Source organism: Symphalangus syndactylus, chromosome 16 (genome assembly GCF_028878055.3).
Source record: "Symphalangus syndactylus isolate Jambi chromosome 16, NHGRI_mSymSyn1-v2.1_pri, whole genome shotgun sequence".
In the NCBI taxonomy this organism is placed as follows: Eukaryota; Metazoa; Chordata; class Mammalia; order Primates; family Hylobatidae; genus Symphalangus; species Symphalangus syndactylus.
In genome coordinates, this window is record NC_072438.2 from 9614438 (window position 1) to 9758616 (window position 144179).

Genomic DNA, 144179 nt, shown 5'->3' on the forward strand with positions numbered 1-144179 from the left:
CTCCTACATTTAAACATCAAAGCCATAATCTGAGTAGTGATCTCTCTAATAGTCATTGCATTAACAGTTGCTCTTAACAAGCATCTCAATTTGGCCCTATTCTGAACCATGCAGCCTAATGTTCTCTGGTCATTACTCATACGTTTTTTTTCTTGTTGTTGTTGCACTCTGCAGGCAACTCCACAACTACTAAACTGTACCAATTCTTCCTATGCCTCAACCTGTTAGCTAGTCATGAATTCCTCTTCATTTAGGGCAGGAATGGCCTACTTGGCCACAATACAAGAATGGGCAACTTCTCAAGCCCAACTTAGCTTCACCTATCATCAGGACCTCTCTATACAAAAACCTTCCCTCTGCTAACATAATATTTTTAAAACAACCTAAAGCAGCTTTTAAAGATTTTCTTAAACCCACCCCCATTGATTGAAGCCCCTTGTTCTCCCCTGCTACCCTCATTGGCCAGACACTCCTATGCATCTGTGCTACTGTAAATTCCAGAACCATTGTGGGTGCTTTAGACCCAGCACAATGCAACACAATGATCACCATTATTGATATTTCTCAAAATTTTGTTTCACTAAATATTCTCAACATCAAATGAGATTTTCTATTCACCCTCCACATGTTTTAACACCTGGGCCATTCATCTAAAATGATGCCTCTGAGTTCTGCGTCAGTCACCCTTCTTGGAGTCAACCCAACCCATGGTGTTGACCAAGCTAGTATAAATTATGCAAAAGGTTTCAAGTCTTTCTTTCAGAAAATCCTTTTCTTTGACACTACTAGAAACATGCCCATGTTAAAAAATAAATAAATAAATAATAGGACCCATGTCTGGCTCCCCTGGCAGCAGCAACTTTAGTGGCAGGATCTCACATATTGGGTAGCCAACAAGGACCCTGGTCAGTGTTTGGAACTGACCTCACCTTCTGCATCCATTTTTATTGACTACAGAACTTTACTTCCTGTGTGAAATGCAGGCTTATCTCTGCCTCTCTGGAAACGATGAGCACATGCACTCTGGCTTCCTTCGCCCCTAAAATTTCCATTGTCCCGGTTGATGCGTCCTTGCTGTTACCCTTTACTACCTCACACCAGATCAACTGAGCAGTTTATCTTTTTTTTTTTTTCCTGAGTTTGGCATCTCAGGTGCCACTACAGGAATAGCTGGCATAATTATTGCCTCCTCAACTTACCACAACCTGTCTCTGGAACTGACTCACAAAATAAAAACCACTGCTCAGACTCTGTTACAGAGTGACACCAACAAGTTGATTATCTCGTGGCTGTAGTTCGAAATTGCAGAGGTCTTGCTACAGCTCAGCAAAGAATCTGCCTTATGCTAGGAGAAAAATGCTGTTTCTGGGTTAACAGACTAGGGAAAGTCCAGGACCATGTTAGAGGTTTTACAAACCAGGCCTGTCACCATCAGAAACATGCCACTGAAAGCTAGTTCTCCTGGGGTACCACTTGGTTCCAGTTCTCATGACATTCCATTTTTTGGGGATCCCTAGCCTTTGTCTTCCTTTCTCTCTTTTGTGAGCCTTGCTCACTAAATCTAGTAACCAGGCTCGTTTCCTCTCACCTAGAAACTCTCAGACTTCAAATGGTCCTGCAACAGGAATATCGACCTATTTTCCCCCCATCTGGACGGCCATGTCCCTACACATTTCCTCTGGACACTGCAAGTTCAACCTTCTAGGAGAACATGGACAGAATCTTTCTCTGACAAAGAGCAAGAGAATGAGACACTGAATTCTTTATCTCATATTACCAGGAAGTAGTTACAGAAGATCCACAGTGCCCTTAGACTCAAAGATTTTTAGAATCTCAATCTATTGAGGAGGGAATGTTAGAGTAGGCAGTTGGACATGAGCAGGAAAAAAGAGCCCTGGGGGAGAAAAATCTCATGCTCCAAAGACAACCCAAGATATGTATGCTAAATTTGAGCAGAGTGGACAGGAAATACCTACGAAGAAAGAATACCCAGAAACACCCCTTAAGACACCCAGTAATTGCTCATACTGTGATTAAACTGTCAGAATGTAGCTAGCTATATGCTGACAAAAAGGGGGAAAGGGCAAAAGGAAACTTCCTAAGAGATATGCAGGCATAGTAAGTACAGATTTGACTGCTATATGATTTTCCTAGGGTAATGGTAATAAGCAATTCTGCCATCAAAACTCATTGATCACTGGAACTCACACATGTACATCAGCTGACAGTAAGGAAGCATCTCATAGACCTGGGCAGAAACTCGGTGAGGATAAAAGAGATTTACCAGGAAGCAGGAAACTCCACAAAGACAAAGGCAGACACTTAAGACACAGGTGGGAATTTTTTTAAAGTCTATGATAATAAAAACTGCAACATGAGTTCAACCATTGTGGAAGTCAGTGTGGCGATTCCTCAGGGATCTAGAACTAGAAATACCATTTCACCCAGCCATCCCATTACTGGGTATATACCCAAAGGACTATAAATCATGCTGCTATAAAGACACATGCACATGTATGTTTATTGCAGCACTATTCACAATAGCAAAGACTTGGAACCAACCCAAATGTCCAACAATGACAGACTGGATTAAGAAAATGTGGCACACATACACCATGGAATACTATGTAGCCATAAAAAATGATGAGTTCATGTCCTTTGTAGGGACATGGATGAAGCTGGAAACCATCATTCTCAGCAAACTATCGCAAGGACAAAAAACCAAACACCGCATGTTCTCACTCATAGGTGGGAACTGAACAATGAGAACACATGGACACAGGAAGGGGAACATCACACTCCGGGGACTGTTGTGGGGTGGGGGAAGGGGGAGGGACAGCATTAGGAGATCTACCTAATGTAAATGACGAGTTAATGGGTACAGCACACAAACATGGCACATGTATACATATGTAACAAACCTGCACGTTGTACACATGTACCCTAAAACTTAAAGTATAATAATAAAATAAAATTAAAAAAAAAATTTAAAAAACTGCAACATGTAAATCTCAAGGCTGTTTCCAGCTGGGCCAATCCACTCCTCCTTCAGTGTGTTCTTTATTTTCCTTTAATAAACTCTGCTTGCTTCACTAATTGTCTCTGGGCTGAATTGTTTCTCTCAAGAAAACAATAGCTGAGGACCTTATATATGCTGAATTACATTAATGGAATTAATGAATGTTTGAATTCAATAGCTGCCATAATCTCCGAATTTTTTCCAGAGAAGATGACCAAGAACTTGGATAAAGTTAGATGACTAAAAATAAAAACTGTACCCCATGAACTGCATCCACCAAAACAAATCTCAAACTCAAGATTGCAATATGAATCTCAACAAAAAAAGATCATTGCAGATTTTGAATCTACACAGATCATTCTATTATTTTTCCAACACTTAACATTTACAGTCAAAAATAAAAGATTCAGCATAAAAAATAAGTTTTGCTATGTCATAGAAAATTATATGTAAAATTCTTCATCTACCATTAAGTCTTAAAAATTTTATTTTGAAGATATATTTCAAGAGATTTCAAACTTCTGATGTGTTTCTTCATATGGTGCTTACAATATGCAACCCACTTACATTTATGCTTTAATTTAACCCACTTAAATTTATGCATTTTATTAAGGTATGTTACATTTAACACACTTTGTGTTCGAATCTCATACAATTTTTCTTTTACAAACAGAAAAACAATGCTCACTTAATCCTCTTACCTGTGGACAGTGAATTACTCTTACCTCAATTAAGTGATCTGAATGTTGCATTGATAAGCTATAATCTCAAACACGCCAGTTAAAAACAATTTACTACATTAAAAATTCCAAACTTCTCATCAGAGCCTAGACAGTCCAAGTGAAATTACATGGCATGAAGAGAACAGTGAGGAAACTGTAGCCATAACACAAAGAAGAGCAGTGAAGCATACATAGCTGGGGATAAACACATGAAGACATCAGAAAACTAAAGAATTAGAAAATAAAAACAGAGGGGGGTGGAGCCAAGATGGCCGAATAGGAACAGCTCCGGTCTCCAGCTCCCAGCCCAGCGGCACAGAAGACGGGTGATTTCTGCATTTCTGCTTGAGGTACCGGTTTCATCTCACTAGGGAGTGCCTAACAGTGGGTTCAGGACAGTCGGTGAAGCGCACTGTGCGCGAGCCGAAGCAGGGCGAGGCATTCCCTCACTCGGGAAGCGCAAGGGGTCAGGGAGTTCCCTTTCCTAGTCAAAGAAAGGGGAAACAGACGGCACCTGGAATATCGGGTCAGTCCCGTCCTAATACTGCGCTTTTCCAACGGGCCTGGAAAACGGCACACTGGGAGATTGTGTCCCGCACCTGGCTCGGAGGGTCCTATGCCCACAGAGTCTTGCTGATTGCTAGCACAGCAGTCTGAGATCACGCTGCAAGGCGGCAACGAGGCTGGGGGAGGGGTGCCCGCCATTGCCCAGGCTTGCTTAGGTAAACAAAGCAGCCAGGAAGCTCGAACTGGGTGGAGCCCACCACAGCTCAAGGAGGCCTGCCTGCCTCTGTAGGCTCCACCTCTGGGGGCAGGGCATAGACAACCAAAAACTCAGCGAGAACCTCCACAGCCTTAAATGTCCCTGTCTGACTGACAGCTTTGAAGAGTGTAGTGGTTCTCCCAGCACGCAGCTGGAGATCTGAGAACGGACAGACTGCCTCCTAAAGTGGGTCCCTCACCCCTGAGCAGCCTAACTGGGAGGCACCCCCCCAGTAGGGACAGACTGACACCTCATTCAACCGGGTACTCCTCTGAGACAAAACTTTCAGAGGAACTATCAGACAGCTGAATTTGTGGTCTCACGAAAATCCGCTGTTCTGCAGCCACCGGTGCTGACACCCAGCCAAACAGGGTCTGGAGTGGACCTCTAGTAAACTCCAACAGACCTGCAGCTGAGGGTCTTGTCTGGTAGAAGGAAAATTAACAAACAGAAAGGACATCCACACCAAAAACCCATCTGTACATCATCATCATCGAAGACAAAAAGTAGACAAAACCACAAAGATGGGGAAAAAACAGACCAAAAAAACTGGAAACTCTAAAAAACAGAGCACCACTCCTCCTCCAAAGGAACGCAGTTCCTCACCAGCAACGGAACAAAGCTGGATGGAGGATGACTTTGATGAGTTGAGAGAAGAAGGCTTCAGACGATCAAACTACTCTGAGCTACGAGAGGAAATTCAAAACAATAGCAAAGAAGTTAAAAACTTTGAAAAAAAATTAGAAGAATGGATAACTAGAATAACCAATGGAGAGAAGGGCTTAAAGGAGATGATGGAGCTGAAAGCCAAGTTTCGAGAACTACGCGAAGAATGCAGAAGCCTCAGTAGCAGATGCGATCAACTGGAAGAAAGGGTATCGCTGATAGAAGATGAAATGAATGAAATGAAGAGAGAAGGGAAGTTTAGAGAAAAAAGAATAAAAAGAAATGAACAAAGCCTCCAAGAAATTTGGGACTATGTGAAAAGACCAAACCTACGTCTGATTGGTGTACCTGAAAATGATGGGGAGAATGGAACCAAGTTGGAAAACACTCTGCAAGATATTATCCAGGAGAACTTCCCCAATCTAGCAAGGCAGGCCAGCATTCAGATTCAGGAAATACAGAGAACGCCACAAAGATACTCCTCGAGAAGGGCAACTCCAAGACACATAATTGTCAGATTCACCAAAGTTGAAATGAAGGAAAAAATGTTAAGGACAGCCAGAGAGAAAGGTCGGGTTACCCACAAAGGGAAGCCCATCAGACTAACAGCTGATCTCTCAGCAGAAACTCTACAAGCCAGAAGAGACTGGAGGCCGATATTCAACATTCTTAAAGAAAAGAATTTTCAACCCAGAATTTCCTATCCCGCCAAACTAAGCTTCATAAGTGAAGGAGAAATAAAATACTTTACAGACAAGCAAATGCTGAGTGATTTTGTCACCACCAGGCCTGCCCTAAAAGAGCTCCTGAAGGAAGCACTAAACATGTAAAGGAACAACCGGTACCAGCCCCTGCAAAAACATGCCAAATTGTAAAGACCATCGAGGCTAGGAAGAAACTATAGCAACTAACGAGCAAAATAACCAACTAACATCATAATGACAGGATCAGATTCACACATAACAATATTCACGTTAAATGTAAATGGGCTAAATGTTCCAATCAAAAGACACAGACTGGCAAACTGGATAAGGAGTCAGGACCCATCAGTGTGCTGTATTCAGGAAACCCATCTCACGTGCAGAGACACACATAGACTCAAAATAAAGGGATGGAGGAAGATCTATCAAGCAACTGCAAAACAAAAAAGGCAGGGGTTGCAATCCTAGTCTCTGATAAAATAGACTTTAAACCAACAAAGATCAAAAGAGAAAAAGAAGGCCATTACATAATGGTAAAGGGATCAATTCAACAAGAAGAGCTAACTATCCTAAATATATATGCACCCAACACAGGAGCACCCAGATTCATAAAGCAAGTCCTCAGTGACCTACAAAGGGACTTAAACTCCCACACAATAATAATGGGAGATTTTAACACCCCACTGTCAGCATTAGACAGATCAACGAGACAGAAAGTTAACAAGGATATCCAGGAATTGAACTCAGCTCTACATAAAGTGGACCTAATAGACATCTACAGAACTCTCCACCCCAAATCAACAGAATATACATTTTTTTCAGCACCACACCACACCTATTCCAAAATTGACCACATAGTTGGAAGTAAAGCTCTTCTCAGCAAATGTAAAAGAACAGAGATTATAACAAACTGTCTCTCAGACCACAGTGCAATCAAACTAGAACTCAGGATTAAGAAACTCAGCCAAAACCGCTCAACTACATGGAAACTGAACAACCTGCTCCTGAATGACTATTGGGTACATAATGAAATGAAGGCAGAAATAAAGATGTTCTTTGAAACCAACGAGAACAAAGACACAACATACCAGAATCTCTGGGACACGTTCAAAGCAGTGTGTAGAGGGAAATTTATAGCACTAAATGCCCACAAGAGAAAGCAGGAAAGATCCAAAATTGACACCCTAACATCACAATTAAAAGAACAAGAAAAGCAAGAGCAAACACATTCAAAAGCTAGCAGAAGGCTAGAAATAACTAAAATTAGAGCAGAACTGAAGGAAATAGAGACACAAAAAACCCTTCAAAAAATTAATGAATCCAGGAGCTGGTTTTTTGAAAAGATCAACAAAATTGATGGACCGCTAGCAAGACTAATAAAGAAGAAAAGAGAGAAGAATCAAATAGATGCAATAAAAAACGAAAAAGGGGATATCACCACCGATCCCACAGAAATACAATCTACCATCAGAGAATACTACAAACACCTCTATGCAAATAAACTAGAAAATCTAGAAGAAATGGATAAATTCCTCGACAAATACACCCTCCCAAGAATAAGCCAGGAAGAAGTTGAATCTCTAAATAGACCAATAACAGGTTCTGAAATTGTGGCAATAATCAATAGCTTACCAACCAAAAAGAGTCCAGGACCTGATGGATTCACAGCTGAATTCTACCAGAGGTACAAGGAGGAACTGGTACCATTCCTTCTGAAACTATTCCAATCGATAGAAAAAGAGGGAATCCTCCCTAACACATTTTACGAAGCCAGCATCGTCCTGATACCAAAACCTGGCAGAGACATAACCAAAAAAGAGAATTTCAGACCAATATCCTTGATGAACATTGATGCAAAAATCCTCAATAAAATACTGGCAAACCAAATCCAGCAGCACATCAAAAAGCTTATCCACCATGATCAAGTGGGCTTCATCCCTGGGATGCAAGGCTGGTTCAACATACGCAAATCAATAAATGTAATCCAGCATATAAACAGAACCAAAGACAAAAACCACATGATTATCTCAATAGATGCAGAAAAGGCCTTTGACAAAATTCAACAACTCTTCATGCTAAAAACTCTCAATAAATTAGGTATTGATGGGACGTATCTCAAAATAATAAGAGCTATCTACGACAAACCCACAGCCAATATCATACTGAATGGGCAAAAACTGGAAGCATTCCCTCTGAAAACTGGCACAAGGCAGGGATGCCCTCTCTCACCGCTCCTATTCAACATAGTGCTGGAAGTTCTGGCCAGAGCAATCAGGCAGAAGAAGGAAATAAAGGGTATTCAATTGGGAAAAGAGGAAGTCAAATTGTCCCTGTTTGCAGATGACATGATTGTATATCTAGAAAACCCCATTGTCTCAGGCCAAAATCTCCTTAAGCTGATTAGCAACTTCAGCAAAGTCTCAGGATACAAAATTAATGTACAAAAATCACAAGCATTCTTGTACACCAATAACAGACAAACAGAGAGCCAAATCATGACTGAACTCCCATTCACAATTGCTTCAAAGAGAATAAAATACCTAGGAATCCAACTTACAAGGGATGTGAAGGACCTCTTCAATGAGAACTACAAACCACTGCTCAATGAAATAAAAGAGGATACAAACAAATGGAAGAACATTCCATGCTCATGGGTTGGAAGAATCAATATCGTGAAAATGGCCATACTGCCCAAGGTAATTTATAGATTCAATGCCATCCCCATCAAGCTACCAATGACTTTCTTCACAGAATTGGAAAAAACTACTTTAAAGTTCATATGGAACCAAAAAAGAGCCCGCATCGCCAAGTCAATCCTAAGCCAAAAGAACAAAGCTGGAGGCATCACGCTACCTGACTTTAAACTATACTACAAGGCTACAGTAACCAAAACAGCATGGTACTGGTACCACAACAGAGACATAGATCAATGGAACAGAACAGAGCCCTCAGAAATGATGCCGCATAGCTACAACTATCTGATCTTTGACAAACCTGACAAAAACAAGAAATGGGGAAAGGATTCCCTATTTAATAAATGGTGCTGGGAAAACTGGCTAGCCATATGTAGAAAGCTGCAACTGGATCCCTTCCTTACACCTTATACAAAAATTAATTCAAGATGGATTAAAGACTTATATGTTAGACCTAAAACCATTAAAATCCTACAAGAAAACCTAGGCAATACCATTCAGGACATAGGCGTGGGCAAGGACTTCATGTCTAAAACACCAAAAGCAATGGCAACAAACGCCAAAATCGACAAATGGGATCTCATTAAACTAAAGAGCTTCTGCACAGCAAAAGAAACTATCATCAGAGTGAACAGGCAACCTACACAATGGGAGAAAATTTTTGCAACCTACTCATCTGACAAAGGGCTAATATCCAGAATCTACAATGAACTCAAACAAATTTACAAGAAAAAAACAAACAACCCCATCAAAAAGTGGGCAGAGGACATGAATAGACACTTCTCAAAAGAAGACATTTATGCAGCCAAAAAACACATGAAGAAATGCTCCTCATCACTGGCCATCAGAGAAATGCAAATCAAAACCACAGTGAGATACCATCTCACACCAGTTAGAATGGCCATCATTAAAAAATCAGGAAACAACAGGTGCTGGAGAGGATGTGGAGAAATAGGAACACTTTTACACTGTTGGTGGGACTGTAAACTAGTTCAACCATTGTGGAAGTCAGTGTGGCGATTCCTCAGGGATCTCGAACTAGAAATACCATTTGACCCAGCCATCCCATTACTGGGTATATACCCAAAGGACTATAAATCATGCTGCTATAAAGACACATGCACACGTATGTTTATTGCGGCACTATTCACAATAGCAAAGAGTTGGAACCAACCCAAATGTCCAACAACGATAGACTGGATTAAGAAAATGTGGCACATATACACCATGGAATACTATGCAGCCATAAAAAATGATGAGTTCGTGTCCTTTGTAGGGACATGGATGAAACTGGAAACCATCATTCTCAGTAAACTATCGCAAGGACAAAAAACCAAACACCGCATGTTCTCACTCATAGGTGGGAATTGAACAATGAGAACTCATGGACACAGGAAGGGGAACATCACGCTCCGGGGACTGTTGTGGGGCGGGGGGTGGGGGGAGGGACAGCATTAGGAGATACACCTAATGCTAAATGACGAGTTAATGGGTGCAGGAAATCAACATGGCACATGGATACATATGTAACAAACCTGCACATTGTGCACATGTACCCTAAAACCCTAAAGTATAATAAAAAAAAAATAAATAAAAACAGAGGCCAGGTGCAGTGGCTGATGCCTGTAATCCCAGCACTTTTGGAGGCCAAGGTAGGTGGATCACGAGGTCAAGAGATCAAGACCATCCTGGCAAACATGGTGAAACCCTGTCTCTACTAAAACTACAAAAATTAGCTGGCTATGGTGGTGTGCACCTGTAGTCCTAGCTACTTGGGAGGCTGGGGCAGGAGAATCACTTGAACCCAAGAGGTGGAGGTTGCAATGAGCCAAGATCATGCCACTGCACTTCAGCCTGGCGACAGAGTGAGACTGTCTCAAAAATATATATATATATATATGGAAAATTAAATGTTCCAATAAAATATAACTTTATACACATTGTGAAGTTACATCTAAAAAGTATTTTCAGTGCACTAAATTTTATTAAAAATTGTTATAATTTCTGACCAGCTCACATACTTTATGGAGTTAAAAAAAGAATGAGAAACAAGAAAATTATACCTCTAGCATGAGCACCACATAAAAACAGAGACTTTTTACGGGGAGATTCTCAACAATGATCCATTAGATTTTACAGTAATTACATAAAAATAAGAAAATATAGATAGATTTTAATTCAAAATGTTTTAGGTTTCTAGATTTTCAGTAAATTATCCACAGTATTAATAGAAACTTCTTTGTTCCAATATTGCTATTTTCTTCAGAAAATAGGTATAAAGTCTCATGCAAACACAATTGCTTGCTTCATAATTTTCTTTCTTACACCCAAGCTTTATCTTTAGAGCACAACATTTATATATTTAACTCTATGTAAATTAAAATTAAAAGTCTGTATGTTTGCAGGAGAACATGATGCATGTTCAAAGATAAATATGAAACATTTTTGTAAACCATTCAGGAATCAAGAATGTGTGAATTATAATTATACTCTGATATACTTATTACAATCATAAGATGACCTGTAGTAGAAAAAAGTTGTACATTTAAAAATAATTGAAGTATATAATTAGATTGTGGGTAAGATAAAAGATAAATGCTGGAGAAACCCCATCTCTACTAAAAATACAAAATTAGCCAGGCATGGTGGCACATGCCTGTGATCCCAGCTACTCAGGAGGCTGATTTAGGAGAATCGCTTGAACCTGGGAGGTGGAGGTTGCAGTGAGCCAAGATCGCACCACTACACTCTGGCCTGGGCAACGAGAGTGAAACTCTGTCTCAAAAAAGAAGAAAGAAAAAGAAAAAAAAAAGATAAAGCTTAAGATGAATAACTCATTTACTCTGATGTCATTATTACATATTGTATGCCTGTATCAAAATAACCCATATATACCCTAAATATATACATACACTTAGGTACCCACAAAAACTTTTTTAAAATTTAAGAATAAAAATGCAACATGGGAACAATATTCAGTTTACTTGCTGTTTAAAGCCATTGGAAAAAGAGACTAGAAATGTCATTCAGCTATGTTATCAGATAGTACATTGTTAGCATCTCTTACCTACACCCTTGAGTGAGGTGGGATAGGTGAAATTTGGTGGCATAACACATCATTCAAGACACAATAATTTCTACACATTAACAATTTTATTTAAAAAATTAAGGCCAGGTGCGATGGCTCACACCTGGAATCCCAGCACTTTGGGAAACTGAGGCAGGTAGATCACGAGGTCAGGAGCTCAAGACCAGCCTGGTCAATTTGCTGAAACCCCATCTCTACTAAAAATACAAAATCTGGCCAGGCATGGTGGTGTGCGTCTGTAATCCCAGCTACTCGGGAGGCTGAGGCAAGAGACTCACTTGAACCTGGGAGGCAGAGGTTACAGTGAGCCAAGATGGTGCCACTGCACTCCAGCCTGGGCAATAGAGAGACTTTGTCTCAAAAAAAAAAATTAAGTTCACACATGATCTTAAAAGAGAATTTTAAAATTTACAGCATTTTATTAATTTATTACATAAATGTACAATTGGTGAAACAATTTACTACTAAAATTCAGATTGTTTCTCACAATAATGCAAAATGTTACTCTGAACACCTACTCCATGCATCACTCTAAGTCAACCACAAAAAGCTTCTCTGCTTAGATTTTCTTGAGGCGTCTTTCATTTCTGTTTTTTCTTTCATGTAGAAGTTCGCGAATACTGCCCACTATGGAATTTCTCATATCTCTGATGCAGCAATAATTCATCACATGCTTTCACATAAATGAGAAGACTGAAATACTATAATTTTGGATTTCAATTTTTTGCTTTTCAAAAGATCTATACTTTTTTCAAGTAAAAAATATACTTTGAATGAAATCTCTTCAAAAATCTACTTCTTTTCAACTTATATATGCAGAATTTTTTTTTTTTGAGGTAGAGTTGCTCTGTTGCTGGAGTGCAGTGGCACGATCTTGGCTCACTGCAAGCTCCACCTCCTGGGTTCAAGCCATTCTCCTCCCTCAGCCTCCCGAGTAGCTGGGACTACAGGTGCCCGCCACCACACCCAGCTAATTTTTTGTATTTTTAGTAGAGATGGGGTTTCACCATGTTAGCCAGGATGGTCTCGATCTCCTGACCTCGTGATCCACCCACCTCGGCCTCCCAAAGTGCTGGGATTACAGACGTGAGCCACTACGACTGGCTGACGAAGAAAGTTTCTAACAGGTTTAACTTTGGATTTTTTTACACTTAATACTCTGATTTCTTGTCAAGTGTTAGTTCCTTAGTTCTTTCTCCAGTAAATCCTCTGATGTTTACATAGGCTTAATTTTAGCCTAAATATTTCTCCGCATTTATTGCCTCTACAAATTATCTTCTAATATAAACTTTCTAGTGTTTAAGCTGCAGTTTTTGAACAGATGTTTTTCCACATTTATTACATTTGTAGGATTTTGCTCCAATGTAAATTCTCTGATGCTGAACAAAGTTTGAGCAACTGCTTCTGAGTCTTCCGCTAGTACAAAATGTGTACAGTAAGATCCAGGATACAAGTACAGGTACTACAACCCTCTTTATATTTGTATTCTGTCTTAAGAATACTCTTCTTCGCTTTAATGTCCTATATTTTCTAAAAGGTCTTTCAACAGAAATTACATTTATAATGCTTTTGTTAACTATAAATTCTGATATCTGGTAAGATGTGAGTAGATATTAATGGCTTTTGTATTTTTATATTTGTACAATTGTTCTCACGTATAAATGCTATCACATGCAAAAAGAGATGAGCACTGATTAAAAGTTTTGCCACATCTTTTGTATTTCTAGTTTTCTTCAGTAGTAATTACATACAGTAAGATGTGATGAGAATTTGAAGTCTGCCGGGCGCAGTGGCTCATGCCTGTAATCCCAGCACTTGGGGAGGCTGAGATGGGTGGATCACAAGGTCAGGAGATCAAGACCATCCTGGCTAACATGGTGGTACCCTGTCTCCACTGAAAATACAAAAAATTAGCCTGGCATGGTGGCGAGCAACTGTAGTCCCAGCTACTCAGGAGGCTGAGTCAGGAGAATGGAGTGAACCCGGGAGGTGGAGCTTGCAGTGAGCCAAGATCGTGCCACTGCACTCCAGCCTGGGGGAGAGAGCAAGACTCTGTCTCAAAAAAAAAAAAAAAAAAAAGTTTTTTGAGAGAATTTGAGAATTTGAAGTCTTTGCCACATTTTAAATTTTCATATGGCTTCTCACCAATATCATTTATCTTATGTTTAGAACACAGTGAGGTGTGGTTAAAAGCTTCCTCACATTTTTCACATTAGTAGAGTTTCTCTCCCTTATGAATTATCTTATTATTAGAAAAGATTGAGGAACATTTAAAGACTGCCACATTCTTCATATTGGTAAGACATTCCTCCAGTACGAGTTCTCTTATGTTTAAGAATGCTGGAGTACAGCTTAAAGGCTTTTCCACATCATTTACACTTGTATGGTTTTGTCTCCAGTATGAATTCTCCTATGTACATAAAGGTTTCCAGACTGTCTAAAGGCTTTGCCACATTCTTCACGTGTAGGGTTTCTCTCCAGTATGAATCCTCCTATGTTCAATTAGGGTTGTGGAGCTATTAAAGGTTTTATGATATTCTAAACATAATAGGGTTTCTCACCAGTATGAATTCTCTTACGTTTAGCAGAGTTTGAGGATGAGGTAATGACTTTGCCAGATTCCTTACATTTGTAGGTGTTCTCTCCATTATGAATTTTCTCATGTTTATTCATGGGTGAGGACTGTTTATAGGCTTTCCCACATTCTTTACATTTGTAGGGTTTGTCTCCCATATGAATTTTCTTATGTTCATTCAGGTTTGTGGATCATCCAAAGGCTTTGCCACATTCTTCATATTTCTAGAGTTTCTCTCCAGTATAAATTTTATTATGTTGATTAAGGTATGAGGACCGCTTAAAGGCTTTGCCACATCCTTTACATTTGGGGATTTTATCTCCAGTATGAATTGTCTTATATTTATTCAGTACTCTGGAATGTCTAAATGCTTTGCCACACTCTTCACATTTATAAGGTTTCTCTCCAGTATGAATTTTCTTATGTTTACTCAGGTATGTGGACCATCCAAAGGCTTTGCCACACTCTTCACATTTATAAGGTTTCTCTCCAGTATGAATTGTCTTATGTTTATTCAGGGCTCTGGAACATAAAAAGGCTTTGCCACACTCTTCACATTTATAAGGTTTCTCTCCAGTATGAATTTTCTTATGTTTACTCAGGTATGCGGACCATCCAAAGGCTTTGCCACACTCTTCACATTTGTAAGGTTTCTCTCCAGTATGAATTATCTTATGTTTATTCAGGTCTGTGGACCATCCAAAGGCTTTGCCACACTCTTCACATTTGTGGGGCTTCTCTCCAGTATGAATTCTCTTGTGTTCATTAAGGGTTGTGAACCGACTAAAGGCTTTTCCACATTCTTCACATGTGTAGGGTTTCTCTCCAGTATGAATACTCTTATGTTTATTAAGGGTTGCAGATTGTCTAAATGCTTTGCCACATTGTTCACATTTATAGGGCTTCTCTCCAGTATGAATTCTCTTATGTTCATTCAGAACTGAGGACCTACTAAAGGCTTTGCCACATTCTTCACATGTGTAGGGTTTCTCTCCAGTATGAATTCTCTTATGTTTAGTAAGGGTTGTGGACCTGTTAAAGACTTTGCCACATTCCTGACATTTGTAGAGCTTCTCTCTGGTATGAATTTTCTTATGTTTGGCAATGTTTGAGGATGAGGTAATGATTTTGCCACATTCTTCACATGTGGAGGGTTTCTCTCCAATATGAATTCTCTTATGCTTAGTAAGGGTTGAGGACCTATTAAAGGCTTTGCCACATTCTTCACATTTGTAAGATTTCTCTCCAGTATGAACTTTATGTTTAGCAAAGTTTGAGGATGTGGTAAAGATGTGGCCACATTCTTCACATGTGAAGGGTTTCTCTCCAGTATGAATTATCTTATATTCATTAAAGATTAAATACCATTTAAAATCTTTGCCACATTCTTCACACATGTAGGGTTTCTCTCCAGCATGAATTCCTTTATGTTGAGTTAGGTCTGAGAACTTCTGAAATGACTTGCCACATTCTTTAAAGTGTTTCTCTCCAGTATGTCTTGTCTTACGTTTTTTTGAATTTGAAAACTTACTAAATACTTTAACATGTGCATTACACTGAAATATATTGCTCTGGGTAGTTGACAAGCATTGATTAAATTCACTATAACCTCCTTTCTGCACCTTCCTTTTACAGCTTTTTCTTAATTGTAAATTCTCATGTCCACATTTCTCATATCTTCTTAATATAAGTTTATGGAATGAATCTTCTATCCCCTGCACTGGCAAAAACTCTTGGGTGAAATGAGAACACATAGCTGAAAGAAATCAAAATAAATTATCCCACTTACTAGATTCATATGAATATACTTTAAGAATCTAATACATAAACTTATACAAAGTACGCTGGTAAGATGGCATAACAAAATACCACAGGCCATAATTTCTTCACAGACATATACACGTAACATATACTGATCAAAAATAATATCTAAAAGACGTAGAGGTATGAGTTTTGGAAATTATCTTCAGATCTCAAAAGTGTTTCTCACACACACATAAATATAGATTTACAAATAAATAGAGGGTAAAATTAGGAGAACTTCAATGACTACTCACCTAGGCAGGGTAAAATCACCATTGTTAACACACAAACAAAATAAGTATACAACTTAAAAACAATAGGGAAACAATATGCAGACAGATAAACACAGAGACTCTTATATTGGAAATAGATATATCACTGATCCATATTTGACTTGTGCTCCACAGTCTTACAGTGTACATAGCTGAATGCTGTCATACACAATATTAAATAAAAGCATCCTTTTTGTGTTCCAGATCTCCGATAAAGTTTTCTGCTCTTTCCTATTCAGTATGATTTCAGCAATTAATCTATCATATACAATCTTTATTGTGTTGAAGTACATAACATCTATACCTAATTTGTTGAGTTTCTTAAATCACAAAGACATGTTCAATGTTGCCAAATGCTGCTTCTGCATCAACAATAAAAAATAAAGATTTCTAGTAGCAAACATAATTAAAAAGGTGAACACTCTCTACACTGAAAATTATAAATCATTAAAAAGTGAAAAACATGAAAATTTGAAAGATATATTGCTCATAAAGTTAAAAAATATTATGAAAGTGGCTATGCTACTCAAGGTGATCTATAGATTCAATGCAATCTCTATCAAAATACCAATGACTTTTTTCACAGAAATGGAAAAAAAAATTAAACTTTACAGGGAACCACCAAAGACCCCCAAATAGCAAAAGTAATCCTAAGAAAAAAAAAAAAACAGCTGGAAGCATCACACTACCTTACTCCAAAATATACTATAAAGCTATACTAAGCAAAACAGCATGATACTGGCATAAAAACAGACAGATCAAACTATCCAGTGAGCCCAGTAATAAATTCCTGAACCTAGAACCGTGATTTTCAACAAAAATATCAAGAACTCACATTTGGAAAAAGACAGTCTTTTCAATACATGGTTCTACGAAAATTATTTACATGATAATCAAAAAAATAAAACTAGGCTCCTACCTCTTACAATATAAAAAACTCAATCACAAATAAAGATTTAAATGGGAAACTCAAACCTATAAAGCTATTTGAAATAAACATACAGGAATGCATTACCACATAGTATAGAGAAAAGAATCTGAAGACCTCAAAATCACAGGCAAAAGAAGCAAAAACATGCAAACGGGATTACAACAAACTAAAAATGCTTTGCACAGTAAAGAAAACAATTAACAAAGTGAAGACATAATCTACAGAATGAAATAAAATATTTGCAAAATGTACATGACAAAAGATAAATTTACAGTATAACAAACAACAAAAATAACGCACAATTTAAACATAGGCAAGAGACCTTAAGAGACATTTTTCAAAAGAAATACAAATGGCCAAAAAGCACATGCAAAGATGCTCAACATCACTAATTGTCAGAGAAATGCAAATCAAAACCACAAGATAAGACTTGACTCCAGTTAGAATGGCTGTAATTAGAAAGACAAAAAAAAAGTTAGTGAGAATGAATAGAAAAGGAAATACAGTTGGTGAAATTGTAAGTTAGTAGAGCCATTATAGAAAAAAAAAAACAAGTATCACAGGATAACATATATTTAAACAATCAACAAATGGTATTTTAACACTGTTTCTTTGACTCCTCACCTAGACAATAAACCAGGAACAACCACACACACAAAAAAAAATAATTCAAATTGCTGGATCACATGTTCTATTTTTAATTTTTTAATTAAATGGGATTGCTGGAACATATGTTAGTTCTATTTTGTTTGTAGCTAAAGAAAAAATCAGTATGTCAAAGAGAAATCTACACTCCCATGTTTATTAAAACACTATTTATGGCCAAGGTATTTAATCAATCCAAGTGTCCAAAACTTGGATGAATAAAGAAAATGTAGTATATATACACAACAAAATATTATTCAGCTACAAAAGAGAATACAATTTTGATATTTGCCACAAAACGAACCTGGAGGCCATTACATTAAGTGAAATAAAACAGATACACTGAGACAAATACCAAAAGATCTTACCCATATGGGAAATCTAATATAAACATTTATGAGGAAGGCTTTATGCAACTAGTCTCGACAATCACTTTTTGAATACAACATCAAAGGCTCAGGAAAAAAAATATGGACATACACATGGTACCACATCACTGTATCCAAAATATCCCAAAAATATTCAAGGCAGGACTTTAAATACATATTTACACATGCATGTTAATTATTATTTACAAAAAATTCCTGGAAACAACACAAATGTCCCTTTAGAGATCAATATCAGACTTTTAAAATGTGACATATATACAATATTTTATTTTAAAACAGATATTCTGACACATCTTTGTGGAGGAAAAGTTAAATATTAAATTTGACTCAACTGAACGTGACATAAACAATGGTCACCAAATCCCAGAATGGGTTGTGTGAGCCCGAGGTGTTCATCTAGCACTATTTCAAATAAATTTCTATTTCAATCTATTCCTGTATGTTTGTTATTGAAAAAACAATAGACAATCGCAAAAACAATTTGACCTTTTTGTGTTCCTTGGGTCCAGTCACAAATGGCCCTCGTGACTGGGCCTCATGCCAAACAACTCATTACAAAAAGAGCTAGGGTCCCAGACCATGCCGAAGCTACATGAGACCTCTCTTCGTCTGTGCATGGATGGGTGGCGGACTCTGGAGCCCAGGCTGTTGCTTCCCGGTCTGGTGGTGAATCCTCCACAGGCTGGTGAGTGTAGTGTCTGACTCTGGAGCCCTACATGAGACCTCTCTTCGTCTGTGCATGGATGGGTGGCAGACTCTGGAGCCCAGGCTGTTGCTTCCTGGTCTGGTAGTGAATCCTCCATAGACTGGTGAATGTAAATATATATATCTCCTTTCCCTTCTCCCCTTCCCATGCAATTTGCTTATTATATCATTTGCTTATATATCTGCCTTGCCATTTACATGGGATAAAGGTTGTTTACCCTTAAAGGTATTGTGTATGTGTCTTTTCTTCTCCCCTCACGCGTTTCCCACACAGGACAATCTTACAAAAACAAAGCCTGAGAACATTAAGTAAAATAAGATAGCAAAGAAAAAAAAAACAGACATGGGGGCCGGGCACCATGGCTCATGCTTGTAATCCCAGCACTTTGGGAGGCCGAGGTGGGTGGATCATGAGGTTAGGAGATTGAGACCATCCTGGCTAACACGGTGAAACCCTGTCTCTACTAAAAATACAAAAAAAAAAAAAAAAATTATCCAGGCGTGGTGGCGGGCGCCTGTAGTCCCAGCTACTCGGGGGGCTGAGGCAGGAGAATGGCGTGAACCTGGGAGGTGGGAGCTTGCAGTGAGCCAATATCACGCCACTGCACTCCAGCCTGGGCGACAGAGCAAGACTCCGTCTCAAAAAAAAAAAAAAAAGACATATAATTACACCAATAAGAATATAAAAATCAGTCAAAATTATAGAAATAGTAAGTAAAATGGTGTTCTTCAGGACCTGAAGAGAAAAAAATGGCAGTTTATTGTTTATAGGGTATTAAACTTTACTTTGATAAAATTAATCTAGAGATCCATTTCAAAATAATGTAAATGTACTTAACTCCACTAGGCTGTACACTTGAAAACCTTTAAGAAATGTTATGTTTTTCATCACAACTAAATATTTACATCTACCTAAAAAGGTTACATTTTTCAAAAATCACCTTCAAATAAAAAATGTTTCTCTCCCAGAATAACACATAATCGAACAATACACAGGTGGTAATTTTTTACTGTTTCTTTGACTACTCACCTATAAAAGAAAACAGTGATGACCACCAAAAAAAAAAATTTATAAACCAGGTAGGGGCGCTATTTACACAGGCAAACACATAGATAACTTTTATAGGCTATAGAAATATCTGAATTATACATATATTTCAAATTGCTCCAAGTGAAACCCAGTGATTTTTATTTGAATTAAACACTACATGGTCATAAAAGGTACAGAGTTGAAAATTACCATACAAATATGAGGATTAAAAACAAAAAAAGTAAATAATTGAGGAGAATCTACATGAAAAAAGACTCCCCAGTAAAATAGAGTTTGAAAACAAGAATAAAAAATTCGGACCTATAAAATATAGAATATAGATGTAGATGTACCATAAAAACAATCCTTTAAACAGCTACAGTTTTCAACTGTGACTATGTACTTATGAAGATCCAGCATTTTGAATCTTTGACAGGCAAAGTACAGCAGTAAGGAAAAAAAAAAAAAAAAAAACAGCCGGCCGCAGTGGCTCACACCTGTAATCCCAGCACTTTGGAAGGCTGAGGCAGGTGGATCACGAGGTCAGGAGTTCGAGACCAGCCTGACCATCTCTACTAAAAATACAAAACAAAAAAATTAGCTGGGTGTGGTGGCACATGCCTGTAATCCCACCTACTCAGGAGGCTGAGGCAGGAGAATTGCTTGAACCCGGGAGGCACAGGTTGCAGTGAGCTGAGATGGCGCCATTGCATTCCAGCCTGGGCAACGAGCAAAAAATTCTGCTCAAAAAAAAACAGCAGTTATGTCCTGAAAAAGGAAATTTATGGGAGCTTGGGAATCCATGTCAAGGGTTGTGAACCCAAGACTGAGGAGGGCTGTATTGAAGAGGCATGCCCTTGCTTGAGTGGCATGCTTGCCCATCATGGTCCCAGCTACAGAATAAAATATGTCCAATTTTCATTGTAGACTTAGCTGTAGACCATTTTGTTTTGTGCCTTTAGAAGTTGGTTCTATCTACGATCTCTGAATTAGCCCCAAATCCACTCTTTGCACATGTTAGTCATAGTGTGGAAGAAATCCTGCCCAGACACCCACAGAGAGAAACATCCATCTGTGCCCCTGAATGTAGGCTTGCCAATAATTATTTGATGGTGGATCTTGACGTGGCACTATAAGCTGGCTCCAAGTCCGTGCAAGCAAGTCCAGAAGAAGTTTTTCCTTACCTGGGGCCTGCCAAAAAGCACACCTATATGTGCCCCTGTAGGCATGCTGGCTGACTTTATTCCCACTGTGAATTGTGAAGCAGTCCTATAACCAAGCTCTGGTCTCTGTCATCTAGAGTCTGAAAGAAGTCCTACCCACCTAGAAATCCAGAGGGAGAAATACCATGAACCCAGAAAAAGACCTGAAGACTTTGGTCTCAGCTTTGTATCCCGAAGCAGCCCTATGAATCAGTTTGACACCCTCTCAGCTGTGATCAAGGCTCAGTACTGCTCAACTAGGAACCTGTCCAATGACTAGGTTAGAGCATTTCCAAACACCTCGCAAAAGCGACACAGCAGGAGCCACACCTGCTCACATTGATTATATCAGCACCTTAATCTGCAGATATAACTGGAGGGTATTTTTCCCTCAGTGCCAGTCATATTGATCAACATCTTGAAGAATGTTCAGTCTTCTCAGAAAATAGAATCCACAACTGTCTGATGCCCAGATGACAGGTCTGCCAAGCAGGAAATTCACTGCAAACCCAGTAGTAGTTATGTGACCTGGATTCCAAAGCACTTTATTGCAATCTCAGTGGAAATCTCATCAGCCCAGAAATCCAATAGGAGAATATATTTCCCTCCTCAAACTAGTCTATAATGACTGAAAGAGGTATTTACTCCTTCAGATGCAAGGACATCAAAACAAAGCTTCGCAAATTATGAAGGATCAGGCAAACCTAACAGCATGAAAGGAAACTAAAAATGCTCCAGGAACCACTAACAATAAAACACAGATCTAAAAAATGGCTAACAGAGAATTTAAAACAATTATCTTTAAAAATCTCGATAAGATGCAAAAGTACACAGATTACTGATTTTTTTGCAACAATGCACGAAGAAAACCAATTATAATAAAGAAAGATAAACCATTAAAAAAGAACCAAGGAGATATGCTGGAGCTGAAGTACACAATAGTAGAACTAAAATATTTAACAGAAAGCTTTAACAGGAGACTCAGTTATACAGGGGGGGGGGAAATCAGCAAACTTAAAAGTCATTTGAAAGTTCCTAAATAGGAATTTTTTAAAAAAGTGAGTAAAGCATGTAGCTTCAATAATTGGTTAATGGTATATAATATAAAAAGATGTAAGGTGTGACATAAATAGTGTGTCGAAAGGAGTAAAACTGTTTAATATTTTTATACATAGAAGTTAACTTTTGCTTGAGGCCAAGAGTTCAAAACCAGCCTGGTCAATATAGCATGACCCTGTCTCTAAAATAAATACATGAATAAAATAAAGATTTCAGAAAGCTATTTATTCTTTTTTTAAAAAGAAGCAGTTGGGTCTGATAATGCATGCCTATAAACCTAGCACTTTGGGAAGCCAAGGCAGGTAGATTTCTTGAGCCCAGAAGTTCAAGACGAGCCTAAGCAACATGGCAAAACCCTGTCTCTACAAAAAATACCAAAAAAAAATAGCTGGACATGGTGGCATATGCTTGTAATCCCAGCTACTCAGGAGGCTGAGATGGGAAAATTCTTTGATATTGGAGAGTTCAGGGCTGCACTGAGCTGTGAATCCACCACTGCACTACATCCTGGGAAACAAAGTAAGATCCTATGTGGGTAAAAAAGAAGCTAGATTGTTACCTTAAGCTAGACCTTTTAAACTGAGATATTTTATCTCCCTTGAAAATTACAAAAAAAAAAAAAAAATGTTGAAGATACACACACACAAAAGAAACTAACGCATATAACAAGAAAAACAAAACAAACTCAAACACCATACAAGGGAAGCCAGCATGAAAGAATTAAAAAATAGAAACTACTAAATGGTCAGAAAACAATGAACAAAATGATAGTAATAAGTTCTTATCAATCAGTAATTCCCTTAAATATAAAAAATTTAGTTAGCCAATAAAATCACACTGCTATGGTTTGAGTGTCCCCTCCAAAATTCATGTTAAAATGTAACTGCCATTGTGAGAAAATAAGTGAGGCCTTTAAGAAGTTATAAGGTCATGAGAGGATCAGTATCATTATTCCACGAGTGGGTTAGTCATCATGAGTGGGTCTATCATAAAAGTGAGCTCATGTTGTTATGTGGAAGTTATGATTGTCATCAGATGGGAATGACATGCTCTAGGACTTCTCAGCATCCCAGATTGTGAGCTAAGTAAACTTCTTTATAAATTACCGACTGTAGGACATTCTGTTATTGATGCAAAAAATAAACTAAAACACTCGTGAAATGTCTGAATAGATTTAAAAAATCAACAACGTGCTGTGCACAAACGACTTACTTTAGATTTAAGGAAATACATAGGGTAGTGGTTCAAGGATGAAAAAAATATTCCATGCCAGTCATAACTAAAAGGGTGTAGAAGTGGCTATATTTACATCAGACAAAATAGACTTCTAAAAAAAAAATCTGCCACAAAAAAAAACTTCATGATATAGTGATAAGAGGCTAATCTGTCAAAAGAATATAACAACTAAAAATATATATGTACCCAATATTAGAGCACATAAATATATAAAAATATATTAAAAGAACCGGAGAAACAGAAAAACATAATACTAGGGGACTACATTGCCCTACTTAATACATCATTCAGACAGAAAGTTAGTAAGAAAACAATTGCTTGCATAGCACTATAAAACAACTGCACCAAACAGACATATATATAACATTTCATCCAAAAGAATAATTTATATTCTTCTCAAACACACATGGAACATTCTCTAGGATACATCATAAATCTGGCCCAAAACAAACACAAACAGGTCTTTTTATTTTTTAAAAGACTGAAATCATATCAAGTTGTTTGTGTTTTTTTAGTTTTTTTGAGACGGAGTCTCACTCTGTCGCCCAGGCTGGAGTGCAGTGCAGTGGCGCGATCTCGGCTCACTGCAAGCTCCACCTCCCAGGTTCACGCCATTCTCTTGCCTCATCCTCCCTAGTAGCTGGGACTACAGGTGCCCGCCACCACACCTGGCTACTTTTTTTGTATTTTTAGTAAAGACGGGGTTTCACTGTGTTAGTCAGGATGGTCTCGATCTCCTGACCTCGTGATCCACCCACATCAGCCTCCCAAATTGCTGGGATTATAGGCATGAGCCACCGAGCCCAGCCTGAAATCATATCAAGTTTTTAAATTACAATTTTGTAAATGAGAAATCAATAGCAGAGTGAACATTGAAAATCTTACAAATATGTGTATATTAGACAACATGCTTCCGAACAACTGATGGGTCAAAGAAGAAAAAGAAAAGAAAAATCAAAAAGTATCTTGAGACAAATGAAAATAGAAACAGGACATATCAAAAGTGGAATGTAACCAAAGCAGTTCTAAGACACAATTTTATAGTAATATATTTTTATATTAAAAAAGATCTCAAACACTGTAACTTTAATTCTTAAATAACTTGAAAAAGAGCAATCTCAATGTTAGGATAATAAAGAAAATAGTAAAAAATAGAATAGAAACAAATTAGAGACTTAGAAGACAACAAACACTGGGTGCAGTGGCTCATGCCTGTAATCTCAGCTCTTTGGGAGGCTGAGGTAGGCCAGATCACGAGATCAGGCAATCGAGACCAGCCTGGCCAACATGGTGAAATCAAGTCTCTACTAAAAATACAAAAATTCGCTGGGCGTGGTGGCGGGCACTTGTAATCCCAGCTACTTGGGAGGCTGAGGCAGAAGAATCGCTTGAACCCAGGAGGCGGAGATTGTGGTAAGCCAAGATCGCACCACTGCACTCCAGCCTGAGCCACAGAGTGAGATTCTGTCTCAAAAAAAAAAAAAAAAGAAGAAACAAACAAAAAACAAAAAAGATAAAAGGCAGAGAAGGAATTTACATATAAAAGTGTTCTAAGTCAAATATTTTAAGAAAAGGAAGGAGTAAATACTTTTCCTTTTTTCCAGCTGGAAGATTAAGCCTGTTTCTATTTTACATTTATATTTACAATAAACACATCCAACAATTTTGCCTTGAACTCATGGACATCTGATTTCCAGGAGGGCCTGGATTTAGGCACCTGCAGGGTGACCTGAGGCATACTATGTTCACAGGAAAGTGTTTGTGAGGGAAAAAAAAATGCAGAATAAGAAAAGATGTTATCAAGAACCCAAGAGTGAGGGTCAGTGCACAGTTGCAGAAAGGACTGGTTACTGCTATAGATACTGGCCCAGGCAGGCAGCTCTGACTTATGAATGTGTTTGTGCAGGGAGATAAGATGGTCAGGTGATCCAGAAGCCTAGGCTACTGGAGGAAACAGGTTACTGGTGCAGATTCAAGATCTGAGAGGTAGAAAGAACCCATGAGTCTTCTGGGCACTTATGTGGCCTATTAGTGGAAAACTCTAGAAGCAGAGGTGCTCTCAGCACAATTCTTGAGAATGAAGCTTTGTCACGGGAGAAGTGTGGCCACACCATTGCCTAGGTACATGTCTGTGAATGTGCAGAAATCACTTTATAGCAAAAGGGGTCAGAACTCCTTCCCTTTGAGTCCTCAGTCCCCTCTCACCCCCGGAGGTTACCTAGAATCACAAGACAATTCACAGTGTGACAGCTTCTGTGCAAAATTTTAAACTCTCCATTCTCCGACAGACCCACGGTCTCACTCCAACTAAGGCTGCTGTGATACCTTTATGTGTTTTTGAGACAATGTCTCACTTTGTCACCCAGGCTAGAGTACAGTGGCACAATCTCAGCTCATGCCAGACTTGACCTCCCAGGGTTCAAGCGATCCTTCTGCCTCAGCCCCCAAGTAGCTGGAACTACAGGTGCATGCCACCATGCCCAGCTAATGTTTATCTATTTTTTGGTAGAGATGCAATTTCACCATATTGCCTAGGCGTGGTGCAACCAGGAGCAACTCCCAACTCTATGCTTCTACCTCAGGAGAGAAAGAAATGTGGGGTATGTGTCCACATTTCTGGTTTTTGGGGAACTGTGTGAAGATGAGTTTTATCTCCCCTGACAAAAAGTGCTGAAGGAAATGGTGGTATACTTTAAATTGCAGCAGCTATGTATATTTTGCATTAATGTAAGAAGCAATCCTAAAATTTTATCATAATTAAAGAGACCAGAAGTGCTCAAGAATTGTCAAAAAGAGAAACATCAGAAGCATCATACATCATGACTTTAAAAACTTATGAAGCTAGTTATTGAAATAGTTTATAACTAGATTAAAAAAAGACAATGCCACTGAACAGAATAGAGCATGTAAATAATCCCTTCCATGTATTATCAAATGAAGAGTAATGTACACATCCATATTCATTGTAGCATTATCTACAAAAGTGAAAAAATTTTCTTAATGAAGACAATTTTGAATATACAAATAATTAAATATTATTCAGCTTCTTAAAGCAGAAAAGTTTTTCTATATCCACGAGGATACATTTTTAAGACTTTATTTATGTGGAGGAAGCCAGGCACAAAAAGACAAGTGCTATGTAATTCCACTTATGTAAGACACCTAAAGTAGTTAAATGCTTAGAAACAGACTAAACTGTGACAGGGGTTAACTGGAGAAGAAAATGAGTAATTGTTGTTTAATGGACAACCTGTTAGAATGCAAAACAACTCTTTTTTTAACTTTATTTTAGGATACGGGTATATGTGCAAGTTTGTTATACAGGTAAACTTGTGTCATGAAGGTTTGTTGTACAGATTATTTGTCATCAAGGTATTCAGCCTGGTATGCATTAAAGATTGAATTATACAAATACATCCTTTCAGATCACACGGAATAAAACTAGAAATCAGCCAGGCTCCGTGGTTCACGCCTGTAATCCCAGCACTTTGGGAGGCCAAGGCGGGCGGATCACGAGGTCAGGAGATCGAGACCATCCTGGCTAACATCCTGGTGAAACCATCTCTACTAAAAATACGAAAATTAGCTGGGCGTGGTGGTGCACACCTGTAGTCCCAGCTACTCAGGAGGCTGAGGCAGGAGAATGGTGTGAACCCAGGAAGCGGAGCTTGCAGTGAGACGAGATGGTGCCACTGCACTCCAGCCTGGGTGACAGAGCAAGACTCCGTCTCAAAACAAAACAAGAAATCAAAAGCAGAAGCAAAATTGTCAAATCCAAAAATATGTGAAACTTAACACACTTTTTTTTTTTTAAGACGGAGTTTTGCTCTTGTTGCCCAGGCTGTAGTGCAATGGCGTGATCTCAGCTCGCTGCAGCCTCCGCCCCTTGGGTTGAGGTGATTCTCCTGCCTCAGCCTCCCGAGTGGCTGGGATCAGAGGTGTGTGTCATCACGTCCAGCTAATTTTTGTATTTTTAGTAGAGACGGGGTTTCACCATGTTGACCAGGGTAGTCTCGAACTCCCGACCTCTGGTGATCCACCCGCCTCGGACTCCCAAAGTGTTAGGATTACAGGCATTAGCCATCACACCTGGCCAACACACTCTTGAACATACTCTTCATGATGTCAGGAGATTTAATATTGTTAAGTGACAATACTACCCAGTGATATTCAAATTCAATATAATCCTGATGAAAACACAAATGATACTGTTTGAAAAATATATATGTATTTTTTTGAGATGGAGTCTCGCTCTGTCACCCCAGGCTGGAGTGCAGTGGCAAAATCTTGGCTCACTGCAAGCTCTGCCTCCCGGTTTCATGCCATTCTCCTGTCTCAGCCTCCTGCCTTCAGATATACTTTGGATATTTTGAATAGGTACTCAGAAGTAGAATTACTGGCTCATATAATAACTTCATTTTTAGTTTTTGGAGAAATCTCCATACATTTTTTTCAAGTGGTTACATCACTTCCCCACCAACAGTGCACAAGAGTTTCAATTTCTCTACATTCTTTACAACATTTTTGCTTTATATTGGCCATCCTAATTAATGCACAATAATAACCTTATCGTGGTTTTGCTTACATTATTCTAAAAATTAAATACATATAACAATTATTGAGAAAATTTCTAATCTCTGGAGGAACATTTTCATCTCTTTATTTGTTAATAATGTTATTCTTTGTTGATTTTTTGGAATTGTTTATTCTGAATGTTAACTTTTGTCAAATATGTAATTTTTAATTTTTTTTTGCTTTTGTGCTTCTTAGGTGGGACTCTTACTGTTTATGTTAATGTGCGGAGATAAATTTAATGTAGTCTTATTTTTCTGTGGTTTTAAGTTTGTTGCTCATGTGTCTGATGTTATATGTAAGAAAACATTGCTGAGACCAATGTCATAATCTTTATTCCTATATTTTCTAAAAATTGTAGAGTTATAATTCTTACATTTCAATATTTAACTCACCCAAGATAGTTTTTGTACATGGTTCGGGGGAAGGATCCAACCTCAATTTTTCCCATGTGGATACAGAGTATTCCAACACCATTTATTAAAGAGACTGTCTTTTTCTTATTGTATGGTTATAGCAACCTGTTGAAGATCATTTGAGCATATACATGATGGCTTGTTTTTGAGTTCTCTGTTCTGTTCTATCAGCTATTTGTTTTCCAACAAGTACCTCACTGTTTTTATTTATGTAGCTTTGTATTCTGTTCTAAAACCAAGAAGTGTTGTGCCTCTAGCTTAGCTCTTATTTTCTAAGATTGTTTGGGCCATGATGGTCCTTGAAATTCTATATAAATGTAAGATTTTTTAAAAATATTTTTTCAAAAAGTAGGCTGGGTGCAGTGGCTCATGTCTGTAATCCCAGCACTTTGGGAGGCTGAGGTGGGCAGATCACAAGGTCAGGAGATCAAGACCATCCTGGCTAATATGGTGAAACCCTGTTACATCCATGTAACAGGGTTTTGAAACCCAAAAGCATCCATATTATTGCAACAATATTCACAGTATTAGTTTATCCTCGTATTGCTATAAATACCTGACCCTGGATAACTTATTTTTAAAAAGAGGTTTAATTGGCTCATGGATCTGCAGGCTGTACAGGAGGCATAGCAGCTTCTGTTTCTCAGGAGGCCCCAAAAAGCTTCCAATCATGGCAGGAAGCCAAGCAAGAGTGAGTCATCTCACATGGTAGGGGCAGGAGCAAGAGTGTGGAAGAAGCTGCTCTTAGAAAATGAGATCTCCTTAGTTATTAAAAGAAAACTGCAGAACTCCTCATTGGTTTTCCTTTACCTAATGATTTCTGTGAAGTGGGACTTGCGTAGTAGGAAGAAGGAATTAGACACTCTACCTGCCACCCTGCATGTGTGTGCACTCGCACACATGCTGTCTACATGTAATCCACTTCTTTTACTTTCCTTTGAAACTGGTAAGGTTAAAATAGGGGAGAAATCCTACATGTTGCAATGATACCTTTTTGGAAAATTTAAGAAATCAAACCCTCCAGGCTCTCCATCTTGATTTATGCTTGAATTGTTATGTGCCATATTTGCTTTGAACTCTGATTACCAGAAGTTTACTAAAATGTTGAAGAATTCACTTTCATCTGCTTTCTAGATTTTGTACATCTCAGTTCATAAAGCAAAGCTTGTTGATAGCATAGTTTTCTAAATGCTGCAGATTTGCAGCCATTACCACTACAAAGGATTTTGAATGAGGGATTTTTTTCTTTGTTAAAATAGTTCGTGTTTCTGTAGAAATTTCACTTTTAGATTGAACTGCAATGGATAAGCTATCAAAAAGAAAAAGAAAGAAAATAATATTTCAGGAGTAATCATTCACTATGGCAAAGACAGTACCAAAGGGGATGGTGCTAAACAATTCATGAGAAGCCAACCCTATAATCCAATCACCTCCCATCAGGCCCCACCTACATTAGGGCTTACAATTTGATGTGAGATTTGAATGGGGACACAGATCCAAACCATACTTACAAAAGCCAAAACATCAAAAAACTCAAACATCCTTCAACAGTTGAATAATTTAAAAGGATGTGGCTTACACATACAATGAAAAATTATTTAGACTCATGAAAAATCTCAGATGCTACAATATGGATAAATCTTAAAGCCATTATTTTAAGTGAAATACAACACTAACGAAGTGACAGTGTATGATTCTGAGAGGTGACAGTGTGCTGGCAGTCCTCACAGCCCTCACTTGCTCTCGGCGCCTCCTCTGCCTGGGCTCCCACTTTGGCGGCACTTGAGGAGCCCTTCAGGCCACTGCTGCACTGTGGGAGCCCCTTTCTGGGCTGGCCAAGGCGGGAGCTGGCTCCCTCAGCTTGCAGGGAGGTGTGGAAGGAGAGGCGTGAGCAGGAACCGGGGCTGTGTGCGGCGCTTGCGGGCCGGCTGGAGTTCCAGGTGGGCGTGGGCTTGGTGGGCCCCCCCACTCAGAGCAGCGGGCCAGCACTGCCGGCCCTGGGCAGTTAGGGGCTTAGTACCCAGGCCAGCAGCTGCAGAGAGTGTACTGGGTCCCCCAGCAGTGCCGACCCACCGGCACTGCGCTGGATTTCTCACCAGACCTTAGCTGCCTTCCCGTGGGGCAGGGCTCGGGACCTGCAGCCCACCATGCCTGAGCCTCCCACCCCCTCCATGGGCTCCTGTGCTGCCCGAGCCTCCCCAGCGAGCGCCACCCCCTGCTCCACAGCGCCTAGTCCCATCAACCACCCAAGGGCTGAGGAGTGCGAGCACACGGCGTGACTGGCGGGCAGCTCCACCTGCAGCCCCGGTGTGGGATCCACTGGGTGAAGCCAGCTGGGCTCCTGAGTCTGGTGGAGATGTGGAGAACCTTTATGTCTAGCTCAGGGATTGTAAACACACCAATCAGCACACTGTGTCTAGCTCGAGGTTTATGGATGCACCAATCGACACTCTGTGTCTGGCTGCTCTGGTGGGGCCTTGGAGAACCTTTGTGTCGATACTCTGTATCTAACTGATCTGATGGGGACTGGAGAACCTTTATGTCTAGCTCAGGGATGGTAAACGCACCAATCAGTGCCCTGTCAAAACAGACCACTCGGCTCTACCAATCAGCAGGACGTGGGTGGGGCCAGATAAGCAAATAAAAGCAGGCTGCCCGACCCAGCAGTGGCAACCCGCTTGAGTCCCCTCCCACACTGTGGAAGCTTTGTTCTTTCACTCTTTGCAATAAATCTAGCTACTGCTCACTCTTTGGGTCCACACTGCTTTTATGAGCTGTAACACTCACCGCAAAGGTCTGCAGTTTCACTCCTGAAGCCAGCGAGACCATGAGCCCACCAGGAGGAACGAACAACTCCAGACGCGCCGCCTTAAGAGTTGTAACACTCCCTGCGAAGGTCTGCAGCTTCACTCCTGAAGCCAGTGAGACCACGAACCCACCAGAAGGAAGAAACTCCAAACACATCCGAACATCAGAAGGAACAAACTCCGGACACGCCGCCTTTAAGAACTGTAACACTCAGCGCGAGGGTCCGCGGCTTCATTCTTGAAGTCAGTGACACCAAGAACCCACAAATTCTGGACACAATTCCACTTATATAAGGTATTTTAAGTAGTAAACTCCTAGAAAACGTAAGTAGAAAATTGCTTGCCTATAGTTAGGGTTGTGAAACCTCAGTGGAGTCAAAGATCAAGGGAGGTTATTTGGAAAAAGCAGGTCCTCACCAGGTGGCCAACTCCAGAGCCCATAGACATGGCTACAGACAAGGAAATTATGCACGCAGCTTGGTCTTACTGAGGATTCCAAAACAGTTCTGTAACCTCTCTCAAATTCAATCTCAGCTATAGTCCAGAAGTGGTCCTTCCCATCAAGAGGCCTGCAGGAAGACACAGCCAGCCATGGCCCTGGAGGCAGGCCTGCAGATCCTGGCCTCAGCTGTGGTCCCTGAAGCAGCCCTGTGACTCAGTTCTAGCCATATGTAGTCACAGTCTGTGGCCATTCGTACACATGCAGAGGCTCACAGAAAGACCTGTAAAAACTGTTCCCAGGTAGTCAGCGAAAGCCAAACGCATTCATACACCTGATATTTGGGCCATCATATACAGACAAACTTCAAAACCCTAGCCTACAGCCTGCCATATAGATTAATGTCTTCAAGGAAATCTGATCTTTCCAGGGCCCAGAAAGAATCCATAACTGTCCAAATCTCTGGTAACACAACCATCAAAGGCAGAACGCACAGCAGACCCAGCAGCACCCTTGTGACCCAGCAAACTGTTACCTTCTCTGCAAACCCAGAGGTAATCTCATCAGCCTGGGGACCCAACAAAAGGAGATGTTTACCTGCCAAAAAATAGATTATAGAAACTGTAAATCATTGTTAAATCCTTAAAATATACAGACACAGGGCTGCTTCAGGGACCACAGCTGAGGCTCAGATCTACAAGCATGCCTCCAGGACCACAGCTTCTATCTTAACACGTTACCAAATGTATCAGAACAATTAGGCAAGGAAAAGGAGAACAAAGCTCTCCTGCTTGCAAAAGAAGTAAAAATGTTACTGTTTGTAGATAATATGATCATGCATATATATGAAACATTAGAGTAAACAAAAACTGAACTAATACAGGCACTCATTAAGGTATCAGGATACATAATCAACATACAAATATTTGTGGGTAGTTTCTTGGTTTGTGTTTGTAAGGCAGGGTCTCACTACAAGGCCCAGGCCCATCTCAAACTCCTGTGCTCAAGTGATCCACATGCCTTGGCTTCTGAAAGTGCTGGGATTACAAAAAGGAACCAATATACCTTGCCCAACATACAAATATTTGTTTCATTTCCATAAAGTAACAAAATTTCCAAAAAAAAGAAAAAATTCAATTTGCAATACTATAAAAATAAGAAATTCAAAATAAATTTAACCAATGAAATAAAAAATTTACACACTAAATACAAGATACAAAATCTAGTGTATGACAATAAATTTAGACACTAAATGACAGAAACTGAAGCAGACACAAATAAATAAAACCAGATTCCATTAAGATAACAGATATTGTCAAAGTATATTTTCGAAAGTGATTTGTAGATTCAAATGTGATCCCTATCATAACTGTAGTGGCCTTTTTCACAGTAATAGTAAACACAATTGTAAAATTTAAGTGTAACCTTAAACAATTTTAAATAACCTAAGCCATCTTGAGAAAGAACAAAGCAAGGGGCATCATACTCTCTAATTTTAAACTTTATTTAAAGGTTATAGTAAGCAAAAGAGTATGGTATGTGCATAAATACAGATATTAAAAAAAAAATGGAACAGAATAGCCCAGAAACAAATCCATGCATACAAGGTCAACTAATTTTGGCAAGGGAACCAAGAACATACGATGCAGAAATTACACTCTTGTCAATACGTGGTGCCAGAAAAACTGGATATCTACAAGCTAAAGAATAAAAGTAGATCATTTTCTTACACCATACCCCAAAATTAACTCAAAATGAAACACTTAAATGTAAGATAAAAAACCTTAGAATTCCTGAAGAACATATATGGAAAAGCCCTGTTGATACTGGCCTTGGCAATAACTTTTTTGATATGCCATGAAAAGCACAGCAACAAAAGAAAACACAAGTGGGATTGTATCAAAGTAAACTGCTTCTGCACAGCAAAGGAAAAGAAAACAAAATTTCTAAAAACCCTACAGGATATAAATATTTGCAAGTGATATATCTGACAAAAAATTTGGGAGGCCAAGGTGGGCAGATCACCTGAGGTCAGGAGTTCGAGACCAGCCTGACCAACATGAAGAAAATCCGTCTCTATTAAAAATACAAAATTGCCGGGTGCGGTGGCTCACACTTGTAATCCCAGCACTTTGGGAGGCCGAGGCGGGCGGATCATGAGGTCAGGAGATCGAGGCCATCCTGGCTAACATGGTGAAACCCCATCTCTAGTAAAAAATACAAAAAATTAGCCGGGCATGGTGGCGGGCACCTGTAGTCCCAGCTACTCGGGCGGCTGAGGCAGGAGAATGGCGTGAACCTGGGAGGCGGAGCTTGCAGTGAGCCGAGATTGCGCCACTGCACTCCAGCCTGGGTGACAGAGCAAGACTCCATCTCAAAAAATAAATAAATAAATAAAATAAAAAATAAATAAATAAAAATAAAAATACAAAATTAGCTGGGCATGGTGGGGCATGCCTGTAATCTCAGCTATTTGGGAGGCTGAGGCAGAAGAATCACTTGATCCCGGGAGGCTGAGGTTGCAGTGAGCTGAGATCGCGCCACTGCACTCCAGCCTAGGCAACAAGAGTGAAACTCTGTCTCAAAAAAAAAAAAAAAAAGTTAATATCCATATCCAAAATGTATAAGAAACTTCTACAGTTCAAAGCAAAACAATAATGATGATAAGCCATTCAAAAATAGGCAAAAGGGGCCAGACGCGGTGGCTCAGGCCTGTAATCCCAGCAATTTGGGAGGCCAAGGCAGGGGGATCATGACGTCAGGAGATCGAGACCATCCTGGCTAACACAGTGAAACCCCGTCTCTACTAAAAATACAAAAAATTAGCCGGGCGTGGTGGCGGGCGCATGTAGTCCCAGCTACTCTGGAGGCTGAGGCAGGAGAATGGCGTGAACCTGGGAGGCGGAGCTTGCAGTGAACCGAGATCGGACCACTGCTCTCCAGCCTGGGAGGCAGAGCGAGACTCCGTCTCAAAAAAAAAAAAAAAAAAAATAGGCAAAAGGTTAGTTTTTTTTCCCCCAAAGAAGACATACATACAAGGTAAGTGCTATATGCTCTTGGTGAGATGTAAATTGATAAAGTCATCATAAAAAACAATAAAAAGGCCGGGCGCAGTAGCTCACGCCTGTAATCCCAGCACTTTGGGAGGCTCAGGTGGGTGGATCACAAGCTCAGGAGATCGAGACCATCCTGGCTAACATGGTGAAACCCTGTCTCTACTAAAAATGCAAAAAAAAAAAAAAAAAAAAAATTAGCCGGGCGTGGTGACGGGCGCCTGTAGTCCCAGCTACTCAGGAGGCTGAGGCAGGAGAATGGCATGAACCCAGGTGGCGGAGGTTGCAATGAGCCGAGATCGCGCCACTGCACTCCAGCCTGGGCAACAGAGCGAGACCCCATCTCAAAAAAAAAAAAAAAAAAACAGTAAAAATAAAAATGGAAATATTATATAATCCAGCAATACCACTTCTGGGTACACTACCAAAGGAAATTAAGTTAGCACCTTGAAGAAATATCTTCAGCCCCATGCTCACTGTAGTATATTTACAATAGCCAAAATATGATGCGTGTGTGTGTATATATACACACACACGCATCATATTTTGGCCTAGCTTCCTTCTTGACCTTGGTCCCCTGGCCTGTGTCCTCTCCTTCATTCACTGTCACCTACCTGGGTGTTTGGCTACTGTCTCATGTATCTTCACTTTGTAGGGCTCCTTTCTTTGCTCCAGATAGATAACCAGGTATGGGTTAGAGATAGCAACACCTGTTTTATTTTAAAAAATTAACAAGCTACTGTTAGGGATTCTCCAATTACCTACCTAATACTATACTAAGCAGAAAAGAGAAATTATGGAAGATCCTAGATAATTAATCCAAAAATTGTTTCCTGACAGAATTTTTAGAATATTTAAGTATTTTAAATCTGTGGGTTCTAAGTTCCACTACCAAGTACTACTAAATCATACACACATACACACACACACACACACACACACACAGTAGACTACTATTCAGCCATAAAAGAAAAGGAAATCTAGCCATTTACAACATGGATAGACCTGGAGGAAATGATGCTAAATGAAATCAGCCAAACACAGAGAGACAAAGAAACTGCTTCTTCTCACTTAGACGGGGAACCTGAAAATGTAAACTCAAAAAGCAGAAAGTAGAATGGTGGTTGTTGGTGCCTAAGGGTGGGACCATGAGGAGATGTTGTTCAAAGAGTACAAATTTGTAGTTATAAATTGAGTAAGTCTGAGAAATCTAATGTACAATAGCATTTGATTAGCAAAACAGCATTGTGTTTATAGTTATTAATACTATAATGTATGCTTACAATTTGCTACAACAATAGGCCTTAAGTGTTCTTACTACCAAAAAAATGGTTAGCTATGTGAGGTAATAGATGTGTTGATCAACTTTACTATATTTTACGATAAAATATATGCACATCAAATTATTACAACATATGTGCATATCATTACATTGTAAATATTAAATATAGTTATACTATTTTTATTTATCAGAAAAATCCATATCACACAAACACAGATGTACAGTAAGTACTCAATGTAAAAAACAGGTTCTTGAAAACTGCAACTATAAGGCTGGGCGCGGTGGCTCACGCTTGTAATCCCAGCACTTTGGGAGGCCGAGGCGGGCGGATCACGAGGTCAGGAGATCGAGACCACGGTGAAACCCCGTCTCTACTAAAAATACAAAAAATTAGCCGGGCGTGGTGGTGGGCGCCTGTAGTCCCAGCTACTCAGAGAGGCTGAGGCAGGAGAATGACGTGAACCCGGGAGGCGGAGCTTGCAGTGAGCCGAGATTGCGCCACTGCACTCCAGCCTGGGTGACAGAGCGAGACTCCGTCTCAAAAAAAAAAAAACAAAAAACTGCAACTATAAATGAAGCAATGTTGCTATATACCAAACATAACTCTTGTTCACATCAATTAAACTCTGGTAAAATTAGTTTTTTTTTTTTTTTTTTGAGACAGAGTTTTGCTCACGTGATCTAGACTGGAGTGCAATGGCGCAATCTCAGCTCAATGCAACTCCTGCCTCCCAGATTCAAGTGATTCTCCCGCCTCAGCCTCCCGAGTAGCTGGATTACAGGCACCCCCCACCATGCCCAGCTAACTTTTTGTATTTTTAGCAGAGATGGGGTTTTGCCGTGTTGGCCAGGCTGGTCTCGAATTCCTAACCTCGTGATCCACCCACCTCGGTCTCCCAAAGTGCTGGGATTACAGGTGTGAGCCACTGCACCCAGCACTAAAATTCGCTTTCTAAAATGATACATTGCTTCACTTAGTTTCCAAGAATCTATCAACAATGTTAAGAATTTATTATACACATATATAACTTATTTAGGTGTGTGTGAGAGACACACATTTTTATATAGCTATAGATACATCTCAATGACAGAATCTCAGGCTTCCTACTAAATAAGACAAAAATTATAATAGTTATTAAGAAATAAGGTAATGATTGAGTGCTTAATATTACCAATGTTCTAAGCTGGCTAATGACAGTACATTTAAGAAATCTAGAAGGTGAGTAAACACTTTAATCCAGTGGGAGCCAAACCTTTGAATGAGAGGGCTTTTTTGCTTATCCAAGGTGGTGGATATCACAAAACTTATTCACGAACCTTTTCTTTAAGCTCATCAGCTATCATTAGTTTAATGTATTTTACGTGTGGCTCAAGACAATTCTTCCAGTGTCGCCCAAAGAAGCCAAAACGTTGGAAACCTGTGCTTTAAACTATATTATAATTTGAAAATTTGCACATATAGAGTTTAAATCACAAATCTCTGTTTATACTAAAACAATAACATTCTGAAGTAACATTATATTTTTTCATATTTAGGAAAATGCTTATTGTTCTGATAAAATTGCTGAGTAACAATTTTTGAAGAATTATATTTGCAACCTCTATAGGATTAAAAATCACTAAGCAGAAAAGATGCAACATCTGTCCCTGGTGTTCCTGGGATTTCTGAACCAAATTCCAATATGTCCACTATTCACCTTACACATTTTAGACATGATACAAAAAGAATATTTGAAAAAAATACATTGACATAAAGCTCCTCAATATACACATATTCCTATGTCTCCAAATGCAATGGAAGAGCAGTCAGATTATGCAGCCCCTAATGAATGATAAAGTGGACATTGGCTCTCCCTGTAAACTTGAAGGAAGATCACTAAAGAAAAAAGAGAATTCTTAGAAGATTTAACAGCATGGGACAGAAGATGCCCCTATTCATGAATATGAGAAAAAAATGCAACCTTTTCAGAAATTATTTTCACTGGAGCAGAGCTTCCCAAACTACATTTTAAGGCCTAGCTTCCTTCTTGACCTTGGTCCCCTGGCCTGTGTCCTCTCCTTCATTCACTGTCACCTACCTGGGTGTTTGGCTACTGTCTCAGGTATCTTCACTTTGTAGGGCTCCTTTCTTTGCTCCAGATAGATGACCAGGTCTGGGTTAGAGATAGCAACACCTGTTTTATTTTAAAAAATTAACAAGCTACTGTTAGGGATTCTCCAATTACCTACCTAATACTATACTAAGCAGAAAAGAGAAATTATGGAAGATCCTAGATAATTAATCCAAAAATTGTTTCCTGACAGAATTTTTAGAATATTTAAGTATTTTAAATCTGTGAGTTCTAGGTTCCACTACCAAGTACTACTGAATCAAAATAAGCGGTGCAAATTGTATTTTAAGATGTGGGAAACAATATTTTATGTCATTGAATTTGGAGAATTACCACTAACCTAAAATGGAGGACACAAATTAGCTCGAGAAAAGAGAAGGTTTACGTAAAGATAAAATATCTTAATATTCTTTTTTTACACCAGCAAACTCCCAAGAGTTTCTTGAAGAAAGAAACTGAAATTAATTCACACAAAGCAGAAGCTCCCAAGAGACATTCTACAAAAATAGAAAATAAAACTCTCTGAGGGAGTATTAGGAATTATGTATTGAAGTTATCCTCACCCAGGGAGACCAGGTTCCTGTAGTTCTCCAACATCACATCTCTATACAAACTCTGCTGGGCAGAGTCCAGGCATTTCCACTCTTCTGGAGAGAATTCTATGGCCACATCCCTGAATGTTAAGAGTTCCTGAAAATACAAATGTATCAAGGGACAAAGTTCTTAATTTGACTACAGGTGAAATGTGTTAAGAGAACTAGTTCTGACATGTGACTGACTGGGATTATCTAATAAAACAACTTTCAATGCAGTAATGTTCTCTAAAGTATTCTATAGCTCTGCGGAAAAAGGAAGGCATTCCAACAGTTTCTGTTCCTGCAATAAAAATAATGGGCTACACTGACCTGCCCCTACCAAAACCAAGCAGAGTAGGCCCTGTGACCTCCTGGAACTCACCTCTCATGAAAGTATCTGGAATGCCTCACGCTTGACCTTGGCCTCGCTGTAATATGCGAGGAATTTAATTTAAAAATCAGCAATGTTTCCACCCAGAACAACAGACAGGATCTGTGGGGAGGGCACAGGTGATGATTTATCTTCAAATTGTCCGTGTGATCCTACTGGAAGACTGGGCTGAGAGTCACTTAGCTAAGCACTGCCTCTCAAGCTTCAATGTGCATAACAATTATTTGATATTCTAGGCCTCACTGTAACAAAATTTTGCAGGTTTGAAAAGAGTTCATGAATTAGCTTCTTACAGCAAGTCTTCTGTTAATGCTGATGTTCCTCCACCTAGACACATTATAGTACCACTCGGCTAGAGAAAGCAGGCACAGTATAGAGTCCCCTTACCCCAACACCCTTATCACAACGCAAATACTTTTCATCCCAAGACAAGACCACAAATCATCATCCTGAAGCACAGCATTCTCTGCAGGCCGTTTAAAGTTTACAGAGGCTGGAGACGGTGTCAGTGTCTGAGTAAGTCTGCATTTGAAAAACAACATGTGGTCCAGGCACAGTGGCTCATGCCTATAATTCCAGCACTTTGGGAGGCCGTGGTGGGGGAATCACAACGTCAGGAGTTTGAGATCAGCCTGGCCAATATGGTGAAACCCCGTCTCTACTAAAAATACAAAAATTAACCGGGCATAGTGGCATGCGCCTGTAATCCCAGCTACTCAGGAGGCTGAGGCAGAAGAGTCACTTGAATTCGCGATCTGGAGGTTGCAGTGAGCCGAGATCACGCCACTGCACTCCATCCACCTGGGCGACAGTGAGACTCCATCTCAAAAAAAAAAAAGAAAAAGAAAAGAAAAAGGAAAAAAAAAGAAAAACAACATGTGCGCCTGCATTAATGTGATATTTATGGAGCATGTACTATGTGCTCAGGAGTATGTCACAGAGCACTGTGCTGAGACACTCACATTATGTGTTAATTCTTAGGACATCCTGGGAGGTGGGCACTAAGTGTTCGATACTTCCCAGGATTTAAATACAGGGCCCAGAATTACCATTTCCTTTCTATTTTCCTACAATTGATTTGTTTTTTAAAGGTATAGAATAACCAGTCAATATAAATAGATCACAAAGAAACAAAGGATGTATTAAATGCAATTCAGAGGAATTTATTTTTGTGTTGTATTTAAGATTTGTAAAAAAAACCCCACTGAAACTGCAGGGATGGAGAACAGGTTGCTGGATGAGATGTCTCTAGAAACACTGGTTTTAATTTTATAAAAAAGAATTTAAGGCCCAAAAGTATATTGCTTTTCCCCATTTATCTGCTTTTGTGTTTCAGGAAATTGGGAGCACCAGCTCTGGAGAGGCAGTAGGAGTAGCCACCCCAAACTCTGATCTCCTCTAAGCAGTTCTGAGAGATTTCAGTGCGGGGTCAGACCTGGACAAGGTTCAGCAGAGGGTGGATCTGGGCAGGGTTAGGACAGAGAGTGGGTCCTAGACTTCTGTTCTCTACGCCGCTAAGTTTTTTCAGTTTTGTCTTTTCTAAGCCTGCCCAAGAGAAATTTGATTCCCAGATTTTATGAAATTTTAATCTATTTTAGCCACTTCTCTGTGTCTTTAATAACATACAACAAGGAATTTAACCAAATCCCTTACATTTCTCTAGCGCAATTATATTAGAAGCTAAATATTTATTCTTAGCAAGGTAAAAACAATACTAACAATAACAACTTCTCTTCTGTCAATGAATAGTCATTCAGGTGGTGGCATCAAAACTCACAAAACAATAAAAGAGAAGTAACCCAAATGAAGCCTAAGTGTCCTGTACAGTTTCCGTCTTTGCACTGAACACATGATGCTGAATTCAACCATTTATTCATGTGCTCCAGACTGCAAGTTCCTTGAGGGTAGGGACCATGACTGCTTCACCCCTTTTTCTAATGGACCATATGAAATAGAAGCAATTAGCTTATGGATTAGTTTGAGTCTCCAGGTCTCACTTTTCACCAAAAAAAAAAAAAAAAAACTAGAAAACTGGAGCAACTCTTATTTGGGTACAAACCAAGGAGATTCTGTGAGGGGAGAAACAAACCCTGAATGAGTCATTTCTCTTCCTCTAAAATGGGAGCAGAATTAGACCTTGCTGTCAGACTGACCCCAGTCTGCACAGGACATCCTCAGATGTCTCGAATACAGATGCTGGTGAGTGTCCCCAGTGACCTTGGGCTGATATCCCCATAGTGATCCAGGCAGGAGAGATTCAGGCTCAGTTAGTGGGATGCAAACAGAAAATGAAACAGCCCTGGTGAAGCTGCAGATCCTGGATCCAGACGTGATAGCCCCTGTCCCTGATCAGCTAACTCTGAGGCAAGGGGAAGGACAAAACTACTCTACTCCAGTAACAGTTTACGGGGAGGCATAGTTGTGACTTTGGCTCTGAATATTTTGTGGCCCTGAACTCCCACTGCTAAGGTGCTTTTTTACACTTAACAGATTCTGCCACAGGATTCTTCTGTTCACACCAGAAGCCTCCCACACAACTGTATCAGGTCACTGGACAAGATCTGGAAAACTCAAAGAGCTCCACCTATGTTGACCTCTCATGATACAGAAAATGTCTTCTATGAGTTTTCTGTTATGTCTTCAGCCCAAAGTCTGGTCCTGTTTTGTGAATCCTAGGCAGAGGTCAGCTTTTATGTGCATATTCTAGGTGGGATCAATGTGCCTCAGCATTCTTAGGGGTTACAGCAAGCAGAGTAAAACCAGAGGAAAGATTCTTTCATGGAGGCTCCTTCAACACATTCTAAAGAATATTTTGACCTCAAAGGAAAAACCTGGGGTAAACACAAGTAGAGAGTTTATTTGGGCCAAAACTTGAAGATGCAACACTGGAATATAAAGGTGCCCTGAATATACACTCCAATTAGAGGCAGTTACGAGCATATATACATATATATATATACATGTATATATATATATATATTTTTTTTTTTTAAGAGACAGAGTTTCACTCTTGTTGCCCAGGCTGGAGTCTGGAGTGCAATGGCACGATATCAGCTGACCACAACCTCTGGCGCCTGGATTCAAATGATTCTCCGGCCTCAGCCTCTCAAGTAGCTGGGATTACAGGCATGCGCCACCACGCCGGCTTTTTTTTTTTTTTTAAAGTAGTGATGGGGTTTCACCATGTTGGCCAGTCTGGTCTCAAACTCCGGACCTCAGGTGATCCGCCCGCCTCGGCCTCCCAAAGTGCTAGGATTACAGGCGTGAGCCACTGTGCCCAGCTGACAAGTATATTTTTAAAGGCAAAAAGGAAGGTAGAGAGGGAACTGATAGAAAGTTGTCAGAAATTCTTATTGGCTTATAGAAGTAAGTGGTTAGTGACTGGCTATATACATTAAAATATAAGGTGTGGGTTATAGTGTCAAGTATGAAATTATTAGGTTAATTTATAGCCATTTGTGGCCAGGCATGGTGTCTCATGCCTGTAATCCCAGCACTTTGGGAGGCCGAGGCAGAGGGATCAAGAGGTCAGGAGATCAAGACCATCCTGGCTAACATGGTGAAACCCCATCTCAACTAAAAAATACAAAAAGTTAGCCACGCGTGGTGGTGGGTTAGTCCCAGCTACTCAGGAGGCTGAGACAGGAGAATCACTTGAACTCAGGGGGTGGAGGTTGCAGTGAGGTGAGATCGCACCACTGCACTCCAGCCTGGGCGATAGAGTGAGACTCCATCTCAAAAAAAAAAAAAAAAAAAAAAAGAAAAAATTATAGCCATTCGTGGCAATAGCACACAATTCCAAAAGACAAATAGTTCAAAGAGGGGAACAGTACATGACTGTGGTCTCATTTTAACACATCACTGGGTCTGATCATTAAAATAACTTGTATTTCTCAGATAAAAGTTCTGTCCTTCTCTCAAATCCCAGGACATAAATTCAGAATTTGGAACTGCACATTTAAGACTTGCAGGGCTGGTGAGCTATGCACATTTGTGGGCATTTGGGCAAAGGCAGAAGGGATTTGAAGTTCTCAGGTTTACCCTAGAAGAAAACCTAGGCAATATCATTCAGGACATAGGCACGGGCAAGGAATTCATGTCTAAAACACCAAAAGCAATGGCAACAAAAGCCAAAATCGACAAATGGGATCTTTTTTTTTTTTTTTTTGAGACGGAGTCTTTCTCTGTCCCCCAGGCTGGAGTGCAGTGGCGCAATCTCGGCTCACTGCAAGCTCCGCCTCCCGGGTTCACGCCATTCTCCTGCCTCAGCCTCCCGAGTAGCTGGGATTACAGGCGCCCGCCACCACGCCAGGCTAATTTTTTGTATTTTTAGTAGAGACGGGGTTTCACCGTGGTCTCGATCTCCTGACCTCGTGATCCGCCTGCCCCGGCCTCCCAAAGTGCTGGGATTACAGGCTTGAGCCACCGGGTCCGGCCGACAAATGGGATCTAATTAAACTAAAGAGCTTCTGCACAGCAAAAGAAACTACCATCAGAGTGAACAGGCAACCTACAGAATGGGAGAAAATTTTTGCATCTGCTCATCTGACAAAGGGCTAATATCCAGAATCTACAAAGAATTCAAACAAATTTACAAGAAAAAAAACAACCCCATCAACACGTGGGCGAAGGATATGAACAGACACTTCTCAAAAGACATTTAGGCAGCCAACAGACACATGAAAAAATGCTCATCATCACTGGCCATCAGAGAAATGCAAATCAAAACCACAGTGAGATACCATCTCACACCAGTTAGAATGGTGATCAGTAAAAAGTCAGGAAACAACAGGTGCTGGAGAGGATGTGGAGAAATAGGAACACTTTTACACTGTTGGTGGGACTGTAAACTAGTTCAACCATTGTGGAAGACAGTGTGGCGATTCCTCAGGGATCTAGAACTAGAAATACCATTTGACCCAGCCATCCCATTACTGGGTGTATATCCAAAGGATTATAAATTGTGCTGCTATAAAGACACATGCACAAGTATGTTTATTACGGCACTATTCACAATAGCAAAGACTTGGAACCAACCCAAATGTCCAACAATGACAGACTGGATTAAGAAAATGTGGCACATATACACCATGGAATACTATGCAGCCATAAAAATGATGAGTTCATGTCCTTTGTAGGGACATGGATGAAGCTGGAAACCATCATTCTCAGCAAACTATTGCAAGGACAAAAAACCAAACACCACATGTTCTCACTCATAGGTGGGAATTGAACAATGAGAATACTTGGACACAGGAAGGGGAACATCACACACCAGAGCCTGTTGTGGTGTGGGGGGAGGGAGGAGGGACAGCATTAGGAGATATACCTAATGTAAATGAGTTAATGGGTGCAATACACCAACATAGCACATGTATACATATGTAACAAACCTGCACGTTGTGCACATGTACCCTAGAACTTAACGTATAATAAAATATATATATATATATATATATATATATGAAGTTCTCAGGTTTAATCAATGCACATGTGTGATCCTGATTGGGATTATGGGCCCCATGATCACGGAATCAGTGTCAGATTTGAAGATGCCAGGTACACTGACAAAGGAGGAATAACTGATTGCAGTACTAAAAAGTTATTTTTGTAGAAATCCAGTATAACTGTTATAGAAGCAACTGTAGATAGAAGGAAAGACCATTCTGTTTCCAGATTTGGGGAGCACTTTGCTGCACTTTGTGCACCTTGCCACCAAATTATGGGTTGTGAGTGGAATCCTGAGAAAGGTTTTTCTCTAAAGTGAAGCCTAGAGGGCACTTGTGTATAATGTCTGGTGATTTTGGACAGTGTGAGGAAAAATATAACTAAAAGCAAAATCATCTCCAATCCTAAAAAACTCCACAATAATAGACAAGTAAGAAAATGTTTTGTTACATAATTAAACCAAAATGTGATGTGCATCATAGGCAATCTACTAAGAGACTACAAACACAGAAACTCACCATAATTAATTCTCAAGTAGAAGACATGACAGCACCATTTGTCATATACAGCTTACTGTAATTTCACCTAGTAATCTGAGAACTCATCTGGGTTTTCTAATTGGTAATATTCATAGAAAAAATAAACTTCCAACATTTTCATGACAGGAGGTATATTTGCAATGTGAGGCTAGGTACCTGCTGAAGGCAGCCTCCTAGTCGCCTACAGAAACTGTGGGATAGGGTGCATGTTCTTGCTATTTACATTTCAAAGCAATAGTTTCCAGGTCCTAGATAAAGACAAGTTTGACTCAAAAAAGACAAATGACTTATTTAACTGACAAAAATGACTTACATAAATTTTAAAGAGGCAGAGAAAATACTTTAAAAGTTTTCAAGACAGGTACAGTGGCTCACGCCTGCAATCCCAGCACTTTGGGAGGCCGAGGCGGACAAATTGTAATGCCCAACCTTGTTTTTACTAACCCTGTTTTTAGACTCTCCCTCTTCCTTTAAACACCTAGCCTTGTTTCCACCTGAGTTGACTCTCCCTTAGCTAAGAGCCAGACAGACTCCATCTTGGCTCTTTCACTGGCAGCCCCTTCCTCAAGGACTTAACTCGTGCAAGCTGACTCCCAGCACATCCAAGAATGCAATTAACTGATAAAATACTGTGGCGAGCAATATCCGCAGTTCCCAGGAATTCGTCTGATTGACAACGCCCAAAAGCCCCGCGTCTATCACCTTGTAATAATCTTAAAGCCCCTGCACCTGGAACTGTTTACTTTTCTGTAACCATTTATCCTTTTAACTTTTTGCCTATTTTATTTCTGTAAAATTGTTTTAACTAGACCCCCCTCCCCTTTCTAAACCAAAGTATAAAAGAAAATCTAGTCCCTTCTTCGGGCCGAGAGAACTTTGAGCGTTAGCTGTCTCTTGGCCGCTGGCTAAATAAACGGACTTTTAATTCATCTCGAAGTGTGGTGTTTTCTCTAACTCGCTCAGGTACAACATTATCACCCGAGGTAAGGAGTTCAAGACCAGCCTGGCCAACATGGTGAAACTCCCTCTCTACTAAAATTACAAAAATTAGCCGGGCGTGGTGGCGCAGGCCTGTAATCCAGCTACTCAGAAGGCTGAGGCAGGAGAATTGTTTGAACTCGGGAGGTGGAGGTTGCAGTGAGCCGATATCACGGCACTGCACTCCAGCCTGGGCAACAGAGTGAGACTCCGGTTCAAGAAAACAAAACAAAAAAAGTTTTCCAACTAAATGCTTTAAGAAATGGGAGAAGAGCAAAAATTATTCCCTCATTCTAAAGAGAGACCATTAAGCCGCGTCTAATTTGGGTTTGCTACTACAACAGCCAGGTTTAAAGGCATGGTCTTGAACTCACTAATGTCTGAATTCTCGCAGGCAAGTGAGGGATGGACTTGGGCACACTGTGTGCACAGGAAAGAAGATTTGTGAGGAAGAAAAAAGCAGAAGAGAGAAAGGAGCTAGCAAGAGTCATGGTGGGGGCAGGGCAGGACTGACTAAAGGACTGGTTTGTGCTACAAGTGCCGGTCTAGGCAGGGCTACCATCTGACTGATTCATGTGTCCATAAAGGCAGAAGAGATTAGCATCAGGTGGTCCAGAAGCCTGGGTGGGGGAAGGAAACAGGTTCCTGCTATAGATCCAGTGTCTGGGGTTGAAATGAGCCAGGAGTCTTCCTGGAACTGTGTTCTTGGCAGAACACCCTAGGAGCAAAGCTGTCATGGGCACAATTCCTGAGGGTAGAACCCTGTCCTGGGAGGAGTGTGGCAATGCGAATGCCCAGTGAGCATCCTCGGGAGTGGGTTAGCATTAAGTGGGGACTGGCAGCAGGGTGCAGGGAAGGGATGTTTCTCAGAACTCCTTTCCTCTAAGTTCCCAGTCCCCTCTCTCCCCAGGAGGAGACCTGGAGGAACCCAACAGTGCCCAGCAGGACCGTGCATGTGCAGAACCCAGTCGCGACTCCCGCAGACACCTGGCATCTCCCTCCAGCCCAGGCTCAGCCATGTCTTTCTTCTGACAGAAAACGTGCGGAGTTTGCTCAACACCAGTCAATGCTCCAACCCCAAAGCTGTGTCCAGCAACTCACTGACGACACCACCCAGAATCAGCGCAGACCCCACAAGCTCAGCACTCTTCCCGCAGCTGCCCCCCTGCAGACGCCAGTCCCTGCCTCTGCACACCCGTCTTCACTTCTGAACGCCTGCCTACAAACCAAGGGCACCCACATCCTCCTGAGGTTCAATAATGTGGCAAAACTACTCACAACTCAGTGAAGCGCTGTGCGCGCCCACACTAGCGTATTCTAAAAGATGCCACTCAGGAACAGCCACGCGGAGGAGGCGCACAGGGCAAGGGGACTGGCGGGCAAGTTGGAGCGGGCGGGTGATTTGCTTCGCTTCCTCACACACCTCACAAAAGCCTTCAAGACCCGCCGGCAGCCCCCAAACCCCAGCCATGGCCGGGGCTGTCCCATTAATGAGTCCCCATTTGCTCACATGAACTCTATGTTTTGATGGGGCCTCGATATCATTCCAAACAGCGTAAAGTAGGGAGGGACCCCCAGACCACAGCTCCTCCCAGGCGGGCACCTCGCACGCCGCGCAGGCGTTTTCCCGATGAGCTTCTCCTCACCCCACAGCCTGGGGAAGGTGCGGGGCTGCGGGCGCAGAGCTGCACAAGGAGGGCTGCAGGCTGGGCCAGAGCCGCCTTGCGGGGACCGACATGAACCCGGGTCCCTCGCCGGAGGGGACTGAGGACTGAGGGCTGAGCGGCGGCAGCGGGAACTCCGTTCGCAGACTCGGACCCGCCGCCGCCATTTCCCGCCGGTTCCGATGAGGCCTCCCCAGCTTTGGGACGCCCTGCCCCCCACACTCACCATTTCCCCACTTCAGGGGTGTAGCGGAGTCTCAGCTACGAATCATCCAATACCCGCAGGTCACAGAGCGACGGAGGCTGAGGCTGTGACCGAATCACCGACGCCTCCCTGAGGAGTGAAAGCACGGCGGCGGAGGCCCTAACCGAGCTCACGCTGGAGCCAAAGGCAAAAGCCGCGCCAGATCCCGAAGGCCGCCCCCTCCCCTCCGGCTGCGCACCTGATTGGGCAGTTCTAGTCCAGCTCTGTGATTGGATAAGACACCAAGCTCCCCACCCTCAGAATTTGAGTGACAGAACTTGCCACCACACAGTGCACTTAATGAGGCAAGAGTGACAGACTCGTGCCTCCAGGTATTTTCAGTCAGGGCTTTCTGTGCTAGGCTTGGCTCTGTTGGGGGTTCATTTTTAACCTTCTGGTGTGTAAGGTTACGTCCATTTATAAATTGTGTACGCACGCGCGCACACACACAGACACACACTTGTTCACAAATGGAAACAATATAATGACAATTATTTTAATATTTTAGATTTCATAACCTCTGTGTCCTCTGGTCTTTTGAGTAGGATTTTAAGAGGGAAGCAATCCTTTAAAAAATAAGATGTTAGCTATTTGTGAATTTTCAATTTTTTATTAGCCACATCAAAAATAATAAGAAGAAACAAGTGAAATTATTTATAATTTTAACCTATTGTATCCAAAATATTCTTTCAATATGTGATCAATATATAATTAGAAATAAAGTATATTTCTGATCTAATTCGTCTAAACTCACTGTGTATTTTATGGTTGCAGCACATTTTACCTCAAACCAGCCACATTCCAGGTACCCAGTAGCTACATATGTCCGGTGGCTGCCACACTGAGTGCAGCCATGAGGGCTCTGACCTCAAGAAAGTGAGGGCCTGAACACGTCTTTTCTGCTGGAAGTAAGGCACCAGCCTCTCTACCAACTTTTCTCCTCAGGATGAAGGATGGGTGGGACAGTGCCCCTAGAGAGAACAGGGACTGCAAGCTGAGAGTGTCCACGTGAAGATCACTGTCTCCCCCTTGCTGTTTGGTGCCAGTGTGGTGGTCTTCTCAGTACAGCCAAGTCTGGACTCTCTTCCTATGACCAGGAAGAATAAGACATACAGACACCAGAGAGTGAGTAAAGCAGAGTAGGATTTATTAAGCAATCAATCTGTCCTGGAATCCTGGAATCCTGTCTTTAATGGGTGTATGTATTACTAAGCTATAACTGCATAACAATCCCGAAACATACTAGCTCAGGATTGAGCTGGTTAGAAGTTTAGGCTGGGCTCAGCCGGGCCATTCTTCTGGGCTGAGTTTGGCTCCTTCAGGTGTGAGTGGTCAGCTGCTGGTGAATTAGGTGGCTCTGCTTCTAGGAGTGAGCTGTCTGTAAACTGGCGCACTTTGGCTTTCCTCAGCATGCTATTTTATCCTCCGGAAAGTTAAAATGGGCTTGTTCTCATAGAGATGGAAGAATTCTGAAAAAGATAAGAGAAGCATTTAAGACCTTTGGAACCTGGGCCCCAAACTGGCACCCTGTCATATGCACAGCTTTAGCCTGTGCAAATAAGTCAAGAGATATTCAAGTTCGGGAAACAGAATCTGTTTCTTGATGGGAACAACTATAAAAGCCATTTCCAAGAACATGAATACAATAAGAATTTTTTTTAAATTGCTGTTTTTGCAATCAATTTCATCATGACTTTTCTTGCAGATGTGGCTTATATAACTATCTCACAGCTCCCAAGCAGCTGGCTTGGACTCAGGATCGATGCTTCCCTAACTCTGAAGCCCATGCACCGCCATATACCACACTACTCAGCCAGCTTTTCATGTCCTTCAAGGGGCCGAAGAGTGACACTTCTGAAATAGAAGCAAGATTTTTTTTTTTTTTTTTTTTTTAGAATCTCATCCCATCCACCCTTACTCTTCACCACTGGAAATAATTCACTTCAGGGAATGGTTCTGAAGTCTCTTGGAAAAACTGGAAACAATTTGAGGAAATTGCTGAGCATTGGGTTTAGGAAATTAATGCCCAACATTACATTTTTAGTTTATCATAGGAGAAATTTGAAAACACCTATAATGCACTCAACATAGCACCAAACTCTTTATTTTTTGTATTTGTAGACTATTTATGATTTTTAATATAGACTAAGTCAAATTACTGTTCCTGAAACAACTTTTGCTCTGCAGGCAAGTGACATAGCAGTAGGGCTGCTGACATTTTTTCCTGCTGCAATTTAGCCAACCAGCAGAGTAGGCTTTGAAGGGCCAAGATGTTTTCTAACACCCCACATTTAGGAGCAGCTATAGGGCAAATGCCTAGAGCACACATAGAAATCACACACAACCAATGCATTCCTCACCCTGAATCAATGCTTCTCACCCTTGGAGGCATATTAGCCTGTTGTGCGTGTAGGTGGTGGTATTTAAAGTTCCCAAACCCAAATTTCAAGGGAAAAATTAAGCCAGAATCCCTAGCATAAGACCCAGGCAACAGTCAGTGTGATTTAAAGCTCTCCAGGTGATTACAATATGCAGCCATACTCCCAAATGTCTGCTGTAAACCAACATCTTTCGGAGAACCAGTTGAAAATATTTCTCAAATTAATGTAAAAACTGCTTGCTATTGAGTTGTGCCCTTTCAGTCTTACCTGTATTACCCACATTCTTCCTTTGCAAAACTGACCTCTGCTACTTGTTTTGTTCGTGATTCAAACCAGTTCCACACACACTGAGTGCACACTATGTGCAGCCCACTGTGCTCGGTGAATATTGTTGTGGAGGAAGGACTTTGCTGTAAGAAATTTTGTTCCCCAAAACTAAAACCATGCTACTTACTCAATTGATGTAAAAAATGAAAGACTGAGGGGTACTCCCAAGGGTCAAGACATGTATACAAACCTTGGAATATTAGTATCCATCTCATGATGACTGAGTGTAAATGGTCCACTTTTTTTTTTGATATGGAGTCTCACTCTGTTGCCCCAGGTTGGAGTGCAGTGGACTACACCTGGCCAATGGCCCACTTTCAAACAAAACAATACAAAACATTGCTATTATTCTGAAATATTAAGTTAGTATTAAATATGTAATATTTACTTTTTTTTTTTTTTTTTTTTTTTTTTGAGACAGAGTCTCGCTCTGTCGCCCAGGCTGGAGTGCAGTGGCGCGATCTCGGCTCACTGCAAGCTCCGCCTCCCAGGTTCACGCCATTCTCCTGCCTCAGCCTCCTGAGTAGCTGGGACTACAGGCGCCCGCCACCGCGCCCGGCTAATTTTTTGTATTTTTAGTAGAGACGGGGTTTCACCGTGGTCTCGATCTCCTGACCTCGTGATCCGCCCACCTCGGCCTCCCAAAGTGCTGGGATTACAGGCTTGAGCCACCCGCCCGGCCAATATTTACATTTTTATTGATGTATAACATGCATACAGAAATGCATCCACAATGAAGTATTAATGTAATGCTCAATAATTTATAACAAAGCTAATACATTTGTGTAACTATAGAATAGAACTACCCTTGTTTTTGCCCACAAACCACTTCCTCTTTTCCTTCCCCCCAAATCTAACCACAATCTGAAGAGCTAATGTTATAGATGGTTTGTCTTTTTAGACAAGTCTTTTATTAGAGAATATTTTAAACTTATACACAGTAACCAATATAGCATAATAGGCTGATGCTCAGCCTCAACATCTACTAATTATGTCTCATTTATGTTTAATTTTTCCTTCACTGTTTTTTTTTTTTTTGGTTTTGTTTTTTGTTTTTTGTTTTTTCAGACAGAGTCTTGCTCTTGTCGCCCAGGCTGGAGTGCTGTGGCAGCATCTGGGCTCACTGCAAGCTCCACCTCCCAGGTTCACTCCATTCTCCTGCCTCAGCCTCCCGAGTAGCTGGGACTACAGGCACCCACTACCAAGCCTGACTAATTTTTTGTATTTTTAGTAGAGATGGGGTTTCACCATGTCAGCCAGGATGGTCTCAATCTCCTGACCTCGTGATCCGCCCACCTCAGCCTCCCAAACTGCTGGGATTATAGGCATGAGCCACTGTGCACCGGCCTCCCATCCCCACTTTATTATTGTTTTTAGTTATTTTCTGTAAGATAAGATGTATATGCATAGAAACATACAGTCTTGACTGTACCTTTTTGACAAATCAATACATCCATATAAACTTTTCTCTTTCAATCATAGAATTACTGCCACTTAACAATTATTAATATGCATGTGAATCACCTGAAAATATTTGAAATCCAGATTTTGATACAATATATCTGGGTTTTGCCTGAAAATGTGTATTTCTAACAAAGTACAGATTCATAGAGCACATGATAACTACAAGGTCTCTTTTGTCTAAAGTGTATAAAACTTGATGAATAAAATTAAGAAAAATTGACCTCAGAGAAAGGAACAAATCAAAACGCATGTGCAATATGCTATCTGTAGGAGCATTTCATCAACAATGACTCACAGTCATATGTGACCTTTACTGAATTGCCCAAAATTCAGTCATTGATACCAAGTGCACTTAAATTTCATAGTTTCCTATTAAAATTATATTTAATGCCTTTACAAAATATAACTCAGTTTTCTTATAAAATTAAGTAACAATATTTGATATGACATCATAAGTTCCATTTATATTAAACTTAAACTTACACAATTTTATTAGACAGTGTCTGTGTGTCTACCACTCGATAGCCTTTTGGCTTCCAGCATTTGCACAGGCACCACAGCTGGGAAGCACAGGACAGATTCACTAGACACACGATGTTCCCTGCATCTTTATCTCTCAGTTCATCAGTGAACCAAGTCAGGTGAGAATTGAGGTCACGTATTCGCTAGCATATAGTGTCTCATGGACCCTCTCTTTAGAGGGAAAAGAGACTAGAAGATTATTTTAGGGAGCAGTTCCTGGGACATGGGCTAAGCTGCCTAAGGAGTGAGGATTCTGTCCAGCAGGTACAGACTTCTCGGAAGAGAACGATAAGGCAGCCATTCTGAACCTGGAGCTCATTGCCCCTTATCCCATCTCATTAAGACAATTCTGAGGGGTTGTTCTGGAACATGTCTGGATGGTGGCGGTTAAAAGACAGTATGAGCTTTGATGGGACTTGGGTAAGATCTGTCATGGGAAGGTAGGAGGCCAATGCTCAGCATCTGAGTTTGTGTTCTTGAGGACAATGGGTTGCCATTTTAGGCCCAAGTCCATTTTCACTAAAGAGTAGGCTAGAGAGTCTGCATGGCTCCCAGATTCCATTTATGATTATTTCAGGGAGTGGGGTCAGGAAGGGTCTAAGTCTCAATATCTTTGGGAAATTCTGGAAAGTCTGTTTTGGAAACCTGGAAAGAACTCTTGCCTGGTGCCTGAATGCTTGATCTGCTGTTCTGCATTTATAGATTCTTGGCAGCCAGAGAGCCAGGTTTGCATTCACACCAACAGAGCTGTGAGTCAGAGGTTGAAGTGGCCAGGACGAGTGTCTTGGTGACAGGCTAGGGTACATTATGATAGCAAACTTCAAGACTGTTTACATGCAGCTTGGCAATCAGGGTTGAGTCCTAGTCCAAGCGCTTAGATGCAGTATGGGGTCAATCAATAAATCCACCTCCAGTCCTTCAGCTGTCTATGAGGTAAAAGGGAGCCAAGTTCATGTCTTGATTGGGGGTGCTCTACCAGGTGTTTAGATGACACCCTGGATTTCTTGACTTCTGACTTACTTATAAGAACAGATTCAGGACAGATGTATTCTTGGATGTGTGAACAGTCATTACTCTGCTAGGATAATGTGAGACAGATTGCATTAAAATAGAAGGTGTTAGAAACCCCTGACAATAAGGAGAAAAGTCACAAACTCAATTTAAAAATACACAGAACTTATTTTAAAAATTACACATTAAAATAAGTTGGCTGGGCGCAGTGGCTCACGCCTGTAATCCCAGCACTTGGGAGGCTGAGGTGGGTGGATCACAAGGTCAGGAGATCAAGAGCATCCTGGCTAACACGGTGAAACCCCATCTCTACTAAAAATACAAAAACAAAATTAGCCCGGAGTGGTGGCAGGCGCCTGTAGCCCCAGCTGCTCTGGAGGCTAAGGCAGGAAAATGGCGTGATCCTGGGAGGCGGAGCTTGCAATGAGCCGAGATTGCACCACTGCACTCCAGCCTAAGCGACAGAGCAAGAATCCGTCTCAAAAAAAAAAAAAAAAGAAGTAAAAATGGCCATTTTGCCAGGCATGGTGGCTCACGCCTGTAATCCCAGCACTCTGGGAGGCTGAGGCAGGCGGATCACCTGAGTTCAGGAGTTCGAGACCAGCCCAGTCAACATGGGGAAACCCTGTCTCTATTAAAAACACAAAATTAGCCAGGCTTTGTGGCACATGCCTGTAGTCCCAGCTACTCGGGAGGCTGAGGCAGGAGAATAACTTGAACCCCGGAGGCAGAGGTTGCAATGAGCCGAGATTGTGCCATTGCACTCCAGCCTGGACAACAAGAGGGAAACTCCATTTCAAAAAAAAAAAGGCAATTTTTCACAAGGCATCCAACTTCAATGTGGTTAGAAAAAAAAGCTCCAAAATATATGAGTTTTGTCTAGCATCACTTTGGGAAATTAAATGTTTTCTAATATGGTCCCTTTTTATGAGCAGTAGAAACACACTCTTCATACTTGTAAAGTGTATAAGTGGTCAATAACCTTTTGAAAGGTAATTTGAAAATATGTATCAAGAGTTGAAAGAAGCCAAGTATGATAGCTCACACCTGTAATTTTAGCACTTTGAGAGGGGAAGGTGGGTGAATTGATTGAATCCAGGAGTTCAAGATCAGGCTGAGCTACATGCCAAAACCTCGTATGTATAAAAAATGCAAAAAATGGACGGGTGTGGTGGCTCATGCCTGTAATCCTACCACTTTGGGAGGCTGAGATGGGAAGATTACGAGGTCAGGAGTTCGATACCAGTCTGGCCAACATGATGAAACCCCATCTGTACTAAAAATACAAAAATTAGTCAGGCATGGTGGCACACGCCTGTAGTCCCAGCTACTCAGAAGGCTAAGGCAGGAGAATCGCTTGAACCCAGGAGGTGGAGATTGCAGTGAGCAGAGACTGCACCACTGCACTCCAGCCTGGGTGACAGAATGAGACTCTGTTCCAAAAAAAAAAAAAAAATGCAAAAACTACTGGGGTGTTGTGGTCTGAGCCTGTAGTTCCAGCTACTTGGGAGGCTGAGGTGAGATCAGTTGAATTTGGGATGTATAGGTCATAGTGAGCTGAGATTGTGTCATTGCACTTCAGCCTGGGCAACAGAGTGAAACCACATTTAAAAATAAAAAAGAAGTTGAGAGTTACATGCTCTTGCATAAAGGATTCTACCTGTTGAAAGGCATCTCATAAGAACACTTGAGCATCTGCACAGAGATGCTCACACTAGCATGTTGTTGGTGGGCATATACATAATCAATAAATAAGAAGAAACAGAAGTGGAAGTAAAAAAAGAAAAAGAAGAAGAAGGAAAAGAAGGAGGAAGAGGCGGAGGAGGAGAAGAAAAAGAAGAAGAAGAAGAAGAAGAAGAAGAAGAAGAAGAAGAAGAAGAAGAAGAAGAAGAAGAAGAAGAAGAAGGAGAAGCAGAAGAAGAAAAGAGAAGAAGAAGAAGAAGAAGAAGAAGAAGAAGAAGAAGAAGAAGAAGAAGAAGAAGGAGAAAAGAAAGAAGAGAAGAAGAGGAAGAAGAAGCAAAAAGAAGAAGAAGAGGAAGAAGAAGAAGGAAGAAGAAGGAAGAAGAAGAAGAAGAAGAAGAAGAAGAAGAAGAAGAAGAAGAAGAAGAAGAAGAAGAAGAAGAAGAAAAAGGAGAAGGAGGAGGAGGAGAAGGAGAAGGAGAGGAAGAGAAAGGAGGAGGAAGAAGAAGAAGAATAAGGAAAAGAAGGAGAAAGAGGAGGAGGAGAATAAGAAGAGGAAGAAGAATAAGAATAAGAAGAAGAAGAAGAAGAAGAAGAAGAAGAAGAAGAAGAAGAAGAAGAAGAAAGAAGAAGGAGAAGGAGAAGAAAAATAAAAGGAAGAAGAAGAAGAAGAGGAAGAAGAAGAAGAAGAAGAAGAAGAAGAAGAAGAAGAGGAAGAAGGAGAAGAAGAAGAAAAAGAAGAAGAAAAGAAACACACATATATGTGAATTGTTTGGTCATGAACACCCAGAAAATATCTTTCCTGACATTAGGAAAGAATTGGGAAAGAATTTTTGGCTAAGTTCCCAAAAGCAATTGAAAGAAAAACAAACATTGACAAATGGGACCTAATTAAACTAAAAAGCTTCTGCACAGCAAAAGAAGCTATCCACAGAGTAAACAAAAAATTTATAGAATGAAAGAAAATATTTGAAAACTATGCATCTGACAAAGGCCTAATTTCCAGAATCTGTAAGAAGTGTAAACAATCAAGCAAAACAAAACAAAACAAAACAAAATAAGCCTGTTTTAAAATGAGCAAAAACACGAACAGATATTTATCAAAGGAGAATTTACAGGCACCCAACAAACATTAAAATATCCTCCACATCACTAACCATCAGAGCAATGCAAATCAAAACCACAGTGAGATAACATCTCACACCAGTCAAAATGGCAATTATTAAAAGGTCAAAAAAGGAAGATGTTGGTGAGGCTGTGGATAAAACGGAACACTTATACACTCCAGGTAAGAATGTAAATCAGTTCAGCCACTATAGAAAGCAGTATGGAGATTTCGCAAAGAACTTAGAACTACCATTTAATCTGGCAATCCCATTACTGGGTATTTATTCCAAAGAAATCCAATTATTCTACCAAAAAGCTGTCAGTGGATCTACAATTCTGGGGTCTGGAGGATGGTGGCTCTCTTCTCACAGCTCAACTAGGTGGTTCCCCAGTGGGGACTCTTTGTAGGGGCTTCAACCCCACATTTGCCTTCCACATTGCCCTACCAGAGGATCTCCATGAGGGCCCCACCCCTGCAGCAAACTTCTGCCTGGGCATCCAGGAATTTCCATACATGATCTGAAATCTAAACGGAGGTTCCCAAACCACAGTTCTCGACTTCTGTGCACCTGCAGGCTCAATACCAGGTAGAAGATGACAAGGCTTGGGGCCTCCACCCTCTGAAGCAATAGCCCAAGCTGTATCTTGGCTCCTTTAAGTCACAGCTGGAGTGGCTAAAACACAGGGCACCAAATCCCTAGACTGCACACAGCAGAGGGACCCAGGGCCTGGCCCACAAACCATTTTTTATTCCTAAACCTCCGGGCCTGTGATGGGACAGGCTGCCACAAAGGTCTCTGACGTGACCTGGAGACATTTTCCCCATTGTCTTGGTGATTAACTTTTGGATCCTCATTACTTATGCAAATTTTTGCAGCTGGCTTCAATTTCTCCTCATAAAATGGGATTTTCTTTTCTATCACATTGTCAGGCTGCATATTTTCCATACTTTTATGCTCTGTTTCCCTTGTAAAACTGAAAGCCTTTAACAGCACCCAAGTCACCTCTTAAATGCTTTGCTGCTTAGAAATTTCTCCCACCAGATACTCTAAATCATCTCTCTCAAGTTCAAAGTTTCACAAATCTCTAGGACAGGGGCAGAATGCTGCCAGTCTCTTTGCTAAAACATAACAAGCGTCATCTTTGCTCCAGTTGCCAACAAGTTCCTCATCTCTATCTGAGACCACCACAGTGTGGATTTTATTGTCCATATCATTATCAGCATTTTGGTCAAACCCATCAACTAGTCTCTAGGAAGTTTCAAACTTTCCCACATTTTTCTATCTTCTTCTGAGCCCTCCAAACTGTTCCAACCTCTGCCTATTACTCAGAACTTCATTTTTGGTTATCTTTTGAGCAGTGTCTCACTCTACTGGTACCAATTTACTGTATTAGACCGTTTTCATTTTCATGCTGCTGATAAAGACATATCCAAGCCTGGGCAATTTACAAAAGGAAGAGGTTTAATGGGCTTACAGTTCCATATGGCTAGGGAGGCCTCACAATCATGGTGCAAGCTGAAAGGCACATCTCACATGGCAGTGGACAAGAGAAGAGAGCTTGTGCAGAGAAACTCCCCTTTATAAGCAAGCCATCAGATCTCATGAGACTTACTCACTGTCATGAGAACCGCATGGAAAAGACCTGCCCCCATGATTCAATTACCTCCCACTGGGTCCCTCCCACAACACATGGGAATTCAAAATGAGATTTGGGTGGGACACAGCCAAACCAAATCAGGCTCCTCCTGGGCTTCTGTTGTTTTCTGGGTGAATGGGTGATCCTTTTCCCTAGACGACTCCACCTCAACCCAGCCCCTCCCAGTCAGTAATCCCCCCTACTACTCCCCCAGATGCTAATTATTGCTCACTTCAATCTTTCTCACCCTAACTGAAAATTAATGTCTGATTCCTCTCTATCCCCTGTATAACCTCTGTGAAAAATGTCAGATGCCTTAGACCCAGGAGGTTTCCTGCCTGTATTTCCTTTCCCAGCTCCCTCTCCCAGGTATGTAGACTCCATCAATTCATTCACACATATGTGTCCAGAGCCTACCCTGTTCCAGCCCCTGGGGATATAGCAGTGAACAAAAACAATGCCCCCATCCTGTGGGAGCTTGAGTTCTAGTTGGGGGAGACAGATAAGAGACAAGATGAATAAATAATATATAAGTGTGATTGATAGTGATAAGGACTGTGGAGAAAAACAGATTGAGAAAGGAAGACAGTAAATCCCCAGGGGAGGTAGTTCTGCAACTTTAGAGGTGGATCAGGGAAGACTTCACTGTGAAGGTGATATTTAGTCAAAGGCTTGAAGGAGGTAAGGGAGGGAGCTGTGCACTTAACTAAAGGAAGAGCAGTCCAGGCAAAAGGAACAGCAGGTGCAGGGAGACTGGGGAGCCCGTATGTTCCAGGAACAGCACAGGGCCAGGGTGGCTGCCGGGCAGCAAGTGAGAGGAGGTGTGGTGGGAGGTGAGCTCAGGGGGAGTGATGTGCAGGCAACATGGGCCAATTCTCCAGGGTCCTCCGAGTCACCTTAAAGCCTTTGGCTTTTACTCTGATGAGACAGGAAGCCAGTCCATGGTTCTGTGCAGAGCATTGATATGATCTCACCTAGTGTTGGGTTGCAAAGGGACTTCAGGGGTCAACAATGGAAGTGGAGATCAGTTAGGAGGAGAGGGATGAAGGGGGCTCACACCAGGTGATGAGTAGTCACGGGGGATGAGAAGCAATTGGATTCTTATGTCTTGAAGGTGGGGCCCACAGGAGGTGGGTGTGAGAGAGGAGGTGAGGACAGTGGCCTGGATCACTAACTGGAAGGATGGGGTTTGGAGAGGAGCAGGTCTGGGTAGGAGGATACAATGTGGGCAGCCTGCACACAGCATTTAGAGCTTTCTCTCCAGCTGTGTGTCAGTGGGTACTTGCCCCTCTGCCTTTGCACATGTTGGCGTCTGTGCCTGGAAGTCATTCCCTGCCCTGTGAGAAGAACTTTAACTGCCTTCTCAAGGGCACCTTCTGTGAATCTGTCCTGTCAGCCCCCACCCCCTCTATCCCTCTGTTTGCTTCATGCACATGCTGGACCTCATGCACGTTGCACAGCCTTGACCATACTGTGCCCCAGAAATAAGGACAGCATGCCATCCATCCCTGAAGCCTGTGTTTCTCAGAGTGCCCACACCTCAGAGTGTCCGCCACACAGTAAAGGCTCAAACAAAGACTGACTAGGGAACTGATTGGGGTCTTGCTCTCCCTTTAGCTGTAAGCCTCAATTGGCAGCAATCACAGAGCTTCATCCTTCCCTGTAAGCCCGTCTGGGTGTTTATGCTGGATGACATGCACCCTCTCTGCCAGGAGAACATAGTCTATGGCCTGGCCAGGCAGCCATGGCAGATGAGAAAAGCTTCAACATCGACTTTATTGTGCTGCTGGGTTTTTTCTGCTGGCTCTCAGCACGTTTCTCATGAGCCATGATCAGCCTCAGGTCTATGGCACCTTCTGCAGCTGTCATGGTGACTGGGGACATCATCTGAAGCACGTGCCACTGCTACCCCAAGGCAGGTGTTGGTGAGGCTGGGTGGGGATAGGAGGGTTGGAGACCATGCCTCTATCTCATGCATCAACTATTCATCCTTCAATCATCTCCTCATTCTCATTTTGACTCTGTTTACTTCTTTCTGCTCTCCTGGGCATTCACCCATCCATCCATGTTTCCATCCATACTTTCATCCACCCATCCATTCATCTATTCATCCATCACTTAGTAGAAGGGTTGATCAGAAGCCCGCAGGATCTGGAACCATGAAACAAACACCATGGAGGAGAAGAAAGGAAGCACAACACATTACTCATGTGCTTAAACTAAAAGCCAATGAGTGCTTTAAAGCTGAGGCTGAGAAAGTGAGGTTCTATAGCTGAGTGGCAGAGTTTGGATTGGAGCTCAGATGTGCAAATGTAAGTGCATTCTTGTTTTTGATTTCTCCATTTCAGGGTCCCAGAGCTTTCTGGGGTGGGTCAGGTCTAATCTTGGTGGAATGCATTAAGCAATTCCTTTTTTTGTTTGTTTGTTTGGTTGGTTTTTTTAGATGGAGTCTCACTCTGTCGCCAGGCTAAATTGCAGTGACAAAATCTTGGCTCACTGCAACCTCTGCCTCCTGGTTACAAGCAATTCTCCTGCCTCAGCCTCCCAAGTAGTTGGGACTACAGGTGCACACCACCACACCTGGCAAAATTTTGTAACTTTAGTAGAGAGGGACTTTCACCATGTTGGCCAGGATGGTCTCAATCTCTTGACCTCGTGATCTGCCTGCCTTGGCCTCCCAAATTGGTGGGATTACAGGCATGAGCCACTGCACGTGGCCTGAGCAATTCTTTATCTTTTGGAGTCTTAATGTATTCCTAGCCCTGGGAGTGATTTAGGATGGGAAAAGCACTGGTATGAGAGTCTTGTGTTCTAGTCCCAGTTCTGTCACAAACTTTGTGTGTGATTTTTGTCCTTCTGAGCCTCAGCTTTTTATCTGAAAAATGGGACTCAAGCCTCTATTTTGCACAGCCTCACAGGGTATAAAGATCAGAGAAGAGATTAAAGAGAAGACAATTTTGTTAAACTCTACAGTGTTGTATGTAGGTGAAAGGCTGCCAGGTACTGATAACCCTGAGAGAAGGACATGTCAGCTCCAAAATCAAATCTGTTACTTTTTCATTTTTATTTTTAACTTTAGACACAAAAATGTTTCTTTTTTCTTGAAGTACATGCTTAAGAAGCTCTGATAACAACATTAATGTTTTTCTCTTTTTTTTTTTTTTTTTTGAGATGGAGTCTCACTCTGTTGCCCAGGCTGGAGTGCAATGGCGCAATCTTGGCTCACTGCAACCTCCCCCTCCCGGGTTCAAGCAATTCTCCTGCCTCAGCCTCCCGAGTAGCTGGGACTACAGGCACATGCTGCCACAACCAGCTAATTTTTTGTATTTTAGTAGAGACAGGGTTTCACCGTGTTGCCCAGGCCGGTCTCAAACTCCTGAGCTCAGGCAATCCACCCGCCTTGGCCTCCCAAAGTGCTGGGATTACAGGACTGAGCCACTGTGCCTGGCCCTGTTTTTCTTTTGAAAATATTTTAATTTACTTTTTTTGTTGAAGGTATTGCAGGTAAGTATTCATTTCTAGCTTTAAAGATAATTTACCTTAGATTCATTTATATTTCTTTTTCTGGTTTTTGTTCTATGTAGCTGTGGAAATGTTACTTCCATCTTTGTAAAAATTTTTTTCTCTCACTGATTTATACAGTTTTTTTCTACTCTGGTCTCGTGCAGCTTGGCTATTTTTCAGTATTTAATCTATTTATTTTGTTGACACACTGCATTTCTGAATTCAAAGACTTATATCTGGTTTTCAATTTTAGAAACTATAAGTCACCAAGTCTGAATATTGACTTTAATTTTGAAAATATATTTTGTAGGCTAGGCGCGGTGGCTCACACTCATGCAGTGCTGTAATCCCGGCACTTTGGGAGGTCGAGGCGGGCGGATTACCTGAGATCAGGAGTTCAGGACCAGCCTGGCCAATATGGGGAAACCTCATCTCTACTAAAAATACAAAAAATTAGCTGGGCGTGGTGATGAGCACCTGTAATCCCAACTACTTGGGAGGTTGAGGCAGGAGATTCACTTGAACCTGGGAGGCGGAGGTCACAGTGAGCCGAGATCATGCCATTGCACTCCAACCTGGACCACAAGAACGAAACTCCACCAAAAAATCAAACAAACAAACAAAAATGAAAATATATTCTGTAGAAACAATTAGGTTTGTTTTATTTCCTTTCATCCTACTTTTCATACATGTATATTTGAGGTTATATAACTTCTCTTTTTCTGTTTTTACACTGATTCTGCCCAGTATTATAGTTGACTAATCTCATCGGCTAAGACAAATGTTTCACTGATATGTTGTAAATTAAGTAGATTATTTACATTTTTAATTGTTTACTTCATATTTGGCTATTTTCCAAATATGACTTGTCACCCTTATAGCTTCTTGTTCTTTCCACATTATTAATATGTTGTCTATTTTCCTGATTGTATTGACTTGAAACATTTTAAATGTAAATCCTATAAATGTAGGCAACATAAGTTGTAATTGTTTCACACTAATGGGAGATACCACATTTGCCATGTCTGCAGTTAGTTTATGGTTCTTTCCCCATTTGCCTATGTCAAGTTGGTCAACCCACAGGAATTTGTCATCTGTGTCTTTACCCATATCCAAGAAGAGCTCTTGTTTCTTAGATTGATCACATTCTGGATACTTTATTTGGTCTTCTTCACTACCTAGAAAGTTCTCATATTTTTCTTGCTACTCTACTCAGCATTTTAAAAGTTCTTGTTGCTGGGCGTGGTGGCTCATGCCTGTAATCCCAGCACTTTGGGAGGCCAAGGTGGGTGGACCACGAGATCAGGAGATTGAGACCATCCTGGCTAACACAGTGAAACCCCGTCTCTACTAAATATACGAAAAATTAGCTGGGCATGGTGGCGGGCACCTGTAATCCCAGCTACTCAGGAGGCTGAGGCAGGAGCATCACTTGAACCCAGGAGGTGGAGGTTGCAGTGAGCCCAGATGGCGCCACTGCACTCCAGCCTGAGTGACAGAGAGAGACTCTGTCTCAAAAAAAAAAAAAAAAAAAAGACTGGGTGCGGTGGCTCACATCTGTAATCCCAACACTTTGGGAGGCCAAGGAGAGTGGATCACCTGAGGTCGGGAGTTCGAGACCAGCCTGACCAACATGGGGAACCCTCATCTCTACTAAAAATACAAAATTAGTCGGGCATGGTGGTGCATGCCTGTAATCCCAGCAACTTGGGAGGCTAAGGCAGGAGAATCACTTGAACCCGGGAGGCGGAGGTTGCGGTGAGCCGAGATAGCACCATTGCACTCCAGCCTGGGCAACAAGAGTGAAACTCCATCTCAAAAAAAAAAAAAAGTTATTGTAACTTCCTAAGAATTTTAGCTTTCTACATTGAAAGTTTCTAGAATATGTATTTTCCCAAACAGCAAACATATCAACAAAGCACACCTGAGAAAAATATTTCACAATTTTTTTGGCAGACAACAGCATCTCATGAAAAATTTCAAGTTATTTAGAATATATCTTTCCCCCAATTATACTATAAAGTAACAGTAATTCATAGAGTGTGTTTTTACTACAGAAAAACTGATTTTAAGTTTTCACAAAATTTTGAAAACTACCCCCACTGAAAGGAATAATACCTAAATATGGGCAGAATGCCACTTTCCTCTATGACTAAGATAACACTCGCAGGATTATTTACTGAAATTCAGGGTTTTGGTGTCAATCACCATGCTTCATCATGAACCTTTTCTGAATCCAAATTCTATTTGAATTTTCTATTTAATCCAGAAATTAATTTTTAAATCTTATAGAAGTTTTATGTAGATAGATATTACTTGTTGAACTCACTTTAGTAGATGCCTTTGACTGTTATTTACAATGCCTAGAAAATACTACCTGCTGGGTTTCTGCTCTCATAAATTCAACGACATATTTTAGTCCTAAAACCTTTCCATTTAATGGGTATTTTTTGTTTACTGGTTAAAAATTCTTCCCATTGGAGCGTCTCTGCCCGGCGCCCCCACTGTCTGGGAAGTGAGCAGCGCCTCTGCCCGGCAGCTGTGCAACCCTCCAAGTGTGAAGCGACAGTCTTGTGTGTGATCTTTCTGCCTTCCCCAGATTTGCATTTTCGACATTAAAGTTTACTTTTAAATTAAAAGTTAAAAAACATTCGTCCCATTTATTTCTATGGCTAATTAGTCAAACTTTCTTATACAGTCACTTAACATTATTTATGTTCATGCAGTTGTTGTACACCAAAATAGTTAATTGATGTAATGGCCTTAATATAACTTAATAGGCCGGGCGCGGTGGCTCACGCCTGTAATCCCGGCACTTTGGGAGGCCGAGGCCGGCGGATCACGAGGTCAGGAGTCCGAGATCAGCCTGACCAACATGGTGAAACCCCGTTTCTATTAAAAATACAAAAATCAGCTGGACGTGCTGGCGCACACCTGTAATCCCAGATTACAGGAGGCTGACGCAGGAGAATCGCTTGAACCCGGGAGGCGGAGGTTGCAGTGAGCCAAGATCGCGCCACTGCACTCCAGCCTGGGTGACAGAGCGAGACTCTGTCTCAAAAACATATATATATATATATATATATATATATATGTGTATATATATATATATGTGTATATATATATATATACATATATATAAAACTTAATCAGAGTGAAAATGTGAGTGGCTAGGAGAGGGGGTGGATGTAGAAAGGGAAATTGTACCAAGTTTCAATTAGATGAGAGAATAAGTATTAGTGATTGATTGCATAGAATGGTGACCATAATAAATAATAATGTATTGTGTATTTCAAAATTGCTATGGAGTAGATTTCAAAAGTTTTCACCCCAAAAAAATCATATGTGAGCTAAAGAATTTGTCACTTAGCTCAATTTAATCATTTTACAGCATAAAAATATCAAAATATGACATCATACCCAACAAATATGTACAATAATAGTATTTCTTTTTTTGTTTGTTTTTTTTTGTTTTGAGACGGAGTCTCGCTCTGTCGCCCAGGCTGGAATGCAGTGGCTCAATCTCGGCTCACTGCAAGCTCCGCCTCCTGGGTTCACACCATTCTCCTGCCTCAGCCTCTCCGAGTAGCTGGGACTACAGGCGCCCGCCACCACGCCCGGCTAATTTTTTTGTATTTTTAGTAGAGACGGGGTTTCACCGTGGTCTCAATCTCCTGACCTCATGATCCGCCCGCCTCGGCCTCCCAAAGTGCTGGGATTTCAAGCGCGAGCCACCACGCCCAGCCAATAATAATATTTCAATTAAAATATAATTTTTAAAGGTACCAGTTTTTCTTATTCAATAAATGTTTAATATATTCACTTTAAACTCTTAGGTGTTAAGCCTATAAATGTTTAATGGCTTAGAATAATGTCTCACACATTGTATGCACAAAATACTAATGACTATAATGGTCAGATTACCTTATGCTCATAGCTTTCTTTAAAGACAATATTATTTTGTACCTGTTCTTATTAAAATGTATTTTCTGTCTTTTTTTTTTTTTTTTTTTAGACGAAGTCTTGCTCTTGGCCCCCAGGCTGGAGTGCAATGGCGCGATCTCGGCTCACTGCAACCTCTGCCTCCAGGATTCAAGTGATTCTCCTGCCTCAGCCTCCCAAGTAGCTGGGATTACAGGTGCGTACCACCATGCCTGGCTAATTTTTTGTATTTTAAGTAGAGACGGGGTTTCACCATGTTGGCCAGGCTGGTCTCAAATTCCTGACCTCAAGTGATCCACCCGCCTCCGCCTCCCAAAGTGCTGGGACTACAGGCGTGAGCCACCGCGCCCAGCCTGTACTTTCTGTCTTACTTAAATATTGATAAATATAGAAAGGAGGCTTTGTTCTCCTGCTTTATACATTCCAAAGTCAAATTGCAATTTTATTAACTTCCTTTTTCTTCAGTAATTCATTTGTCTCCTACAGTAAACATAAGTATTAACTAACACAATTATAGTCATATTCTCCATCTTAATAATGGAGTAAAATTTGTGTTATTCATTGATTGGGTTATAGCCTTATTTTATATTTTTATCTCATGTCATTTCATGTCAAGTACCTAAGATATAAATTTTTATAAAATACTATGAAATAAAAATAAATGTCTTTTGCTTGAGCTCAGGAGTTCCAAGACCAGTCTGGGCTACATGGCAAGACCCCATCTCTACTAAAATTACAACACACAGCCAGGAATGATGGTGTATGCCTGTGATCCCAGCTACTCAGGAGGCTGAGGCAGGAGGGTCCCTTGAACCAAGGAGGCAGAGGTTGCAGTGAGCCAAGATCATGCCACTGCACTCCAACCTGGGTGACAGAGTGAAGCCTTGTCTGAAAAAAAAAAATACATACATACATAAATGTCTTAATAGGCACAAATTATGATAGTAATGTTATAGTTACAATGTCATAGTAATCAAATAATATAGTACTACCATAGGAATAGAATTATGTAAATTAAAAGAATAAAATTGAAGGTATATTAATAAACACACTAATTTTAGGTAAACATAATTTTGTCAATCATGCTAGGAAATTCCAATAGGAGAAATTGTTCAAAACATAATGCTAAGAAATCAGTTTTCAACATGCAAATATAATGGATAACATACATATATATTAAATAAAATAGAGTAAATGAATAGCCATATAACAAGTAAAAAGAAAGTATTAATTAAATTACTTTCATATAGAAAAGCTCAGTGTCAAATTGCATAAATTCTAAATTTCACCAATATTTAATAAATACATAATATAATTTTTTCACAAAAACTTTCAGCAATAGCAGAGATAACATTTTTCTATTAATCTATTAGCCAGGGGTACTGTGATACCAAAACCATGGCTGGGCATGGTGGCTCATGCCTGTAATCCCAGCACTTTGAGAGGACGAGGTGGGCAGATCATGAGGTCAGGAGATCAAGACCATCCTGGCTAACATGGTGAAACCCCATCTTTACCAAAAATATAAAAAATTACCCGGGCATGGTGGCACACGCCTGTCATCCCTGCTACTTGGGAGGACAATTGCTTGAACCAGGAAGTCAGAGGTTGCAGTGACCCAAGATTGCATCACTGCACTCCAGCCTGGGCAACAGAGTGAGACTCTGTCAAAAAACAAAAACAAAAACAAAAACAAAAAACAGACAAAACAATCACAAGAATATTGTGAACCAAAATTCCATATAAATATAGAATTCCTGATGAAATTATTAGAAATGTTAGCAAACTAAATCCAGCAACATGTAAAACTGATTGCATACCATGACCAAGTAATAGTTTGTCATAAATGCAGTGTTGGCTTAATATTTTAAAAATCAACCAACATACTACAAAATGTTACCTAGACAATAGAAAAAGGTGATAATTTAAACAGACACAAAAAGTATGACAGATCCAGCACCCATTCATGATACAACACTCAGAAATCTACTAGAAAGGAACTTGTAAGACCTGCTAAAAAGCATCTATAAGAAATCAATAGCTATTAGTATACTTAATGGTAGATGATTGCAGGCTGTATCTGTAAGTTTAAAAATGGAACAAGAATGTACACTTTTTCCACTCTGTTTAACATTGTACTGGAAGTATTAGCCAGAAAACTATACCAGATAAATAAATAAAACTTTCAGATTAGAAAAGAATTAGAATACTATTTTCTTGCCATAATGTTATATAAAAAAACTATGATAAATTTACCAAAAAGTACTTGAGTTAATAAACAATTTTATTAATGTCACAAAATACAAGATTAATAAACAAGGTTAAATAATACTTTTATATAACATAATCAACAGACTGAAAAATTATGAAAAAAATAATAACATCATAAAAACTAGGAATATATTAAAAGTACACATGCTTTATACTGAAAATTATTTAAAATGCTGAAAGAAATTTTTAAAACTCTATAAGTAAAGATACATCTAATATTCAAGGTTATCAATGAGAACTATTAAGATCAAAATACCCAGCAAATGTATCTACAGATTCAATGCAAATTTCAAAGTAAATTATTTTCTTTCTTTTTTTTTTTTTGAGATGGAGTTTTGCTCTTGTTGCCCAGGCTGGAGTGCAATGGCGCAATCTCGGCTCACCGCAACCTCTGCCTCCTGGGTTCAAGCAATTATCCTGCCTCAGTCTCCTGAGTAGCTGGGATTACAGGCATGCACCACCATGCCTGGCTAATTTTGTATTTTTAGTAGAGACAGGGTTTCTCCATGTTGGTCAGGCTGGTCTTGAACTCCCGACCTCAGGTGATCCACCCGCCTCGGCCTCCCAAAGTGTTGGGATTACAGGTGTAAGCCACCACACCCGGCTATTTTCATAGAAATTGACAAGCTGCTCTTTCCAAATTCTATATAGACATGCAAAAAAAATCAAACACACATGAGAATTTTGAAAACAAAAATGAAATTTATTTCTGATATTAATTCTTATTAAAATGTTATACTAACCAAACAATATGGTATTACCATAAGAATTGATTTTGGGAGCCCACCCAGGATTGCTACAGAGCCAAAGGAACCCTCACCCCAGCCAAGAAAAATGGTGAGTGAATGTGCAACCCCAGGAAACCACACTTCTCCCAGAGATCTTTGCAACCCTTGCATCAGGCGATTCCCTTGTGAGCCCACTCCACCAGGGTCTTGGGTCTGACACACAGAGCTGTGTGGAGTCTTGGTAGAGCAGCTGCTCAGACACACACACAGTCCCAGGAGCTTTACATACTTCAGCCCTGGGACATCTAACAAAGATGACCACAACTCAGGCAAGGTGGGAGGTTGGTGCATACCCCTAGGAAGGGGGCTGAATCCAGGAGGCTGAGCAGCATCAGTTTGTGGATCCCACTTCCATGGCACTTGACAATATAAGACCCACTGATTTGGAATTCCAGCCAGTTACTGGTAACAGTGTAGCACCTGCCTGAGATGGGTCAGAGCTTCTGGGTGAGGGGTGGGCTGCCATATTTGCTGTTTGGATGACAAAGCCATTGCAGCCTGTGGGCTTTGGAGAGTCCAAATGATCTGAATGAGGAAGGGACCCCACAGCACAGCACAGCTGCTTTACCAAAATATTGCTAGACTGCTTCTTTAAATGGGACCCCAATCCATTTCCCTCACTGTGTGAGTTCTCCCAGCAGGGGCCTCCAGCCACCCCACCCATATTCTATGAACAGAGTTCTGATTTCTCTCTGGGATAGAATGCCCAGGGAGGAGGGGCGCGCTGCCACCTTGGCCGTTTGGGGGACTAAGCCATTTAAGCCTGAGGGTTTGGAGAGTCCAAGCAGCTTTGGGCAGAGGTGGTTCCCCAGCATGCCATGGGTGTTTTGTTGAAGCATAGTCTTACTGCTTCTTTAAGTGGGACCCCAATTCATTCCTCCTTACTGGGCGAGTCCTCCCAGCCAGGGCCTCCATCTACTTCTGCCCAGGTTCTAAGGCCAATAGAGCTCTAATTTCTCCCTGGCATGAAGTGCCCAGGGGGTGGGGTGGGCCACCATTTTTGCTGTTTGGGCAGGTAAGTTAGTGCAGACTGTGGGCTTTGGATAGCCCAAACCACTTGAGGGCTGAAGGGATCCACAACACAGCACAGCTGCTCTACCAAAACACAGCCAGGCTGCTTCTTTAAGTAGGCTGCTGATCCCATTCCTCCTGATTGGGTGAGACCTCCAATCCAAAGCCTTCAGCCACCTTCTACAGGTGTGTTCAGGCAGGCAACAGGTCAGTATGCATTCTGGGATGGAGATCCCGGAGAAAGGAGCAGGCTGCCATCTTTGCTGTTTCACAGCCTTAACTGGTGATACTTCCAGATACTGAAAAAACCAAGGAGACTAGGGTCTGGAGCAGACCTCCAGAAAACCACAGCAGCCTGACACACAGTGGTCAGACTGTTAAAAGAAAAACAAATAAATAACAAAAAATAACCACAATAACCCTATCCGAAGGTCAGCAACCTCAAACATTGATGATTTCACAAAGATGAGAAGTGGCACAAAAATGATGAAAACTCAAAAGTCAGAGTGTGCCCTTTTCTCTAACTGACGGCAACACCTGTCCAGCAAAGGTTCAGAACCGGGCTGAGGCTGAGATGGCTGAAATGAGAGAAGTAGGCTTCAGAATATGAATACAAATGAACTTGGCTGAGCTAAATGGGCACATTGTAACTCAGTGCAAGGAAGCTAAGAATCACAATAAAACAATTCAGGAGCTGGCAGCCAAAATAGCCAGTACGAAGAGAAACATAAACGACCTGATAGAGCTGAAAAACACACTACAAGACCTTCACAATGTAATCACAAGTATTAATAGCAGAATAGACCAAGCGGAGGAAAAAATATCTCAGAGCTTGAAGACTGTCTTCCTGAAATCAGACAGGCAGACACAAAGAAAGGAAAAAAAAAAGGAATGAATGAAACCTTAGAGACTATGGGATTGTGTAGAGATTGAATATACAACTGATGGGGGTAGCTGGAAGAAATGGGGAGAATTGAACCAAGTTGGAGAACATATTTCAGGATATCATCCAGGAAAACTTCCTCAACCTAGCTAGACAGGCCAACATTCAAATGCAGGAAATGCAGAGAGCCCCACTAAGATATTCTATGAGAAGATTACTCCCAAGACATGTAATCATCAGATTCTCCAAGGTCAAAATGAAAGAAAAATATCTTTGTTTTTTGTTTTTTGTTTTTTTTTTGAGACGGAGTCTCGCTCTTTAGCCCAGGCCGGACATGCACCACCATGCCTGGCTAATTTTTTGTATTTTTATTTTTTATTTTTTTATTTTTTTTTTTTTGAGACGGAGTCTTTCTCTGTCCCCCAGGCTGGAGTGCAGTGGCGCGATCTCGGCTCACCGCAACCCCCACCCCCTGGGTTCACGCCATTCTCCTGCCTCAGCCTCCTGAGTAGCTGGGACTACAGGCGCCCGCTAACACGCCCGGCTAATTTTTTGTATTTTTAGTAGAGACGGGGTTTCACCGTGTTAGCCAGGATGGTCTCGATCTCCTGACCTCGTGATCCACCCGCCTCGGCCTCCCAAAGTGCTGGGATTACAGGCTTGAGCCACCGCGCCCGGCTGTGTATTTTTATTATAGATGGGGTTTCACCATGTTGGCCAGGCTGGTCTCAAACTCCTGACCTCATGTGATCCACCTGCCTCAGCCTCCCAAAGTGCTGGGATTACAGGCATGAGCCACTGTGCCCAGCCTGTTATTTCTGTCTCTTCCGGCTTGTAGGGTTTCCAGTGAGAAGTCTTGCGGGGGTCCAACCCGCTGACCCTGACTCAATGATGAATGAAAGACGTACACTAATACAGATATTCTGCTTTGCCAGTGCAGCTGAGGTTTCAGGCTGCCTCACAGACTAACAGAGGTGCTGTAGGGAGTAGCAGCTACTGCCCCAACCAGCCAGCGAAACTTGCATTTATTTGGTAAAGATTAAATAACAAAACTTTGAGTAAACACCACTAGAAGGTAACTGACATTGCCAACTTCTCGAGTAGAAAGCAATTAAGCACCCAAGGTAGATCAAAAGTTAGTCTTAGGACCACATGAGTAAACAAGGTAGTTAGATAAACTACTCTACATCCGTTTGTGTTTGCGCCCTAAGTTAGTAACTTAAGGTAAAGTGACCGGGCCACCTTCAGCCAGATCTATTACCGAAGTTTTGCGAAACCCTCAGGCCTTCCAAGAGGGTTTATGGCTATTACAACTAAAACTTTTTTCACCAGTCTGTCTGAACCCCCACAAGGTCTGCTGTTAGTCTGACGAGCTTTTCTTTGTAGGTGGCCTTGCCTTACTCTCTAGCTGCCCTTAAGATATTTTTCTTTCGGCTGGGCGCGGTGGCTCATGCCTGTAATCCCAGCACTTTGGGAGGCCGAGGCGGGCGGATCACGAGGTCAGGAGATCGAGACCATCCTGGCTAACACGGTGAAACCCCGTCTCTACTAAAAATACAAAAAATTAGCCAGGCGTGGTGGCGGGTGCCTGTAGTCCCAGCTACTCGGGAGGCTGAGGCAGGAGAATGGCGTGACCCTGGGAGGCGGAGCTTGCAGTGAGCTGAGATCATGAATCACACTCCAGCCTGTACAACAAGAGTGAAACTCTGTCTCAAATATATATACCTATGTAGGGACCAGCCCCACAGAGTCTGTGGGTTTTTCTCTCCGTGTGTGGAGATGAGAGATGGTAGAAATAAAGACACCAGACAAAGAGATAAAAGAAAAGACAGCTGGGCCCGGGGGACCACTACCACCAAGATGCAGAGACCAGTAGTGGCCCTGAATACCTGGCTGCCCTGTTATTTATTGGATACAAAGCAAAAGGGGCAAGGTAAAGAGTGTGAGTCATCTCCAGTGATTGATAAGGTCACGTGGGTCACGTGTCCACTGGACAGGGGGCCCTTCCCTGTTAGGTAGCCAAAGCGGAGAGAGAGAGGACAGCTTACGTCATTATTTCTTTTATGCTCTTTTCAGAAAGATCAAAGACTTTAATACTTTCACTAATTTTGCTATTGCTATCTAGAGGGTGGAGTCAGGTGTACAGAGTGGAACATGAAAGTGAAACAGGAGGCCGGGCGCAGCGGCTCACGCTTGTAATCCCAGCACTTTGGGAGGCCGAGGCGGGCGGATCACGAGGTCAGGAGATCGAGACCACAGTGAAACCCCGTCTCTACTAAAAAATACAAAAAAATTAGCCGGGCGTGGTGGCGGATGCCTGTAGTCCCAGCTACTCGGAGAGGCTGAGGCAGGAGAATGGCGTGAACCCATGAGGCAGAGCTTGCAGTGAGCCAAGATTGCGCCACTGTACTCCAGCCTGGGTGACAGAGCGGGACTCCGTGTCAAAAAAAAAAGAAAAGGAAAGTGAAACAGGAGCATGACCGCTGAAGCACAGCATCACAGTGAGATGGTTAGGCCTCTGGATAACTGCGGGCGGGCCTAACTGATGTCAGGCCCTCCACAAGAGGTGGTGGAACAGAGTCTTCTCTAAACTCCCCTGGGGAAAGGGAGACTCCCTTTCCTGGTCTGCTAAGTAGCGGGTGCTTTTCCTTGGCACTGATGCTACAGCTAGACCACGGTTTGCTTGGTGACGGGCATCTTCCCAGACGCTGGGGTTACCGCTAGACCAAGGAGCCCTCTAGTGGCCCTGTCTGGGCATGACAGAAGGCTCGCACTCTTTTCTGGTGACTTCTCACCGTGCCCCTTCAGCTCCTATCTCTGTATGTCCTGGTTTTTCCTAGGTTATAATTATAGAGCAAGGATTATTATAATACTGGAATAAAGAGTAATTGCTACAAACTAATGATTAATGATATTCATATATAATCATATCTATGATCTATATCTAGTATAACTCTTGTTATTTTATATATTTTATTACACTGGAACAGCTCGTGCCCTTGATCTCTTGCCTGGGCACCTGGGTGGCTTGCTGCCCACATACCTAAATGGTTTTTATGATATTATTATTACATTTTATTCTTAATTTTCAGTATGTTGATTACTGTTATATAAAAGATTTATTTAACCTTGTCTATTAATCTTGTATTTTGTGACATTAATAAAATTTTTTATTAACTGAAGTACGTTTTTGGTTAATTTATCATAGTTTTTAATCCAATATTATGGCAAGAAAATAGTATCCTACTTCTTTTCTAATCTGAAGATTTTATTTATTTTTCTAGTATACTTTTCTGGCTAATACTTCCAGAACAGTGTAAAAACAGAGTGGAAAAAGTGTACATTCTTGCTCCATTTTTAAACTTACAGATACAGCCTGCAATCATCTACCATTAAGTATACTATTAGCTATTGATTTCTTTTTTTTTTTTTTTGAGACGGAGTCTTACTCTGTTGCCTAGGCTGGAGTGCAGTGGCTCAATCTCAGCTCACTGCAACCTCTGCCTTGCGGGTTCAAGCGATTCTCTTGCCTCAGCCTCCCGAGTAGCTGAGATTACAGGCACACACCACCACGCCTGGCTAATTTTTGTATTTTTAGTAGAGATGGGGTTTCACCATGTTGGTCAGGCTGGTCTCAAACTCCTGACCTCGTGATCTGCCTGCCTCTGCCTCCCAAAGTGCTGGGATTACAGATGTGAGCCACCGTGACTGGCCAGCTATTGATTTCTTATAGATGCTTTTTAGCAGGTGTTACAAGTTCCTTTCTAATAGATTTCTGAGTGTTTTATCATGAATGGGTGCTGGATTTGTTATAGCTTTTGTGTCTATTTACATTGACACTTTTTTCTATTGTTCAAGTAACATTTTGTAATATTTTGGTTGATTTTAAAGATATTAAGCCAACACTTCATTCGTGACAAACTATTGCTTGGTTGTGGTATGTAATCAGTTTTACATGTTGGTGGATTTAGTGTGCCAACATTTCTTTTTTTTTTTTTTTTTGAGATGGAGTCTTGCTCTGTCACCCAGACTGGAGTGCAGTGGCACAATCTTGGCTCACTGCAACTTCCGCCTCCTGGGTTCATGCGATTCTCCTGCCTCAGCCTCCCAAGCAGCTGGGACTACAGGTGCCCGCCACCATGCCCAGCTAATTTTTGTATTTTTAGTAGAGACAAGGTTCCACTGTGTTGGCCAGGATGACCTTGATCTCTTGACCTCATGATCTGCCTGCCTCAGCCTCCCAAAGTGCTGGATTATAGGCGTGAGCCACCATGCCCGGCTGTGTGCTAACATTTCTAATAACTTCATCAGGAATTCTATATTTATATGGAATTTTAGTCCATAGTCTTCTTTACTTGTGATTCTTTTGTCTGGCTTTGGTATCACAGTACCCCTGGCTAGTAAATTAATAGAAAAATGTTACCTCTGCTATTGATGAAAGTTTATGTGAAACTTATTTTTATTAAATGTCGGTGAAATTCAGAATTAATGCAATTTGAAACTGAGCTTTTCTATGTAAAAATAATTTAATTAATACTTTCTCTTGTTATATGGGTATTCACTTACTCTCATTTAATATATATGGATGTCTATTCTTCATTTTTGCACGTTGAAAACTGATTTCTCAGCATTATTTGTTGAGCAAATTTCCTCCACTGGAATTTCTTGGCATCTTTGACAGAATTATTTTTACCTCAAATCAATACCTTCAACTTTTATTTTTTTAATCTACATAAATCAATTCCTATGGTAGTACTGTATTCTTTGATTACTATAACATTGTAACTATAACATCACTATCATAATCTTTGCCTATCAAGGGTTTCTTTTGTTTTTGTTTTTTAGACAGTGTCTTGCTCTTGTCACCCAGACTGGAGTGCACTGGCGCGATTTCGGCTCACTGCAATCTCTGCCTCCTGGGTTCAAGTGATTCTCCTGCCTCAGCCTCCCAAGTAGCTGGGATTACAAGTGCCCACCACCACGCCCAGCTAATTTTTGTATTTTTAGTAGAGACGGGGTTTCGCCATGTTGGCCAGGCTGGTCTTGAGCTCCTGACCTCAGGTGATCTGCCCGCTTTGGCCTCCCAAAGTGCTGGGATTACAGGCGTGAGCCATCATGCAGGTCTGGACATTTATTTATTTTCTGAGACACCATCTTGCTCTGTCACCCAGTCTGCAGTGCAGCGTGATGATCCTGGCTCACTCCAACCTCTGCCTCCTGGGTTCAAGGGATCCTCCTGCCTCAGCCTCCTGAGTAGCAGGAACCACAGGCATGCACCACCACATATGACTGACTTTTGTAGTTTTCGTAGAGATGGGGTCTTGCCATGTATCCCAGGCTGGTCTTGAACTCCTGAGCTCAAGCAAAAGACATCTTTTAATTTTATACTGGTTTACAAAAGTTTATATCCTAGGTACTTGACATGAAATAATATGAAATAAAAATATAAAATACGCTAGGCGTGCTGGCTCACGCCTATAATCCTAGCACTTTGGGAGGCCGAGGCCGGAGGATCACAATATCAGGAGATCAATAACATCCTGGCCAATATGGTGAAACCCCATCTCTAGTAAAAATACAAAAGTTAGTTGGGCGTGGTGGCAGGTGCCTGTAATCCCAGCTACTCAGGAGGCTGAGGCAGGAGAATTGCTTGAAGCAGGGAGGGGGAGGAGGTTGCAGTGAGCCAAGATCATGCCACTGCACTCCAGCCTGGGCTGTAACTTAATCAATAAATAACACAAATTTTACTCCACTATTAAGATGGAGAATATGACTATAATCGTGTTAGTTAATACTTATGTTTACTGTGGGAGACAAATTAGTTACTGAGTAGAAATGATGTTAATAATATTGCAATTTGACTTTCGAATGCATAAAGCTGGCAAACCAAGCCTCCCTTCTATATTTATCAACACTTAAGTCAGACAAAATGAATTTGAATAAGAACAAATAAAAAATAATTATATAGTATTTAAAGAAAGCTATGAACAAAAGATAATCTGACCATCACAGTCATTAGTATTTCATTCATACAATATGTAAGACAATATTTTAAGCCATTAAACATTTTTAGACTTAACACCTAAGAGTTTAAAGTGAATATGTTAAATATTTATTGAATAAAAAACTGGTACCTTTAAAAATTAGATTTTAATTGAAATATAATTATTAGGCCAGGCACGGTGGCTCATACCTGTAATTCCAGCACTTCGGAAGGCCAAGGCAGGCGGATCACCTGAGGTCACGAGTTCAAGACCAATCTGACCAAAATGGTGAAACCCTATCTCCACTAAACATACAAAAATTAGGTGGGCGTGGTGGTGTGTGCCTGTAATCCCAGCTACTTGAGAGGCTGAGGCAGGAGAATCACTTGAACCTGGGAGGCAGAAGCTGCAGTGAGCCAATATCACACCATTGCACTCCAGTCTGGGAAACAGAGCAAGACTCCATCTCAAACAAACAAACAAAAAAAAAGATTATTCACAAAAATGGAAGTAAAATTTCCACAAATGTATAGAGCCAAAACCAGAGAAATAAATATAAATGGAACTGAGAGAAATTGTCCTTAAAGCTGGAAATGGATTCTTACAATACCTTCAACAAAAAACTGTAAATTATTTTCAAAAGAAGAACATTAATTTGGTTATCAATAGGAGCTTCTTAAGTGTGTAGTTCAAGAAAAAAGAAACATTTTTGTGTCTAAAGTTAAAAATAAAAATGAAAGAGTAAGAGACTTGACTTGGGAGCTGACATGTTCTTTTCTCAAGGTTATCAGTACCTGGCAGCCTTTCAACTACATACAACATTCTAGAGTTTACAAAATATTTTTATATCCCATCTCTTCTCTGATATTTATGTACTGTTTGGCTGTGCAAAATAGAGGCTAAAGTCCCATTTTGCAGATGAAAAAGCTGAGGCTCAGAAAGACAAACATCACACACAAAAGTTTGAGTCACAACTGGGATTAGAACACACGACTCTCAAACCAGTGCTTTCCCATCACTAAATCACTCCTAGGGCTAAGAATACATTAAGACTCCAAAAGATAGAGAATTGCTCAATGCATTCTATCAAGATTAGACCTGACCCACCCCAGAAAGCTAAGCTGCTCTGGGGCCCTGGGGTGGAGAACTCAAGAAAGAGAATGATGCCTACATTCACACATCTGAGCTCCAATCCAAACTCGGCCAGTCAGTCATAGAACCTCACTTTCTGAGCCTCAGCTTTTTCTGCTATAAAACGGAACTACAGAAGGCTCCAAAAAGATCAGAATAAGGGCAGAACTGCACTCTAAATGCAGGAGTGCCTGGCAGGTGGAAAGCACTCATTGACTTTTTAGTCTAAGCACACGAGTAATATGTTGTGTTGCATTGTGTCTCCTCTCTGGTATCTGTTTCATGGCTCCAGATCCTGGGGGCTTCTGATCAATCCTTCTGCTAAGTGATGGACGAATAGATGAATGGATGGGTGATTGAAAGGGTGGATGAACTGATGCATAGATGGATGAATGCTCAGGAGAGCAGAAAGAAGTAAACAGAGTCAAAATAAGAATGAGGAGATGATTGAAGGATGAATAGTTGATGCATGAGATAGAGGCATGGTCTCCAACCCTCCTATCCCCACCCAGCCTCACCAACACCTGCCTTGGGGTAGCAGTGGCACGTGCTTCAAGTGATGTCCCCAGTCACCATGACAGCTGCAGAAGGTGCCATAGACCTGAGGCTGATCATGGCTCACGAGAAACGTGCTGAGAGCCAGCAGAAAAAACCCAGCAGCACGATAAAGTCGATGCTGAAACTCTTCTCCTCTGCCATGGCTGCCTGGCCAGGCCATGACTATGCACTCCTGGCAGAGGGGGTGCATGTCATCCAGCATAAACAGCCTGACAGGCTCACAGGGAGGGACGAAGCTCTGTGATTGCTGCCAATTGAGGCTTAAAGTTAAAGGGAGAACAAGACCCCCTCAGGTCCAGACCCAGTACCTGGGCCCACAAGTTCAGATGGCAAGAGGCAGCACAATTCAGTGAACAATTGCACCCACCCACCCACTCACCTTCTCTCCTCACCCTCCTGCCTTCCCTGCAGGCTAAGCAGTCCTGCAGGGCATGTATGAATCTGAATGAGAGAGTATGCAGGAAAGAGAGAAGGGAAGGTTACCAGGACTGGGCCTCAGCCAAAGCTTTGACATCACCTTATTTGCCTACTATAGGGATGAATTGGGTGGACAGGTGGCCATATTATTTCACTGTATTAATACAAATACACCTTCCAGCCCTGGGAAGCAGCATACAATTCTGCAGCCAAGAGACGTTAGAATGCTGCTGGAGAATTCCAGGATCTCACGGGCTGGATTTTAGAGTCCTGAATTTTAGACTTTTCAAGGACATGTGCCCATCTGGGGTTCAGGCATAACAGACTATACTTACTGATGGTGACTGCGTGCATGCCACCATAACATGTTACACTATTAACTCATTTAAGGGACTCCATGAGGCAGATACTGCTGTCTTCACTTTACAGAGGACACTGAGCACAGGCAAGTAACTTCCCCATGGTCACACAGCTGGAAATAGCAGAGTAGCTGGGATGTGAACCCAGAGTCCGTGTACTTAGCCACAGCACAGTCCTGCATAACTACAAAACAAGCTTATGTGTGTGAGCATCTATCTGCCCAAGCAGACAAGTGTCAAACTACGCGAATGCTGTCCAAGCACTGCGTGAGCATACACTTCTCTGAAAGCGTTCTGCTCATCAACAGGGCCAGCCAGTGACTTTTCTGATCGCTTAATGCACCTATCCAGTCTCTCCACAGGCGGCTCCTGGGGTCTGCCGGGGGTGCTGGCGTCGGGTTGGCCCTGGCGCTGTCCCCGGCGCTGTCCCCAGCCCCCGCTCCCCTGCCCCTGCAGCGCCATAAGGTCGGACTCCTGGGCGTGTCCTGGGTTCTGGCCCACTCTCGACGCCAGCTGCCCGCGCCCGGAGCGGATGGGCCTGGCCCGGCTCCACCCCGCGGGGCTCCGCGGCTCAACGGGTCGCCCAGGGGCGCGGGCCTGGCTTCGTCCTCGACGCCCACGGTGTCCGCCCCGGCCCTGGCTAGGCCGACGGCGGCCGGGTCCGGGTGGGGCTCGGGCTTGGGGCGCGCCCCTCCCATCTCTCCAGGGTCCGCGTCCTCGCCGCCGCCAGGTCCTGCCGAGACCCCCGGTGGCCCCGGCTCCAGTGGCTGCAGCGTCGCCATCGCCCGGCAGACCCCGGCCGACCTCAAAGCGACCGCGCGGTGGGGCCGGCGGGGACTGGGGCTGCGCAGCGCGGCCTGGGGTGGGGGCGGCGGGGCCCCCAGGAGCTGCTGGGAACCGAGGGTCCTGGGGCGGTCCCGCCCCGCACAGCTCCGGGTGGGCTTGGGGAGGGAGACACACTCTCAGCCCACCCCGCCCCGCCCGACAGCGCTCCAAGTCCTGAGTCCCCTCACCCCCATTCTACAGACAGGAAGGTGAGACCAAAGACCGGACGCTCACTTCCTATTTGCTGCCTGCTGCGTGGACACCACCGACCTATTGTTTACAGCGGTCAGCGACCCGCCCCCCAGACCCTCAGGACCCCGCTTCCGGCGGAGGAGGGTGTCCTCAGCAACGGTGACCCGCACCAAAGCCCTCCTCACCCGGGGTCACCGCCCCAGCCGGTGCGAGGCCCGCAGGGCGCTGGGGATGCGCGACCGACTCCCGTGAACCTGCTCCTCGCGCGTCAGGAAAGGCTGTGCACCCAACTAGGCTCTGTGAGGACGGACTGAGGTCGGCCTGCAGGCTGCGGCCCCGAAGGCAGGGTTTGTAAAGAGGTGATTCGCTAGCCTGGAGGAAGGATGGGCTGTGCGTGCGTGCGTGCGTGCGTGCGTGTCTGTGACTGTGTGTGCGTGTCTGTGACTGTGTGTGTGTGTGAGACTGCGTACGTGCGCGCGTCTGTGTCTGTGCGCGCGTATATGTCTGTGTGTACGTCTGCGTGTGCGTGCGTGTTTAATTTCTAAATGGATATCACCTTACACTTCGCAAGGTTAAAAAATGACCCCTGGGCCGTGCCAGGCCAAGCATGAAGAGAAAGCCCCGGCTGAAAGTGCCTGGAGGCCCCCGGCTGTCACTCTCGCCACATTCCGTGAAGTGTGTGGTTGTAACTTCTGTCACTCAAGGTGTGAGGGCGGGGAGATTGGAGCCATATCCAATTAGGGCGCTGGAGTGAAAACTGCCCAATCAGGCACGCAGCCAGAGAGGGGGCGGTGGCTTCCGGGATGTGGCGCGGTCTTTGCGTCTGGCTACTGCCAGGCAGCGGGTTAGGGGCTTCATTTCTCTGCGTCCTCAGTTCTGGGAGGCCTTGGTGATTCGGCCACAGACTCAGCCTCCGTTGCTCTGTGACCTGCGGGTATTGGATGATTCGTAGCTAAGACTCCCGAATACCCCAGAAGTGGGGAAATGGTGAGTGTGCGGGGCAGGGCGTCCCAAGGCTGAGGAGGTCTCATCGGAGCTGGCGGGAAATGGCGGCGGCGGGACCGAGTCTGGGAGCCGAGTCCCCGCTGACGCTGCTCAGCCTTCGGGCCTCAGTCCCCTCCGGTGAGGGACCTGGGCTCCTGTCGGTCGCCGCACAGCGGCTCTGGCTCAGCCTGCAGCCTTCCTTGTGCAGCTCTGCGCCCACAGCCCCGCACCTTCCCCAGGCTGTGGGGTGAGGAGTAGCTTATCTGGAAGCCGCCCCGCGTGGCGTGCGAGATGCCGGCGTGGGAGGAGCTGTGGGAGAAGCTGTGATCTGAGGATCCCGTCCCTACTTTACCCTGTTCGGAATGATATCGAGGCCCCATCAAAACATAGAGTTCATGTGAGCAGACGGGGACTCATTAATGGGACAGCGCCGGCCGTGGCTCGTGGTTTGGGGTCTGCCAGCGGGTCTTGAAGGAAAGGCTTTTGTGAGGTGTGTGAGGAAGCGAAGCAAATCACCCGCCCGCTCCAACTTGCCCACCAGTCCCCTTGCCCTGTGCGCCTCCTCCGCGTGGCTGTTCCTGAGTGGCATCTTTTAGAATACGCTAGTGTGGGTGCGCACAGCGCTTCGCTGAGTTCCGTGAGTAGTTCTGCCATAGTGTTGAACTTGAGGAAGGTGTGGGCCCCTGGTTTGTAGACAGGTGTTCAAAAATGAAGATGGGTGTCCAGAGGCAGGGACTGGCGTCTGCAGGGGGGCAGCTGCGGGAAGAGCGCTGAGCTTGTGGGGTCTGCGCTGACTCTGGGTGGTGTCGTTAGTGAGTTGCTGGACAGCCCGTTGGGGTTGGAGCATTGACTGGTGTTCAGCAAACGCCTCACGTTTCCTGTCAGAAGAAGGACATGGCTGAGCCTGGGCTGGAGGGAGTCGCCGGTGTCCGCGGGAGACCAGCCGGGTTCTGCACATGCGCTGTCCTGCTGCGCACTGTCTTGTTCCTCCAGGTCTCCTCCCGGGGAGAGAGGGGACTGAGAACTTGGAGGAAAGGAGTTCTGAGAAACATCCCTTCCCCGCACCCTGCTGCCAGCCCCCACCCAATGCTAACCCACTCCTGAGCTCGCCCACTGGGCATTCGCACGGTCACACTTGTCCCAGGACAGGGTTCTACCCTCAGGAATTGTGGCCATGGCAGCTTTGCTCCTAGCTTTTTCTCCCAAGAATACACACAGTGCCCAGAAGACTCCTGGTTCATTTTAACCCCAGATCTGTAGCAGGAATCTGTTTTCTTCACCCACCCAGGCTTCTGGACCACCTGATCCTAATCTCCTCTGCCAGAGCTTAGCCCTGCCTGGGCCTGAACTTGTAGCACAAACCAGTCCTTTCGTCAATCCTGCCTTGCCCCCACCCAAGGCTCTTGATAGCACCTTTCTTCAGCTCTTTTCTTCCCCACAAATCTTCTTTCCTGTGCACACAGTTTGCCCAAGTGCATCCTCATGTGCTACAAGAATTCAGACGTTAGTGAGTTCAAGAACATGCCTTTAGACCTGTAGGACCAAATACAAATCAGAAGAGGCTTAATGCTTTCTCTTTAGAATGAGGGAAGAATTTTTGCTCTTCTCCCTTAAAGCATTTAGTTTGAAAACTTTTATATTTAAATATTTTCTCTGCTTCTTTGAAATATATATAACTCATTTTAATCTGTTAACTAGGTGATTTGTCTTTTTTGACTCAAAATTGTCTTTAGGACATGGAAACTATTGCTTTGAAATGTGAATGGCAAGAATATACAACCTATTCCGCAATTTCTGTAGGAGAGTAGGAGGCTGCCTTCAGCAGGTACCTGCCTTCACATATCAAATCTACCTCCTGTCCTGAAGCTGTGGGAAGTTTATTTTCCCTTTGAATATTACCAATTAGAAAACCCAGATGACCTCCCAAATTACTAGGTGAAAGTGTAATAAACTGTGTATGATACATGCTACTGACAAGTCTTCTACTTGAGAGCTAATTATGGTGACTTTCTTTGTTTTGGCAATCTCTTAGTAGATTGCCTGTAATGCACGTCACATTTTGTTTAATTCTCTAACAACACATTTTCTTGCTGTTCTATTATTTTGGACAGTATTTTAGGATTGTAGATGATTTTGCTGTTATATTTTCCACACGCTGTCAAGAATTACCAGATGTTATACACAAAGTGCCCACCAGGCTTCATTTTAGAGAAGAACCTTCTTAGGATTCCAGTCACAACCCACAGTTGTGCAACAAAGTGCAGCAAAGTGCTCCCCAAAGCTGCAAACAAAATGATCTATTTGGGATCTACAATACCTTCTATAGCAGTTTGACTAGATTTCTACAAAAATGACTTTTTAGGATAGCGATCAGTTTTTCCACCTCTTTCAGTGCGCCAGTGATCTTCAGATCTGACACTGATGCAGAAATCATGGGGCCCATAAATCCAGCCAGGTTCACACATGTGCATTGATTAAACCTGAGAACTTCAATTCTCTCCCTTCTCCCCTTGCCCAAATGCCCACAAATGTGCTTACCAGCCCTCCAAGTCTTAAATGTGCAGTTCCAAATTCTGAGTTTATGTCCTGGGATTTGAGAGAAGAACAGAACTTTTGTTTGAGAAATACAAGTTATTTTAATTATGAGACCAAGTGATATGTTAAAATGAGACCACAGTCCTACTGTTCCCCTCTTTGAACTGTTTGTCTTTTGAAGTTGTTTGCTATTGCCACAAGTGGATATAAATTAACCTAATAATGCCATACTGGACACTATAACCCACACCTTATAGCTTAACAATGTATATAGCCAATCACTAACCAATGTTACTTCTATAAACCAATAAGAATTTCTGACAGCTTTCTATCAGTTCCTTCTGCCTTTCTTTTTGCCTTTAAAAATATACTTGTGACTGCTTCTAATTGGAGTGTATATTCAGGGCAGCTTTATAGTCCAGGGTTGCAATCTTCAAGCTTTGGCCCAAATAAACTCTCTTCTTATATTATGTTTACCTCAGCTTTTTCCTTTTAGGTCAAAAAAAAAATTTTTTTTTTTTTTTTTGAGACAGAATCTCAGTCTGTCACCAGGCTGGAGTGGTGCAGCACTCAGCTCACTGCAACCTCTGCCTCCCAGGTTCAAGCAATTCTCCTGCCTCCCGAGTAGCTGGGATTACAGGCCCATGCCACCATGCCTGGCTGATTTTTTATATTTTGTAGTAGAGACGGGGTTTCACCATGTTGGCCAGGCTGGTCTCGAACTCCTGACCTTGTGATCTGCCCACCTCGGCCCCTATAGTCCTGGGATTATAGACGTGAGCCACCGCACCCGGCCAAAATATTCTTTAGAATGTGTTGAAGGAGCCTCCATGAGGGGATCTCTCCTCTGGTTTTACTCTGCTTGCTGTAACCCCTAATACTGAGACACATTAATCCCACCTATAATCTGCACATAAAAGCTGGCCTAGCCTAGGATTCTCAAGACTGGGCCAGACTTTGGGCAAAAGACATACAGAAAACTCAACAGAAGGCATTTTTTTTTTTTTTTTTTTTTGAGTCGGAGTCTGGCTCTGTCGCCCAGGCTGGAGTGCAGTGGCGCAATCTTGGCTCACTGCAAGCTCCGCCTCCCGGGTTCACACCATTCTCCTGCCTCAGCTTCCCAAGTAGCTGGGACTACAGGCGCCCGCCACCGTGCCCGGCTAATTTTTTTTTGTATTTTTAGTAGCGATGGGGTTTCACCGTGTTAGCCAGGATGGTCTCGATCTCCTGACCTCGTGATCTGCCCACCTCGGCCTCCCAAAGTGCTGGAATTACAGGCGTGAGCCACTGCGCCCAGCCACAGAAGGCATTTTCTGCATCACGAGAGGTCAACATAGACATCATAAGCCCCACTTTCAGAGTGGAGCCCTTTGAGTTTTCCAGATCTTGTCCAGTTAACCTGGTATAGCTGTGTGCAAGGCTTCTGGTGTGAACAGAATTCTGTGGCAGAATCTGTAAGTGTAAACAGTCACTTTAGCAGTAGGAGCTCAGGGCCACAAAATCTCCAGAGCCATAGTCACAACTATGCCTCCCTGTAAACTGTGTTACTGGAGTAGAGTACTTTTGTCCTTCCCCTTGCCTCAGAGTTAGCTGATCAGGGACAGGACTTTCACATCTGGATCCAGGATATGCAGCTCCACCAGGGCTGTTCCATTTTCTGTTTGCACTCCACAAAGTCAGCCTGTCTCTCCTGCCTGGATCACTATAGGGGCAGCATCAGCCCAGGGTCGCTGGGGACACTCTCACCAGCATCTGTGAGTATTTGAGACGTTTGAGGATGTCCTGTGCAGACTGGGGTCGGTCTGACCCCGAGGTCTAATTCTGCTTCCATTTTAGAGAAGGAGAAATGATTCATCCGGGGTTTGTTCCTCCCCTCACAGAAAGAATCTCCTTGGTTTGTATCCAGATAAGAGTTGCTTCAGTTTTCTGGTATTGGTGAAAAATGAGGAGATCTGAAGACTCAAACTGATCAATAAACTAATTGCGTCTATTTCATATGTTCATTAGAAAAAGATATGAAGCAGTCATGGTCGCTACCATCAACAAACTTGCAGCCTAGAGTGCATGAATAAATGGTTGAATTCAGCATCATGTGTTGAGTACAAAGAGGGAAACTGTACAGAGACCTAAGCTTCATTTGGGCTACTTCTCTTTTATTGTTTTCTGAGTTTTTTTTTTTTTTAGACAGTCTCGCTCTGTCACCCAGGCTGGAGTGCAGTGGTGCTATCCCGGCTCGCTGCAACCTCCACCTCCTCGGTTCAAGCAATTCTCCTGCCTCAGCCTCCTGAGCAGCTGGGACTACAGGCGCCCTCCACCACGTTGGCTAATTTTTTTTTTATCTTCAGTAGAGACGGGGTTTCACCATATTGACCAGGCTGGTCTTAAACTCCTGACCTTGTGATCCACCTGCCTCAGCCTCCCAAAGTGCTGGGATTACAGGCATGAGCTACCGTGCCCAGCCTGTTTTGTGAGTTTTGATGCCATTATGTGTTACTATTTGTATTGTGTTTACCTTGCTAAGAGTAAATATTTAGCTTCTAATATAATTGTTCTAGAGAAACATAAGGGTTTTGGTTAAATTCCTTGTTACTGTATGTTATATAAAAGACAGAGAAGTGGCTAAAATAGATTAAAATTTCACAAATTCTGGGAATCAAGTTTCTCTTGGGCAGGCTTAGAAAAGACAAAACCAAAAGTACTTAGTGACATAGAGAGCAGAAGCCTAGGGCCCACTTTCTGTCCCATTCCTGCCCAGATCCACCCTCTTCTGATCCTTGTCCAGGTCTGAGCCAACACTGAAATCTCTCACAGAACTGATTAGTAGAGGAGATCAGAGTTTGGGGTGGCTACTCCAATCTCCTCTCCAGAGCTGGTGCCCACAATTTTCTGAAACCCAAAAGCCAATAAATAGGGAAAAGCTATATACTTTGGGGCCTTAAATCTTTTCTATAAAATTAAAACTAATGTTTCTAGAGACATCCCACCCAGCAACCTGTTCTCTATCCCTGCAGTTTCAGTGGCTTTTTCTTACAAGTCTCAAAGTAAATACAAACACAAAAATAAAAAAATTCCTCTGAATTGTACCTAACACTTTCTTTGGCTCTCTCCCATCTATTTAGCTATTATTCTATACATTTTTTTTAAAAGTCAGGCGGAACAGAAAGGAAATGGAAATTCTGGGCCCTGCATTTAAATCTGGGAAGTATGGGACACCTAGTGTCTACCTCCCAGGATGTTATGAGAATTAACACACATAACATGAGCTTCCCATCACAGTGCTCTGTGACATAAATCTGAGCACATATTACATGCCCCATAAAGATGGCATTAATGCAGATGCACATGTTGTTTTTCAGATACAGACTTACTCAGACATTGCCACCATCTCCAACTTCTGTAACCTTATGAGGTCTGCAGAGAATGCCATGTTTCAAGATGATGATTGGTGGTCTTAGGATGAAAAGTATTTGTGTTGTGATAACAGTGTTGGGGTAAGGGACTCTGTGTGCTGTGTCTGCTTTCTCTGGGTGGTACTATAATGGGTCTAGAGGGAGGAGCATCAGCATTAACAGGAGACTTGCTGTAAAAAGCTAATTCATGGATCCTTTTCAAACCTGCAGAATTTTGTTACTTACAGTGAGGCCTAGAATATCAAATAACGTGTATGTACAATGAAGCTTGAGAGGCAGTGCTTAGCTAAGTGACTCTCAGTCCAGTCTTCCAGTAGGATCACACGGACAGTTTGAAGAGAAACCATCAGCTGTGCCCTCCCCACAGATCCTGTCTGTTGTTCTGGGTGAAAAGTCCTTATTATTTTTTTTGTTGTTGTTGTCCCAGATTTATTGAGAATAATACAGCACTACAGAAAAAATTCAAACAGGTCCCCGAGGCGTTTTGAAATTCATCCCAACTGTAGGCTGAGTGACCTGAAGGTTGCACAGACTGCCGAAGTCCAAAAGCTTCAGCATTTCCTTAGTGTCAGGATCTACTTCAATTATCTCCTGATCCAAGGCTGAGACCTTATTTTTTAAAATCAGTTCCTTGCATGATTAAAAAAGTATTTAAAAAGTTCCTTGCATGATTAAAAAAGTCCTTATTTTTTAAAATCAGTTCCTTTCATGATTCTACAGTGAGGCCAGGGTCAAGCATGAGGGCTTCCAGATACTTTACTGAAAGGTGAGTTCACCCTTTGTTCCAGGAGGTCACAGGGTATACTCTGCTTGGTTTTGGTGGGGGAAGGTCAGTGTAGCCCATTATTTTTATTGCAGGAACAGAAACTGTTGGAATGCTTTCCTTTTTCCGCAGAGCTATAGAATACTTTAGAGAACATTACTGTGTTGAAAGTTATTTTATCAGATAATCCCAGTCAGTCACATGTCAGAACTAGCTCTCTTAACTCATTTCACCTGTAGTCAAATTAAGAACTTTGTCCCTTGATACATTTGTATTTTCAGGAACTCTTAACATTCAGGGATGTGGCCATAGAATTCTCTCCAGAAGAGTGGAAATGCCTGGACCCTGCCCAGCAGAATTTGTATAGAGATGTGATGTTGGAGAACTACAGGAACCTGGTCTCCCTGGGTGAGGATAACTTCAATACATAATTCCTAATTCTTCTCAGAGCTTTATTTTATTCCTTTGAAGAATTTCTCCTGGGAACTTTTATGTTTTTACATAAACCTTCTCTTGAGCTAATTTGAGTCCTTCACTCCAGGTTAGTGGTAATTCTAGAAATTCAATGACATAAAATATTGTTTCTACATCTTAAAATCCAATTTGCACCACTTATTTTTTATTCAGTAGTACTCAGTAGTGGAACTTAGAACCCGCAGATTTAAAATACTTAAATATTCTAAAGATTCTGTCAGGAAACAATTTTTGGATTAATTTTCTGGAATCTTCCATAATATCTCTCTATTCTGCTTAGCATAGTACTAGGTTGGTAATTGGAGAATCCCCATCAATAGTCATGTTACTATTTTTTTCAAATAAAATAGGTGTTGCTATCTCTAACCCAGACCTAGTCACCTGTCTGGAGCAAAGAAAAGAGCCCTACAATGTGAAGATACATAAGATCGTAGCCAGACCCCCAGGTAGGTGACAGTGAATGGAGGAGAGGACACAGGCGAGGGGACCAAAGGTCAAGAAGGAAGCCAGGCCTTAAAATGTGGTTTGGGGCCGGGTGCAGTGGCTCACGCCTGTAATCCAAGGACTTTGGGAGGCCGAGGCGGGTGGATCACGAGGTCAAGAGATCGAGATCATCCTGGCCAACATGGTGAAACCCCGTCTCTACTAAAAATACAAAAATTAGCTGGGCATGGTGGTGCGCACCTGGAGTCCCAGCTATTTGGGAGGCTGAAGCAGGAGAATCACTTGAACCCAGGAGGCAGAGGTTGCGGTGAGCCAAGATCATGCCACTGCACTCCAGCCTGGTGACAGAGCTAGACTCTGTCTCAAAAATTAAAAAAAAAAAAATAAACCAGGTAGTTTGAGAAGCTCTGCTCCAATGAAAATAATTTCTGAAAAAGCTGCATTTTTTCTCATGTTCACAAATAGGGGCATCTTCTGTCCCATGCTGTTAAATCTAAGAATTCTCTTTTTTCTTTAGTGATCTCCCTTTAAGTTTACAGGGAGAGCTAATGTCCACCTTATTGCTTATAAGGGGCTGCATGATGTGACTGCTGTTCCATTGCTTTTGGAGACACGAATATTTGTGTTATTGAGGAGCTCTATGTCAAAGTATTTTTTTCAAATATTCTTTTTGTATTATGTCTAAAATGTGTAACGTGAGTAGTGGACATACTGGGATTTGGTTCAGAAATCCCAGGAACACCAGGGACAGATGTTGTGTCTTTTCTACTTAGTGTTTTTTAATCCTATGGAGGTTGCAAATGTAATTCTACAAAAATTCTTACTCAGTAGTTTTATCAGAACAATATGCATTTCCTAAATATGAAAAAAATGTGATGTTATTTTACTTCAAAATTTTACTGTTTTAGTATAAACTCATTTGTAATTTAAACTGTATATGTGCAAATTTTGAAATTATAATATAGTTTAACGCATGGGTTTCCAACATTTTGGCTTCCCTGGGCCACACTGGAAGAAGAAGTGTCTTGGGCCACACATAAATTACAGTAACACTAATGATAGCTGATGAGCTCGGATATCTGAGATTGGGAGTACGAGACTAGCCTGACCAACATGGAGAAAGCCCGTCTCTACTAAAAATAGAAAATTAGCTGGGTGTGGTGGTGCATTCCTGTAATCCCAGCTACTTGGGAGGCTGAGGCAGGAGAATTGCTTGAACTCAGGAGATGGAGGTTGCAGTTTGCCAAGATTTTGCCATTGCACTCCAGCCTGGGCAACAAGAGTGAAACTCTGTCTCCAAAAAAAAAAAAAGTTTTTGAAAAATTTTTGTGATATCCTCATTGCAATACTCCTTAGAATAAACTCACTTCTTACCTACATCGAAATTTATTTTACTTGACAATATGTAGAAACAGCCCCATGACAATAACAATTACACCCTCTCAGAGGATATCACACACCACCACACCTGGCTAATTTTTTTTTTTTTTATTTTTTTTTATTTTTTTTTGAGACAGAGTCTCGCTCTGTCACCCAGGCTGGAGTGCAGTGGCGCAATCTCGGCTCACTGCAAGCTCCGCCTCCCGGGTTCACGCCATTCTCCTGCCTCAGCCTCTCCGAGTAGCTGGGACTACAGGCGCCCGCCACCACGCCCGGCTAATTTTTTTGTATTTTTAGTAGAGACGGGGTTTCACCATGTTGGCCAGGCTGGTCTCGAACTCCTGACCTCAAGTGATCCGCCTGCCTCAGCCTCCCAAAGTGCTGGGATTACAGGCGTGAGCCATTGTGCCCGGCTCTCTTTCTTTTTCATAATTCATTTTGTTCATGCATTGTTGCAAAAAAAACTAGTAATCTGTGTACTTTTGCATTTTATTTTATTGGATCCTGGTCACATAACTACTACTGGGTCTACAGTGAAGTTAATGCTTGGCAGATCTGTTATTTAAGCATCAGACAGTTGAGAATTCCATTTTCTGTGGAGACTGAACTTTCTTTAAGATCTTGATCAATAAGACTGGTGCTGAAAAAAAAAACTCAGTTAATATCTGCAAATGGAGATGCTGATACAATAAATATGAGTAGGTGTGGCTCCTGCTGTTTGGCTCTTGTGAGATGTTTGGAAATGCTCTAACCTAGTCATTGGACAGGTTTCTAGATGAGCATTACTGAGCCTTGATCACAGCTGAGAGGGTGTGAAACTGATTCATAGGGCTGCTTCAGGATACACAGCTGAGACCAAAGTCTTCAGGTTTGTTTCTGGGTTCATGACATTTCTCCCTCCAGATTTCTAGGTGGACAGGACTTCTCCCAGCCTCTAGCTGCCAGGGACTGGAGCTTGGTTATAGGACTGCTTCACAATTCACAGTGGGAATAAAGTCAGCATGCCTACAGGGGCACATATGGCTGTGCTTTTGGGCAGATCACAGGTTAGGAAAAACTCCTCCTGGATTTTGGTTGCATGGACTTGAGCCAAGTTGTAGTGCCACGTCAAGATCCACCATCAAATAAATATTGGCAAGCCTACATCCAGGGGCACAGATGGATGTTTCTGTCTGTGGGTCCCTGTGTGAGTAGATTTCTTCCACATCATGACTGACATGTGCAAGGGGTGGATTTTGGGGTAATTCAGAGATCACAGACAGAACCAACATCTAAAGCCCTTTCACCTGAGACACAGGACATTATGAATCCTCCTAAGTGTCTTGGCAGATGGTGCTAGTGGCATAAACAAAACCAAATGATCTATAGCTGTGTTTACAATGAGAATTAATTACATTTCATTCTGTATTGTGGGCAAGCATGCCACTCAAGCAAGGGCACACCCTCTCAATACAGCCCTCCTCAGTTTTTGGTTCGCAGTCTTACACATGGATTCCAAAGTTGCCATAAAGGTTGTTTTGTCAGGGCTTAACTGCTGCATTTTTGTTACCGTAGAAAGTGTGGGTAGAGAGCCTCCTATTCTGCCATCTTGCTATGTCATATGTTCCGATATGTTCTATGTCAAATTTATCTGATTACAGGTTCAGAATTTCTGAAATAAAATACTCAGATTTACACATTGTGTAATAAGTAAACGTATTGCAATGCTTCATTCTCATTAGAGCATTTTATTAATTATTGAAATGCATTTGCTTTTACTGCGGCACATGGCATGTCAAAGATCCAAAATGCCAGCTCTTCATAAGTCACAGTTGAAAACTAGTTATTTAAAGGATTGTTTTTATGATACGTCTGTATTATATTCAATATTTTATAGGTCAGAATTTTCTCTTATTTTCAACTGTATTTTACTGGGGAGTCTCTTTTCATGTAGGTTCTCCTTGATCATTTACTTTTTTGTGTGTTTTTAATCTTATTTGTATGGTAATTTTCAACTTTGTACCTTTTATGACCATGTATTGTTTAATTCTAATAAAAATCATTGGAGCAAGTTAAAAAAAACATATATTATATATGTGACATTTCTGTTGCCTATAAAAGTTATCTATGTGGTATTTGCCTGCAAAAATCACTTTGGGCAAATTTAAAAATATATATAAATGCGAATTTTCTATTGCCTATAAAAGTTATCTTTATGGTATTTGCCTGTATAAATATTGCCCTACTTTGTTTATAAATTATTCATTTTCTTGGGTAGTCATCAGTATTTCCTTGTGTAGATGAGCAGTCAAAGAAACTGTACATTTACCATCTATTTATTGTTTGATTATATGTTATTCTGTGAGAGAAACACTTGTTATTTCAAGGTGATTTTTGAAAAATGTAACTGTTTTAGGTAGATGTAAATATTTAATTGTGATGAAAAACATAAAATTGCCATTTTAAACATTTTCAAGTATACAGTCTAGTGGAGTTAAGTACATTTACATTATTTTGCAATGGATCTTTACATTAATTTTATCTTACAAAAGTAAAATGTAATAATAAATAAACTGCCCTTTTCCTCTCTTCAGCTCTTGGAAAACACCATTTTACTTACTGTTTCTATACTTTTGGCTGATTTTTATATTCGTATCACTATAATTATATAGTGATTATAGTGATATAATGTCTGTTTAACTATTTTTTTAACATAATGATCTCAGGCTTTGTTTTTGTAAGATGTGTCAGAATATCTTTCTGTTTTTGTTTTTTAAGTTCTAGGGTACATGTGTACAATGTGCAGGTTTGTTACATATGTATACATGTGCCATGTTGGTGTGCTGCACCCATTAACTTGTCATTTACATTAGGTATATTTCCTAATGCTATCCCTCCCCCCTCCCCCACCCCACGATAGGCCCCGGTGTGTGATGTTCCCCACCCTGTGTTTGAGTGTTCTCATTGGTGAATTCCCACCTATGAGTGAGAATGTGCGATGTTTGGTTTTCTGTCTTTGTGATAGTTTGCTCAGAATGATGGTTTCCATCTTCATCCATGTCCCTACAAAGGACATGAACTCATCCTTTTTTATGGCTGCATAGTATTCCATGGTGTATATGTGCCACGTTTTCTTAATCCAGTCTATCATTGATGGACATTTGCGTTGGTTCCAAGTCTTTGCTATTGTGAATAGTGCTGCAATAAACATACATGTGCATGTGTCTTTATAGCAGCATGATTTATAGTCCTTTGGGTATATACCCATTAATAGGATGGCTGGCTCAAATGGTATTTCTAGTTCTAGATCCTTGAGGAATCGCCACACCGACTTCCACAATGGTTGAACTAGTTTACAGTCCCACCAACAGTGTAAAAGTGTTCCTATTTCTCCACATCCTCTCCAGCACCTGTGGTTTCCTGACTTTTTGATGATCGCCATTCTAACTGGTGTGAGATGGTATCTCATTGTGGTTTTGATTTGCATTTCTCTGGTGGCCAGTGATGATGAGCATTTTTTCATGTGTCTGTTGGCTGCCTAAATGTCTTCTTTTGAGAAGTGTCTGTTCATATCCTTTGCCCACTTTTTGATAGGGTTGTTTGATTTCTTCTTGTAAATTTGTTTGAGTTCATTGTAGATTCTGGATATTAGCCCTTTGTCAGATGGGTAGATTGTAAAAATTTTCTCCCATTCTGTAGGTTGCCTGTTCACTCTGATGGTAGTTTCTTTTGCTGTGCAGAAGCTCTTTAGTTTAATTAGATTCCATTTGTCAATTTTGGCTTTTCTTGCCATTGCTTTTGGTGTTTTAGTCATGAAGTACTTGCCCATGCCTATGTCCTAAATGGTATTGCCTAGGTTTTCTTCTAGGGTTTTTATGGTTATAGGTCTAACATTTAAGTCTTTAATCCATCTTGAATTAACTTTAGTATATGGCATAAGGAAGGGATCCAGTTTCAGCTTTCTACATAGGGCTAGCCAGGTTTCCCAGCACCATTTATTAAATAGGGAATCCTTCCCGCATTTCTTGTTTTTGTCACGTTTGTCAAAGATCAGATGCTTGTAGATGTGTGGTATTATTTCTGAGGGCTCTGTTCTGTTCCATTGGTCTATATCTCTGTTTTGGTACCAGTACCATGCTGTTTTGGTTACTGTAGCCTTGTATCATGGTTTGAAGTCAGGTAGCGTGATGCCACCAGCTTTGTTCTTTTGGCTTAGGATTGTCTTGGCAATGCAGGCTCTTTTTTGGTTCCATATGAACTTTAAAGTAGTTTTTTCCAATTCTGTGAAGAAAGTCATTGGTAGCTTGATGAGGATGGCATTGAATCTATAAATTACCTTGGGCAGTATGGCCATTTTCACAATATTGATCCTTCCTATCCATGAGCATGGAATGTTGTTCCATTTGTTTGTGTCCTCTTTTATTTCATTGAGCAGTGGTTTGTAGTTCTTCTTGAAGAGGTCCTTCACATCCCTTGTAAGTTGGATTCCTATGTATTTTGTTGTCTTTGGAGCAATTGTGAATGGGAGTTCACTCATGATTTGGCTCTCTGTTATTGGCGTATAGGAATGCTTGTGATTTTTGCACATTGATTTTGTATCCTGAGACTTTGCTGAAGTTGCTTATCAGCTTAAGGAGATTTTGGGCTGAGACGATGGGGTTTTCTAAATATACAATCAGGTCATCTGTAAACAGGGACAATTTTACTTCCTCTTTTCCTAATTGAATACCCTTTATTTCTTTCTCCTGCCTGATTGCCCTGGCCAGAACTTCCAACACTATGTTGAATAGGAGTGGTGAGAGAAGTCATCCCCGTCTTGTCCCAGTTTTCAAAGGGAATGCTTCCTGCCCGGGTGCAATGGCTCATGCCTGTAATCCTAGCACTTTGGGAGGCCAAGGCGGGCAGATCACAAGTTCAGGAGATGGAGACCATCCTGGCTAACACCGTGAAACCTCGTCTGTACTAAAAAAATGGAAACAATTAGCCGGGTGTAGTGGTGGGCACGTGGAGTCACAGCTACTCGGGAGGCTGAGACAGGAGAATGGCATGAACCTGGGAGGCGGAGCTTGCAGTGAGCCAAGACCGTTCCACTGTACTCCAGCCTGTGCAACAGAGTGAGACTCTGTCTCCAAAAAAAAAAAAGGGGGTGTATGCTTCCAGTTTTTGCCCATTTAGTATGATATTGGCTGTGGGTTTGTCATAAATAGCTCTTATTATTTTGAGATACGTTCCATGAGTATCTAGTTTATTGAGAGTTTTTAGCATGAAGCGCTGTTGAATTTTGCCGAAGGCCTTTTCTGCATCTATTGAGACAATCGTGGTTTTTGTTGATGGTTCTGTTTATGTGATGGATTACATTTATTGATTTGTGTATGTTGAACCAGCCTTGCATCCCTGGGATGAAGCCGAGTTGATTGTGGTAGATGAGCTTTTTGATGTGCTGCTGGATTTGGTTTGCCAGTATTTTATTGAGGATTTTCACATCGATGTTCCTCAGGGATATTGGTCTAAAATTCTGTTTTTTTGTTGTGTCTCTGCAAGGCTTTGGTATCAGAATGATGCTGGCCTCATAAAATGAGTTAGGGAGGAGTCCCTCTATTTCTATTGATTGGAATAGTTTCAGAAGGAATGGTACCAGCTCCTCTTTGTACCTCTGGTAGAATTCGGCTGTGAATTCGTCTGATCCTAGACTTTTTTTGGTTGATAGGCTATTAATTATTGCCTCAATTTCAGAGCCTGTTATTGGTCTATTCAGAGATTCTGTTTCTTCCTGGTTTAGCCTTGGGAGGGTGTATGTGTCCAGGAATTTATCCATTTCTTCTAGATTTTCTACTTTATTTGCATAGAGGTGTTTATAATATTCTCTGATGGCAGTTTGTATTTCTGTGGGATCGGTGGTTATATCCCCTTTATCATTTCTTGTTGCATCTATTTGATTCTTCTCTCTTTTCTTCTTTATTATTCTTTATTAGTCTTGCTAGAGTCCACTTCACACTCTCTTTGCCTGGGTATCACCAGCAGAGACTGTAGAACAACAAATATTGCTGCCTGATCCTTCCTCTGGAAGCTTTGTCCCAGAGGGGCACTCGCCTGTATGAGGTGTCAGTCGACTCCTACTGGGAGGTGTCTCCCAGTTAGGCTACATAGGGGTCAGGGACCCACTTGAGGAGGCAGTCTGCCCATTCTCAGATCTCAAACACCATGCTGGGAGAACCACGGTTCTCTTCAGAGCCGTCATACAGGGACGATTAAATCTGCAGAAGTTTCTGCTGCCTTTTGTTCAGCTATGCCCTCCCCCTAGAGGTGGAATCTACAGAGGCAACTGGCCTTGTTGAGCTGCAGTGCACTTTGCCCAGTTCGAGCTTTCCTGGCTGCTTTGTTTACTTACTCAAGCCTCAGCAATGGTGGATGCTCCTCCCCCTGCCAGGCTGCTGCCTCTCAGGTCAATCTCAGACTGCTGCGCTAGCAGTGAGCAAGGCTCTGTGGGTATGGGACCTGGCAAGCCGGGCGTGGGATATCATCTCCTGGTGTGCCCTTTGCTAAGACCACTGGAAAAACACAGTATTTGGGCAGGAGATCCCGATTTTCCAGATACAGTCTGTCACAGCTTCCCTTGGCTAGGAGAGGGAAATCCCCCAACCCCTTGTGCTTCCCAGGTGAGGCGATGCCCCACCCTGTTGCGGCTTGCCCTCAGTGGGCTGCACTGCACCCACTGTCCAACCAGTCCCAGTGAGATGAACCAGGTACCTCAGGTGGAAATGCAGAAATCACCCGTCTTCGGGCAGGTGTGGTGGCTCACACTTGTAATCCCAGCACTTTGGGAGGCTGAGGTGGGCGGATCATGAGGTCAGGAGATCGAGATCATCCTGGCTAACACGGTGAAACCCAGTCTCTACTAAAAATACAAAAAAAATTAGCCGGGCGTGGTGGCATGCTCCTGTAGTCCCAGCTACTGGGAGAGGCTGAGGCAGGAGAATGGCGTAAACCCGGGAGGCGGAGTTTGCAGTGAGATCACGCCACTGCACTCCAGCCTGGGCGACAGTGAGACTCTGTCTCAAAAAAAAAAAAAAAAAAAGAAAAGAAATCACCTGTCTTCTACGTCAGTCACGCTGGGAGCTGCAAACCAGAGCCGTTCCTATTCAGCCATCCTGGAATGGGAGGTCTCTGCTCTATTTTTAAATTGTGTGTTATTTTTGTTGTTAAGTTTGTTAAATATTCTATAAGTTTATCTTTTGTTGTGTATATTCACAAATATTTTCTTTCATTCTGTAGATTATCTCTTCACTTTGTTAATGTTTTCTTTGCTGTGCAAAACGTTTTTAGTTTGTTGTAATCCCATTTGCATGTTACTTCTTTTGCCTGTGCTTTTGAGGTCTTACTTAAAAATTCTTTGCTCTGTAATATGTGGTAAAGCATTCCTCTATATTTACCCAAATAGCTTTATAGGTTTGGGTTTCACATTTAAATCTTTATGTGCGATTGAGTTTTTTATACCATAAGAGGTAGGGGCCTAGTTTCATTTTTTGATTATCATGTAATCAATTTTCCTAGCACCAATTATTGAAAAGACTGTCTTTTTCCAAATGTGTGTTCTTGACATCTTTGTTGAAAATCACTTGCCTCTAGGTTCATGAATTTATTACTGGGCTCATTGGATAGTTTGATCTGTCTGTTTTTATGCCAGTATCATGTTGTTTTGCTTATTATAGCTTTATAGCATATTTCGGAGTCAGGTGGTGTAATGCCTCCAGCTTGATTCTTTTTTCCCAGGATTACCTTTGCTATTTGGGGGTCTTTGGTTGGTTCTGGTTAATTTTAAGCTTGTTTATTCCATTTCTGTGAAAAAAAGTCTTTGGTATTTTGATAGAAATGGCATTGAATCTGTAGATCACCTTGGGTAGTATGGCCACTTTCATAATGTTTTTTCAATTCATGAGGAAAAATATCTTTCAATTTTTATGTCTTTTTCAGTTTTTTATCAATTTTGTTGTTGTTTGTTTTTTGAGACGAAGTCTTACCCTGTTGGCCAGGCTGGAGTGCAATGGCACAATATCAGTGCACCACAACCTCTGCCTCCTGGGTTCAAATGATTCTTCTGTCTCAACCTCCTGAGTAGCTGGGATGACAGGTGTTTGCCACCACGCCCCGCTAATTTTTGTATTTTTAGTAGTGATGGGATTTCACCATGTTGGTCAGGCTGCTCTCGAACTACTGACCTCATGATCTGCCCACCTTGGCCTACCAAAGTGCTAGGATTACAGGCGTGAGCCACCACACCCAGCATTATCAATGTTTTATAATTATCAGTGTAAAGAGTGTTCACCTTTTCAATTTGGTTTGCTGCTAGACATATTTTATTTTATTTATTTAATTTGGGATGGAGTCCTGCTTTGTCGCCCAGATTGGAGTGCACTGGTGTGATCTTGGCTCACCACAACCTCTGCTTCCTAGGTTCAAGCAATTCTCCTGCCTCAGCCTCCTGAGTAGCTGGGAGTAGCTGGACTGCACCCAGTTAATTTTTGTATTTTTAGGAGAGACAGGGTTTCGCCATGTTGACCAGGCTGGTCTTGAACTCCAGACCTCAGGTAATCCTCCTGCCTCAGCCTCCCAAAGTGCTAGGATTACAGGCGTGAGCCACTGAACCTGGCCAACTGGTGGCCAGGTGGATGCAGAAGCAACATTGGCAAAATCGAACATGCTTGTGTGATTTAAGAAACTCGATGAATTAGGTATAGATCATATGTACCTCAATACAGTAAAGACCCTATATGACAGATTAATAGCTGATATCATACTGGATAGGAAAGAGCAGAAATCTTTTTTTGTGAGATCTGGAACAAGACAAGGATGTTTTTATTTTATATTATAATTGTGTATGACAGCATTCAACTGTGTACGCTGTTAAGACTGAAGACTGGAGCACAAGTCAAATATGGATCACTGATATGTCTATTTCCAATATGAGTCTATGTTTATCTGTATGCATATTGGTTTTGTATTGTTTATGAGTTGTTTACTTGTTCTGTTTGTGTGTGTTCAATGGTGGTTTTGAATAGTCATTGAAATCCTCCTAATATTACTCTCTATTTATTTGTAAATCTATATTTGTGTGGGGGGAAACACTTTTGCGACTTGAAGATAAGTTCAAAAACTGTCATATGTCTGTATCTCAAATTTTAGATACTATTTTTAATTGTCAAAAACACATAAACTTTACAATCTTTTTTTTTTTTTTTGACATGGAGTCTCACTCTGTCACCCAGGCTAGAGTGCAGTGGTGCGATGTCAGTTCACTGCAACCTCTGCCTCCCAGGTTCAAGCGATTCTTCTGCCTCAGCCTCCTGAGTAGCTGGGATTACAGGCACACACCACCATGCCCAGCTAATTTTTGTATTTTTTGTACAGACGGGGTTTCACCATATTGGCCAGGCTGGTCTTGATCTCCTGACCTCATGATCTGCCCACCTCGGCCTCCCAAAATGCTGAGATTACACCGCATCCAGCCAAAACTTTACAATCTTAAATACTGTTTTTTTCCAAAGTTTGTTATCATAATTTAAGTTCTGGGGTACATGTGCAGAACATCCAGATTTCGTTACATAGGTATACATGTGCCATAAATACTTCTAAGTATTTTTTTTTTTTTTTTTTTTTTGAGACGGAGTCTTGCTGTGTTACCCAGGCTGGAGTGCAGTGGCGCGATCTCGGCTCACTGCAAGCTCCACCTCCTGGGTTCACGCCATTCTCCTGCCTCAGCCTCCCGAGTAGCTGGTACTACAGGCGCCCGCCAACACGCCCGGCTAATTTTTTGTATTTTTAGTAGAGACGGGGTTTCACCGTGGTCTCGATCTCCTGACCTCGTGATCCGCCCACCTCAGCCTCCCAAAGTGCTGGGATTACAGGCTTGAGCCACCGCGCCCGGCCACTTCTAAGTATTTACCTTAGTCATATTATATCGAGATTGTTATGCACTCTATCTCTGGAATATGTTTATCTTGCAAGGCTAACACTCATACACATTAAACAACTACCTACTTTTTCTGTTTTCTGGCCTTTTACAAAAACAATTCTGTTTTCTATTTTAGAGTCAGACTGCTTTATGTATCTCATGTAAGTTGACTCATCAATTTTTGTCTCTTCATGGCTGACTTACTTTGTGTTACACAGTGCCATCAACATTTATCTTTATTATACATATTAGGATACTTTTGCTTTTTATAAACAGCGATGTTTCATTATTTTTTTTAAAGGATTTTTGTTTTTGAGACAGAGTCTTGCTCTGTAACCCAGTCAGAATGTAAGTGCAGTGGCACAATCCCAGCTCACTGCAACCTCCACCTCCCAGGTTCAAGCAATTCTTGTGCCTCAGCCACCCAAGTAGCTGGAATTACAGGTGTGTACCACCACGCCCAGCTAATTTTTGTATTTTTAGTAGAGACAGGGTTTCACCACATTGGTCAAGCTGATTTCGAATGCCTGACCTCAAGTGATCCACCTGTCTTGGCCTCCCAAACTGCTGGGATTACAGGCGTGAGCCACCATGCCTGGCCAATTGGCCAATGTTTCATTATTTTAATATTTCATATTATATTTATCCATTGATTTGGTGAGAGAAATTTTCATTACTTTCATTTATTTGTTTTCAATAACAATGCTACAATAATTGTGAGTGTCCAAATTACTCTTCATGTGACCATATGTGTGAGAGTTCGTATTTTTGCCAGATTTTATTGATTTAGGTGTTCACCTTCATACTCATACCAAATTGTTTTAATTCTTTAGCTTTGTATGTTTTTTGAAATCAGGAACTGTAGTGTTTCTGACATTGTTACTCTTCTTGAAGATTGTTGAGTGCTTCATTGTTTCTTGAAATTCCATACAATTTGGGGGTTGCTGTTTCTTTTTCTGGAAGAATTTAATTAGAAATTTGACAGGGATTGCATTTAATCTGGAGATTGCATTAAGGAATTTAGACATCTTCTTTTTAGGCAAAATTGTTTTATACTGCTTTCAAGTCTTCTATTCCCTTATGAATATTCTGTCTTGTTTCATTATTCATCATAGAAATTGGGGTATTGAAATATCCTACTACAATTACATTGCTCCCTATATCTTGCTTTAATTCTGTCAGTATTTGCTTTGTATATTTTGAACCCTAGTGTAAGATACACACACACACACATTAATATATGTATATACACATTTGTCATGGGTTCTAAGTAAATGAACCTGTTTATTATTGTTTAATGTCTTCCTTTGCCCCTTATGAGCTTTTAGTTAAAGTATATTTTATGAAATAGAGTTTTTGACTTAAAATGTACTTTGTGTTATATAACTTGGACCTGTTCCCCTTTTAATTGGTTATTTCCGTGAAATGTCTTCTTTCATCTTGCCTTTTTCAGTCTCCTTTAATCATTAGACCTCAAGTGACTTGTAGAAAAACAAGTTGGATCTTGTTTTTTAATTTTTGCAATCAGTCCCTTTATTTGGTACATGTATTTTGAATGGTTAGTTTACTTCATAAATAATTGAATAATTTGCTGAAATAGAAAGGCTTACCTGTTTTATAAATTGTTTTACTGGATTTTTTTATTTCTGTCCCTTATTTTCTTTTTCTGTCTTCCTGTTTGTCTTTTAGATTTTTGTGTTGATAGGACTTCTTATACTTTTGTGTATCTATACCTTTGTGGTATCTTGGGAATTCTGAAAAATTTCTTAAAGATAATTTTTTTTTTTTTTGAGAGGGAGTCTCACTGTGTCACCCAGGCTGGAGTGCAATGGCACGATCTCAGCTTACTGCAACGTCTGCCTCTTGGGTTGAAGCAATTCTCCTGCCTCAGCCTCCTGAGTAGCTGGGACTACAGGCACACGCCACCACGCCCAGCTAATTTTTGTATTTTTAGTAGAGATGGGGTTTCACCATATTGGCCAGGATAATCTCGATCTCCTGACCTCGTGACCACCTGCCTCAGCTGCTCAAAGTGCTGGGATCACAGGCATGAGCCACCGGGCCCAGCCAAAATAATATATTTTAAACTCTCAAAAATGTAACTTGAGTTGCATTTGAAAATTCTTCCTCATTACATCTGCCCTCAATGTTTTTATTGATGTCACTAATCATATTTTTTATGTTGTATATTTATTACCAGATTATGATGAACAGTTTATAATCATTTTTATGCTTTTATCTTTTAAATTTTAGAGAAAAAACTTTTTTGCACTATTATAATGATACAGAACTTTATATTTGTGTATGTGCATGTTTTTCAGAAAGTTATGTGTTTTCATATAATCATTTTTTTTTCTTGCATCCTGTTATTTTCAATGGAAGATAGTTCAGCATTTTTTTTTATAAGGCAGGTGTTGTTCTAATATACTTTTCAGCATTTGGTTATCTTGAAAGGTCTTTACTTTTTCTTCATTTTTAGGACTGTTTTACTGGTTATATTATTCCCACTTAGAAGCTATTTTTCCTTCAGCACGTTAACTATATCACAACTTTCTCTTGTCTGAAAAAATGTTGACAGATTCACTTGTTATCTTATAAGAGCACACTTATAAATGACACATTTATATTTAAATATTTAAAATAAGAGTTTAAAAAATAAGAGTTTAATATTGCTTGCTGCTTCTGAGATTCCATTTTTGCCTTTGACTTTTAAAACTTTGCTTATTATGTGCTTTGTTATAAATCTCTTTGTGTATCCTAGTTGAAGTTTGTTGAGCTCCTTCATTTTTTTTTTTTTTTTTTAATGAAAGTCTTGCTCTGTTGCCCAGGCTGGAATGCAGTGGCACAATCTTGGTTCACTGCAAGCTCTGCCTCACAGGTTCACACCATTCTCCTGCCTCAGCCTCCCGCATAGCTGGGACTACAGGTGCCCACCACCAAGCCCAGCTAATTTTTTTGTATTTTTAGTAGAGACGGTTTCATCGTGTTAGCCAGTATGGTCTCACTCTCCTGACCTCGTGATCCACCAGCCTCGGCCTCTCAAAATGCTGGGATTACAGGCATGAGCCACCATGCCTGACCACATTCTTTTTTTACTTTTGAAAATTTCTCAGGCATTATTTTTGTATTTTTCACCTCCATGTTTTTTATATTTTTAATGTTTGTTTTCATTTATATATATATATTTTTTTTAATTTAGTTTTGTTACCATTTAGCTCATTGAGTTTTATTCAGGTCAAATTTTAAAACTTTGTACGTCTTCATTTTTAATTTTTGTTCTGGATTTTTTTTTTTTTTTTTTTTTGAGACGGAGTCTCATTCTGTCACCCAGGCTGGAGTGCAATGGTGTGATCTTGGCTCACTGCAACCTCCACCTCCCTGGTTCAAGCAATTCTCCTGCCTCAGCCTTCCGAGTAGCTGGGACTACAGGCATGTGCCACCTTGCCCAGCTAATTTTTGTAGTTTTAGTAGAGACAGAGTTTTCACCATTTGGGCCAGGATGTTTTTGATTTCCTGACCTCATGATCTGCCCGCCTCGGCCTCCCAAAGTGCTGGGATTACAGGCATGAGCCACCATGCCTGGCCTTTTGTGATAATTTGTGTGTGTGTGTGTGTGTGTATGTGTCAGAGTCTCACTCTGTCTCCCAGGCTGGAGCGCAGTGGCGTGATCTCAGCTCACTGCAAGCTTTGCCTCCTGTGTTTACGCCATTCTCCTGCCTCAGCCTCCTGCATAGCTAGGACTACAGGCACCATCACCACGTCTGGCTAGTTTTTTTTGTATTTTTAGTAGGGACGGTGTTTCACCATGTTAGCCAAGATGGTGTCTATCTCCTCACCTCATGATCAACCGACCTCAGCCTCCCAAAGTGCTGGCATTACTGGTGTGAGCCACCATGCCTGGTCCCTTTTCTGAAAATTTTTAAATTGTTGGACCATGTTATTCTAATATTTTGTATACATTGTAATGTTTGGTTGTTATTTGAACGTTAACAAAAAGCTATTTGTCACAATCTTTACAATGTAGCTTTTTCCTGACATAGTCTGAAACCAATTGTCCTTGATAGAGATTATGGTAACCTCTCATACATGTTCTAAGGATGTGTCCTCTCTGGAATTTTGTGTTTATTTTTCAGTTAAAAGGGTTTGTTCATGTCTCTTTTTTTTTTTTTTTTGAGACGGAGTCTCGCTCTGTCGCCCAGGCCCAGGCTGGAGTGCAGTGGCGCAATCTCGGCTCACTGCAAGCTCTGCCTCCCGGGTTCACGCCATTCTCCTCCCTCAGCCTCTCCGAGTAGCTGGGACTACAGGCGCCCACCACCATGCCCGGCTAATTTTTTGTATTTTTTAGTAGAGGCGGGGTTTCACTGTGGTCTCTCATGTTTCTTCTTAACAGTCTCTAATCACTTGTTCTACCTGTTGTCTGTATTTAGCACTGCAGTCTGCTCCTGAAACATTTACATTTGGTTTCAGCAGACCCAATCTGTCCTCCCAAAGTATATCACCATTTCTATCAGCACTCTGTGTGGTATTGGAGACAGAAACCAAGTTTTGTAAAGACACCCAAAAGCCAGAAGTAAGGATATGTGTATCAGTATTTTTCATTTCTTTAAAGGAAGAAGCCAGGAGTTGATACTTTACTCCTAATGGCACAGTGCTATATTGGGGAGGAGGAAGAGCTGTTGGTGGGTAAATTGAACAAACATTCATTCCTGTTCTATGTGGCTCTTGGCATTGTGCTTACCTGAGGGATTGCATACAATTAACTCATTTATGGATTTCACACAAAGGCATTTTGATCACTATATGTTTGTTACATGTATATGTGAAGAAGTTATGACTTGTGGTATTTTGTTATGCGATCTTACTAGCATACTTTGTATAATTTTATGATTTATAAAGTATATGCATATGAATCTAGTAACTGGGATAATTTGTTATTTTTATTTCTTTCAGCTATGTGTTCTCATTTCACCCAAGACTTTTTGCCAGTGCAGGAGATAGAAGATTCATTCCACAAACTTATACTGAGAAGATATGAGAAATATAGGCATGATAATTTACAATTAAGGAAAGACTGTAAAAGTATGAGTGTGTGTACAGTGCAGAAAGGAGTTTATAGTGGAATTAATCAATGCTTGTCAAATACTCAGAGCAAAATATTTCAATGTAATGCACATGTCACAGTTTTTAGTAAATTTGCAAATTCAAACAAAGATAAGACAAGACATACTGGAGAGAAACACTTTAAATGTAATGAATGTGGCAAGTCATTTCAGAAGTTCTCAGACCTAACTCAACATAAAGGAATTCATGCTGGAGAGAAACCCTACACTTGTGAAGAACGTGGCAAAGACTTTGGATGGTACACAGACCTGAATCAACACAAAACAATTCATACTGGAGAGAAACGTTACAAATGTGAAGAGTGTGGCAAAGCCTTTAATAGGTCAACAAACCTTACTGCACATAAGAGAATTCACACCAGAGAGAAATCCTACACAGGTGAAGATCGTGACAGAGCCTTTGGATGGTCCACAAACCTGAATGAATATAAGAAAATTCATACTGGAGATAAACCCTACAAATGTGAAGAATGTGGGAAAGCCTTTATACATTCCTCACACCTGAATAAACATGAGAAAATTCATACTAGAGAGAAGCCATACAAATGTAAGGAATGTGGCAAAGTCATTACCTCATCCTCAAGCTTTGCTAAACATAAGAGGATTCATACAGGCGAGAAACCCTTTAAATGTTTAGAATGTGGTAAAGCCTTTAATATTTCCACAACCCTTACTAAACATAGGAGAATTCATACTGGAGAGAAACCCTACACATGTGAAGTATGTGGCAAAGCCTTCAGACAGTCTGCAAACCTTTATGTACATAGGAGAATTCATACTGGAGAGAAACCCTACACATGTGAAGAATGTGGTAAAACCTTTAGACAGTCCGCAAACCTTTACGTACATAGGAGAATTCATACTGGAGAGAAACCTTACAAATGCGAAGACTGTGGCAAAGCCTTTGGACGGTACACAGCCCTGAATCAACACAAGAAATTTCATACTGGAGAGAAACCTTACAAATGTGAAGAGTGTGGCAAAGCCTTTAATAGTTCAAAAAGCCTTACTGCACATAAGAGAATTCACACCAGAGAGAAACCCTACACAGGTGAAGATCGTGACAGAGCCTTTGGATGGTCCACAAACCTGAATGAATATAAGAAAATTCATACTGGAGATAAACCCTACAAATGTGAAGAATGTGGGAAAGCCTTTTTACATTCCTCACACCTGAATAAACATGAGAAAATTCATACTGGAAAGAAACCCTACAAATGTAAGCAATGTGGCAAAGTCATTACCTCATCCTCAAGCTTTGCTAAACATAAGAGGATTCATACTGGCGAGAAACCCTTTGAATGTTTAGAATGTGGTAAAGCGTTTACTAGTTCCACAACCCTTACTAAACATAGGAGAATTCATACTGGAGAGAAACCCTACACATGTGAAGTATGTGGCAAAGCCTTTAGACGGTCCACAATCCTTTATGTACATAGGAGAATTCATACTGGAGAGAAACCCTACACATGTGAAGAATGTGGTAAAACCTTTAGACAGTCCGCAAACCTTTACGTACATAGGAGAATTCATACTGGAGAGAAACCTTACAAATGCGAAGACTGTGGCAAAGCCTTTGGACGGTACACAGCCCTGAATCAACACAAGAAATTTCATACTGGAGAGAAACCTTACAAATGTGAAGAGTGTGGCAAAGCCTTTAATAGTTCAAAAAGCCTTACTGCACATAAGAGAATTCACACCAGAGAGAAACCCTACACAGGTGAAGATCGTGACAGAGCCTTTGGATGGTCCACAAACCTGAATGAATATAAGAAAATTCATACTGGAGATAAACCCTACAAATGTGAAGAATGTGGGAAAGCCTTTTTACATTCCTCACACCTGAATAAACATGAGAAAATTCATACTGGAAAGAAACCCTACAAATGTAAGCAATGTGGCAAAGTCATTACCTCATCCTCAAGCTTTGCTAAACATAAGAGGATTCATACTGGCGAGAAACCCTTTGAATGTTTAGAATGTGGTAAAGCGTTTACTAGTTCCACAACCCTTACTAAACATAGGAGAATTCATACTGGAGAGAAACCCTACACATGTGAAGTATGTGGCAAAGCCTTTAGACGGTCCACAATCCTTTATGTACATAGGAGAATTCATACTGGAGAGAAACCCTACACATGTGAAGAATGTGGTAAAACCTTTAGACAGTCCGCAAACCTTTATGTACATAGGAGAATTCATACTGGAGAGAAACCTTACAAATGTGAAGACTGTGGCAAAGCCTTTGGACGGTACACAGCCCTGAATCAACACAAGAAAATTCATACTGGAGAGAAACCTTACAAATGTGAAGAGTATGGCAAAGCCTTTAGTAGGTCAAGAAACCTTACTACACATAGGAGAGTTCACACCAGAGAGAAACCCTACAAATGTGAAGATCATGGCAGAGCCTTTGGATGGTCCACAAACCTGAATGAATATAAGAAAATTCATACTGGAGATAAACTCTACACATGTAAAGAATGTGGGAAAGTGTTTAAACAGTCCTCACACCTGAATAGACATGAGAAAATTCATACTGGAAAGAAACCCTACAAATGTAAGGAATGTGGCAAAGTCATTACCTCATCCTCAAGCTTTGCTAAACATAAGAGGATTCATACAGGCGAGAAACCCTTTAAATGTTTAGAATGTGGTAAAGCGTTTACTAGTTCCACAACCCTTACTAAACATAAGAGAATTCATACTGGAGAGAAACCCTACACATGCGAAGAATGTGGCAAAGCCTTTAGACAGTCTGGAAACCTTTATGTACATAGGAGAATTCACACTGGAGAGAAACCCTACACATGTGGAGAATGTGGCAAAACCTTTAGACAGACTGCAAATCTTTATGCACATAAGAAAATTCATACTGGAGAGAAACCCTACACGTGTGGAGAATGTGGCAAAACCTTTAGACAGTCTGCAACTCTTTATACACATAAGAAAATTCATACTGGAGGTAAAACCATACAAGTGTAAAGAATGTGGCAAAGCCTTTAAGTCATACTCCAGCATTCTTAAACATAAGAGAACTCATACCAAGGAATGTCTTACGAAGGTGAAGAATGTGGCAGTCTTTAAATGCTCCTTGATCCTTTCTAATCATAAGATAATTCATAATGGAGAGAAACTACAAATGTGAAAAATGTGAGAAAGCTTTTAACCACACCTCAATCTGTTGTAGACATAAGAGTAATTATATTGATGAGAAGCCAAATTAAAATTGAAAATGTGGCAAAGACTTCCAATTCTAGTCACTTCTTAGTGTATGTAATTCCTACTGAAGAAAACACCTGGAAATACAAAAAATGTGGCAAAACTTGTAACCAATGATTAGTATTTTTGCACATGATAGTATTATATGTGAGAATACTTGTACAAATATAAAAATATACAAAAGCTATTAATGTCTACTTGAAATTTATAGTTAATAAAAGCATTATAAATGTAATTTCTGTTGAAAGACCTTTTAGAAAATATAGGCCATTAAAGTGAAGAAGAGTAGTCTTAAGACAGAATACAAAGATAAAGAGGGCTCTAGTATCTGTACTTGTATCCCAGAACTTACTATATACATTTTGTACTAGAGGAAAACTCTGAAGCAGTTGCTTAAACTTTGTTCAACATCAGAGAATTTATATTGGAGAGAAATCCTACAAATGTAATAAATGTGGAAAAACCTCTGTCCAGAAACTGCAGGTTAAGAAACAGCAGAGGCCAGGCGCAGTGGCTCACACCTGTAATCCCAACACTTTGGGAAGTCAAGGAGGGTGGATCACCTGAGGTCGGGAGTTTGAGGACAGCCTGACCAATATGGAGAAACCCCGTCTCTACTAAAAATACAAAAATTAGCAGGACATGGTGGTGCATGGCTGTAATCCCAGCTACTCAGGAGGCTGAGACAGGAGAATGGCTTGAACCCAGGAGGTGCAGGTTGCAGTGAGCCGAGATCGTGCCATCGCACTCCAGCCTGGGTAACAAGAGTGAAACTCTCAAAAAAAGAAACACCAGAGAGTTTTTACTAGAATATAATTTGTAGATGCAGTAAATGTGAAGAAATATTTAGGCTAAAATTAAGACTATGTAAACATCAGAGGATTTACAGTAGAAAGAACTAAGGAACTAACACTTCAGACTTTAAAATCAGAGTATTAAGTATAACAAAAGTTGAACCTGTTAGAAAAGTTCTTTGTATATAAGTTGAAAAGTAGGTTTTTGAAGAGATATATTCAAAGTATATTTTTTTCACTTGACAAAAGTAAAAATTTTTTTGAAAAGCAAATAATTCAACTCTAAAATTATACTATTTCAACATTCTCATTTATGTGAAAGCATGTGATGAATTGTTGCTGCATCAGAGATATGAGAAATTCCTTTGCATTAGGTGGGCATTATTCATACACTTCTACATGAAAGAGAAATGAAAGATGCATCAGGAAAATCTGAGCAGAGAGGCTTTTAGTGGTTGACTTATTGAGTGATGCCTGAAGTAGGTGTTCAGAGTAATACTTTGCGTTATACTGAGAGAGAATCTGAATTTTAGTAGTAAATTGTTTTGCCAACTGTACATGTATGTAATAAATGTAATAAAATGCAGCAAATTTAAAAATTATCTTAAGATCATATGTGAACTTAATTTTTGAAATAAAAATTGTTATTGTGTTAAAATTTTTGTGCCGTGAATGAAGTATTTTATTATGCCACCAACTTTCACCTATCCCACCTTACTCAAGGGTGTACATTAAAGATGGTAACAATGTACTATCTGGTAATATAATTGAATGACATCCCTAGTCTTTTTCCAGTGGCTTTCAACAGCAAATAAATTGAAGAATATTGTTTGCATGTTACATTTTTATTCTTACTGAAATTTTTCAAAAGGTTTTGTGAGTACATAGTATGTGTATATATTTATGGTATATATGGGTTATTTTGATACAGGCATACAGTATGTAATAATCACACCACAGTAAATGAGTTATTCATCACCTCAAGCATTTGCCCTTTGTATTACACACAATCCAGTTACACACTTTAATTATTTTTAACTACAGGTCATTTTATGTTTGTAATAAACATTCATACATTCCTGAGTCTTGAATACTTTTCAAAAATATTTCATATGTATCTTTGAACATGTGGCATGTCCTCCTGCAAACACATACAGACTTTTAGTTTTAATTTACATGGAGTTAAACATATAAATTTTGTGCTCTAAAGATAAACCTTGGGTGCAAGGAAATTATGGAGCAAGCAATTGTGTTTGCATGAGAGTTTGTACCTATTTTCCAAAGAAAATAGCAATATTGGAACAAAGAAGGTTCTATTAATACTGTGGATAGGTAATTTACTAGAAATCTAGAAACTAAAACATTTTGAAATCAAATCTATATTCTTTTCATTTAATTACTGTACAATCTAATGGATCATTGTTGAGAATCTCCCCATGCCAATCAATTCTGGTTCTATGTGGTCCTCAAGCTCTAGCTATAATTTTCTCATTTTTTTTTGTTTTCACTTCATAAAGTATGTGAGCTTGTCAGAAATTGTAAAAATCGTTTTTATAAAATTTAGTGCACCAAAAATACTTTTAGATGTAATTTCACAATGTGTGTATTTGTTTTATTTAATTAGAACATTTCACTTTATTGGACAACCTTATATAAGCTGTTTTCTTTAGTTATTGTTCCTTTCACTTTTTATAATTGATATAAATAAGTTTTTTGGGCCAATTTGTTCAGGCAAGTACTGGGAAAACGTAAGTATTGGGGATGTTTTGATAAATTGTAGTGAACAAACACACATAGTGCTGGGTGTGTAGTAGATGCTCCATAACTAGCCATAAACTTTCCTGGAGTTAGTTTGTAGCTCCAAGTAAAAGACTGAAAATATCTATGGTGAAGAAATGTCATTAATTGTGCATGTGGAGAGGACATCTGTTCCCAAGCTGCAAAACTGACTCATTCTGAATTTAAAGAGAATTTCTGTTTTTATTTTCTAATTATCTTTAGTTTTGTGATGTCTTCATGTGTTTATCCAGAGCTAAGTATGCCTCAGAGGTCTTCTTTTCCTTTGTGTTTTGGCTACAGTTTCCTCGCTGGTCTCTTCATGCCATGTAATTTCACATGGACTTTCAAGGTTCAGATGAGAAGTTTAGAATTTTTAATGTGGTAAATTATTGTTTTTAACTGGGTTGTTTGAGATTATTTATAATTTATCAATGCAACATTCAGATCACTTGAGATAAGAGTAATTCACTGTCCATAGGTAAGAGGATTAAGTCAGCATTGCTTCTCTGTATTGGTAAAGGAAAAATTATATGAGATTCTAACAAAAAGTGTGTTAAACATAAGTTAGAATAGGTAAAACATTAAGTGGGTTGCACATTGTAAGGACCATATGAAGAAACTCATCAGAATTTTGAAATCTCAAGATAAAATATATCTTAGAAAGACTTCTTTTTTTTTTTTTTTTTGAGACAGAATCTCGCTCTGTTGCCAAGGCTAACCTGCAGCGATCTCAACTCACTGCAACCTCTGCCTCCTGGGTTCACGCCATTCTCTTGCCTAAGCCTCCCGAGTAGCTGGGACTACAGGCGCCCACTCCCACGCCTGGCTAATTTTTTGTATTTTTAGTAGAGATGGGGTTTCACCATTTTAGCCAGGATGGTCTCGATCTCCTGACCTCGTGATCCACCCGCCTTGGCCTCCCAAAGTGCTGGGATTACAGGCGGGAGCCACCGCACTCGGCCCTCTTGAAATTTTTAAGAGACTTAATGGTAGGTGAAGAATTTTACATACCATTTTCTATGACATAGCAAAACTTTTTTATTAAGCTGATTTATTTTTGAGTGTAAATGTTAAGTGTTGGAAAAGTAGAATGATCTGTATAGATTCAAGATTCAAAATCTGCAGTGATCTTTTCTGTTGAGATTCATGTTACAATCTTGAGGAAATTTGTCTGTTATGATTTGTTTTGTTTTAGTGGATGCAGTTCATGAGGTACAGTTTTCATTTTTAGTCACTTTATCCAAGTCCTTCGTCGGCTTCTCTGGAAAATCAGATTATGGCAGCTATTGAATTCAAACGTTCATTAATTACATTAATGTAATTCAGCATATACATAATAATATATACCAAATACTAACCATAACCCTGTATATGTGTTAATTTTCACAGAAAGTCAATGCATAGATATTATTATTATCCTTATTTTACAGAGGAAGGAACAGAGCCACAGAGAAAAAATGACTTGCTCACAACAGAAGAGCCAGTAGTAAAACAGGCAACTTTGACTCCAGAGATAAGTCTTAACTACTACAGTAAACAACCTCTTCAAACAGAAAATACATGATTTTCTTCAACCCCCATTCTTTTTTTTTTTTTTTTTTTGAGACAGTCTCGCTCTGTCGTCCAGGCTGGAGTGCAGTGGTGCAATCTCAGCTCACTGCAAGCTCCGCCTCCTGGGTTCACGCCATTCTCCTGCCTCAGCCTCCTGAGTAGCTGGGACTACAGGCGCCCGCCACTGCGCCCAGCTAATTTTTTTGTGTTTTTAGTAGAGACGGGGTTTCACCGTGTTAGCCAGGATGGTCTCGATCTCCTGACCTCGTGATCCGCCCACCTCTGCCTCCCAAAGTGCTGGGATTACAGGCGTGAGCCACCGCGCCTGGCCTCAACACCCATTCTTAATAAAAAACTAACAAACACTGGGCTGGGCGTGGTGGCTCACGCTTGTAATCTCAGCACTTTGGGAGGCAAAGGTCTCGAACTCAAGACCGTCCTGGCTATCACGGTGAAACCCCATGTCTACTAAAAATACAAAAAATTAGCCAGGCATGGTGGCAGCACCTGTAGTCCCAGCTACTTGGGAGGCTGAGGCAGGAGAATGGCATGAACCCAGGAGGTGGAGCTTGCAGTGAGCCAAGATCGTGCCGCTGCACTCCAGCCTGGGCAACACAGCGAGATTACATCTCAAAAAAAAATTATAATTTCATTTACGTGAGATATTTTTAGTAGTCATCTCATAAAAACAAAGTACAATGGTGTTTGTCAAGAGGTGGGGGAGGGTGAAAGTGTTACCAAGAAGTGCGAAGTCCTCAGTTCTTGTTTTCTTGAGAGAAACAATTCAGCCCAGACACAAAGAACACACCAAAAGAGGAATAGGTTGGCCCAGCTGGAAACAGTCTTGAGAGTTACATGTTGCAGTTTTTATTATCATAGACTTAAAAAAAAAATTCCCACCTCTGTCTGAAGTGTCTGCCTCCTGGTAAATCTCTTCTTTTATCCTCATCGAGTTTCTGCCCAGGTCTGTGAGATGCTTCCTTACTGTCAGCTGATGTACATGTGTGAGTTCCAGTGATCAATGAATCTTAATGGCAGCACTGCTTATTACCACCACCTTAGGAAAATAATATAGCAGTCAAATGTGTACTTACTGTGTCTGCATATCTCTTAGGAATTTTCCTTTAGCCCTTTCTCCCTTTTTATCAGCATGTAGCTAGCTACATTCTGACAGTTTAATCACAGTATGAGCAATTACTGGGTGTCTTAAGGGGTGTTTCAGGGTGTTCTTCATAGGTATTTCTGCTCCTCTCTGCTCAAATTTAGCATACATGTTTTGGGTTGTCTTTGGACATTGAGGTTTTTTCCCTCTGGGGCTCTTTTTTTCTGCTCATGTCTAACTGCCTACTCTAACATTCCCTCAATAGATGGCGACTCTAAAAATCTTTGAGACTAGGTGCACTCTGGGTCTTCTGTAACTACTTCCTGGTGACATAAGATAACTCATCAGTGTCTCATTATCTTGCTCTTTGTCAGAAAAAAGATTCCCTCCATGTTTTCCCAGGTTTGACTTGCAGTGTCCAGAGGAAATGTGGAGAAACATGGCTGTACAGAAAGGAAGAAAATAGGTCGATATTCCTGTTGCAGGACCATTTGAAGTCTGAGAGTTTCCAGGTGAGAGGAAACAAACGTGGTTACTAGATATAGTGAGTAAAGCTCACAAAAGAGAAAAAGCAAGACAAAAGCTAGGGATCCCCAAAAAAGGATGTGATGAGAATTTGAACAAGTTGGCACCCGAGGAGCACTAGCTCTCAGTGGCATGTTTCTGACGGTGACAGGCTTGGTTTATAAAATCTCTAACATGGTCCTGGACTTTCCCTAATCTGTTAACCCAGAAACAGCATTTTTCTCCTAGCATAAGGCAGATTCTTTCCTGAGCTGCATGTGGCAAGACCTCTACAATATTGAACTACAGCCATGAGATAATCAACTTGTTGCTGTAACTCTGTAAGAGTCTGAGCACTGGTTTCTGTTTTTTGAGTCAGTTCTAGAGACAGGTTGTGGTAAGTTGAGGAGGTAATAATTATGCCAGCTATTCCTGTAGTGGCACTTGTGATGCCAAGCTCATTGAGAAAAAAAAAAAGATAAACTGCACAGTTGATCTGGTTTGAGGTAGTAAAGGGTAACAGCAAGGAAGCATCACCCAGGACAATGGAAATTTTAGGGGTGAAGGAAGCCAGAGTGCATGTGCTCATCAAGTTTCCTGAGAGGCAGAGATAAGCCTGCATTTCACACAGGAAGTAAAGTTCTGTAGTCGATAAAAATGGATGCAGAAGGTGAGGTCAGTTCCAAACATTGACCAGGGTCCTTGTTGGCTACCCAATATGTGAGATCCTGCCACTAAAGTTGCTGCTGCCAGGGGAGCCAGACATTGGTCCTATGTGTTTGTTTTGTTTTATCATGGGGATGTCTCTAGTAGTATCAAGGAGGAGGGTTTTCTGAAACAAAGACTTGAAACCTTTTCCATAATTTATACTGGCTTTGTTGACACCATCGGTTGGGTTGACTCCAAGAAGGGTGACCAACACAGAATTCAGTGGCGTCATTTTGGATGAATGGTCCAGGTGTTAAAACATTTGGGGGAGAATAGAAAATCTCATTTGATGTTGAGAATATTTAGTGAAACAAAATTTTGAGAAATATCAATAATGGCGCTCATTGTGTTGCATTGTGCTGGGTCTAAAGCATCCACAATGGTTCTGCAATTTACAGTAGCACACATGCATAGGAGTGCCTGGCCAATGAGGGTAGCAGGGGAGAACAAGGGACTTGAAAAAATGGGGGTGGGTTTCAGAAAATCTTAAAATGCTGCTTTAGGTTTTGTCAAAAAGATTATACTAGCAGAGGGAAGGTTTTGTGTAGAGAGGTCCCGATGGTAGGTGAAGCTAAGTTGGGCTTGAGTAGATGTCCATTCTCGTATTGTGGCCAAGTAGGCCATTCCCACCCTGGATGAAGAGGAATTCATGACTAGCTAACAGGTTGAGGCATAGGAAGAACTGGTAGAGTTTAGTAGTTGTGGAGTTGCCTGCAAAGTGCTTAAAAAAAAGTTGTGGGCAGTTAGGGCATATGAGGGTGACTTTAGTCAGAAGTATGAGTAATGACCATAGAACATTAGGGTGCATGGTTCCAAGGGAAGTAGAATAGGGCCAAATTGAGATGCTTGATTAAGAAGAGAGACTGTTAACCCAATGAGTATTAGAGAGAGAGAGATCACTACTCAGATTATGGCTTTGATGTTTAAATGTAGGAGGGACATAGCAAACTTCCCTGGAGAGGGTGTTGGTTTACAGTAACAAAGGCATATTAGTAAATCTGCAAAGAGTATTATGACTTCTAATATAAACACGAAAATACTACATTGCTGATGGACTAAAGCAGTCAAAAGTAAAATAACTAGGTTAAAAAATTAATATTAGATAAAGCAAGCTCTTAATGGAACACCCGGTGGTGCGCAAGGTAGGGTTAAGGTAAGAATCAAGAGCACCACTGCAAATAAGATTGCCAATATTGGGATTCCCCTACTTTGAGATAAAATGAGGAAGAGCATTACTTAGCTTCTTATTTAGAGAGAAATTCGTAAGTCCTCTGGTGGCTCACAGGAGTAGCTGAGTATTGGTTCCATCTTTGGTTGCTTAACATGTTTCCAGTTGTATTCAAAAGTAGTATGTCCAGCTAGAGATGCCAGGAAACTTGATAGCTATTGGGGTGAGAAGTATGATAGTAAGATTGTTCTTTTGTAATGGGGTTAGTTGAGATCCAGGAGACCCATGTCTCCAGATTTTAATGAGAACTTGTTACCCTGCCTGGTTATAAGGGTTGTTGGAGTGGGGGTCAAACTCATAATTGTTTGTCCAAACTCCTGGATGGCCTCTTGAAATTGAGTCAGCGACTTTATGTACTGGGTTAATTTGGTAACCTCTGGGTATAATAATAGGTTTGCATGTAGAAAGGGTCTCTAATATAGGACTTCGAAGAAACTAAGGCATAGATATAATTTAGGGGCTGTTCTGATCTGAAGAAGTGCCATGGGCAGAAGTTCTAGCCATGGGAAAGAGGCTTCCTGGCATCATTTGCCCAGGGTCCTTTTAATAGCTTGGTTAGTCCTTTCTACCCTCCTGGGAGACTGTGGCTTTCAGGAGGAGTGTGAAAAGTATTTTACCCGTAGGGCTTTTGCCACTGCTTGGGTAGTTTGTAAAATAAAATATGGACCCTTGTTACTTTGTGAAGACCGTGGAAACCCAAAGAGATAATTTCTTTCAGAATGATCCTGGCAAGTACCTGAATCTTTTCTAGTATGAGAGGCTTCAACCCAGGCAGTAAGGGGGTCCCCAAAAATCAGAAGGTATTTCTAGCCTAGATAGGTTGGCAATTAAGTGAAGTCTACCTACCATTCTTCCCACTGGGTAGGCTTCTTGTTGCTGAACTGGCTGAATTAAGGAGAGTGGCATACGGCCTGGAGGATTATTATAGACGTCCAGGCTTTACAAACTTGTCAAAAAGAGAGTTTTAGTTTTGTTTGTCTGTTGTTTACAGCTGATAGAGATTCTGTCTCCCAAAAAGACAAGAATTATGGAGTGCCCTTTTTGCTTCGTGCTGGAGGACCTGGGGAAAACAAAACAAAACAAAAACTCTCGCAGGGCCAGGTACAGTGGCTCACGCCTGTAATCCCAGCACTTTGGGAGGCCAAGGTGGGCGGATCACGAGGTCAGGAGATCAAGACCATCCTGGCTGACACGGTGAAACCCCATCTCTACTAATAATACAAAAAATTAGCCAGGCATGGTGGCGGGCGCCTGTAATCCCAGCTACTCGGGAGGCTGAGGCAGGAGAATGGTGTGAACCTGGGAGGTGTAGCTTGCAGTGAGCCGAGATCGAGCCACTGCACTCCAGCCTGGGCAACTGAGACTCTGTCTCAAAAAAAAAAAAAAAAAAACTCTCAATTTACACAATCTTACAGGTCCTAGGGTACATTCACATTTGATACCCCATTTCTTTTTCTCTTGAGCATATTGCAGGGGGGCAGGTTGTTAGGCTAAGTTGGAATAAGGGCCATAAGGAGTTCCCCAGAAAGGGTGGTGCCCCTAGCTGCTTGGCCAACCTGCCTGTTTCTCTAGGTAATCTCATCTTGGCACTTCTGGTAGCCCCAGCAATGATCCACCTGCCTCAGCCTCCCAAAGTGCTGGGATTACAGGCTGGGATAATGAGCCACCATGCCTGGCCATGCTCCACAGTCTTACAGTGTACACAGTTGAATATTGTCATACACAAGTATAATATAAAATGAACACATCCTTGTCTTGTCCGAGATCTCAAGATAAAAAGTGCTCTGCTCTTTCCTGTTTAGTATGATATCAGTCATTGATTTGTCATACATGGCCTTTATTGTGTTGGGGTACATACCATCTATACCTAATTTGTTGAGTTTCTTAAAGCACAAAGGCATGTTGAATTTTGCCAAATAGTCCTTCTACATACACAATAAAAATAAAGATGTCTAGATGTCTAGTGGCAAACTTAATTAAAAAGGTAAACACTCTCTACACTGAGAATTATATAACATTGATGAAAAACTGAAAAAGACATGAAAAATTGAAAGATATTTTTTGCTCATGAATTGAAAAAATATAAAAGTGGCTATACTACACAAGATGATCTACAGATTCAATGCAATCTCTATCAAAATGCCAATGACTTTTTTCACAGAAATCGAAAAAAAAAAAAGATTAAAATGTATAGGGAACCACCAAAGACCCACGAACAGCAAAAGTAATCCTGAGCCAAAAGAACAAAGCTAGGAGCATCACACTTCCTGGCTCCAAAACATACTATGAAGCTATAGTGAGCAAAACAGGATGATACTGACATAAAAATAGATCAAAGTATCCAGTGAGCCTAGTAATAAATTCATGAACCTAGAGCCAAGTGATTTTCAACAAAGATGTCCAGAACACATAGCTGGAGAAAGACAGTCTTTTCAATAAATGGTGCTTGAAAAATTGATTATCTACATAATAAAAAAATGAACCTAGGCCCCTACCTCTTATGATAAAAACTCAATCACAAATAAAGATTTAAATAGAACCCGGGTGTGGTGGCTCACGCCTTTAATCCCAGCACTTTGGGAGGCCGAGGCGGGTGGATCACGAGGTCAGAATTTCGAGACCAGCCTGACCAACATGGTGAAACCCCATCTCTACTAAAAATGCAAAAATTAGCTGGGCATGGAGGTGTGTGCCTGTAATCCCAGCTACTTGGGAGGTTGGGGCAGGAGAATTGCTTGAACCCGGGAGGCGGAGGTTGCAGTGAGCTGAGATAGTGCCACTGCATTCCAGCCTTGGTGTCAGGGCAAGGCTCCGTCTCAAAAAAAAAAAAAAAAAAAAAAAAAAAAAAAGGAAACCTAAACCTATAAAGCTATTTGAAGTAAAACAGAGGAATGCTTTACCACATATTGCAGAACAAAGAATTTTTAAGACCTCAAAAGACACACAAAAATATGCAAATGGGATTACAACAAACTAAGAATGTTTTGCACAGTAAACAATGAAGAGATAATCTATAGAATGAAAGAAAATATTTGCAAAATATACATATGACAAGATAAACTTGCAGAATATATAACAACATATATAACACATAATTTGAAAATAGGCAAGAGACTTACAGACACATTTTCTTTCTTTTTTTTTTGAGACAGGTTCTCACTCTGTCACCCAGGCTGGAGTTCAGTGGCCTGATCTCAGCTCACTGCAACCTCCGCCTCCGGGCTCAAGCGATTCTTCCGCCTCATCCTCCCAAGTAGCTGGGATTACAGGTGTGCGCCATCACGCCCGGCTAATTTTTGTATTTTTAGTAGAGACGGGGTTTCACCATGTTGGCTAGGCTGGTCTCAAACTCTTAACCTCAGGTGATTCACCCGCGTCAGCCTCCCAAACTGCTGGGATTACAGGCGTGAGCCACCGCACTCGGCTAAGATACAATTTTCAAAAGAAGAACTACAAATGGCCAAAAACATGCGAAGATGCTCAGCATCACTAATTATCAGAGATATGCAAATCAAAGCCACAACAAGATGCAACTTCACTGCAGTTAGAATGACTGTAATTAGAAAGAAAAAAAATTATGAGAAGGTATAGAAAAGTTAACATATTCAGCTGGTAAGACTGTAAGTTAGTACAGCCATTATAGAAAAAAATGTATCACAAGGTGACATATATTTAAACAATAAACATTGTAATTTAAGATGGTTCTTTTGATTCTAAGACTATATATGCAAGAAAAAAAGAATTCAAATTGCTGGATCATGTTACGGAAGGAAACCAGATACACTGAGACAAATACCACATGACCTTACACATATGTGGAATCTAATAAAAACAGACAGTGAAGCCTTCATGCAACTGGTCTTAGCAATCACTTTTTGGATATAACATCAAAGGCTTGGGAAATAAAAATATGAACATACACATAGTACTACGACACTGTATCTAAACTATTCCAAGAACATTTAAAGCAGGACTTTAGGCCGGGCACAGTGGCTCATGCCTGTAATCCCAGCACTTTGGGAGGCCAAGGCGGGTGGATCACGAGATCAGGAGATCAAGACCATCCTGGCTAACACTGTGAAACCCCGTCTCTACTAAAAATACAAAAAAAAAAAAAAATTAGCCGGGCATGGTGGCGGGCGCCTGTAGTCCCAGCTACTCGGGAGGCTGAGGCAGTAGAATGGCATGAACCTGGGAGGCAGAGGTTGCAGTGAGCCGAAGTCATGCCACTGCACTCCAGCCTGGATGACAGCGAGACTCTGGCAAAAAAAAAAAAAAAAAAACAAGACTTTAAATAGGTATTTACACATGCATGTTCTTCATTATTATTTACAAAAGATGATTCCTGGAAAGAATACAAATGCCCCTTTAGAGATCAGTATCAAATTTTTAAAATGTGACATATACATATAATAGAATATTATTTCATTTTAAAACAAAGATATTCTGACATAATCTTACAAAAACAAAGCCTGAGAATATGTTACATATAATAGTCAAAAAGAAACACATTATATAATTACATTGATAAGAATATGGAAACCAGTCAAAATAATAGAAACAGTAAGTAAAATGGTATTCTTCAGGAGCTGAAGAAAAAGGGAAAAAGGGCAGTTTATTGCTTATAAGGTATTAAATTTTACTTTTGTAAGGTAAAATTAGAGATCCACTGCAAAACAAAGTAAATGTACTTAATACCACTAGACTGTACACTTGAAAATATTTAAGATGGCAATTACACATTTTTCATCACAACTAAATATTTACATCTACCTAAAAAGGTTACAGTCTGTAAAAATCGCCTTCAAATAACGAGTGTTTCTCTCACAGAATAATATAATCAAACATAAATAGATGGTAATTTTACACTGTTTCTTTGACTACTCACCCACACAAGAAAACAATGATGAACACTCAAGTAAATAAAACATTTATAAACACCTAGGGCAATATTTTATACAGGCAAATACTACATAGATAACTTTCTTGCCAAGAGAAATGTCTGATTTATATATATATTTTTTAATTTGCTCCAAGTGAAACCCAATGACATTTATTTGAATTAAACACCACATGGTCATAAAAGGTACAGTTTAAAATTACCATACAAAGATGAAGATTAGGCCAGGCACAGTGGCTGATACCTGTAATCCCAGCACTTTGGGGGGCCAAGGCAGGTGGATCACCTGAGGTCAGGGGTTTGAGACCAGACTAACCAATATGGAGAAACCCCATCTCTACTAAAAATACAAAAAATTAGCCGGGTGTGGTGGTGCATGCCTGTAATCCCAGCTACTCGGGAGGCTGAGGCAGGAGAATCGCCTCCCTGGGAGGCAGAGGTTGCGGTGAGTCAAAATCATGCCATTGCTCTCCAGCCTGGGCAGCAAGAGCAAAACCCTGTCTCAAAAAAAAAAAAAAAAAAAAAAAAATATATATATATATATATATATATATATATATATAAAGATTAAAAACAAACCACTAAAATGGAGTTGAAAACTAGAATAAAAAATTCTGACCTATAAAATATTGAATCTAATATAGATGTATCATAAGACAATCTTTTAAATAACTACAGTTTTCAACTGTGACTATGTACTTATGAAGAGCTGGCATTTTGAATCTTTAGCATTCAAGGTACAGCAGCAAAAGAAAATTAAGTCAATAATTAATAAAATGCTCTGATGAGAATGAGGCATTTAATACATTTACTTATTCCACAATTTGAAAATCTGAGCATTTTATTTCAGACATTTTGAATTCAAAATAAAAAATATTTGACATAAAACATATCAGAAAGTAAAATATACAAGGGGAATGACAGCAGGATGGCAGAATAGGAGGTTCTCTACCCACATCTTCTACGGTTAAAAAAAAATGTGGCAAAAATATGGCTTCACTGGGGGCTGAGAGTGCCCACAGGGTTCTTCCCACCGTTTCCTCTACCCCTATATTTCTCTTGGCTTTCTAAATTCATCTTTGCTGCAGGATCAAATATTGAAGACTTCGTGCATTCACTGAAGCGTCAGGATTTAGTTTTGGAAATAGATGACTTCAGAAACAGAAATGGCTCAGATGATCCCTCCTACAATGGAGCCATCATAGTGTCTGGTGACCAGAAGGATTAGATTTTCAGTTGCAGGTAATACCAAGAAATCGAATTGTTTTCCTGTTCTTATGGGAATTGTTAGCAATGCCCTTATTGGAATTTTTAACTTCACAGAGCTTATTCAAACGGAGAGCACCTCATTTTCTCATGATGACATAGTGCTGGATCTTGGTTTTATAGATGGGTCCATAGTTTTGTTGTTGATCACAAACTGCATTTCTCCTTATATTGGCATAAGCAGCAGTGATTATAAAAAAAAGTTCAATCCCAGTTATGGATTTCAGGCCTCTGGCCTTCAGCGTAATGGTGTGGACAGGCTCTGGTGGACATTGCATTACACTTCTTGGTTCTCCTTTCAATACATTTAATTTACTACTTCATATTTCTGGGATTCCAGCTTCCATGGGAACTCATGTTTGTTTTGGTGGTATGCATAATTGGTTGTGCAGTTTCTCTTATATTCCTCATGTATGTGCTTTCATTCATCTTTTGCAAGTGGAGAAAAAATAATGGCTTTTGGTCTTTTGGCTTTTTTATTATCTTAATATGTGTATCCGCAATTCTGGTATCAACTCAGTATTAAAAACCCAACTTAATTTTGTGCGTGATATTCATACCTTCCTTTACTTTCCTAGGATATGTCATGTCATTGATCCAGCTCGACTTTATGTATATGAGAAACTTGGACAGTCTGGACATAGAATAAATGAAGTCAATAAAACCATTCTTTTAATGAACTTAATACCATACCTTCAGAGTGTTATTTTCCTTTTTGTCATAATGTGTCTGGAAATGAAGTATGGAAATGAAATAATGAATAAAGACCCAGTTTCCAGAATCTCTCCACGAAGTAGAGAAACTCATTCCCATCCAGAAGAGCCTGAAGAAGATGAAGATGTTCAAGCTGAAAGAGTCCAAGCAGCAAATGCACTCACTGCTCCAAACTCGGAGGAGGAACCAGTCATAACTGCAAGCTGTTTACACAAGAAATATTATGAGACAAAGAAAGTTGCTTTTCAACAAGAAAGAAGAAAGCAGCCATCAGAAATGTTTCCTTTTGTGTTAAAAAAAAAAGGTGAAGTTTTGGGATTACTAGGACACAATGGAGCTGGCAAAAGTACTTCCATTAAAATGATAACTGGGTGCACAATGCCAACTACAGGAGTGGTGGTGTTACAAGGCAACAGAGCATCAGTAAGGCAACAGCGTGACAACAGCCTCAAGTTCTTGGGTACTGCCCTCAGGAGAACTCACTGTGGCCCAAATTTACAATGAAAGAGCACCTGGAGTTGTAAGCAGCTGTGAAAGGACTGGGTAAAGAAGATGCTGCTCTTAGTATTTCATGATTGGTGGAAGCTCTCAAGCTCCAGGAGCAACTTAAGGCTCCCGTGAAAACTCTATCAGAGGAAATAAAGAGAAAGCTATGCTTCGTGCTGAGCACACTGGGGAACCCATCAGTGGTGCTTCTAGATGAGCTGTTCACCGGGATGGACCCTGAGGGGCAGCAGCAATGTGGCAGATACTTCAGGCTACCGTTAAAAACAAGGAGAGGGGCGCCCTCTTGAATACCTATTACATGTCAGAGGCTAAGTCTGTTTATGACCGTGTGGCCATCATGGTGTCAGGAACGCTAAGGTGTATTGGTTCCATTCAACAGCTGAAAAACAAGTTTGGTAAATATTATTTACTAGAAATAAAAATGAAAGAACCTACTGAGGTGGAAGCTCTCCACACAGAGATTTTGAAGCTTTTCCCACAGGCTGCTTGGCCAGAAAGATATTCCTCTTTAATGGCATATAAGTTACCTGTGGAGGATGTCCATCCTCTGTCTCAGGCCTTTTTCAAATTAGAGGCAGTGAAACAGACCTTCAACCTGGAGGAATACAGCCTCTCTCAGGCTACCTTGGAGCAGGTGTTCTCAGAACTCTGTAAAGAGCAGGCACTGCTGGAAATGTTGATGATAAAATTGATACAACAGTTCGACGGAAACTTCTCCCACAGAAGATTCTTAAAACGAAGAACCTCCTAACATTCAATTTTAAGTCCTACTACATTGTTAGTTTCCATAATTCTACAAAAATGTTTCCTTTTACTTCAGTTAACAAAAGAAAATATTCAGTAGTTTAAACATGCAACAATGATTAAAGTTTTCATTTTTAAAAATTTTAGGATGAAGGAAACAAGGAAATACAGGGAAAAGTAGTAGACAAAATTAACAAAATCAGACATGTTATTCATCCCCAACATGGGTCTATTTTGTGCTTAAAAATAATTTAAAAATCATAAAATATTAGGTTTGTTTTTGGTTATTATCAATAAAGTTAACACTGAGCACATTTTACAAATAAAAATATGAGTTTTTTGCCTAAATTTCAAATGTATCAGCTATTTTTAAACATTAGTTACTCAGATTCTAATTTAATGTGACATTGACTATAAGAAGATCTGATGAAATGGCACAACACAACATTTAATTATAATGACATTCTGATTATAAAATAGATGTGAATTTTAGTACATATTGAAATTATATGGAAAAAGATAACCATAATCTGTAAGAAAGTACCACAGTTAATATTTTCCTTAGCCAACTAATATTCAATGTATTTTTATGGGTCCTTTTTCAAAGGTAATATCAGTAGGCATAGTCATTTTCTGTATCTTTTCACCTCACAGTTCACGAACATTTCCCATGTCCTTATAACACTTTTGTGTTATAAAATTGCTGCATTAATGTTATAGCTGTATTAATGTAATACCAGAGTTGTTGTGTTTGGGTTATATGTAAATTTATTTCTTATAAATAAAACTTTGATGGACTTAAAAAAAAAAGTGGCAAGCCAGGCACGGTGGCTCACACCTGTAATCCCAGCACTTTCAGAGGCCGAGGCGGGTGGATCACCTGAGGTCAGGAGTTCGAGACTAGCTTCACCAACATGGTGAAGCTCCATCCCTACTAAAAATATAAAAATTAGCTGGGCATGGTGGCGGGCATCTGTAATCCCAGCTACTCGAGAGGCTCAGGCAGGGGAATTGCTTGAGCCTGGGAGGCGGGGGTTGCAGTGAGCTGAGATGGCGCCACTGCACTCCAGCCTGGGTGATCAGAGTGAGACTCCATCTCAAAAAAAAAAAAAAAAAAAGAAAAGGAAAAAAAAAAAAAGCAGTTATGCCCTGGCAAAAGAACCTTTATGGGAACTTTGGAATCCATGTCAAAGGGTGTAAACCCAAGACTGAGGAGGGCTGTATTGAGAGGGCATGAGCTTGCTTGAGGGGCATGCTTGCCCATCATATTCCCAGCTACAAAATAAAATATGACTAATTGTCATTGTAAATATAGCTGTAGACCACTTGGCTTTGTTTATGCCACTAGCACCATCTGCCAAGACACCAAGGAGGATTCATAATGTCCTGTGTCTCAGGTGAAAGGAATTTAGATGTTGGTCCTCTCTGTGGTCTCCGAATTAGCCCCTTGCACACATCTATCATGGTGTGGAAGAAATCCTGCACATGCAGGAACCCACAGACAGAAACATCCATCTGTGCTCCTGGATGTAAGCTTGCCAATATTTATTTAATGGTGGATTTTGATGTGGCACTGTAATCTGGCTCCCAGTCCATGAAACCAAAGTCCAGAAGCAGTTTTTCCTAACCTGGGACCTGCCAAAAAGCACACCTATATGTGCCCCTGTAGGCATGCTGGCTGACTTTATTCCCACTGTGAATCTTGAAGCAATCCTAAAACCCAGCTCCAGTCCCAAAACCTACCTCCAGTCCCTGTCAGCTAAAGTCTGGGAGCAGTCCTGCTCACCCAAGAATCTGGAGGGAGAAATGCCATGAACCCAGAAACAAACCTGAAGACTTTGGTCTCAGCTGTGTATCCTGAAGCAGCCCTATGAATCAGTTCCACACCCTCTCAGCTGTGACCAAGGGTCAGTACTTCTCATCTAGGAACCTGTCCAATGACTGGGTTAGAGGATTTCCAAAAACCCAGCAAGAGCCACACAGCAGAAGCCACACCTGCTCACATGGATTGTATCAGCTCTGTCATCTGCCTATATAACCGAAGACTTTTTTTCCTCAGCACCAGTCTTACTGATCAAGATCCTGAAGAAAGTTCAGTCTTCCCAGAAAACAGAATCCACAATCGTCTGATGTCCTAATAACAGCTCTGCCAAGAATGAACTTCACTGTGATCTGGATCCAGTGCACCTTACTGCAATCTCGTCAGCACAGAGATCCAATAGGAGAAAATATTTACCTCCCCAAACTAATCTATAATGACTGAAAGAGGTATTTACTCCTTCAGATGCAAGGACATAAAAACAAGGTATCACAGATCATGAAGGATCAGGCAAACATAACATCACCAAAGGAAACTAAAAATGCTCCAGTAACCACTTACACTAAGACACAGATCTAAAAAATGGCCAAGAATTCAAAATAATTATCTTAAAGAATCTCAACGAGATGCAAAAAGACCACACATTACTAAATTCTTTTGCAACAACGTATGAACAAAATCACAAATATAATAAAGAGAACCCATTAAAAGAGAACCAAATAGATATGCTGGAGCTGAAGTATACAATAGGAGATCTAAAATATTTAAGAGAAAGCTTTAACAGGAGACCTCGTTACACAGGGAAAAAAAAAAGCAGACGTAAAAGTAAGTCATTTGAAAGTTTCTAATTAGAATTTTAAAAAAGAATGTAAGAGTGAATAAAGCATTTGGGCCTCATACTGCATAATAAACAGTAAGAATGTACGTATTTTAGGGGGTTCATGAGAGAGAAAAAATTTTAAAAATTGTTTAAAGATATAATGTCTTAAATTTCTCCCAATCTTGGAAGAAATATAGACATTAAATTGAAAAGATCAAAATGTCTGTAGCAAGACGAATCTAACAAAAATTGTCCATAACATGTTATAATTATGCCAAAATTCAAAGACAAGGAGAGATTCTTAAAAGAAGCAAGAGAAAAGAGATTCTTCACATACAAGGGAACTTCTATAAGGTTATCAGCAGACTGCCCAGCAAAAACCATGCAAGCCACATGGAAGTGAAACCGTATATTTAAAGTGCAAATGAAGAGAGAAAAAGAAAAAACCTTGACAACTGGCTGGGAGTGGTGGCTCACGCTTGTAATCCCAGCACTTTGGGAGGCCGAGGCGGGCGGATCACGAGGTCAGGAGATCAAGACCACGGTGAAACCCCGTCTCTACTAAAAAATACAAAAAATTAGCCAGGCGTGGTGGCGGGCGCCTGTAGTCCCAGCTACTTGGAGAGGCTGAGGCAGGAGAATGGCGTCAACCCGGGAGGCGGAGCTTGCAGTGAGCCGAGATCGCGCCACTGCACTCCAGCCTGGGTGACAGAGAGCGACTCCATCTCAAAAAAAAAAAAAAAAAAACCTTGACAACTAAGACTACACCTGACAAAGCTGTTCTTTAGAAATGATGTATCAATCAAAATCTCAGATTTGAGGCCGGGCGCGGTGGCTCACGCTTGTAATCCCAGCACTTTGGGAGGCCGAGGCGGGCGGATCACGAGGTCAGGAGATCGAGACCATGGTGAAACCCCGTCTCTACTAAAAATACAAAAAATTAGCCGGGCGTGGTGGCAGGCACCTGTAGTCCCAGCTACTCGGAGAGGCTGAGGCAGGAGAATGGCGTGAACCCAGGAGGCAGAGGTTGCAGTGAGCCGAGATCGTGCCACTGCACTCCAGCCTAGGGGGCAGAGCGAGACTCCGTCTCAAAAAAAAAAAAAAAATCTCAGATTTGAAAAAAGTTGAGGAAATTTTTCATCACTAGACCTGACTTACAAAAAATGCTAATGAGAATTTTTCAAGTTGTAATGGAATCCTAACTTACAACAAAAATGTAAATATTACTGAAAATCATATATACATAGTCAAATTTAGAAGGCTGTAAAACTGTAATTATAGTCAAAAATCACTTTTAACTCTGGTATAAAAACTACAAGAAAAAATTATTAAAAATAACTTCAATAAATTGTTAATGGGTATACAATATAAAAAGATGTAGCATGTGAGGCCAGGCACAGTGGCTCACGCCTGTAATCCCAGCACTTTGGGAGGCCAAGGTGGGTGGATCACGAGGTCAGGAGATCGAGATCATCCTGGCTAACACAGTGAAACCCCGTCTCTACTAAAAATACAAAAAATTAGCCGGGCGTGGTAGCGGGCGCCTGTAGTCACAGCTAGTAGGAAGGCGGAGGCAGGAGAATGCCCTGAACCCAGGAGCAGAGCTAGCGGTGAGCCGAGACTGCGCCACTGCACTCCAGCCTGGGCGACAGAGCAAGACTCCGTCTCAAAAAAAAAAAAAAAATATAGAGTGTGACATAAATACTATGTTGAAGGGAGTAAGATTGTTTAATTTTTCTGTATATAGAAGCTAACTTTTGCTTGAGGCCAGGAGTTCAAAACCAGTCTGGTCGATATAGCAGGACCCTGTCTCCAATAAGTACATAATTAAAATTAAAGATCTCAGAAAGCTATTTATTATTTTTTAAAAAGCAGCAGCTGGGACTGATGGCTCATGCCTGTAATCCTAGCACTTTGAGAGGCCAAGACAGGTGGAGTGCTTGGGCCCAGGAGTTCAAGACCAGCCTGAGAAACATGGCAAAACCCTGTCTCTACAAAAAATAGTGAAAAAAATTAGCCAGACATGGCAGCATGTGCTTGTAGTCCCAGCTACTTGGGAGGCTGAGATAGGAGGATTGCTTGAGCCTGGGGAAGTTGAGTCTGTACTGAGCTATGAATGCACCACTGGACTATGGCCTGGGTAACAAAGCAAGACCCTGTCTGGCCTGGGTAACAACGCAAGACCCTATCTGTACAAAACAAAAAGTTAAATTGCTATCTGAAGCTAGATTTTATAAGTATGAGATGTTTTACATAAGTTTCTTGGAAATTACAAAAAAAATTATAGTGGGTAAATACGAAAAAAGAAGGCATAAAACAACAAAAACAAAACAAAAATTCAAGAAAACACCAGGGAGGACAGCATGAAAGAATTAACAGAAACGAAATGGTAAGAAAACAGCAGTAATAGGGCCGGGTGTGGTGGCTCACGCATGTAATCCCAGCACCTTGGGAGGCCGAGGTGGGCAGATCACGAGGTCAGGAGATCAAAACCATAGTGGCTAACACGGTGAAAACCCGTATCTACTAAAAATACCAAAAATTATCTGGGCGTGGTGGTGGGTGCCTATAGTCCCAGCTACTTGGGAGGCTGAGGCAGGCGAATTGCATGAACTCAGGAGGCAGAGGTTGCAGTGAGCCAAGATCGTGCCACTGCACTCCAGCCTGGGCGACAGAGCGAGAGTCTGTCAAAAAAAAAAAGAAAAAGAAAAAGAAAAGAAAAGCAAATAGCAGTAATAAGTTCTTATCAATCAGTAATTCCTTTAAATATATATTTAGTTATTCAATAAAAACATTGCTATAGTGTGAGCATTCCCTCCAAAATTTATGTTAAAATTTAACTACTGTTGTGAGAAAATTAAGAAATGAGGCCCTTAATAAGTTATTAGGTCATGAGAGCTCTACTCTCATGAAAGGATTAGTATCATCATTTCCACAGTGGGTTAGTCATCATGAGAGTGGTTGTATTACAAAAGTGAACTCTGGTGTACACCTTCCATCATCCTCAAGCCTTTGGTCATGTTGTGATGTGGAAATGTGATTCTCATCAGATGGGAATGACATGCTCTTGGACTTCTTGGCATCCAGGATTCTGAGCTAAGTAAATTCTATTCTTTATAAATTACCAACTCTGGAATATTCTGTTATTGAAGCAAAAAATAAATGAAAACATTCACAGAATGTCTGAATAGATTTAAAAAATCAACAATATGCTGTGCACAAGAGACTTATTTTAGATTTAAGGACATACATAGCTTAATGGTACAAGGATGAAAAAGAATATTCCATGCCAATAATAACTAAAAGAGTGTAGGAGTGGCTATAATTACATTACACTAAATAGACTTCTAGAAAAAAATCTGTCGTAAAAAAAGAACTTTATTATATAATGATGAGTCTAATTTGTCAAAACATAATTAAATATATATATGTACCAAACACTGGAGCCCATAAATATATTAACACATATTAAGAAAAGTGGAGAAACAGATATAATAGGGGACTATACTGCCCTACTTAATACATCATTCAGACAGAAAGCTAGTGAAAAAACAATGTACTTGCTTAACACTATAAAACTGCACCTCACAGACATATATAGAACATTTCATCCAACAGTACAATTTATATTCTTCTCAAGCACACATGGAACATTCTCCAGGACACATCATAAATGTGGCCCACAACAAAAACAAGTCTTTTCATTTTTAAAAAGATTGAAATCATATCAAATTTTTAAATCACAATTTTATAAAACTAGAAATCAATATAAGGAAAAGTAAAAAACTTACAAATATGTGTATATTAAACAACATGCTTCTGAAAAACCAATGGGTCAAAGACGAAGAAACAATCACAAACTATCTTGAGAAAACTGAAAATAGAAACAGGACATATCAAAACTGAAATGTAACAAAAGATGTTCTAAGAATTTTATAACAATATATTTTTATACTAAGAAAAAAGATCTTAAACAATGAAACTTTAATCCTCAAAGCACTTGAAAAATAACTAATCCCAATGTTAGCATAATAAAATAAAAATTAGACCTCTAATAGAAATAAATTAGATACTTAAAATACAACAAAAAAGCAAAAAGGCAGAGAAAGAATTTACATATAAAAATTTTCTAAACAAAGGCCGGGTGCGGTGGCTTACGCCTGTAATCCCAGCAGTTTGGGAGGCCGAGGCAGGGGGATCACGAGGTCAAGAGTTGAGACCAGCCTGGCCAACACAGTGAAACCCCGTCTCTACTAAAAATACAAAAAAATTAGCCGGGTGTGGTGACAAGTCCCAGCTACTCGGGAGGCTGAGGCAGGAGAATCGCTTGAACCCAGGAGGCAGAGGTTGCAGTGAGCTAAGACTGCATCATTGCACTCCAGCCTGGGTGACAGAGTGAGACTCCATTTCAAGAAAAAAAAAAAAAATTCTAAATTAAAGGTTTTTAGAAAAGGGAGGAGAGTAAATACTCTTCCTTTATTTTCCAGTTGGAGGACTAAGCCTCTCATTTCTATTTTGCACTTATATTTACAATAACCACATCCAAAAACTCTGCTTCGAACTCATGGACATCTGATATCCAGCATGGCCTGGATTTAGGCACCTGCGGGGTGACCTTGGGCACACTGTCTTCACAGGAAAGAGGGTTTGTGGGGGAAAAATGCAGAATAGAAAAGGTGCTATCAAGAACCCATGGGTGAGGTTTGGTGCACAATTGGTGAAAGAACTGGTTAGTGCTACAGATACTGGCCCAGGCAGGACAGCTCTGACTTATAAATGTGTGCGTGCAGGGAGATGAGATGGTCAGGTGATCCAGAAACCTAGGCTACTGCAGGAAAGAGGTTATTGATGCAGATTCAAGATCTGGGAGGTAGAAAGAAGCCATGAATCTTCGGGAAACTTATGTGGCCTATTAGTGGAAAACTCTAGAAGCAGTCCTCAGTCTCCTTTGACCCTTGGAGGAAACCTAGAATTACAGGACAATTCACAGTGCGACAGCTTGTCTGCAAAAAAAAGAAAAAAACAAAAAAAAAAGGAAGGAAGGAAAAAAAACCTCTCCTTTTTACAACAGACCCAGTGTCTTCCCTCCAACCAAGGCTGCTATGATATATTAATTTTACTTTTTTGAGAAAGGGTCTCACTTTGTCACATAGGGTGGAGTGCAGTGGTGTGATCTTGGCTCATGGCAGCATTGGCCACCCAGGGTTCAAGCAATCCTCCTGCCTCAGCACCGCCCCAGGTAGTCGGGAATACAGATGTGTGCCACCGTCCCCAGCTAATTTTTTTGGATTTTTGGCAGAGATGGGATTTCACCACGTTGCCCTGGCTGGTGTTTAACTCCTGAGCTCAAGCAATCTGCGCTCCTCATCCTCCCAAAGTGCTAGGTTTACAGGCGTGAGCCACCGTACCCAGCCTAATTTTTTTTTTTTTTGAGTCAGAGTCTCGCTCTGTCGCCCACGCTGGAGTGCAGTGGCGCGATCTTGGCTCACTGCACACTCCGCCTCCCGGGTTCATGCCATTCTCCTGCCTCAGCCTCCCTAGTAGCTGGGACTACAGGCACACACCACGACCACGCCTGGCTAATTTTTTGTATTTTTAGTAGAGACATCGTGTTAGCCAGGATGGTCTCGATCTCCTGACCTCATGATTCGCCTGCCTCGGCCTCCCAAAGTACTGGGCTTACAAGCATGAGCCACCACGCCTGGCCCTAATATCTTTATTCTAACACCAAATATATGGAGTTTGCTGAACATCAACCATTCTCCAACACAAACTGGGTGTCCAACAACTCAATTCTGAAAACACCTAGGTCAGCATAGACCCCACCACTCAAGGCTGAGTCCCACAACACTGCGTCCACTCCATATGCCAGTCACAAGCCCCAGGGACCCATCTATAATTCTGAGGAACTGTCTATAAATTATGGGCTTCCGTAACTCCCTCCCTCAAGTTAAAGGATTTGATAAAACTACTGACAGAACTTGGCAAAAACACTTTACCTGTGTTTACTAGATTATTATATTGGATACAACTCAGTAAATGCCAACAGGAAAAAATATATAGGACAAAGAAAAGCAGGGAAAACATGAGGTGGGCAGTGAATGATGGTAGTTATGACTAACATCTCTCAAATCCTTTGTGTTCTGCAAGAAAAGCTTACTGCAAAGAAATACCCTTTTCATTATGACTTTTATGATACTCCCTCTTTAGGTATCACAAATTCACAGATTCTACATTCTCATTTTTCCCTCATAAATAATTAATAATTTTGTCTTCAGTGTTCAGAACAGAATACTTGTTAACCAAACTGCTCAAGTTTCTCTCCTTCTCCCAGGCCCCTGGACTATGCTCTACCTTCAGTCTAAGCCAGCATACAACCCTCTTGATGCCTCTCCCAAGAACAGGGTGACTTCAGGGTGAAACATTCTCTAATCTTGAATCTGATTTTGCCATTCTCATTCTCCATTCTGCCTTATCCCTCCCACCTTCCTTCTAATCTTGTTTGATCCACCATATGAAAAATCGCCCTTATCTGTCTCATTTTGGAGATGCTTGCAGATCTTGTGCTTGGTGCTTTTTCCATTGCAATACTCCTTAAAATAAAGTCACTTCTTACCTACATCAGAATTTATTTTATTTGATGATATCTAGAAACAACCCGATGACAATAACAATTACACCCTCTCAGAGGACATCACAGCCCCTCTCCCATCCCAACTCTCACTGCATCTGCCTGTGGATCCACAGCTTTCCAGGGCTCTATAGCTTCGCAGTATAAAGGCTCCTTTCATGTCTAATTTGAGCCAGGCTGGGACACCTGCAGAAAATGTTCCCAGGAAGAAACTACTGGGCTATTGATGACCTCCTTTGGCAGGGTCAAGATTGGCCTTACCTTGCAGTCAACAGTCTTAGGTCTCTGATTCCCAGTCAAGATTATTCACTTAGTTTTATATAAAAGAACTCGGTGTTTAAAGAAACCAGCAAAATTCCTCAGACTCATTACTTATGTTTACAGGAGGAAAGGAGATTGTAAGGCACTTACATTTTATACTTCAACAAGAAAAGCCAAAATATATATCAATTTCAGACAATAATCATTTAGGTATTATTTCCATAACAAATTGGTAATCATACATGAACATTAACCAGGAGTGTCAAGTCCTATTCCATAAAATTTAACATTAAATTCAGACATCCAGATAACAAGATACAGAGCAGACTTATTCATTATTACAAATTCCCCACCACGCAGAAAAGAGAAACTGATATTTTGGCACATCTCTAAATCACCAATTTATCTACCAAAATTTATTCTAAAAATGTATTCAGTTCTCTGCAGCCATAGAGGAAGAGAAATGTTTCCTACTTTTTTTTAACCCAGTAATATTCCCATAACTAGGCCCTGAGGTTCTGTTTGAAACCACTCCCAAAATATACAGATCTGAGAAACTTATTACACATGTCAAGGGAAAATGAAAGAATTTTTAACAAATATATCATTAGACATTTTTTAAATTTGCATATTTATACCTCTTTGAGAATATTCTGTTTCAAGCTCTACCAATAAAATGTATTGTACAGATTAACTGTTGAAATGTATTGTACAGATTAACTGTTAAATGGAAGTTGAAATAAGTAAACATTTTTTTCAAGACGACAAACCCAAGGAGTGGCAGTACTGGTTGGAATAATGATATATCTGACTCAAGTGTCAAGTTGGGCTGTCTGTCGTGTGATGTACATCGTCCCACCTTCATCCTTCTCACTGAAGTACTCAATGACCACCCTCCCAAGAGCCTCTGCACTGCATCCCCATGTGTGCCTGGAGTTTTTTTTTTTTTTTTTTTTTTGGTCCATGTGCCATCTTGCTAGAATGGACTTTGGCTTTGGGGATACTATATTTTTCTCCCTTCACAATTCTGAAAAAATCCAGATGGTAGAAATTATTTCTGCCTTTCCCCTCAAGATCAGAATTCCATTGGCCGAGGAGCAATGTGTCTCCAAAAAATAGAAACTGGACTGGGAGAAAGCAAATCTTAATGCCACAAGGATGTGGCTTTTTGAATGAAGCGTAAACAACAAGAGTGCCATCAAGAGATCGAAATCATCCTGGCTAACACAATGAAACCCCGTCTCTACTAAAAACACAAAAAATTAGCTGGGCATGGTGGCGGGCACCTGTAGTCCCAGCTACTCGAGAGGCTGAGGCAGGAGAATGGCGTGAACCTGGGAGGCAGAGCTTGTAGTCAGCAGAGATCACGCCACTGCACTCCAGCCTGGGCTACAGAGCGAGACTCCGTCTCAAAAAAAAACCTAATCACCTTTACCCTGCTCAACACCAATGTCCCATCCCACAGCACACTTTAAAAGGATTAAACCCTGTTATCACTTGCCTGTTACAGCATGGCCTTTTAAAGCCTATAAACTCTCCTTACAATTCTCCCATTTTACCTGTCCAAAAACTGGACAAGTCTTACAGGTTAGTTCAGGATCTGCGCCTTATCAACCAAATTGTCTTGCCTATCCATCCCATGGTGCCAAACCCATATGCTCTCCTATCCTCAATACCTCCCTCCACAACCCATTATTCTGTTCTAGATAAACCTAGCTGACCACATAAATCTTAAATCCTTTCCCCACTCCCCTTTCCATTCCTTAAAAAACAGCCCTAAAAGCTGCTCCCACATAGCTCTCCCTAACTCATCCCAACATTTTTCATTACACACAGCCAAACTGCAGGGATGTGTGCTCAGAATTCTTACACAAGAGCCAGGACCACGCCTTGTAGCACTTCTGTCCAAACAACTTGACCTTACTGTATTAGCATAGCCCTCATGTCTGTGTGCGGTGGCTACCGCTGCTTTAATACTTTTAGAGGCCCTCAAAATCACAAGCTATGCTCCACTTACTCTCTACAGTTCCCATAACTTTCAAAATCTATTTTCCTCCTCACGCTTGACACATATACTTTCTGCCTCCCAGCTCCTTCAGCTATACTCAGTCTTTGCTGAGTCTCCCACAAATACCATTGTTCCTGGCCTAGACTTCAATCCAGCCTCCCACATTATTCCAGATACCACACCTGACCCCCATGACTGTATCTCTCTGATCCACCTGACATTCACTCCATTTCCCCATATTTCCTTCTTTCCTGTTCCTCACCCTGATCACATTTGGTTTATTGATGGCAGTTCCACCAGGCCTAATCGCCACTCACCAGCAAAGGCAAACTATGCTATTGTATCTTCTACATCTATCACTGAGGCTACTGCTCTGCCCCCCTCCACTACCTCTCAGCAAGCTGAACTCTTTGCCTTAACTCGAGCCCTCACTCTTGCCAAGGAATTACATGTCAATATTTATACTGACTCTAAATATGCCTTCCATATCCTCACCACCATGCTGTTATATGGGCTGAAAGAGGTTTCCTCACTATGCAAGGGTCCCACATCATTAATGCCTCTTTAATAAAAACTCTTTTCAAAGCTGCTTTACTTCCAAAGGAAGCTGGAGTCATTCACTGCAAGGGTCATCAAAAGGCATCAGATCCCATCACTCAGGGCAACACTTATGCTGATATGGTAGCTAAAGAAGCAGCTAGCATTCCAACTTCTGTCCCTTACGGCCAGTTTTTCTCCTCATCGGTCACTCCCACCTACGCTCCCACTGAAACTTCCACCTATCAATCTCTTCCCACATAAGGCAAATGGTTCTTGGACCAAGGAAAATATCTCCTTCCAGCCTCAAGGGCCCATTCTATTCTATCATTGAGAGGTGACAGCATGCTGGCAGCCCTCGCAGCCCTCACTCGCTCTCGGCACCTCCTCGGCCTTGGCGCCCACTCTGGCTGCACTTGAAGAGTCCTTCAGCCCGCCGCTACACTGTAGGAGCCCCTTTCTGGGCTGGCCAAGGCCAGAGCCGGGTCCCTCAGCTTGCTGCGAGGTGTGGAGGGAGAGGCGCAGGTGGGAACCGGGGCTGTGCACGGCGCTTGCAAGTCAGCGCAAGTTCCGGGTGGGCGTAGGCTCAGTGGGACCCACACTCGGAGTGGCCAGCTGCCCCCGCTGGCCCCAGGCACTGAGGGGCTTAGCACCTTGGCCAGCAGCTGCTGTGCTCGACTTCTCGCTGGGCCTTAGCTGCCTCCCCACAGGGCAGGGCTCAGGACATGCAGCCCGCCATGCCTGAGCCTCCACAACCCCAGCCGTGGGCTCCTGTGCGGCCCAAGCCTCCCCGATGAGCGCCACCCCCTGCTCCATGGCGCCCAGTCCCATTGACCACCCAAGGGCTGAGGAGTGCAGGCACACGGCATGGGACTGGCAAGCACCTCCACCTGCAGCCCCGGTGCGGGATCCACTGGGTGAAGCCAGCTGGGGTCCTGAGTCTGGTGGGGACTTGGAGAACCTTTATGTCTAGCTAAGGGATTGTAAATACAACAATCAGCATTCTGTATCTAGCTCAAGGTTTGTAAATGCACCAATCAGCACTCTGTGTCTAGCTCAGGGTTTGTAAATACATCAATCGACCCTCTGTATCTAGCTAATCTAGTGGGGACACGGAGAACTTTTGTGTCTAGCTCAGGGATTGTAAACACACCAATCAGCATCCTGTCAAAATGGACCAATTAGCTCTCTGTAAAACAGACCAATTGACTCTTTGTAAAATGGAACAATCAGCAGGATGTGGGTAGGGCCAGATAAGAGAATAAAACCAGGCTGCCCGAGCCAGCAGTGGCAATGCACTCGGGTCCCCTTCCACACTGTGGAAGCTTTGTTCTTTCGCTCTTTGCAATAAATCTTGCTACTGCTCACTCTTTGGGTCCACACTGCCTTTATGAGCTGTAACACTCACCGTGAAGGTCTGCAGCTTCACTCCTGAAGCCATCAAGACCACGAACCCACCGGGAGGAACAAACAACTCCAGACGTGCCACCTTAAGAGCTGTAACACTCACCGCGAAGGTCTGCAGCTTCACTCCTGAGCCAGCGAGACCATGAACCCGCCAGAAGGAAGAAACTCCGAACACAACTGAACATCAGAACGAACAAACTCTGGATACGCTGCCTTTAAGAACTGTAACACTCACTGCGAGGGTCTGCGGCTTCATTCTTGAAGTCAGTGAGACCAAGAACCCACCAATTCCGGACACATCATCATTTCATAACCTCTTCCATGTAGGTTACAAGCCGCTAGCCCGCCTCTTAGAACTTCTCATTCCCTTTCCGTCATGGAAATCTATCCTCAAGGAAATCACTTCTCAGTGTTCCATCTGCTATTCTACTACCCCTCAGGGATTGTTCAGGCCCCCTCCCTTCCCTATACATCAAGCTCAGGGATTTGCCCCCGCCCAGGACTGGCAAATTGACTTTACTCATATGCTTCTAGTCAGGAAACTAAAATACCTCTTGGTCTGGGAAGACACTTTCACTGGATGGGTAGAGGCCTTTCCCACAGGGTCTGAAAAGGCCACCACGGTCATTTCTTCCCTTTTGTCAGACAATTCCTCAGTTTGGCCTTCCCACGTCTATACAGTCCAATAATGGACCGGCATTTATTAGTCAAATCACCAAAGCAGTTTCTCAGACTCTTGGTATTCAGTGGAAACTTCATACCCCTTACCGTCCTCAATCTTCAGGAAAGGCAGAATGGACTAATGGTCTTTTAAAGACACACCTCACCAAACTCAGGCTCCAGCTTAAAAAGGAGTGGACAGTATTTTTACCTCTTGCCCTTCTCAGAATTAGAAACTGTCCTCGAGATGCTACAGGGCATAGTCCATTTGAATTTTTATATGGATGCACTTTCTTACTAGGCCCCAACCTTGTCCCAGACACCAGCCCTCTAGGCAACTATCTTCCAGTCTTCCAGCAGTCTAGACAGGAAATTCACCAGGCTGTTAATCTTCTCTTGCCTACTCCAGATTCCCAGCGATATAAAGACACATTAGCTGGATGATCAGTCCTTGTTAAGAATCTGACCCCTCAAACTCTACCACCTCGATGGACCGGACCCTACTTAGTCATCTGTAGTACCCCAACTGCCATCCACCTGCAGGACCCTCCCCATTGGGCTCACCATTCCAGAATAAAGCTGTGTCCATCAGACAGAAAGCCTGATATCTCCTCTTCCTCCTGGAAGTCGCACTCTCCCCTACTTCCCTTAAACTCACTCGCATTTCTGAAGAAGAATAATAACCCTTATGAGCCTAATACATCCCTTCATTCTATTAGGTGTATCCATCCTTACCCTACTCTTTGCAACAGGGCTTTACACACTACTTGGACTGCACCCCAAAAACTTGTCATCCCTACTATCTTCTGTCTAGTCATACTCCTATTCACCATTCTCAACTACTCATAAGTGACCTGCTCTTGTTTACACTGCCGGTTTACATTGTTTCTCCAAGACATCACAGCTGATAACTCCTGGTGCTATCCCCAAACCACCACTCTTGACTCCCCCTTGGAGTGGACAGATGATCTTTGCTGACAGGGCACCCTCCAATACTTCTACCCTGATGAAGTTCTATTCTTTACTTTTATACTCACTCTTATTGTCATTCCCATTCTTATGCCACTCTTTACCTCTCCCTAGTCACCTCCAGCATACTATCAATTTCACTCACTCTCTCCTCACTGCCTCCAATCCTTCTCTAGCAAAGAATTGTTGGCTATGCGTTTCCCTTTCTTCCTGCTCTTACACAGCCATCCCCGCTCTACAGGCCAACTGGGCTACCTCTCCCATCAACCTGCACCTCCGAACCTCCTTTAATAGCCCTCATCTTTACATGCCTGGGGAACTTCTTTACCTTCTAGACAGATTTGGTGAGAACTCCCCAGACATTTCACACCAACAAGCTGCCACACTTCTCCGCATCTACTTACGGCACCTTTCTCCTTATGTCAATTCCACCCCCACCCATATTTGGACCCCTAACCACACAAACAATTATCCCTGTTGCCGCTCCGTTGTGCATCTCCCAACAACAGCCTACTGGAATCCCTTTAAGCAACCTTCCACTGTCCAAATATTCCTTTACTCTTTATCTCCAGAACCCAGCCACACACATAAACAAACAGATGGGAGCATTCCAACTTCACATTATTGATAAGCCCGTTACTGACAAAGTAAAAAACACTGGCAGTCACTATTGTTTAGGAAGACACCTACCCTGCATCTCACTCCATCCTTGGCTACCCTCCCCCTCCTCCTCTGAATCTCCTCCTAGCCCCTCCTCTTGCTTGCTTATACCCAGCCCCAAGAATAGCAGTCAAAGCTTACTTGTAGACACTATGCGCTTTCTCATACACCATGAAAACCAAACCCCTCCCTCTACGCAGTTGCACCATCAATCCCCATTACAACCTCTAACGGCTGCTGCCCTTGCTGGACCTCTAGGATTCTGGGTGCAGGACTCCTTTCTCAGTACACCCTCTCATCTTTCCACTTTATATGTCCAGTTCTGCCTGACACAAGGTCTCTTCTTTTTATGTGGCTCTTCCACCTACATGTGCCTACCTGCCAACTGGATGGGCACATGTGCTCTAGTCTTCCTTACCCCCCAAATCCAGTTTGCAGATGGGAACGAAAAACTGCCTGTCCCTCTCATGACACCAACATGACAAAAAAAGAATCATCCCACTAATCCCTTCACTTGTGGGTCTAGGACTTTCTGCCTCCACTATTGCACTTGGAACTGGAATAGCAGGCATCTTAACCTCTGTCACAACATTCTGCAGCCTCCCTAATGACTTCTCTGCTAGCATTACAGATATATCACAAACTTTATCTGTTCTCCAAACCCTGGTTGACTCTTTAGCTGTAGTTGTCCTCCAGATCTGCTGAGGCCTCAATTTATTCACTGCTGAAAAAGGAGGACTTTGTATATTTTTAAATTAAGAGTGTTGTTTTTACCTAAATCAATCTGGCCTGGTATATGACAACATAAAAAAACTCAAAGGATAGAGCCCAAAAACTCACCAACCAAGCAAACAATAACGTTGAACCCCCCTGGACACTCTCTAATTGGACATCCTAGGTACTCCCAATTCTTAGTCCTTTAATACCTATTTTTCTCCTTTTACTCGGCCTTGTGTCTTTCGTTCAGTTTCTCAATTCATACAAAACCGCATCCAGGCCATGACCAATAATTCTATACAAGAAATGCTCCTTCTGGCCGGGCGCGGTGGCTCAAGCCTGTAATCCCAGCACTTTGGGAGGCCAAGGCGGGCGGATCACAAGGTCAGGAGATCGAGACCATCCTGGCTAACACGGTGAAACCCCGTCTCTACTAAAAATACAAAAAAATTAGCCGGGTGTGTTGGCGGGCGCCTGTAGTCCCAGCTACTTGGGAGGCTGAGGCAGGAGAATGGCATGAACCCGGGAGGCGGAGCTTACAGTGAGCCGAGATCGCGCCACTGCACTCCAGCCTGGGCAACAGAGCAAGACTCTGTCTCAAAAAAAAAAAAAAAAAAAAAAAAAAAAAAAAAAAAAAAAAAAAAAAAGAAATGCTCCTTCTAACTACCCCACAATATCACCCCTTAACCCAAAATCTTACTTCAGTTGAATCTCTCCCACTGTAGGTTCCCACACCGCCCCAATCCCGTTCAAAGCAGCCCTGAGAAACATCACCCATTATCTTTCCATACCACCCCCAAAATTTTTTGCCACTCCAACACTTCACCACTATTTTGTTTTCCTTTTCTTATTAATATAAGAAGACAGGAATGTCAGGTCTCTAAGCCCAAGCTAAGCCATCATATCCCCTGTGACCTGCATGTATACATCCAGATGGCCCAAAGCAACTGAAGATCCACAAAACAAGTAAAAATAGCCTTAAATGATGACATTCCACCATTGTGATTTGTTCCTGCCCCACCCTGATACATATATTCTCCCCTGCCCTTAAGAAGGTACTTTGTAATATTCTCCCCCACCCTACCCTTAAGAAGGTACTTTGTATGCCTATCCCAAACCTATAAGAAATAATGATAATCCCACCACCCTTTGCTGACTCCTTTTTCAGACTTAGCCCACCTGCACCCAAGTGAAATAAACAGCCTTGTTGCTCACACAAAGCCTGTTGGTGGACTCTCTTCACAAGGACGCGCGTGACAATCTTTACCTGTCAAAAATAGTTTATAGAAACTGTAATCCTTGTTAGATTCTTCAAAGGTACAGGCACAGGGCTGCTTCAGAGACCACAGCTGAGGCCAAGATCTGCAGGCCTGCCTCCAGGGCCACAGCTTCCTTAACATATTTCTGGAAGTTTCTTTCAGAACAATTGGGCAAGGAAAAGCAGAACAAAGCTCTCCAGCTTGGAAAAGAAGTAAAAATGTTACTGTTTGTAGGTAATAAGATCACGCATATATATATATATATATATATATATATATATCCCTAGAGTAAAATAACAAAAATTGTTTGAACTGGTAAATGCATTCATTAAAGTATCAAGATACATAATCAACATACAAATACTTGTGGGGTTTTTTTTTTTTTTTTTTTTGGAGACAGAGTCTCACTGTGTTGTCCAGACTCATCTCAAACTCCCGTCCTCAAGTGACCCACCTGCCTTGGACTCTGAAAGGGCTGGGATTACAGAAATGAGAGACTGCACCTGGCCCAACACACAAATATTTTTTGCATTTTTGTACAGTAGTAACAAACTTTCCAAAAAAAGAAACAATTTCCACTTCAACCATTGTGGAAGTCAGTGTGGCGATTCCTCAGGGATCTAGAACTAGAAATACCATTTGACCCAGCCATCCCATTACTGGGCATATACCCAAAGGACTATAAATCATGCTGCTATAAAGACACATGCACACGTATGTTTATTGTGGCACTATTCACAATAGCAAAGACTTGGAACCAACCCAAATGTCCAACAACGATAGACTGGATTAAGAAAATGTGGCACATATACACCATGGAATACTATGCAGCCATAAAAAATGATGAGTTCATGTCCTTTGTAGGGACATAGATAACACTGGAAACCATCATTCTCAGTAAACTATCACAAGGACAAAAAACCAAACACCACATGTTCTCACTCATAGGTGGGAATTGAACAATGAGAACTAATGGACACAGGAAGGGGAACATCACACTCCGGGGACTGTTGTGGGGTGGGGGAGGGGGGAGGGACAGCATTAGGAGATATACCTAATGCTAAATGACGAGCTAATGGGTGCAGCAAACTAACATGGCACGTGGATACATATGTAACAAACCTGCACATTGTGCACATGTACCCTAAAACCTAAAGTATAATAATAATAAAAAGTATAAAAATAAGAAACTTAATTAAAATAAATTTAACCAATAAAAAATTATACAATAAATACAGTAAGATTGATGACAGAAATTGAAGTAGACACAAATAAATGTAAACATATTCCATTAGGATAACTAACACTGTCAAAGTGTCATATTATCCAAAATGATCTATAGATTCAATGTGATCCCTATCAAAGTTTTAGTTGCATTTTTCACAGTAATAGAAAACACAATTGTAAAATTTAAGTGTAACCTTAAAGAACTTTAAATAACCTGAGCAATCTTGAGAAAGAACAATATTAGGGTATCATACTCTCTAATTTCAAATTTTATTTAAAGGTTATAATAATCAAGAGTATGGTATATGCGTAAAGACAAATACAAAAAACAATGGAACAAAATAGGGAGCCCAGAAACAAAACCAGGAATACAAGGTCAACTAATCTTTGACAAGGCCACTAAGAATATACAATGCAGAAAATGCAGTCTTGTCAATACATGGTGCCAGAAAAACTGGATATCCACAAGTGAAAGAATAAAAGTAGAATATTTTCTTATACCATACCTCAAAATTAACTCAAAATGGAAGACTTAAATGTAAGATATAAAACCTTAAAACTCCTGAATAAAACATATTAAAAAAAAAACTTTGCTGATATTGGTCTTGGCATTAACTTTTTTGATATGATATCAAAAGCATAGCAACAAATAATACAAAAAAGTGGGACTGCATCAAATCGAACAGCTTCTGCACAGCAAAGAAAAAAATTTTTTTAAACCCTACAACATAGGAAAATATTTGCAAGCCATATATCTAACAAGAAGTTAATATCCAAAACATATAAAAAACTTCTAGAATTCAAAGCAAAACAACTATAATAACCCATTCAAAAATAGACAAAAGGTTACTTTTTTTCCCATTGAAAACATACATACAAGGGAAATCTCTATGCTATTGGTGGATGTAAATAAGTAAAGTCGTCATAAAAACCAGTAAAAAATAAAAATAGAAATGCCATATAATCCAGCAGTACCACTTCTGGGCATCCTACCAAAGGAAATAAAATTTCTACCTTGACGAAATATCTTCAGCCCTATGTTCACTGTAGTGTTGTTTACAAAAGCCAACATATGGTGTGTGTGTATATATACACAGAATACTATTCAGCCGTCCACAGAAGGAAATCTAG

The 144179-nt window shown here is 41.3% G+C and overlaps 2 protein-coding genes and 2 long non-coding RNA genes across 15 annotated transcripts; 1 reads left to right on the forward strand and 3 right to left on the reverse strand.

Annotated features, from left to right (window-relative positions):
* Window positions 1-11644: 11644 nt before the first annotated feature.
* On the reverse strand, window positions 11645-48219 carry ZNF732 (zinc finger protein 732). 2 transcript variants are annotated; one of them, XM_063619639.1, is made up of 5 exons: window positions 48001-48219; window positions 38743-38869; window positions 38147-38242; window positions 35401-35496; window positions 11645-15983 (listed from the first exon to the last, which is right to left on the reverse strand). In XM_063619639.1, the coding sequence occupies exons 1-5, from the start codon at window positions 48001-48003 to the stop codon at window positions 14452-14454; spliced, it is 1854 nt and encodes a 617-aa protein (XP_063475709.1). In that variant the 5' UTR covers window positions 48004-48219; the 3' UTR covers window positions 11645-14451. The 2 variants fall into 2 exon arrangements, with proteins under 2 accessions (XP_063475709.1, XP_055102463.2); XM_055246488.2 differs by lacking the exon at window positions 35401-35496.
* A 924-nt stretch (window positions 48220-49143) lies between these two features.
* On the reverse strand, window positions 49144-80402 carry LOC129464952 (uncharacterized). 2 transcript variants are annotated; one of them, XR_010116302.1, is made up of 3 exons: window positions 80199-80402; window positions 50917-51040; window positions 49144-49487 (listed from the first exon to the last, which is right to left on the reverse strand). It is a non-coding gene; the product is annotated as an uncharacterized lncRNA (long non-coding RNA). The 2 variants fall into 2 exon arrangements; XR_010116303.1 differs by lacking the exon at window positions 80199-80402 and adding an exon at window positions 76741-78203.
* Window positions 80403-80799: 397 nt separating this feature from the next.
* Window positions 80800-109728, forward strand: ZNF721 (zinc finger protein 721). Of its 9 annotated transcripts, none has more exons than XM_055246479.2 (6): window positions 80807-81000; window positions 85878-85999; window positions 86889-87023; window positions 87987-88113; window positions 88530-88625; window positions 104882-109728. In XM_055246479.2, exons 4-6 carry the CDS (start codon window positions 88080-88082, stop codon window positions 108037-108039), a joined length of 3288 nt encoding a protein of 1095 aa, XP_055102454.1. In that variant the 5' UTR covers window positions 80807-81000; window positions 85878-85999; window positions 86889-87023; window positions 87987-88079; the 3' UTR covers window positions 108040-109728. The 9 variants fall into 9 exon arrangements, with proteins under 9 accessions (XP_055102458.1, XP_055102454.1, XP_063475701.1 ...); XM_063619631.1 differs by lacking the exon at window positions 86889-87023 and adding an exon at window positions 87643-87708; XM_055246482.2 differs by lacking the exon at window positions 86889-87023.
* Window positions 109729-111862: 2134 nt separating this feature from the next.
* LOC129464953 (uncharacterized) lies at window positions 111863-117002 on the reverse strand. 2 transcript variants are annotated; one of them, XR_008651810.2, is made up of 4 exons: window positions 116789-117002; window positions 115951-116097; window positions 113301-113457; window positions 111863-112110 (listed from the first exon to the last, which is right to left on the reverse strand). It is a non-coding gene; the product is annotated as an uncharacterized lncRNA (long non-coding RNA). The 2 variants fall into 2 exon arrangements; XR_010116306.1 differs by having other exon boundaries at window positions 113301-116097; window positions 116789-116996.
* Window positions 117003-144179: the final 27177 nt, after the last annotated feature.

Excerpts from the sequence above, each read along its gene's own strand:
- ZNF732 (XM_063619639.1), bottom strand. Across the intron at positions 38,243-38,742 it reads CAGGAACCTGGTCTCCCTGG|GTGTTGCTATCTCTAACCCA; the intron begins GTGAGGATAACT and ends AAAATAAAACAG. Across the intron at positions 35,497-38,146 it reads GACAGTAGCCAAACACCCAG|GTGTTGCTATCTCTAACCCA; the intron begins GTAGGTGACAGT and ends AAAATAAAACAG.
- ZNF721 (XM_055246478.2), top strand. Across the intron at positions 88,114-88,529 it reads CAGGAACCTGGTCTCCCTGG|GTGTTGCTATCTCTAACCCA; the intron begins GTGAGGATAACT and ends CAAATAAAATAG. Across the intron at positions 88,626-104,881 it reads GATCGTAGCCAGACCCCCAG|CTATGTGTTCTCATTTCACC; the intron begins GTAGGTGACAGT and ends TATTTCTTTCAG.